The sequence below is a fragment of the Podarcis vaucheri genome (genome assembly GCF_965113315.1).
Source record: "Podarcis vaucheri genome assembly, chromosome: 6".
NCBI lineage: Eukaryota > Metazoa > Chordata > Lepidosauria > Squamata > Lacertidae > Podarcis > Podarcis vaucheri.
In genome coordinates, this window is record NC_138764.1 from 97152063 (window position 1) to 97296241 (window position 144179).

General features: G+C 45.2%; 2 protein-coding genes and 1 long non-coding RNA gene across 6 annotated transcripts; 1 reads left to right on the top strand and 2 right to left on the bottom strand.

Annotated features, from left to right (window-relative positions):
• Positions 1-1747: 1747 nt before the first annotated feature.
• CABLES2 (Cdk5 and Abl enzyme substrate 2) lies at positions 1748-48807 on the bottom strand (the record flags this gene model as incomplete). The annotated part of the gene is made up of 9 exons (XM_082226084.1): positions 1748-5486; positions 6965-7169; positions 8379-8485; positions 10062-10165; positions 12220-12385; positions 14172-14280; positions 16263-16340; positions 17810-17902; positions 48008-48807. The coding sequence occupies 9 exons, from the start codon at positions 48805-48807 to the stop codon at positions 5346-5348; spliced, it is 1803 nt and encodes a 600-aa protein (XP_082082210.1). The 3' UTR covers positions 1748-5345.
• LOC309534375 lies at positions 2084-38499 on the top strand. Of its 4 annotated transcripts, none has more exons than XR_014220643.1 (4): positions 2084-2190; positions 6724-6816; positions 26869-27020; positions 33703-34117. It is a non-coding gene; the product is annotated as an uncharacterized lncRNA (long non-coding RNA). The 4 variants fall into 4 exon arrangements; XR_014220644.1 differs by lacking the exon at positions 33703-34117 and adding an exon at positions 32286-33319; XR_014220645.1 differs by lacking the exons at positions 26869-27020; positions 33703-34117 and adding an exon at positions 7286-8362.
• A 16872-nt stretch (positions 48808-65679) lies between the features above and the next one.
• RBBP8NL (RBBP8 N-terminal like) lies at positions 65680-97807 on the bottom strand. The gene is made up of 13 exons (XM_082226623.1): positions 97643-97807; positions 96196-96238; positions 95118-95213; positions 91272-91384; positions 90950-91022; positions 88490-88656; positions 87130-87212; positions 78100-78266; positions 75234-76020; positions 73135-73246; positions 71113-71174; positions 68751-68877; positions 65680-66059 (listed from the first exon to the last, which is right to left on the bottom strand). The coding sequence occupies exons 1-13, from the start codon at positions 97707-97709 to the stop codon at positions 65929-65931; spliced, it is 2028 nt and encodes a 675-aa protein (XP_082082749.1). The 5' UTR covers positions 97710-97807; the 3' UTR covers positions 65680-65928.
• Between the last annotated feature and the right edge of the window lie 46372 nt (positions 97808-144179).

Genomic DNA, 144179 nt, shown 5'->3' on the forward strand with positions numbered 1-144179 from the left:
CTCATAGCCGAGTAAGATTGCCTTCCATCAACACAGTTTTAAAATTGAGTCCTTAAGTGAAATTGGCAACCCTAGCTGTCGACTAGCCAGCTCTGTAGCACATGTGCTTTGCATTTTATTTGCATTTGTAGACGGTTGTGAAATGCATATACATGCTTTTAATTAGTATTTGCTCCAGTGCTCCATGCACCTAGCTGTGATGCACACTGGCTGCTAGAGGAAAGTTCTGAAAGAAAATTTATCAAGTCCGTTTTAGTAACCTCTTCTATGAAAAATTTGGGATACAGCATTCTTGGGAGTTACTGGGCCTAGGAACCCACCCACCAAGCATGGCCTGCTACGGCTGACACTTGTCCTGCAACTCCATACTTAGTGACTACAAGCTGTCGTTTTAAATTTGCCACAGTGCATGAGCTCGATGCTACATTGCTGGATGTTAAACCAAAGGTTTTTTGTTAATTGAATAAAAATAATGGATGCAATGCTACATGGCAAGACCCCAGATCCAGAGAATTTTTTTCTATCTGGACCCCAACATTACGAAAGCAGAGCTCTAGCTAGTCCAGAAAAAGCAATAGCAACCCCCCCCCCCATTACTACAGGCAGATCCTAAAAAAATTATTTGCAAAGGCAGGCACATATAATAAGGGTTGCAATTATTGTGCTCCCAAGCCTTCTCAAGCTGCTTGCTTCTGTAACATTTTGAATGGGCAACTCAACTCTGGTCACTTATCTAAATATATCGCTGATCAACTGGCATAAAAAGGCAGGCACTGAAACAGATGCCCTGTTTGTACTTATAACTGGAACAGTCGTAATGAGCTATTTGTGGATTTTTTTTCTATTTATACAGCTGCTGAGAAGAGTCAACTTCTCATCAGCTGAGGAATGAAATGTGTAACTAATTTATCATGCTTACGTACATGAAGTTTTCTTCAAGCCCATCAGAACTGAACTTTGTTTCAAATATTTACTGCAAAGTAATTATTATGTGGTTTACTTTTACATCTGTATCACGCTGCCAAAAAATTCAAACGAAGTAGGAACAGCAGGCTCTAGTGGCATTTTGGCCTCAGGAAATCAGTAGAACACTGCAAAAAATAGAAATACCGTACTCTGGTAATGTAGACTAGATATGCTAACGCAGGGCTAGCTCAGATGTGGACTGCAATTCCAGCAGAATGGCCAATAGCCAGGGATGATAGTTTTAGTCCAAAACATCTGGAGGGCACCAAATTGGGAAACCTTGTGCTAAAGTAAGTGTGCCAACTTCCAACACTACTAAATCTAGAATAATGCAAAGTATATTTTATACTGGTGGATTTTTAAACATAAAATGCTTACTTTGCAAGTTTATGGCATGTGCTTAAAAAAAAAACAACTACAAATCTGCAAGCTTGTATCTTCAAGACAGAGTGTAATTCAAAGTTTCACTAAAAAGCACAAATATAGCAGAAAAAAATGTGAATGTCTGCTATAGCCTTATTTTGTTTACATTTTTCAAAGTTTTGCCACAAATTGTGTCAATTGAAATCTGATCATCTCTGTAAAAAACAGGAATGTATAAGAAAACTGCATGCAGCTGGTTATTTAGAATTCTAGGTAACCCACCCCAATGTAACTTATCTTTGTATCTCTGGTATATGTTCCAAAATCTAGTCATTTCCCCCATAGTAGTCCTAACTTACTTAACTTACTTACTTATTTTGCATAGGTGGAGGGGAAAAGAAGAAAAAGACATGCAAACTGTTTTTTAAAGGAATATTTATGACACTAACCTGAAGTATCTTCAGGTGTGCTTGGTTATAAAATGGGTATCAAAACATTCAATTACACAGCATCTTATTAACAAATCCATTCATTTCCTTGGAAGAACATAATCAGACAATATACAAAGCAGGAACTTAAAATTTACGACAGCACAAAAATATTATTTACATAAATATACAAACTTCAGTCCAGAGTGTTTTCTTGGGCTGAAGGTAGACAAGCACCATTATTTACATAAGATTACATAATTTAAACCTCAACTGTTAAAGAGACTAGTATCTCTCCAACGAAAGCCTGGGATTTTACAGTGGATCTATGTTTGGTTGTAATAATATTTTTTACCACACAGTGGCAGCTTTTGCATGAAAAAGGAACACAAAGAGGCATAGCTGATTGAGAATATGAACCAAAAAAGATAAGGTAAGAAAATGTGAACAGCACCCTTCCACCCCACCCCTCAATTCACATACACAACAGGATTCAAGAGCCAAACTGTTTCTATACAGGTTAAGTCACAGCAATAAGATTCTCAACATAAAGTCAATTTGCAAAGTTCAAAATGGACAATTTGATACTCAGTTCTTCATCTTTAGGTCCCCTGAAACAACATTTCTCTTGAGTTATGTATATGATGCTGGACCATGGACATCTTTGAAGGCTTAATACAAGCACATACCCTATATATGATAAAAGGCGCTGGTAATCCTTTGCTTAACACATGGGCCAGCTGTTATCTGTAGGTACATTTGTGCAGAGATGAGAGGAAAAAGGAGTCCAGATCTTGATTGGAGGCTACAGTCTTCATCCTAGAACTCACTACTTTGAAGAATTATAAATCCAGTTCACTAACAGAACTGATACACCCATGCACTTTCCCTTGGGTATTCAGAACAATGAACATGCTCTGAGTGAAGATCAAGCCTTAAAACATGTAAAATAATTTATCTTTCTGCCCCACATCCTGAATAATATTCTGTGCAAATTAAATATATGATAATACATTATCCAAAATTCACATACGTCATATTGGAAATTTACAGCCTCCAGAAGCTCAAATATATCCCAAAAGAATCAATCTACTTCTCACCTCATCACCCCTATTTTTGGTTGGACAAGGTAATGATTGCTTCAGCTGGGGGGTGGGATAAGTTGGCAACTATTTCAACTCAAACACAGTGTGTTAATACAAGTCAATTGTGTTCATGATACAAGACTGGTAGGTTTTTAAAAAAGCAAATTCTTTCAGTTTCAGGCAGAGGATTAAATGTTTTAACACTCTGTGAAGCCATTTCTAAACTTTATCATGGGAACAGTTAGGATGTTGTCCTGCATTGGCAAAGTTTACTGGGAAATAAACATACTACAGCTCACATTTTGAACAGCACTAGTTAGTAAGCTATATAGCTCCTTGTACTACATTATACAAAAAGATGCTATAACTATGACTGGTGTTATTATAGCTAGATGTATTAACACACAAGCCTTGGTCAGAGAAGCGTTCTTAACTAGGTTTGCTGCAATTTCAGTGACGTCAAGCTGGCCTTATCTAAAATACTTATCCAAATGGTTTTATATTCATGCATAGGTGCTAGAAACAAGAACCAAAAAACTAAGGAAGGTCTCTTCATGTACAATAATCTTATCTGGAGTTTGGCATTGAACACTGCACACCCTTTTTCAAATGTTTCTAGCACCAAACTTTGCTATTCTCTGGTTTATTTTGTGGCTACTCAATACATATACCCAAGTTAGAATTTATGGCATTCTGGGTACTGGAAGTCATATAGCCTTCTTGACTTAACCATTTTTGAGAGACAATCTCCAGGCAGAGATATTAACAATTGTGGACTATACCACTTCAGACTGCAGCTGTGGTGGTAGCTATTAATCTTTGAATGATCTCTTGTGTGAGAAACTCCCTGTATTTAATAAAAGAGCACATCAGGAAGAATGCTTTATACTGTACGTGGCTTTTCACCAGTGTGCTGGTTTACTACACATTGGGGTGTACTGTGTGCTTGAAAACATGATTCTGTGTCTGCACTGGTACAGTCCACAATTCTTCCACCTTTGTCTACTATTTCATTCTGCATGATATCTAGAACTGGCCAAAGTCACAGTTAAAAATAAATAAATCTATGAACATATCAAATCACAACACCCAAGAATATTAATTTTGTTCCCTGGCAAGTATCACACACACACACACACTGACTTGTATCACAATATTGCTTAGAAAAGAAATTCAGCAGCCGTCAACTTTTCTGTCACAGCACAAGAAGTTAATATTGTTCATCCTCAACATCTGGATGGTTAAGCCAAAAACACCTGGCTAACAGTGGTAGAAGTTGTATCATTTTTATCAATGCCACTGTGTTGGATATTAACCTCAATGAGTTTGGCTGTCTGAATGTGCAATGAAAAGTCAGGTTCATGAGAACCATCACAGTGGCAAGAAGCTTGGAAGAACCAATTTTTCTGTTTGTTTTTTTACAAAAGATTATCGAAGTCAGACATGCCTATTTAGTCTCACTGGCTTAATTTAGAAAATGACAGCTGCACAAGCTGAGACACACACACTCGTCAAGAGCACACAGGAAAGACAATACATGGAATACATTGTTTATAAATAAAACAGTTCATCATTCTAGCCTACAGCCAAGCTGTGACAAAAAGATGCCACCTTTGGGAGCTACAAGACCAAATTACCACCATAAAAATCAACGGGCCTTCAGTCACACTCTGAAGGACAAGATAAAATGGAAATTGTTTTGCTATAGCTGCCTTGATCAACAAGTGCAATGTTTGGGAAATGTTTCAATAAAAAAGAAAAGTTTTTTAAATCATGAACCAAGTAGAATATTGTTTTCAAATATACATCTCTTCTGGAAATGATAGTAGAGATACAATGGAATTCTTTTCCTTATAGCACAAGGTGAACAAAGGCAAAAGGATAAATTGCTGTTTAAGTTCAGAATTTGCCACTAAGCAACAAAAAGAGAGCAAGAGAGAGACTGACTGGTACCAGCCCAGCTAAGTCTTAGGCACGTCTTTCTTTCTGCCCCATAACCACCTCCCCTCCCCGCAAAAGAAGACAAGTTTCCACGGTTTTAAAATGCAAGAATTCTCAGAAATGCTATTGGAAGCATATGACGTTTTGGAATGGAAATGATGCTCTTTTAGATTCAAGGAAGGGGTGTGGGGGGAGAATGGTAAAAGTTTAAGGAAATGAAAAAGTAGCAGTATTTGAAGGGAAGAACAGATTATATCCAAGGGGAAAAAACGGGGTGGGGGTGGGAAGGTAAATTAGGTTATGACCAGCAGCATTTGTGGCAAATGGCGGCAACCAATTTGTGCTTTAGTGTCCAAAGTTCAATGTCTCACTTCTGCCACATCTCACACATGGAATCTGTGGTGTCTGCACCATCTTGGTAGCGCCACAAAAATCCCACTGCAGTCTTCATGTTGGGTATATACACAACATTGTTCAATATTGTGGCACCGGAAAGGACCAGAGGCCAACACCAAAATATCAGCGTCTAAGTACTGGCACTTCTGCTAGAATGCAGCTTTGGCTAGGATTGCTGTGTAAGACGTCGGAAGTGAGGTAACACTTGGTTGTCAGGAAGGTAGAGGGCTAGTTCCAAAGCTACAAGCACGGTAAATTCAAATCCAATGAGATCTCTTCTGTTGAATCTGAATCTTTCTTCTAACTTCTGTAAGGACAGAAAACCAGTGAAACAGAACATGAGCTGGTTGTTACAGATTACACTAGTATTTAGTATGTTTTGCAGATGTTTAATGGTATTTTGGCCACCACCAATCTTTTTCAACCTGAGGGTCGCATTCTTTTGTGTGCAACCTTTCGGGGGCCATGCGCTAGTGGTGGCTAGGGCTAGAAGTAAAAGCTGCTGTGGCACTATTATTGTATTAGATACCTTACCTGCCCCAAGTGCAAAACCTGGAGCAGATTATGACGATTTAAAGATGCAACATTAAAATTCAGTTTAACACCTGAAAGGGTCTGTAGGTAAGGAGGTTGTCTTTTGGATACTTGCAACCAAAGTCATTTAGGACTTTAAACAAGAATGTAAGCAACTTGAACTGGGTCTGAAAACAAACTTGCAATCTCTGTCGCTGTTTTAGAACAGGGGTTATGTGAGTTCTGTATGAAAACTTGGCCAGTAACCTGCTTGCTGAATTCTGGACCAGTTGAAGTTTCCACACTGGGAAGCCCCACATACAGCATGTTGCAACAACCCACCCTGGAAGTTATGAGACCATGGGGTACAGTGGCCATGCCATCTAAGTCCAAAAGAGCTTCCAGTGGTGAACCAGCCATAGCTGGAAAAAGGCGCTCTTAGCCATTGAGGCTATCTAAGACTCCAGTGACAGTACTGGATCTCCCAAGTTATGGTCCTGCTCCTTCCAGGTGAGCACAACCCCATCTAGAACAACCTGTCTCCCAGACTTGACAACACGGGACACATTACACATCTGTCTGTTCAGGATTCACCTTCAACTTGTCGTACATGTAGCCCATCACCACCTCTGAGCACTGGTCACTTCAACTGCCTCTCCTAATTCAGACACAACTGAGAGATTGAGCTGAGTATCAGTCACATGACACCTCGCTCCAAATCTCCTGATAAAAGCTCCCAATGGTTTCAGTTATATGCTGAATAGCACAGGGGACAAGATAAAACCTTTTGGGATGTGACAGGACCACTCCCATGGCATCAAACAAGGGTCCTCTAATAACTGCATTATGGAAATGGCCTTGGAGGTAGGAGCAGAACCACTGAAGTACAGTGTCCCCAACCCTGAGTCCCTGAGCCATGGTCAATGGTATTAAAAAGCTGCCAAGAGATCAAGCAGAATGAACAGGGTTGCATTTCCTCTTTATCTCTCCCCTGACAAGAGTAATCTATGACTCTTCCCTTTCTACTGCAGAGTTGACATTTCAGACACATGAAAAAGGTGCAAGTTTCTCTCTCCACCCTCCACCCCTGCCAATCACCCTGAAACATCTCTGCTGTCCAAAGGGTACAAGCCTACTTCTGGTCTCAGTGCTAAAAACCATTACATGTTTTCATTCAAAAATTATATGCATAGTTTTAGAAAACAATGTGACTTGCAAGAACCAGCATTTCCAGGGGTCTGGACACTCTTGGGATATTCTGGCTATACTTACATCTATAAGGTGTTTGACCTCGTGTTTCCTGAGATCACTACTAATCTTGGCTGCAAGCAGCACACAAGCACCAGCGCACAGTTTTCGGTTCTGTTTGTTGAGCTTCCCTTGCAGGACAAGCTTTTCGAAGTAAACGTAAGCCATGGACACAGTTACTGGCTCCAGGTTGCATTCCATACTCAGGTTGCGCATCTCCCGCTTTAAACTGTGGGCACAGAAAGAGGGAAAGAAAGCTAATTTTGCTTCATATATAAAAAAGGTTGCCACAACTTAGGAAACAAGACTCTTAATTCTTGAATTCTCATTTCTGCTTCTTGTCAGATGGTCTGTGTTTGCTGCAGAAGGTAGCTGATGTTTTGTATGCTTAGGAGGAGGAAAAAGAGGGCTCGTTTTTGCACACATCCATTGTGATGTGGATCAAGCAACATGATATGCATTAGGCCCCAGTAACATATGAATTGCAAACACATGGCTGGATTAATTGGAGTGTCCTCTCTGACTTTATTTGCATCTGGAGAAAGCAGAACTCATTCTAATCTTGCAGATGGGCGTTGAGCGAGGATATGGGTACATAGCTGCTGCAGTGAGAAGTTGCTTAAGACTGCAGTGTTTGTTCTTGGCTGATGTTTGAAGGCTTTGGGGTTGAGGAAAGAACATGCACGGCTCTTTATCAGCAGAAAGATGGGGGATGTGGTGTGACCAAGTAGCGATCTTCAGGTGCCCAAAGAAGTGTTAACCCAAATGGGAAGAGGAAAGAAGACACAAAATCAAGAAACCCCTCCTTCCTAGCTCAGGGGTTGGAAACTTCTTCAGCTTGAGGGGGACATATTCCTTTCTGGGCAACCTTTCAAGGGCTGGATGCCAGTGGACAAAAGTGAATGAGGCAATGGATGTAAATGTTAGTTTTGGTTTATCCGCGTGCTCACATATGCCTCTTGTCTGCCCTCCAGGCAAGCAAGAGGCATTATCAGAGTGAAAGGGTGTCTTCCAGCCAGGCAAAATAACTTGAGGCTGTGAAGCAGAGCAGGTAAAGTGTGTGGCCTTGGGGAGAGTATCAAAGGCCAAACAGAGGCCTAAGCCTGAGGTTTTACACCCCTGATTTCAATGATCAAGGAGTCCCTATCACCTACAGAACTATTATATCACACCCCAGCATCATACACTGCTTTCTAATAGGATCTTGACAAGTTATGGTGCAAGATGTCAAGCCAAGTTTACCAGGTCATTGTGGTGCACTTACTTACCCAGTGAACATATTGGGATGCACCTGAGTAAACCTACATAAGAGTGGTCTGAAAGTATTTTAATCATATATATTAATTACTGTTTGGGAGGAAAGAATCATGTTTCAAAGTGGTTTAGAAACACAGTAATGCACCCTCCTATCATCTTTACCATCCCTGTTTTAATTTACCTTCTGATTTTGCTTAGCGTCAGCTTGATGTGAGGAAACTTCTCTTTAAAGGTCTCGTTCATATCCTTCTTAAGGTCCGATGGTTTCACGTATTCTATTACTGTGGTCTAAAATAAAATAAAGGAAAGGGGTTTACAGATCCTTACGCTGCCTTTACTGAAAGAGAATGAGAATAAGGATTAAGGATTCAAAGTGTCTCCATGAGAAACTAATCTACAGTAATGGGCAAATTAGGTGGTGCTTAGAAGGCTGAATTCAGGGTCTCCTTCCAACTCTCTCATCCCAGCTAGCTCTATCACAACTCACAGCGCTGAACATCTTTTTTAACAAGATGCACAGCCTTCTGTGACCAACAGCGCATGAGCCTGGGTTTTGACTATTAGCCTTTGTCTTGTCAATCATAGAGCTAGTCTTGTCTTCCACACATTATTAGGCCGGACTGCAAATGATCTCAGCAGAGTTGAAAGCTTAGCATCAGCTGCACCACATCTTCAGAGCAACAATGGCTTGAGATGGTATCCTGCTATGGGAAGTTTCTGCTATTAACCATCATTTGCCCTTGTACAGGATTACAGCCAAGTACTCCTGTATCTAGGCCATCATTGCAGAATCCTCGATGAGAAAAGTTTAATCTCTCCGAGGACAGAAGGTTTTCAAAGCTCTTGGGTAATCTCTTAATCCTGTAATACTTGGCACTTCAAGAGTGGTGCAGGAATGGGAACCTGAACAGGTTTTCTCTACGGCAGCACGCCCTAGGGACTATTAGCAAATTCCCAAGGAGCCTAGAAGGTAATGTTAGAGGTTGACTGGAGAGTGAGGGAAGGTGGCAAATCCCTCCCTCCCATGCCTTGACCTTTTGCTGCAGTGAAGCAACAGTTCACTTTGAGCCCGTATAACTGGCTAGATGAAATGTGGGACTTTTTGAGTTCATTAGGATTTACTCGCTGGATTAGACAAGGGCTCTGTCTAGCCTACCACCTGTTCTCCAATGGTGACCTGTCAAATACCCCTGGAAAGGTCACGAGCTACACATGATTAAGGATCCCCCAGTGTGTACCTCTAGGAACTGGAAATACTTAGCATTTGTGTTCACCTTTAATGGGTTTAAAACACTTCATACACGTTCTCAGCAATCCTTGCAACAATCTTGTTATGGCAGATCACTATTATCCCTATACTGGAGATTGGGTTGAAGAGGAAACTCTGAAGGATGGTGGTTTGCCCAAAGCCACTTGGTAAATTCACGCCAAGGTGATTCAGCAAATAAATTATATTTTTTAAAAATGATTAAAAAGAAATCAATCACCTGCTCAGCCTTGCGTTGAGACAAGAATGCTGACACCACCTCCCACAACAGCTCGTGTAGACAGCTAAGTACTGAAAGCTACATTGCGCTTCCAGAAGAGTGGAATAAGCACCACCTCTCACTTGTATTTATAACTTGCATTACACACCCACACAGAAAACAGGATATATTGTATTTTTAATCTTGTGTGGAAGCTGCCCGAGGAATGTTTATTGATGGGTGGCTATAGTTCCAAACTTAAATGAAACATGCAAAATTTGGAAAAGGAGACATTTTTATTTGCACGGGGTCGTACGAAGTCAGAACCCAGGATCTGTACTACACTACGGCTACAATGCCTTATTTGCAAATTAATTTGCTCTACACCAGCTTCGTACCATGTACGATGCAAAGATGAGGACACGTTTGTGCTTCCCACAGGGCCACTGAGGATCATCCAGGAGATTGGGGTTGTACTCTGCTAACTCGCCAACTTCATTTCCTAGAAGTAAAAAAGAAAAGAAATGTACTAGGAGTTCACTGGCACAGTAAAGGAGAGCTTTAAAGAAAAAAAACATGCAAGAAAGCCCTTCTAAGTGGTCATCACTACATCATCTGGGAACAAATTCCACAGCTCAATTTTGTGCTGTGCGAACAAAGCATTTTTTGTGAAGAAGTGGTTTTGAGAAGGTTCAGGTAACAACCAAGGAAGGTTTTAGGAAACAAAGTATTAGCATTCAAGAAGACTTTATCCACGCAGATAAATGAACCCATTTATCAGAGCAGATCAGTAGATGGACCAATCGCCAGCTGTACCACTTCAACCCAAAGTCTACCTTGTTTCTGCACTACGATGAATAATAAGCCCTCTATATTCAGAAGCTTTGATACGTAGAACAAACATAATAAAACACATCCCTGCATGGCAGAATTACTACTCATTTCACAGGGCCCAGGAATCTCAACATGAGCACTCTGCAAGATCTCGTGAGATCTCTGTGAGAACTTGCAACCCATATAAGGGAGACTTTGGCAGGGGTGGTGGCAGGGCAGGGTGACACTTTCCCATTTTGCCTCAGGCGGTGAAGCAGGATGCGCTGCCCCTGGGAGACCCCTATTTCCCTCCCAGACCTATAATTCCCAAACTGGTTCAACAGCCAACCCCTCTTCCCTGGGAATTCTGGGAACTGCAATGGGGCATTCCAATAAGTTTCAGTACCCTTAACAAACTACAGTTCCCAGGATTCTTTGAGGAAAGCCGTTACTGTTTGAAGTGGTATTATGTGGCTTTAAATATATAGGGCAGATGGGGCCTTACTGGGCACAGAATGCTGACAACTTGAGGGGAGAGCAAATGGAAACTAGATGGAATGGCGTATCCTGAAAGAGGACAATCCTAGAACCCTGAACAGAAGCATTATATATTACATGGTTTTCTTACTGGTCTCACTTATATTTCTATAACTGTCTGCATTTTAAGCGGAACTGGCTTCCTAGTTTCAAATTCAAAAGGTGGCATTCATAAATTAGGACCTTTGAAACAGTTTGCAAAAGCCAAATGTTGGCGGGATAGGATATTTATTAAATGCCAGCTCAGTGTTACAGTAAAGTTGTTGGCACTCTGCCCAGATTCTTATAAGACCCATTTAAGGCATTGCTCTGATTCTCAGAAAATGTCTTGCTTGTATCCTTATGCCTACATATGGTTATGAAGCCCAAATAAATAGTTCTTTTTAGATGGTCCTGATATTTCAGTGCTGAAATTAAGCAACATCTAGGAATGAAATATTCCACTCAACCACAAGGAAATCTGATTAAATTGGTAGCATTTAAGAGCGGCTTTCTGAATATTCAGCATGCCTGAACATTTCCTGCAGGGGAATGGAAGCTGGTATCTTATCTAGGCAGAGTTTTGCTTTTTGAAATTGTTACCCTTTTGATGATAAAAATACAAGTCTGTAGCCCTTATTGAGGGACTACTGCCCTGGGAACTTCTTGGAATTATTAAATGAATAACTAAAAAAAATAACAAGATGGGAGAAATTCAGTAGATTGGTCTGTTTGTTTGACTTTGCACAAAGTCAGACAATTGATGATGATGATAACAACAACAACAACAATAACAACAACAACTTCCATCCCATCTTTCCTGCTGAAGGAGCCCAGTTATCCATTCTTCCTTAACAACAATTGGTTGAAAACATGCACATGAACCAGGCAGTGATACAAGTGGAGATTGTGAGATGGGAATGTATATCTTCTGAGCAAGGACCTGTCCTTCCTACGCTCATTATTCTAAAGTATCATGTACACTAAAGGCATTCTATTAATAACAAAGTGCCTTGAACCCTTGAAAGCTCAGAATCCTCTAATATACTCTAAACTGAATTCAAATTCTCTAAATGGAATTTATATTCTGATTCCTCCTAATCTCATTTTGGCCAATCAAAACCTATCGCCGACACTATTTCATCATCACCTTTGCCTTTTTTTAAAAACAACAACGTCAGCACAGAAGGACCACAGAAGGGCATAGAGGAGTCACATGGTGCTTACCAATATCTGCTGTGGAAGGTATTGTTTTGGCTGTTGCAGTTTTGTATCTCGATCCACCAGTACTCCGCAGAACAGAGGCTCGGCACACAGGAACAGGACCATGGACATCATTTTTGCGGCCAACGAGAGCATTCGTCGGATACAAGAACTTCGCGTAAGACACAACCTGCAAGATAGCCAGTCCCAATTAACGTTAGCATAGTCACCTTATGATTTTTGCAGGGATCTTTTGAACTCTGGACTGCAAGTTTAAAATTTCTTCTCTTGTGCTAGGAAGCCCCTTAGAATCAACTCTGAAGACACAGACTGTCTGTCTTAGTTTAACTGCTGTGTCTTAAATGCAACCAATAGTTTGGGGAGAACCGGAGAGCTATTTAAAAAACAAATAGCTGCCATTTCCCCAGATAGCAGCTGGACCCCAATTCACTGTGTTTACAGTTAGAGTAAATCTGATGAATTGCATGCGCGCGCGCGCGCACACACACACATTTAATAGCTTTCATCCAGAATTCTAAAAAGCAATAGGGGAAAGGGAGACAAGAGATTACGTTAATGCTCTGTTATAGTTTCAGGTTGAATTGAACTGCTGCTTTTAACATCTTTCTGGAATAACTTTCAAAATGCTCCACAAATGGATTCTCAGAACCTAATGCACCAAAGTGTTATTGCACTGGACAAATACTCTATCAACTAGGCTCACTGTGTTCTGGTGATCAAATGAGATTTCCCCATATCTTGGGCTTTGGTTTAACTAACAGTCAGGGATGCCTCTTCAATGGGCTCTGATGGGAACATGATCCTTGGTTAATTGAACATTAACAGATCCTATCTTTTAGCTACCAAACTCGCTACACCTGCGTGGATGGGGCCTGGAGGAAGAAATAGAGTCTGGAAACAGACTTCACCAATCTGCTGCCTCCAGGGGTTTTGGACTACAACTCTCATTGGTGCTGGCGCTGATGGGAGTTGTAGCCCCAAACCTTTGAAAGGCACCAGGCTGACAGTTTTGCAATATCTAGATCAGTGTTTCCCAACCTTGGGTCTCCATCTGTTGTTGGACTACAGTTCCCATCATCCCTAACTAGCAGGACGGGTGGTCAGGGATGATGGGAATTGTAGTCCAAACACAAACGGAGACCCAAGTTTGGGAAACACCGATTTAGATACTTCCCTGGCTGTGTGGAGGAGCCTTGAGAGTTTCAAACCACATGCCATTTCCATTGGGGGAAACTGACGCTGCTGTGAAATAACAGGATTCCTGCCATACTCAAGCTGATTACTGCACATGCTCCCCATGTGGAAACCGATCATGCAAAAGTCTTCCCATCAGCCAGAGAAGCAGAAAGTACTAAACAACCTTACCTACGATCACATGCAACCAGCCAAACATCTAGACCAGAGGTTGCCAATAGGCTTCCTTTCAATTGCTGCCGTCCTCTAACCCATTAGCCCTAATCAGTTCAATCAACCTTCATTGGCATACAAAGAAAATAAGAATACATGAATCGAAACAGAGAATTGGCATCTGCTCACAGGAGGAGACGCTTTGAGATCAAACTATACAGGCCCAGGAAGTTAAAGTACCACCCAAGTCTTATGACAACGTAGTTTCATGGCATTGCTCAGATATTCTGCTACTTTCTCCAGATCTCTCGTTCAGAGAATGGGGCTCATTGGCTGTGCTGCTTGGGGCTGATGGGAGTCCAACAGCTTGTGTGGGTGCCGTGTTGACTACCCCAGCCCAAACAGTATCAGAAGAAGTCAAAAGTGTATGTCTGAATTGCATCAAGAGAGAGCTGAAGGATCCGTGGGAGGATGTATGAGCAACCATGAACAGCACATGTGGGCTTAAACCACCAGGCTTGCTCTTGATTTTTGTATCGGAACTTAGGAAGCCCCACAACTTCCAAGAACAAGCAAAGAGATCCACTGTTCGCCAACGGGCTCCTTACCTTGCCATCAGCTCCTAGCTCGACCCCTTCCATTCCTAGCACCATCTCTGTAGAGACCGAAACTCCACCAGAAGGATGTCTCTGCTTCTGCCCCTCTATTCTCAGTTCACTGTTAAGGGCAGAATTGGCAAGACAGGAATTAAAGCTGTTTCTTCTCATCCTAGCTCCGTAGTAAAAAAAACCAAAAAACAAACAAAATAAAAACAAGCCCCTCAACACAGCTAGAGATTAGGAGGCCAATTCCCACGTCTTCTCTGCTGCCATAAACATTTGTTCTTAAAAGGCTCAAGACATAAAAACTCACTGAACCAGCAAAGGGGATGTAAGCAATGGCCCTGAGATCTTCCTATTTTTAAAGTGATTTAACTCGAGGGTAATTCATACTTTATTTACACACACAGAGAGAGAGAGCTCGACTTTGCAAGGAATTCCCATGATTGGACACAGAATTCTGGACACATTATTGCTGGTTTTGGACGCGATCCCTGAACTGCAATTCTGGGGGTACATGGGTTTCTCAGGGAGAAGACCATGAGCTTCAACTACGTATTGCAAAATCCACATGGATGTGAATCCAGCTGTGGGAACCCATTTGACTACTTTTGTCTACTCTGTCCTTGACCTTTTTAAAAAAATAAAATAAAATAAAATCTGCACAAAATAAATTTTCTTGTGCTTGCTAATCCATTTATAGGCTCTTTAAATCCAAAGCCAACAATGGATTGAATGTGTTCAATGGTTATGTACAAATCAGTTTCAGACATAAGCAACACATCAATGACCTTGGGATTTCAGGGCTAAAAAATTCAGTCAACTCCAAGATTTGAAGAGATACCCAAACATACTGTTTATCATCTTAATGCACACATGTATCTGAAGTAGGCATGTGTATTTAAGTCTTACTAGCTAGGTATATAAAATATACAGAAAAATGTATTCCTTTCCTAAATTATCCATCAGTAGCTGCCAGATGACATGTTTGACAGTCTTCTGGGATATCTAGTTCATAACTGCACTATCCGATACCTCGCCTTGTTTCAACTCCCCCACCCCACCCCTATCATTCATCTAGTTTTCAGCAAATGCTCTTTTGAGTGACCTTGCAGTGTTCCCACTGAGCTGGAAAGAAAGTTTCCCATAGTCTATTTATGGAAGGCACATCTGTATGTCAAGTTCTGTCATAAAAATATCCGTTTCCTTCTTCAGTGTGCTATGCATATGAGCTTGAGTGACAACAGAAATTGTGTTCTGTTTGTTCTGTGTTTGGCCAGGCCTGATTAAGCGTTAGATATATGCAGAGGAGAACTGGAACATTTTTATCGGTTATAAGTAGGACATGCCCAAAGAGCTGGAAAGTAAATGTCTGCTTACGCTGACACCCTTTTGAAAAACAACCCACTAGTGAAACCAAATGTGTAATTTTTATTTACAGTATTCATACACCAGTTTTTCAGGCAGAGCTCGGAAAACGATTTATAGGAAATAAATAGTGAAAAGCAAATGGTAATCATGAAATCAATGGCATTGCCTTCAATGATACCGTTCTTTTTATTTGTAGTTGCTTTATTTTATCTTCTGCCCAGTTTTGGTTACTTAATTTAAATCATATCGGTGGAATTTGTATTGTTTCATACAGTGTTCACTTTAAACTCTTAAGTTAGCTTATTTGTATTGTTTTACACTGATTGTTTTTGTGCTTGTATTGATATTATGGTTTATAATTGTTCCCAATGTGTTTAGGACCGTTGAACTTCTCGTTTCTTTGGCACATTGTGAACCACTTTGGGCCCAGTTTTCTGGAAAAGTGGCATAAAAGCAAACCAGTGATGATGTTAGAGCATCAGTAAAAACCATAGAACATAAGGAAATAGCAGGGAAACCAGGGTTCAAATCTTCACCCAGCCATGAAGCTAGCTGGGTTGCCTTGGGCCAGTCATTGTCTCTTAGCCCAACCTACCTCTCAGTGATATTGCGAGGGTAAAATGGAGAAGCACCATGAAGCTCCTTGGAGAAAAAGTGGGGATCCAAATGTAATAATAAACAAATAACCAATTAAAAGTTATCGGTCTGACAAAAATAGCAGCTACTCACCTGATCCGAAAATTCTCCCCATAGGGCATGATAGAAAAAGCCACACACAAACTTCGTTTAGCACAAATTAATACTATCCTAAAAAGAAATATAGACAGGGTACAGTGAATCATGGAAAATAAATTGCATTCATATCTAGCCTTCCTATCTTGAGTTAGGAGAGCTCTCTGGGAGCGGCGAAAACCAAACTTTGTAACACACACAAACACAACTTAGCCATTTTCTCCTTGCTTTTTTTAGCCCAACAGCCACATTTCGGGAAACCTTCCTTTAAAAAACACACACAAATAAACAATATTTTCAGTAAAGATTTTCATAATACAATTAAAAAAAGGCTACCAAAAATACAAATAGAATAAATAGAATATGAAGCCCTCTCTTAAAAGTAATTCTTAACCCTAGCAACCCATATGTTTTTGACTACATTCTTGGTGGTTTAGTCCACAACATCTGGAGGGCATCAGGTTGGGGAAACCTGCTTTTGAAGCAACACTACATCTGTTTTCACAGAGATTATTCCCACGTAAGAATACAATGACCTAGGAAACTATCTTGAAAACCAAGTGTATTTTGCTCTAACTTTCCCATTAGCCATGAGTTCTCTACCAGTCCTCCAAGTATCTGCTCCAATAGGGCACAGAAATATCAACTGCCTATTGGGCAGAGATGAGAAAGAAGCATAGGCACTGAATTCGACCTCCATGATGGCACTGCGTAGGCCAACCCAGTTGGCTACGTGGTACTGTTGGTGTCAGATAGTTTTACTTGAGAGTAGGCCCATTGGAATTAACGAGCGCAACTAAGTTAAGTCCATTAAATTAAGTGAGTAAAAATTTCAGAAGATAACGTCACCTTAAACTATATTCCTAATATATGGGGCTTAACAAATGGTCAACGTAAATGGACTCTCCCTTGCATCTGCAAAAAGATTAATACTGATACATTGGAAAGACAAAATATGGCTTCCTTTGATTTATTAAAACCATAGTGACACATGAATCAACATATACAGGAATACAATAAGTCTATCTATGTATATATTATATATTTTTATAATCCTAATTACATTTTAATGACACTTCATTATTGCTATTATATAATGAATTCTCTTGCTTTTCTTCATCTTCCTTTCCCCCTTTTTTTCCTCTCTAATTTCTTCTTTATCATTTAATCTACTGCACTATAAAATTTTCAATATTTTTTTTTTAATTAATCTCCGTGTTTATGTAGAGTAAGATTTGTCAGTGTTTCCCAAACTTAGGTCTCCAGCTGTTTTCGGACTACAGTTCCCATCATCTCTGACCACTGGTCCTGCTTGCTAGGGATGATGGGAGTTGTAGTCCAACAACAGCTGAAGACCCAAGTTTGGGTAACACTGATTTAGATGAATGCCACCCATAATCCCCCCGTTAGCAAGGTTTACACATCAAGGTGTTTTGCACCAAACATGGTCACTTGTGAACATATAGGCCACAGCTAGTGTAGAGACATTTGCCATAATTTAACTGCAAGGTGGATAGGGATTCCTTCAGTTACAGAAAGGTTACCTGCTGTTCCTTGTGTCATACTGCCTCATGTTCTTGATGAAGTGGATCTTCTTCAAGCCTTTATGTCTTGGTGATCCAGATACGTGCTTGGTTCTACGATTTAAGAGGGTAGGGGGAAATGCAAGTAAGATCCGGGCAAAATGCAAATTAAGAGGGTAATAAAAAGGATGCACATGTCGGAGTCGGAATGAGTACACATGCAGGACCTGAGGAATTTGTCTTGGAAAAGGGTGCAGGAGGGAAAGGACTTGCAACGCATGCAACAAGAGAAGGTTAATGCTGCTTTTGAACAAGTACCTTCGCACACTGCCACATTCCACTATGTCTTCTAAAAACTCTAGAGAGCAGCGCTGGGAGATAAAACGCCTTCTGCAAAAATGCACAACACCACGAAGAGCGAACAATATTAGTTCATGGTCTCCGAGATCAGCAAGCCGTCTCAAGCACAACAGTGGCCCGGCATGCAAGCTTTCCCGAGCTGTCGCTTTCAACTTTCAGGGAACACCTTCCATACGGATCTGCTGAGGAATTTCCAAGGGTCGTTCATGGAAACTCTGAATATTTTTGGTCATGGGTAAAAAACAACCACCAAAAAACAACCACCCACCATGCCAATGAAGGGTTCAGCTTGTATACCCATACCCCAATCAGAAATCGGCTCAATATATCATTTTGCCTAGGCTTGCAGAGCAACTATTTACAACATGCCTGCTGTCCTCATTCCACTTCTTTTAAGGCTGGGCGAGGCGGCTATGGTAGTGTGCGAGTGAGGACCGGCTGTACCATTAGGCAGAGTGAGGTGGCCAGCAGTAGTGTGTGCTATGAGGTGCAGCACACTGCCAGTGCTGAACGGCCAGTCCAGTCAGCTTCTGTGTGGCAGCAGCACAGTTTGTGTGATCTGGTCCTTCACTGAGTTGGCCCTGGCCACGTGCTCTTCCTGGAAGCCAGGTGCTGCTGGGAGATTACTGCTCCCCCTCTTCAAACATGAACAGGGGGAGGCTTACAGCACCCCAACTTTACCCATACTAAAATGGGTTTATTCTGGGCCTGCACTGTAACTAAAGTGTGGGTTGCCAGCACCTTCTACGTGCAAGTGACTCTCCTGGTCTGAAGATGGGAATGAGGCGGGTGGATCATACAGTTTTGGACTGCAGGTTCATGCTCAGAAAATCCTCTACGTAAAAAAGAAGAAAAGAAGACTTGCCTGCAAGAAAAACTTAGTATGAATGTTGGAATGTCTTCCCAATAGAGATACTGCTAGTGGATTTTTAAAAAATGCATCCCCATGTAACAAAAACAAAACAAAAAGGCGCATAGCAAATTATGGATAGTGCTACTCTAAATCTCTCTTGATTAATTATTAGCTGATTAAAAGTCTAAGCATTCAAAAACAGGGTCTCCCACCTGCAGCTTAAAACTTCTGCCACTTCCTTCTGTGTAATGTGAAGCTCATCTCTATTATGGCATTCAGAGATCCAAGAAGTTTAAATGAACAGGGCAAGCAGCCTGGACACTCTGGAAACCCCAGATAACTAATGCCACCACAAAACATGTCAGTTGGCTGTGACCATCTCCTCTGTGGCTTATTTAAGATGCCAGGTAATCCTGCCTTTCCTTATCAGCTAATCCATCTCAGGTTCCTTATCAGTTAATCCAAAAATCAGGTTTTCACCACCATGTGGTGGCTTGGTCTTAACACATCCAGTTCTGGGAAACAAGCGCCCGAGGGTATATTTAATTATAGCCATCTTAAAACAGTAAATTGTTATATAATGCCAAATCCAAATTACAAACCTTCCTTCTCACATATTCAGGACAAGCCTTTCTAAAATGAAGTTATTTGTGCCTTGCAACTAACGTGTCACTTGTTCTCTATATAATTCACGGCACTAAATGCTGCTTGTAAACAACCATCCATCCGTCCATCCATCCTGGAAATGGTTTATTATAACTCCCATCTTGCCTCTGCATTGAGAGTGATAGCCTCTGAATTAGCATATGAAATTACATAAAAACTAGTCTCTGGAACGAAAGCTGCACAGGAGCTATTTCCACAATCAGTCACTGCCACCACATCCATTTGCTGTGTCCAAGTTATTAAAATCCCGTGTAACTATACTTGAAAACCATCTGTTTTGGAAAGCCTTTTGGAATGTCCTTTCTAACACTGCCCTTCTCTTAAGAACAAGCTAATGGAAATTCTGTTCCTTCAGCAGTAAAAGGGCAAAGAAAGCAAATGTGCTTAACAAGTATCCTGGGAATTTGCAAAGGGATCTTCCTCTGGTGTGGATCTTGGTTGCTTTTACTTTCTGGCAAAAATAAATAAATCCATTTCTAATTTCAATTGGTAAAGGTGGGAAGCCTCAAGCCTGGGGATCCGATGTGGCCCTCCAGGCCTCTCTATCTGGCCCTCGAGTTTCCCCCCAGGCCACACCCCCTCACTGGTCTTGCTTCACACACTGCTAGAATTGTGTGCCTGGTTAGAATGTGCCCTTGCACTCCGATAATTCTTCTTGCTTGCCCAGGAGAGGGATGCTTGAGTGTGTGTGTAGAAAGGAATCTACTGTCCAAAGGGGAAATTAACATTAGTTGCTCCACCCACTTTTTGCTCCTGGCTCTTCCCACCTCACCCTGGCCAAAGGTTGCCTAGGAGGAAATGTGGCCTCTTCAAGCAAACAGCAACAAAACTTATAATAATAATAATAATAATAATAATAATAATAATAATTTATTATTTATACCCTGAACATCTGGCTGGGCATCCTCAGCCACTCTGGGCGGCTTCCAAAAAAATATTAAAATACTGTAATACATCAAACATTAAAAGCTCCCCTAAACAGGGCTGCCTTCAGATGTCTTCTAAAAGTCTGGTAGTAGTTCTTCTCTTTGACATCTGGTGGGAGGGCGTTCCACAGGGCGGGCACCACTATCGAGAAGGCCCTCTGTCTGGTTCCCTGTAACTTGGCTTCTTGCAGTGAGGGAACCGCCAGAAGGCCCTCAGTGCTGGACCTCAGTGTCTGGGTAGAACAATGGGGGTGGAGACGCTCCTTCAGATATACTGGACCGAGGCCGTTTAGGGCTTTAAAGGTCAGCACCAACACTTTGAATTGTGCTTGGAAACATACTGGTAGCCAATGTAGGTCTTTCAAGACCAGTGTTATATGGTCTGGGCGGCCGCTCCCAGTCACCAGTCTGGCTGCCGTGTTTTGGATTAGTTGTAGTTTCCGGGTCACCTTCAAAATTAGCCCCACATAGAGCACATTGCAGTAGTCCAAGCAGGAGATAACCAGAGCATGCACCACTCTGGCGAGGCAGTCTGCAGGCAGATAGGGTCTCAGCCTGCGTACGAGATGGAGCTGGTAAACAGCTGCCCTGGACACGGATTTGACCTGTGTCTCCATGGACAGCTGTGAGTCCAAAATGACTCTCAGGTTGCGCACCTGGTCCTTCAGGGGCACAGTTTCCCCATTCAGGACCAGGGAATCCTCCACACCTGCCCACCTCCTGTCCCCCAAAAACAATACTTCTGTCTTGTCAGGATTCAACCTCAATCTGTTAGCCGCCATCCATCCTCCAACTGCCTCCAGACACTCTTGCAACAGGACGGCAAAATGTTGTTCAGGAACAAGCAAGCAAGTTAAGCAGCTGGAAAAATCTTACGTTCCTCTCCACAAACTTTTTAGTTTAGAATATAAATAAACGGAAATAGCTTGGAACAATTTTCTCGCGATAAAGCACCTCTGTTTCAGAGAACACACCCCACATAAAGGAGCACAGGACACTTTTCATCACTGCACACCTCTCGCCAAGATCTCGATCAGAGCTAGAAACTACTGTATTATATCCTTGACAGCTTGGGGGGCCTCTGTTGTGAGAAGAGATTAATACGTTTAATAAGCCTAACCTAACATTTACCTAACCTTAATTAATGCTACAACCTTGTGTACAAAATTCGCTTGGCAATTATTTTTAGCAAAGCAAGTGGAGTTGAACAAAGATGAAACACCATGGGATTTGTTCAAGGTTACAATGAGCTCTGGACCCAAGAGAGTACTGCGGGAGACTTTCGCATCAAACTCAACAACTATCAGTTGCGGTACAAGTGCTGACTTTGGCTGAAACTTGGAAAGGAACGTCCGTCAAGTGTATCCAGCCCCACCAATGCTAGCTTGCATTTACTACTTTATCGGTGAATCATCAGATGAAAATGTAAGAATATAGGAAACTGGCTTATACCAAGTCAGGCCATGGGCCCATGCAACTCTGTATTGTGTGCTGCAGGAATAGCCATTGTGGTGCCCTCCGGATACAACTGGTCTGCAACTCTCATTATCCCTGGCCATTGGACATGTTGGATTGAGATGGTGGGAGTTGAGGTCAAGCAACATTTGGGATGCACCATGTGGGCTACCCCTCATCTACCTGGTAGTGAGTCTCTAGCATCTTCCCGTGCCCTACCTACAAATGCCAGTAACTGAAATATGAACTTCTGCGCACAAAGCAGGTGCTTTGCTAACAAACAAGAAGAAGAAGAAGAAGAAGAAGAAGAAGAAGAGGAGGAGTAGTAGTAGTTTGGATTTGATATCCCGCTTTATCACTACCCGAAGGAGTCTCAAAGCGGCTAACATTCTCCTTTCCCTTCCTCCCCCACAACAAACACTCTGTGAGGTGAGTGGGGCTGAGAGACTTCAGAGAAGTGTGACTGGCCCAAGGTCACCCAGCAGCTGCATGTGGAGGAGCAGGGAAGCGAACCCGGTTCACCAGATTACGAGTCCGCTGCTCTTAACCACTACACCACACTGGCTCTTCTATGACTCTTCTACCTACAGATTGCAACATTGGTAGATAAAAATCATTGCTATATTAAAAAAAAATATGAAGCAGTTTTTTTAAATTTTAAACAGATTTTTTAAAAAAAAAAATTGGATTTTTAAAATAAAATGCTTTTGTAGAAAAAATAGTTCTAGAGATAGTTTTCTATTTAAGTTACATTATAGTCCAAAGGCTATTCATCAGGAAATAAAGATTTGTTTAAGATTTTCATGTGTGCTAAAACTTAGTCTTTTTTTCAATTGTTTAACCACATCAGTTAACAAACATGGATACATATGCTATGTTATTGTTTCAGTTAAATAAATTGTTTAAATTGTTATTAAGGAAATGATTATTTTTCTCCTTCTGATAAAGTACAGCAGAAAGGTTGACCAAATATAAACAGTTCACTTATTAAACCTGACAATAATGTCATAATTATCGGTCTATGTATTTCTAATAGTATAACGAAATCAGTAATTTTTGATAAAACTGTAAAAACTACTCTGAAAATTTATTACTGTATTCCAAAAATTAAACTTTCATCTGGTTGTAAATGTAAATATACCAGCAAGAATGAGTCTTTCTGTAAAAAAAAAGTTATTTAAATCAAGTCTTACTGACTAGTGATTTAAATTAATTTGATTTAAATCAAATGCACCCTGCTTGCAACCTTCTCTTTGTGAAAACTTAAACATGTAAGACCACAAAATATCTATGCACATGGAAAATCAATTACAGTTGATTTGCAAAATTCACCTGTGTACTTAAATTACCAATACTATTCTCGCTCTGCAATCTTACACATATAGAGATGCCCTGACAATTCAACAAAAAATGGTTTTTAAGAATGATTAGCACATCTAATATATAGATACTGTACATGAGACTGTACATGTATCTTTGCAGTATAATTCTTTCTCCAAATATGGGTGTTTATCCATCATCCCTGGCACTCCATGAACTGCAGTCTTGGGAAATTCTAAAGGCATCATTTGAAAACTTACTTTTTTGTCCAACAAGCCTACTTAAAAACAAAACAAAATAGTATGTTACCACAAACACACCCGATCATCTGTCATGATCTCTGTTTCACAGATAGCAATCATAATCCTCATTTTATCGACTAATAGAATTATCCCAAGAACAGGCCATATACTGGGTCAACGGTGTCAGGATTAGCTCTTGGCTTATAGTTCACTGGACTATGTCATCTTATTTCTGCCTATTTTCTCAGCAATGTTCTGTGGATTTAGGGCACAAACTCAACTGGGATATAATAAGCTGTGCATCTGATCACTAACACCCACTGAAAGAATAGTAGTTAAGAAAACCCAAAGCCCATCGAGAAAGCTGGACAAGACCAGTCCGGCAATTTTGCATGTTCATGCCAATGCTAAAACAACTATGCACTGATATGATTGCTTTACTACTGGGAGAAATGCTCTTTAAGTTTTACCAGTTAATCCAATGATGCCACCATGATGTACCAGCTGCAGTGTGATGTAACAGCATTATGCCTAGTTGGTGGTCATTTGCTATCATAATTTGCTGGGCCAGGCTGAAGGTCCATCTCGTCCAGCGTCCTGCTCTCACAGAGGCCAACGAGATACCTGTAGGAAGCCTGAAAGCGGAACCTGAGTACAACGATGTTCTTCCCACCTGTGATTCCCAGGAACTGGTCTCCAAAGGCATACAGCGGAGGTAGAACATAACCCTTGTGGCTAGCAGCCATATTGCTAAATCCTTATCTAAACCATTGAGCCTCTTAGGCTTGCCGATCAGAAGGTCGGCGGTTCGAATCCCCGTGATGGGGTGAGCGCCCGTTGCTCAGTCCCAGCTCCTGCCAACCTAGCAGTTTGAAAGCATGTCAAAGTGCAAGTAGATAAATAGGTACCTCTCTGGTGGGAAGGTAAACAGCGTTTCCGTGCGCTGCTCTGGTTTCGCCAGAAGCAGCTTAGTCATGCTGGCCACATGACCTGGGAAAACTGTCTGGACAAACGCCGGCTTCCTCAGCCTGTAAAGCGAGATGAGCGTCGCAACCCCAGAGTCGTCTGTGACTGGATATAACTGTCAGGGGTCCTTTACCTTTACTACAGCAGAATCCCATCAACAACTTCCTTTGCCACTTGCACACAAGCCAAGAGGAACAAGGGTTGAACACTTTCAAAAGTCTTGCTCATGTACTTCAACTTCGGCAACCGCATTATGGTGGTGTGCGGGAAAAACAATCTCTCAAAGGCATCTATGCAAGGAATGTTTATATTCGGCACTAAAAGTTTAACACTGAGAAATGTTGGTCTCTGTGACTTTTATAATCTGCATGTGTCTGCTTATTTTGCATTAACAGCCCGTTTTTTTGATGCAGGGCCATGAGGTTACTCAGGCCTCCTTCCTTAGTCAGGTACTGCCTTTATAAATCTAAAGGAAAAAAGCAAGTTGGGAATCTTAGTACGCTCAGATCTCACCCAGTGCCAATTCCTTTCTGTAATACACACAACCAGCATGGTCAAAACACAAAACAAAGGTGAAAAATGCTGGTACTTTTTGTTTTGTTTTGTTTTTCTTATTGGTAGCCTAGTTGGAGGCCAAGGCAACTCGTGGGAACTTGATCCCTTTGCTATGCAACAAGGGCAGGCAGTGAGCTCATTCAGAGATCAGAATTGCACACAGCTGCCCATCAAACCCCTCCAGGCATATGGATAAAAAGATACAGATTGGCTCCCCCAGGGGACGCTTTTTAGCTCGCTTTGACTGCAGGGAGAATGGATTGCTGCTGTACTCACACCCACACAGCCCCCAGTGCGTGCATCTGGCTAAAATTAGGTTCCAATGCTCTTTGAAAAGTACACAAAGCACAAGTTTCAAGCACTACCTGCAATAAAAAGCAGCTACACACAGCTACTGATACGATTCTTTAGTACAGCCTGTATTTAACTTGGAAGAATGCAAAGCACCAGGTGTCCAACTTTATATATAGGGATATGCCAAGACCAACACTTCAGAAGCGGATAAAGGAATTCCACAGAACTCCTGCGATATGAAATGCAACCCCTCTATCATTGTCTGTCAGGCTTTAATATTACTGAATAAAGGACTGCCAAAAGCAGTCATACCTAGGGACAAGTCAAAGAAATAATTAGGAATCTGGCATGGGCAAGAATGAGGCAAATGGAACAATAGGTAACACCAATAGCTGGTCCTACAAGGAAATTTTACAAGCTAGAATGGGAATATAGGAATTAGCAGATCAGGCAGGTGTAAAGAATGTGTTTAGGAAAAGACCCCCCCCCCAATTGTTTTTCTGCTATATTTATACTTATAGTTTCTGTTGTTACCAAATGTTATATTTTTATTCCTTGTTGAAAGCCATGTGGAGTACTTTGCAACAGGGCAGCTGTGATATTCTGATCCAGCTCACCTACAGCACTTGGGATTTCATGCCACAGAAGTGAATTCTAAATAGCGAGAGCTATCCAGTGTTCCAGTTCTGAATATGCATCCTTGTTAATCCTTCCCTTGCTTCGCCCCCACAAAAGCTAACTGGCAAGCTCTTTTGTAATCCAAGTTGAAAGTCATTAGGGAGATGGATCTAGCCTTCAAAGTTTCATTGGGTGCATAAACTGGCGTAAGAATATAGAGTATCTCTTACCATTGGACAAAAGCATCTCCACGAAAGGTGCTGGTGAGGTTGCCTCCCTCGCTCTTTTTTGCAAGTAACTCTGAACAAACTAGCTAAGAAAGCCTGAGATTGGCTTTATTTCAACTGGAAGTATCTGTTTATCTTCCCAAATAGGCTGGTATTTTCCAGTCTGTTGGTTTAAAGAGGATATCCCCCTCCCTACTGAAATCTTCTCTGAAAGCTAGATTAGATGGCCATTTAAGCTATGACCTTGTGTTTTTAGAATATTTCACAAGGTTTCATTAAGTTTTACATCTGTTTCAGGATATTTATCCTTGGGGAGCACATAGTAATTACGTGGTGTAGGGAGGGATATTTATACAAAAAGGGGGTCAGCCCTCAACCAAAGCCCCTCCTCCAAACAATCACAGTGACCTATAACTACTGCAAATAAAACAAAACATCCTTGTCCCACTTTCTCTCTCACTAGATTTCACTGAAGTAAAACCATGTGAAAGAGTGAATCACCATCATCGTTTCATTAATGAATGAAATTTCAGCATCTCTACACGTCCGCCTTTGCTTAAGCTAATAATTCCTATTTCTATTTGTGTTGTGCTCTAAGGCTGGTTGGCACCACCATGATGCAAGATTCGAGAGACCCGGTGCCTTGTTAGCATGTGAAACCTGAGACTTCCTCCAACTGAGGCACACACAGCCGATCAGATAACCTTTCTGACTTCCGCGCCACCATCTGCTGCACTGGTTAAGTCCCAGGTATTTGGATATTCAGATTCAAGTTGCATTCATAAACCTAGCAAAACTAGGAGTTATTGTGCGGTCTACCTGCTCCCCCAAATATTTTATTACAAAAAGGGATTTACCAAGATACATGCAGCATGGATACCACAGACTGCTAACAACCTGGTTTGTTTAGGGGCTTTTTTAAAAAGAGAGAAACCCCCCCTCCCATGCAAACTATGGGTCTGAGTTTAGTCATCTAAATTCAGCAAACAGAACCCTGGATGCGGCGAATCATGCAAAATTCACACAACAAAATGTACTGGCAACCGATGAGCCTGGTATGTGACAAATCACTATGTCAGAGTTCAAAAGTGTTTGCAAATGGGATCACAGTGAGCAAAATCTGGAAAGTCGCAGAAATCTAAAATTCAACAGAAGCCACTGAGAAATTTGAGGATTCCCCACTAAGAGTTGCCAGCCAAGTCTCCTGGCAGAAGCCCATCCGTGGCAAATCAATTCCAACGTACACTACTAGAATCACAAGGTCTACTCTGTGTACCAGTTTTCCGCCCTCGGGCTTCCACCCATGCTGCTGGCACTCAAGAGTGCACATCTAAAAACAGAATGTGCGTGGAGCTTGTGTGTTTCATTGACAGACACAGAATAGAAACCGTAGGTGTGACCCTCGGTCATCAACCCAGAATATTAGTCTTCAGCCTTTTAACACTAGGGTGCGAAAATGGAATAGGATTCTACATAATGTAATTATATTATATATTTATAAGATTGGATGCTACCACTGCAGTGGCAGTGGCTGTGCTCCAAGTGGTAAAGCCCAGTGGCTCAGAAGAGTAGTTAGTTTGTTTTGCAAATGATGGTTGCGAGGAACTCTGGACTCCCTAGATCAGTACTGGCGAAACTGTCCTTAGGAAGATATTGTGGCCTGATGTATTTTTCCACATGAACGTGCAGGAGTAGGGGTAGTGCTGGGAATGACCTTTCCAACCATTGCATTTTATACAAGCCACCCTGGGGTGAGCATTCCACAAATGGGGAACCACTGCAGAAATGGCGTGTTCACGTGTTCCCACCCTCTGGACCTCTTGCAGAGGGGGCACAAGAAGAAAGGCCTCAGATGATGATCGCAGGGCCCAGGTCGGTTCATATGGGGAGAGGCAGTCCTTGAGGTATTGCAGTCTTGGGCCCACAAATAATAAAACAACATGTCTGGGTAGGCTTGCCTCAACGAAAATGTTGTTAGCAGGTGTCAAAACCACACAACAAAGGTTCCTGTCTGGTATAAAGACGTTAATAATAATATTAATAATAATAATAATACACCGCCCATCTGATTGGGTTTCCCCAGCCACTCTAGGCGGCTTCCAACCGAATATTAAAAACAATACAGCTTCAGACATTAAAAACTTCCCTAAACAGGGCTGCCTTCGTTGTCTTTTAAAAGTAAAATAGTTGTATATTTTATTGACATCTGATGGGAGGGCGTTCCACAGGGCGGGCGCCACTACCGAGAAGGCCCTCTGCCAGGTTCCCTGTAACCTCACTTCTTGCAGTGAGGGAACCACCGGAAGGCCCTCAGCGCCGGACCTCAGTGTCCAGGCTGGATGATGGGGATGGACACGCTCCTTCAGGTATACAGGACCAAGGCCGTTTAGGGCTTTAAAGGTCAGCACCAACACTTTGAATTGTGCTCGGAAACATACCGGGAGCCAATGAAGATCTTTCAGGACTGGTGTTATATGGTCTCGGTTTCAAAGTACAGCTGCTGCAGCACCAAGAGATTTCGACAGTGGAACAGACGCCCTGGTGAAGTCTCCTTCCTTGGAGGTTTTTAAGCAGAGGCTGGATGGCCACCTGTCATGGATGCTTCAGCTGAGATTCCAGAATTGCAGGGGGTGGACTAGATGACCCTTGTGGTCCCTCCCAACTCTACAATTCTATGATTAAGTAAGAATTAATATATATTGCAAACACACACACAAAGGGCTCCCCAAAAGTGAAATCCTGTAAACCTAAGAGATGCCTGTTGCAAAAAATCCCCATTTGTGACAGGGGCGTCAAAATCTGGTATATTGTTACAGCAATAATATGGCCTATCTATATCGTCTTTTACAAGCAGATGCCAGAAGGTTGAGGTAGGAAGATGAAGGATGGATTTCAAGTAGTATCTATATATTAATTAAATACCAGGCGACGGTGCCAATATACCATGGTTATGGCTCTGCAGTTCTGGGAAGCGAAGCATTAAAAATCAACGGGGATTTTTATTTGAAGACATGGAAAGCCCTATCTGTAATGAAGCTTTCGCTCATCAAGTTTAATGGCATATTGTACAGTAGATATAAATGTCAGGTTTCATGAAGAATTAAGACTTTAGTAAGAGATGGCTACAGGGAGGAACTGGGCCACAGGCTGTGATAATCAAAGACGACAGCCCACATCATCTTCATCTGTTCTTGAACTTTTGGTTATATTTATGGGACTGCTAAGAAGGAGGTTACAGAATAAACACAGTTCCAGATTTAAGCACAGCAAAAAGGGCCAGAATGTATTAATGAATGCCAGCAGTCAAAGGAATAGTTAAATAAACTCTGCAACATACCTGAAGTGTTGAAGCTCACAAAATAAAACACCTTAAAAATATGTTGTTAAAATACAAACTTTTAGAAGTAGATGATAACCTTTAACGTTGCAGGTTGAAATGACCCACATTTAACTGTGTAGGGCAATTTTTGAATATTATCCTATACTAGATACACAGGGATTCCCAAACATCTGAGTTCCTTGAGCCCTTGATATTACAAAGTTGTCACCAACCCCAACCCAAATCCCTAGAAATGCAAATAAAATAGAGTCAAGAAATGCAAATATATAATCAACATGTATTAATCACGAATCACCATCACTAGGAACCATAAAATGTAAAATAATGATGATGATGATGATGAAGGAAAACAAGTGAAAACAACAATACCATACTTTTTATCACCTCTAATAAGATGCAGGGGACGACAGAGGACAAGATGATTGGACAGTGTTCTTGAAGCTACGAACATGAGTTTGACCAAACTGCAGGAGGCATTGGAAGACAGGAGTGCTTGCCGTGCTCTGGTCCATGGGGTCACGAAGAGTCAGACACAACTAAACGACTAAGCTACAACAATAAGATGCATGGGAATGATGGGCATGTGAATACTGGGCTAAAGGTTTGTGCATCTGAGTCCTAAGTCAACATGTATTTCAGGATACAGCCTGTTTCTCTGCTGAAGAGCACTAACAAGGCTGAATCCAGCTTTGTTGCCTTTAAATTCCCTAGGTCTTTATTCATCCCACTGGCATGTGGTTGGCCACTGTGGGAACAGGATGCTAGACTACACAGGCCTTGCGTATGACCCAGCAAACCTCCTCTAATCTTGTAAAAGTACGCCTGTATTCTGAACATTTTAACCAGGAGATTAAAACTGGCCGAGTCTGTCCCTGCCAGGGTTATGAGAACCCTGCGGATAGGTTGCAATAAAAATAGTTGGGTGGAGACATAAGGACAATGCCACACTAGAGGTCACAGAAGGACTTCAACTTCATAGACTGGAACAGGCAGTTCTTTCCCAGGGACATAATCCCTTTTGTGATGTCATCCCCTCCTCTCCACTTATCCTGTAGGAATCTTTACCACCACCTATTTTACTTGTTCTTGCTCTCTGCTGGAGGCAGGCAACAACAATAGCAGATGTGGGTTGACGACACCCATGCGGCAACTGCAGCACCTAGGACCTTGCTGTAGCCAACCCAAAGAAGGAAGACAGGGATTTGCCTTGTCCCGAGTCAGACCATGGGCCTATCCAGCTCAGTCATTGCCAGTGCTGCACGTGGAGATGCCGGGGGATCGAACCTGGAACTTTTTTTTGGGGGGGGGGAATTCTTTTTATTTTATTTCTGACATATACACCAACATAAAAAACCACAAACAATCCAAAAAGGATAAAAAAGAGAAAAAAAGAAATAAAGCAAAATACAAAGGCACAAAAAAGTCACATAACAAAAACATTAGATTCATACTGTTTTGTTGAACTGACTTCCCTCCACCACGGTTTGAGCTGTATCCCAATGTTTTCTTCTGCAGAATCTTTTTACCACTTTTATCTCTACATCGCCGGTTTTATATTACCCCTACTGTAATTTTAATATTTCCTAAATTTGTTTCCATGTATGTAATGAATTTGTTCCAATCATTAATAAATTTGGTGTTTTTCTGATACCTGATCTTCTGTGTCATTTTTGCTAACTCTATATACTTGAATAACTTAATTTGCCATTCTCTAATAGTTGGGATTTTGGGTGTTTTCCAGTTCTGCGCTAACAATATTCTGGTTGCTACCGTTGCATATTGAAACATGGTTTGATCTTCCTTCTTAATCTCATCTCCGACCATTCCTAAAAGAAAGGCTTCAGATTTTTTAGGGAAGTTATATTTCAAAACCTTTTTTAATTCATCGTAAATGAGACCCCAAAACCTTTTCACTATTTCGCATGTCCACCAGAACCTGGAACTTTCTGTGTGCAACACAGATGCTCTGCCCCTGAGCTATGGAATTATGTCGTGCAATCATCTTGCACTGCCTGCAGTTCACCGTTGTGCTTTAAATTAACGAAAAATACACATTTAGTTTAGTAGCCAAGGCATAACTAATCTGTACTGAGCAGGAAGGAGAATACACTTCTGCTCAAGTATGTGTTAAGTGCTTGGCAGGATCAGGCCTTCATCTAGCTCAGCCTTTCTCAACCTGTGGGTCCCCAGATGTTGTTGAACTACAACTCCCATCACCCCTAGCTAGGAAGGCTCAGGGTTGATGGGAGTTGTAGTCCAACAACATCTGGGGACCCACAGGTTGAGAACCGCTGATCTAGCTAGTCCAGTATTCTTTGCAAGAATCCCAGCAATCAGAAGGTAGTCTTAGATGGCCCATCATCAAAACATTCCTGTTATGAACATCTTATAGATGAAACGTGCCACAATCAAGTCTCGCAGAAACATACCTGCAAGATCTTTTAAAAGCAAAAGGCAAAATAATATCCTCCTCCCTGTAACATGATCTTGACTAGTTTGAACCAACCATCGCCAAAGAGCCTTTAAAACTGCTGCTTTGGTTCTCATGTGCTTTACACGGCAGCAGATGCACGTAGCCTCCCTTCTCAAAAACTTCCTTGATAGCTGAGTCATTGTACCAATGTCACTACCCAATTAACACAGGGTATTTTTATCTCTGTTCCGCCTTATTACAGATTACTGGCAGATCTGGTCCTTACACCTAAACTATGTGTGATTGTAGAGCCATGATTTAAGGCTGGACGTCTTGGCTGCGAGCCAGAGAACTGTCGAGGATCGTGGAAAGGGGCTCAAACCATCCCAGTGGGACGCTGAATTTCTCCCTCTGAACAGCTGGCACCCAAATCATAGTACTTAGCATTTGTGTTGTGTTATACAGCGTGCAAAGAGCTTCACATGCTACCATCTTACTGAAAAGGTTTTGTAAATGCCACCCTGTGAGTTAGGCTAGGATTACTGTACCCATATTGGCATAAAATTAAATAAAATTCCTCACCCCCATATATCTGCAACTGATCACTGTGCTCCACAGGAGACGGCCTACCGAAGATTTCATCACATCAGGAGGTCCACTCCCAATGCTGCAGAAATCAGGCCTTTGGTAGCAATACCCACCCTTTTGAACTCCTTCCTGTTACATATCTGGCAGGGAGTATTAGAAACTCAAATATATAAGCTAGGTTCCAAATGGCTCCTGAAACCAAGGTTACCATTGCCAGAACAGAATGTCTAGTTGCCCCCTTTTTTCTTTTCTTTTTTTGGCAAAATGGCTCTAAAGTCTTATTTTTCAAATGTTGGGATTGACTGTGATGGATTATCTGTTAAACATCTGGCTAGTTCAGATGACAACCTTAAGCTAGGCTAAGAACTTTGAGAACTTAGAAAAGAAAAAGTCACTTGACCCAGGGACAGCCCACATATATTCCAACCTTTTTTCCCCTTAATGGTGACATGGACCATTCATGACACAAGAATATTCTTCACAACTGTGGCAACTAGACATTCCATTTTGGCGTTTGCCTGGTGCCTTCATTATATATCTTTGCGTGCCAGGTGAAAACATTTCTCTATACCCAGGCCTTTGGCTGATTAACATTATATGAGCTTTCAAATATTTGTTGGAAGAGGGTTATTGGTTTGTTTTTGTTTTATTATGTATTTTGTGTTCTCATTTTGTATTTTTCTGCTGTGAATTGCCCTGTGATCTTCAGATGAAAGGTGGTATACAAACGTAATGATTAATAATAATAATAATAATAATAATAATAATAGTAATAACAGAATAAACATCTAGGGAAAGATCGGTATAAGGCAGCTTCCTTTGTTACACTTAATCAGCTCTAACTAGGCTACAACTGATGCCTATGATTTATTATTATTATTGAAAAACTCAATTCCTGAATTGTTACAGAGTAAGAAAGGCGGAAACCTCATAAATCAACACCTCCAAAATTATGGGACCTGGGAAGTGGCAAAATGTAGGCTCCTTTTCATTTGCGTTTTGCTCTGAGCAAATATTGCAGTTGTGCCTCTTTCAGAGTTCTTTACAAATCATGACAGCTTAAAAACACTCCATACTATTTCACATGGCAGGAAGCGGAGATATTTGACATTTTGAGAAGAAGTGGGCTGTGAAAACCCCCAGAAAGTGCTTAAAAAAATATCCATCTCTAAGAAATAAAAGCACATTCACGGCCATCCGTTACAAGCTTCCCACTCATTTGAGAGAAGGACGGAGGGTATTTGTGGCCCTCAGACATCACACAGATGACTTATAAAGCACAATCATTTTATCTCCAAGAGGTCACTCAAGTTCCAATTGCAGTGATCCTGGAAGTGAGTACTGAAGACTGATTTTTCAACATGTGGTATACTGCTGGCTAAGTGACCAAACCAAGCATAACAATAATTTAGAGTGGTAGCAGCTGCTGCTGTTGTATGTAGGGAGCTGCCTTCTAAAGATTTCAGACCACTGTTCCATTCAGCACAGTACTGTCTACTTTGAGAATGGATCAGGGACAGAACCTTTTGCATGCACAGAATGAGCTCTGCCACTGAATTACGGTGCAGACAACTCTGAAAAGGATGCAACTGGCCCCTTTACAGAACTCAAGAAGCAGAGCTTGCTCCTCTGCCAGTTTAAAGTCAAGAAACAGCAACAAAAGGATTTATAGAGTTCAAGGGACAGATACATATTATGTGTTCAGTTTCTAGCACACACCATTGCCAGGAATCTGATCACAAAACCACCAAAATGCACACCAGTGAAGAAAGCTGCATAATGGATTGGCAGCGGTTAATTTTATATAGTCGCACAGAGAGAATGCTTCTTGCTAGGGCAGTTTTGCTCATATGCAGATTGAATCAGATCAAATCAAATGAGGTTTCCTTAATCAGGCGACAGCCCTAACAATACCCAGTTATAGGAAGAGTCATCCCACACTGGCCTAATCCTAGCCTCTGAGAGCTATGATGTTACAGGGACCATAACTACCATCATACCCAAATACTGTTCTTGCTATCTGGGGCTGATAGGAACAGTATTAGAAACTCAGGTATATAAGCTAGGCGCCAAATGGTACCTTGAATCTAGGTTGTGGTTGGCAAAATGGAATGTCTGTTCACCATGGAGTTGGACTAAATGACCATTGGGGTTCCCTTCCAATGCCAGAATTCTATGATCTCAACTACATTGCTTGATCTGTAAAGGTACCCCTGACCATTAGGTCCAGTCGCGGACTCTGGGGTTGTGAGCGCATCTCGCTCTATAGGCCGAGGGAGCCGGCGTTTGTCCACAGACAGCTTCTGGGTCATGTGGCCAGCAGGGCTAAGCCGCTTCTGGCGAACAAGAGCAGCGCACGGAAACGCCGTTTACTTTTCTGCCGGAGTTGTACCTATTTATCTACTTGCACTTGACGTGCTTTCAAACTGCTAGGTTGGCAGGAGCAGGGACCGAGCAACGGGAGCTCACTCCGTCGCGGGGATTCGAACCGCTGACCTTCTGATCGGCAAGTCCCAGGCTCTGTGGTTTAGACCACAGCGCCACCCGCGTCCCTTGCTTGATCTGTAGCTTGCTCTAAATTCACTGGTTCCAGTATGCAAGATGGGGAAACACACACAGTGGAAATGGAATTAATGAAGGACCAAGGCACAGGTTTTTAAACTGGTCGCCAACCTGGTGCCCATAAATCTCCATGTAGTTGCAATTGGACATGCACCAGTAGCAAAACACACCTGGCTAATTTCGAACACTGGATGGGAGCTGGAGATCAACAACATCTGGAAGCCCAAAGCTTGCCCATTCCTCCGGGCCTCTCGGGGCAAAAGTCAACCCCCTGAATTACGCCTGGATGTTACACAATTTATGAAGGATTATCCGGCCATTTCTATTTTGGTAGTTTCGGTAGCACGGTTGTGACTCACTGCAGGAAACAAAAGTCCCTTTTCCTTCTCACATGCCCAGCGAGGCAGAGATCCTATTTCCACGGCACAATGCAACAGACTCTGGAATTGTGCAGCAATCAGCCATTTCGCAGGTAACCGAACTCACATTTCTAGCCCGGAGGCATCTGCTGTCATCTCCACTATCAAGCATGTTACAACTCCCAGTCCTGTCCCTGTTGGGTAGCAGAAGTGCACTGAGCAACACTTTAAGCAGCGAGCAACCTGACAGCCAACACAAAATCAGAGCACTAAGCTGGGGGCACTGCTTGCAGCATCCCCAATAAAGCTTGCCGTTGCTGTTACAGCTTTTTATTGTCGCCCCCGCCAGCATGAACCACTCTTCTTCTTCACCTACAACGGAAAGCCACCTCTCCCCTCCTTCAAATCCCTCCAAACACACCATTTCTATGATGCTCTTGCAAAAATAGCAAGCAATGCAAAAGACTTGAAGCGCAGCAAAGTCTAACTCTGTGCCACTGCATTCATTTGTTCACAACAACCCCATATTGCTCTTTCACCCAGTCCTCTGTTCTCTCTCTCCAGTCTTGCTTCTAGACTGCACGCTCTTTAACACAGGGACTCCCTCATTTGTACAGAAGCAGCAAAGCGCAATGTTTTGAGAACTGAACTCACCATCTGTGTTAGAAACTGGGAAAGAAAACCTAGGAGCCAAATGGCTTCTGGGACCTGGGTTGTGGGCGCCAAAACAGAATGTCTAGTCGCCACGTGGGGGGGGGGGAGGTCGGCAACACTTTTTATTTATCATTTTTGTATGCATACAATTCACATTAATATACAATTCACACAAGTGGCACATTGTTTAATATTACAATTTTATCAGAAATTGTTAATATGTGTTTCATTTGGTGTATACAATAAAAATATTGGTATCATACTTCAGTTTTCAAAACACTCCTCTCTTTATTGTTAAAGTCCTTAACATCTCGTCTATCCTTAACATATAGTTTGAGGCTTCAAAGCACATGCATTTCAGCAATCCTTGAGTGTTAGCCAAGCGCAAAAAATGGCACCCAGACTTCTTGAGGTGCTTGGAAATGGAGAACCTTCAGGTGCAAAAGGCACCTGGAACCCTGCTAATTTCGAACCCTGCTCACCATCTTTTCACCTGCCTCTATGAAGCAGATTACATTTCACCAACCCATCCTTGAGTATCCTAGAAGGTAAGCGGTAGAAAGCTTTTTGCAGCGACGGAACAGCCAAGGGTCAGAAACCCTTTGCAATTCTGCTGCAATTCATCCGCTGAACTACCAGTAGATGGGGATCGGCCTTCCCCCCACTAGCTGTCCTAATGGGTCCTCCCAGCTCAATTTCTATTCTGAAGGAACGGAGTGTCCTGGTCTTCGGAGCCAGGGTCCCCAAACCAGTCACGGCCTTTCAAACATCCTAAATGGCAGTGTCTTTCTAGCAGGAAGCTGAAATCTAGAGCCATTTACATCTGCTGCTGCTGATCTATTTGCTTACCCAGATGCGTCTCTCTCCCTCCACCCCCTTCAAGGCCGCATTGGGACTTCAGAAGAACATAATCAAAAGCTGCGTAGTCAGGCAGATGTCTTTGCCTTCCTCAGATTTCTCCGAGCTTTCATAACCTGTCAAGTTTTCAAAGCCCTTCAAGCTATCTTGGATGCCACTGAGAGAATCTGGCCTCTTCCCCCCCACCCCACCCTGGACCAGTTGCAGAAATTCATTTTAAATCTAGCCCTGCTGCAATGCGCTCCCCCCTTCTCTCCACACCTTTCCCTTTGAGAAAACCAAGGGACCGAAAGCAGGAGCAGAAAGCAGAGGGATCAAAACCCAAAAGGAAGCTAATTTAAAAGAGGAGTGGCGAGAGGAGAAGAAAAGGTAGAGCACGCTGGGGGTTCTTTTATTTGGCAAGCGTAGCAAGCGTGCTGCCTATGGGAAGGTGTGCAGCGACAAACCCACTGTTCTCATTTCTTGCCAGGAGGGCTGAAGGCAGGTGACATTTTTCTCCTTATTATTAAAGCTTTTTCCTGGCACAACAAGATAAAAGGAACTAATCCAAATACAGTCTTACCTCTGGTTGCGAACGTGATGGAGTAACAAAGCAGCATATAAGTCCCTGCCCCACTGAGCTTACAATGTAAAGTAAACGTAAAGGGACCCCTGACCATTAGGTCCAGTCGTTACCGACTCTGGGGTTGCGACACTCATCTCGCTTTATTGGCCGAGGGAGCCGGCGTACAGGTTCCGGGTCATGTGGCCAGCATGACTAAGCCGCTTCTGGCAAAACCAGAGCAGCGCACGGAAACGCCGTTTACCTTCCCGCCAGAGCGGTACCTATTTATCTACTTGCACTTTTGACATGCTTTCGAACTGCTAGGTTGGCAGGAGCAGGGACCGAGCAACGGGAGCTCACCCCTTTGCGGGGATTCGAACCGCCAACCTTCTGATCGGCAAGTCCTAGGCTCTGTGGTTTAACCGACAGCGCCACCCGCGTCCCCAAGCTTACAAGCTAGATATGTACTAAGAGTTTTCTTGCACACATCCCCATGTTTTAGCATTTAGAACAGATGCTTGGTCCTAGTTACAACCTGCCCCTTTTCTCTTCCTTTGCTTTGTAGTTTGGCTTTTTCTAACCAGATAAAGGCACCCCATCTCTCAAAAAGGCTAAAAATACTACTATTATCTTTTTCACTCGCTGCTGTGATTGTGCTCCAAGAAAACTCCTGCCAAGAAAATGCTGAAGCCAAGTGATCTGCCCTCCTTCGGAAGAACGGCTTTTAGATTCTGTTTCAAAAGTGCAATTCCTAATTATGGCTTTTGCTGTACCCTTTCCTAATTGTGTAACTGATTCTCCTGAAATGTCAACATGCCATTAGAGTTCCGAATATTTGCTCTCAAAAGACACCCAAAAAAGAAGAAGAGAGTCAAACACCACATACTAAATAAAGCTACCCTGACCTCTTATGTAAGAACAGCCTGAGTCAATATCGTGTCAGCCCTACAAGTCATTAATTTTGAAGCCTGCAGGGACAAGGTTTTAATGCTCTTTTCTTTATTTGATGCTGAGCAGCTATTCTCCAGCTCCTCTCTCCACCCCCTAAAGGGGTTCAGATATAAATGATGTGAAGTTTCCCACACTGGATCTTGCTTGCACTTCCAGGGATACACATCAGCACCACAAAGCCAGCAAAGTTCACCTGCCCCAAAGACCTTTCAGTCTAAACTTAGCTGGCTTGCCCCAGAAGGGCAAGACCACCTCCAAGCCTCAGCTGGAGAGCAGGCTCTTTTGCAACTGCAAAAACTTTGATGTCAGCTGCTCATTAATGAGGCACAAATTGACCTCCACCACACTTCAATCCCCCTGGATCACACAGCTGAAATTATGGTCTGCTGCACCATGGAATTCAGGTACAGGGGCGACAACAAGGTTTCCAAGACCCAATCACAGCACAGGCAGTGGGGTTGGGCAGGTGTTCCTCCACGTTCCTCATGTACTTCCTGTGCCCATGTTCCTTCCTGTGATATTTACTGTGCATGGGAGAGGAGTCTTGTAGCCTTCCCTGGGACAGGGCTGTGGCTCAGTGGGACAGAATCTGCTTTCCACACCAAAGGTCCCAGGTTCAATCCTTGGCATTGCCAGGTAGGGATGGGCTGCTTTCCTGAAACCCTGGGCAGCTGCTGGCAGTCAGTGTAGGCTATACTGAGCTAGGTGGGCTGACTTGATATAAAGGCAGCTTCATATGATTCTCTGTCTTCCCTATCACCAGAAAGGGATGATATTACGGGATGTTTACCTAGCAATGCCACTTTGCTCCTTCCATTGCTTCCAGAGGATGGAGAAACTAAGGAAAGCAAGCCAATGAGAGAGGCCACCTGCTCCCCTGATTAATGTTTTTGGAAGAAATCTCAGCTGAGGGTTGTTGTTGTTGTTTAGTCATTTAGTCGTGTCCGACTCTTCATGACCCCATGGACCAGAGCACGCCAGGCACTCCTGTCTTCCACTGCCTCCCGCAGTTTGTTCAAACTCATGCTGGTAGCTTCGAGAACACTGTCCAACCATCTCGTCCTCTGTCGTCCCCTTTTCCTTGTGCCCTCCATCTTTCCCAGCATCAGGGTCTTTTCCAGGGAGTCTTCTCTTCTCATGAGGTGGCCAAAGTATTGGAACCTCAGCTTCAGGACCTGTCCTTACAGTGAGCACTCAGGGCTGATTTCCTTCAGAATGGAAAGGTTTGATCTTCTTGCAGTCCATGGGACTATCAAGAGTCTCCTGCAGCACCATAATTCAAAAACATCAATTCTTCGGCGATCAGCCTTCTTTATTGTCCAGCTCTCACTTCCATACATCACTACTGAGAAAACCATAGCTTTAACTATACGGACCTTTGTTGGCAAGATGCTGTCTAAGTTTAGTTTGGTTTATTACAAATCACCAGCTAGCTCATACTATGAATTTCATTTTTACAGCATTTATACCCTGTCCTTTAGCCAAGAAAGGGCTTGCAAAAAATCAGTCCCAAGGCGGTCCCTTCCTTAGAGGCTAAAACCCACCAGCTACTACTACAATGGCCGTGTTCTATCCTACCCGGTGCCAGGCTGCCTAGGGCTAACATGGAGGACACTGGGTAGCTATATTACAGCATATCATTAATGAAAGCAAACAAATGGGTCAGGAACGAGACTGAGTGTTGGAGTCTGTGCTTTGCGCATGCAGGTTCAATCTGCAGCTAAGAGGATAAGGTTATGGAGAAAGAACTGCCCATTGATGCACAGAAAACCAAAAACTAAATGGAGGAACAGTCTGATCCTGGTGTAGGGCAGTTCTCTCTGTTCTGAGTCTTTAAGGGCTGCATCTGGTTGTTTAAGCAACGCCAGGGAAGCACAACCCACAATACAGACAGGAGGCACACCTGCTGCCTTTACCTGACAAGCTTCCAGCCTTGCATTTTCTGCCAGTTACGTGCATCTGGCAAACTGGAAGGAGATCTGGCAAGAAAGAGAAGCTTGTTCAAAGGGTCACAGCAAGGACATTGCGCAGCAACCATGCTGTGACAGCTCCTTTTGAATGTGGCTTGGCACAAGAAGAGGCTGAATTATGATTTATATGATGCAGGCAGAGCCTGGATGCTGCTGCAGCCTGTATATTTTAGGACGGGGTTGTTCTAGATCTGCAAGAGGGGTCACCAAAGCACCTGGCTTGCTTATACGGGCTGAGCCAAAGGGTTGATCTCCAGAAATTCTGGGCTCATTCTCAGACACGGAGGACTGAGGCAACGTCAGTCACAACGGGAAGCCTGGAACTTTAATCCTGTTTATGCCAGCATTGAAAGGGAATCACAACCAGCGTTAGAAACTCAGATATATAAGCTAGGCACCAAATGGCTCTTTAAAGCAGAGTTACAGTCGCCAGAACGGAATGTGTCACTGCCATTTGGAGGCCAGGCGGCTCAAAAGTCGCATTTTTCAGTGCAACTTTTTGGTTCCTGAAATTTGTGCTGATTGTGCAGATAAAATATAACAGGCAGAATTCTACAGGATGTGTTGTTAGCGTGTGAAAACAGGCAAGATCCAAGGATCCCCAGGCACCCAGCTCCAGATGGTGAAGACGTCAGGCAGCATCCTGGCACCTGGGCATCTTCACTTGGTCACAAGTGAACGATAGCCAGGTGCAAAATGCACCTGGCAAATTTTGCACGCTGGTCTCAAGAGGACTACAGGAAGAGGTCACAGAGCAAAAGGCTTTGCGAGGGGGCCAAAGGGGAAGGGGGAAGGGTGCACCCTTGTACCAATGAACTAATTGCAATGCCAAAATGTCTAAGGCAACGCCATCACCGTTGCATTTTTAGCACTCAATGCTGGAAAAAAAACCCGCTTTAAGTGTTCCCTACCCAGGCAGTACAATATTATGTACTACCTATGCAACAGAACCCTTCCCCAAGTAATGCAAAGAAGGATTCAATGACTAGATAAACAGGGAAAGGAGACTGCAATGGGTGGGTGTTCCTGAATAAGGAATTACTAATGCCACAATGACAAATAATTCCAATGAGACAAACCAACCAATAGCTGGACCAAGCAAGGGGCAGATAAACAAGCCATGTCACTGTACTAGAACTAACAGGTTTATATAACAGGAGAATGGATTTTGGATGAACACTAGGAGAAACTTCTTAACTGCAAGGGCTGTCCAACCATGGATTGCTAGAGGTGGTGGCTTCACCTGCAGCGCAGGATTTTGAAGCAGAGGCTGGCTAGCCTGTGTTGGGGATTCTCAGGATCCAAACTTCCTGCTCTGAGCAAGGGTGTTTGCTAGGTGGTGTATGTGCTCCCTTCTCACCCCACAAAGCAACTCTGATTCATTTCAATGTTTTTGCTTGCATCATTTATTCTGCTTGCCCTAGAGAAGTGAAGGGAAAGATGCAGGGCATTGGCTACTCCTCCCCAAACCCCAGAAATCTTATTTGGCCATCGCTCGGGGCTCTGAGAGAACGATTGCCCACACAGTTCTCAGGCATATCACTGCAGCTGCGAGAAGCCTACGCTTTGCAAAATAATAAAAGGTTGGTATTCAGGAAACTGAATTCCGCTTCCAAGAGCTTGTTTTGTTCCATCGTAGGGCTAACAAGAATTGCAGTACGCGCACACACAACTGTGCAGTTGTGCCAGCTCAGAGAAGAAGGTGCCATCTATGGATAGAAGAACATCAGAAGAGGGCTGCTGTGACAGGACAAACGAATATCTGCTCCAGAATCCTGTTCTCACAGTGGCTCACCAGAAGCCCATGGGACGCATGCAAGCAAGACTTGAGTGCAACTGAGCTCTCCCCACTTGAAAATCCCACAAGTGCATGCTGCCTCCAACTGTGGAAGACCAGTATCAATGTGCTGCGAACCCTGCCACACTGTTAGCCTAGGGCGTGTCATTTCAGGGGGTGCAACTTAATTGTTCCAAATTTCTTCAGTGAGGGGTTTTATAAATATGCTTTGGGGTGTGAGAAATTCAAATCTGCTATTATTTTTGTGATTGGACAACATTTGGCTCGCTAAGTCTTTCTTTGATGGAGAAGCACATGACATGCTTTTGGAAAACCAAAGCATTTTAATTTTTCTTTCTGAAAACGTCAGGTAATGCTAAATAACAACAACAACAATAATGAGCAATAATAGTAACATACACTATAACTGCCAGTCATTTTTTATTATTTCTATGCAATTTCACACACATTTTACTTACCAAGCAAAACTTAATTATATTAATTTAACAAAAATATCCTTTGAATTCCCAAGTCATGCTACAACCTTTTACCACCCCTCATTTTGGGAAGCTGAAAGTTGAAAAATCCAATACGCTCTCCATGTTAGCCCAAACCCAGCTTCTTTGGAGCCATTTTCTCACACCCTGGCTCAGAAAACATAGTAGGGAGCAGAATCTCAACCGATGGTATGTAGGAATCTCCCTTATACCAAGCCACACCACTGACCCACCTAGCTCAGGATACTGTCGGCTTTGACTGCCAGCAGTTTTCCAGAGGTTCAGAGTGGAGTCTTTTTCCAGCCCTTTCTGGAGATGTCGGTGATTGGACCCGGGATCTTTTGCACACAAAGAACGTGCTGCACCACCGAGTTATGACCTTTCTCACTTGCCTCGTGCCCAGCCTCCACATTCTGGACAGCGTGGAAGCACAACTGGTTACAGAGTTCCTAATGGTAGACAGAGATTTTATGTGCACAGAACCCTTTGCTACAGGCTACCCAAAGCTTGGAGGTCAGAGGGGCATGACCTGAAGCTGAACACAGATCCAGGGAAGGGGAGCATGGCTATGATGCCACCCCTCTCCAGGCATTGATTGAACATGCAGGCTGGATTGTGGGAAGAGAGATAGGATCACAGGATCCAACCCACCCCAAACAGTTTTGCATCCCAAGATCTTAAATGGAACAGACCCCACACATGCACAACACATTCCCTACTAACTGAGCTACAGCTCTCTCAGTTATTGCACATATACAGTAGTACTAAATTATCTCATGCTGTACTAAAGTCAGATGCACTGGCATGTTTGCTTAAGTGTTTGCTTAAAAATAAAATTAAATCAACTGAGATGCTAGCAGAGAGGTTAGTCAGCAACATCACTTTTGCAAGCAGAACAGGAATAATTATGCTTTTGGTAAACACGAGCTCTGGGATGCCACAGGCTCAGGCTGGAAATTTCTGAACCCGACAGCCTGACTTTCATTAAAAGCAGCAATTCTTAATTCTTCCCTGCAAAACACTTGGCGTTCCTCTTCTCCGGAGGCTCACCCTCAAAGCTCGATAGTGCACAACAAGCCTATTATAACCGAAGAGCCAGGGCAAACAAACAAAGACAGGGCAGTGAAGCAACACAAACATACAAGGGAAATAGTTTTTGTCTGGGCAGGGTAATTTACAGGCCGGATCAAGGAATTTACAGGCCTACCGGGAACGCATTGTGCCCAGGTTAGAAGAGCACAATAAGAGAAGTTTGCTCTGCTCTCCCAGGGCTGCCATTTGGTGGATTAAACTACACATAACAACCCCTTCTCCCAACCCTAACTGGTCAACTGATGAGTAAAATATGTAAGTTATTAATGTGTTAAAAGCAGTTGACAGTGAACCTAGAGAAAAACATACTAATGACAAAAGTGAGGGACTTTAGAAGACTCGAATGCAGGTCCTCTCAGAAACTTGGTGGAAGGCCATCTATGGTTCTCCTTGAAGGTCTCTTGACTCCATCGACTTCATCCTACATGGCCAATGGTCACGGATGACAGGAATTCCACAACAACTGGGAGACAGATCATCCCCACCCCTGATTTATGGAGCACCATACCAGGCCACACTCAGCAAGCGTGATGGACTTAAGCTCCTGAACACTGGGTAATCAAAACACCATTATTCTGACCAGCTTGACGCATTTGCTTCCTGCTTCCTCCTGGACCCTGCATATGGGTCACGGACACAACCGCCAGGTACTCTAGGAGACTCAATGTTATGCGAATTAAATGTGGCATGCAGAAGAAGAAGAAGAGGAGTTTGGATTTGATATCCCGCCTTTCACTCCCTTTAAGGAGTCTCAAAGCGGCTAACATTCTCCTTTCCCTTCCTCCCCCACAACAAACACTCTGTGAGGTGAGTGGGGCTGAGAGACTTCAAAGACGTGTGACTGGCCCAAGGTCACCCAGCAGCTGCATGTGGAGGAGCGGAGACGCGAACCCGGTTCCCCAGATTAGGAGGCTACCGCTCTTAACCACTACACCACACTGCAGCACCCTAGACAAGAGTTTCAGGGATTGCCAACACCTGAGTGAGAGTTGTATTCACGCACCATTGTGAAGCACACAGTGGACCGGAATCTAAGGGTCCCATTGTTATCAGATGACACCACAATACACATATACGTATTTATGTTCTTGATTATATGGAATGTCTGGTAGTGTGCGGGCCATGACAAAATAATAATAGCCTTTTAATAAGCCTATCTTGCCTTGCCTTCCTATATTGACATGGACAGACTCTGGAGGAAGGGGAACGCAAACACTGGCTTGAGCTTTTCGCATCCCATTTGCATCCTGTGTCCCAAGTCGCTCAGGGCAACTGCATCTCAATAACCCCTTTGGGCCACTCATTCTCCCAGGCCGTTGCCAAAAAGCTTCATGTAGTAATAAACACTAAAAGCAAAAGATTTCTGTTGTAAATGGAACACTCCGACTCTCATGGCCTTTTGCTATTGCTCAATATTCGCTAATACTGTAATTATTCCTAGTTGTTAGGGGATTTTTTTTTGGGGGGGGGAGTGTTCTTTGACATTTTCACTTGTTTGCCCTGAACAGTTGAAATGGCTTGTATGTGTGTGATGAGACTCCTTAGTTGTGCAAAGCTTGCTGTAAAACAAAACATAGCATTTCTTATTGCCTGCTTAGGTTTCTAGCCCCTAAAATATAGATATTGGGTTGGAAGGAGCATCCTTTAATCCATCGGCCCACTTATGTTAGGATATCGCTGTCTTGTATTGTTTTGCTAGCTGATGGATTTATGCCATTCTATTGCACCCCCTCGTATATATTTTATGGTTTTTAATAGGCTGTTCACTCCTTTCAGGGGTGTGTGTGTGTGTGTGGACTTCGGGTCAAAAAAGTGGCATATAATATACTGCAAGAGGATCAGCACCCTATCTTTATTTACTCTCTTAATATGTTTCTTCCTACAGAGATGCTGCTGCTAAATTTATTTACTGTTGTCTAAGAGACTTCAGCGGCTCCTGCAGGCAGCCATGAACGACTGTCGGTTTGGGAATCATAGAATTGTAGTGTGGTAAGGTACCCCCCTCTGTAATGTTGTTTCTGTGTGGCTAGACAACACACAGGGAAAATCTGAGGTGGGAGACGGGTCCAGAAGAAAGTTGGGCTTCTGGAATGATGGCTGAGGGAAGACTACTCCCAAATCTTCGAATGGGTCATTATCATAAACTCAACAGAGCTAAAACCACTTGACTCTTCTCTAAGCACAACACAGGGCTTGGGTCACCAGTGTGCACCATTCCTTGAACACACAAGCACAACCCTACATGACCTTTGGTAAAATCTGCTTTTTCTCTCAACATATACACAATAATTTTAAGGACTCTTGAGCAGCTGATTTTTTTTTTTGAGGAGCAAATTAAATAGCATCCCCAATAGACCTAGCAAAACAAAGGCACAGCTCATGCCACCTTTTGCTAAGTCCCATAAGGTCCACGCAGAACCTGAATTCCACTAGTGGAATTCTCAAGAGCATCCTCAAAGCACAGTCGAGTTATGACTCCCAGGAGAAGTTACTTAGACTCTCATAATATGATAGGGAAAGAGGTAGGGTGTTAATTTGGACTCATCACCCAGCCTCTCCGTAGGGCAGTGAGGTCCATAAGCGGAGCGGGAGATATTCCCTAGGGTTTGGGGAAAACAGAAGCTTAGTTCCCAGCAGAACATTAATTTCCCAGCAAGAAATTAAAAGAAGAGATGGACTTGGTGTAGTGGTTAAGAGCGGTAGTCACGTAATCTGGGTAACCGGGTTCGCTTCCCCGCTCCTCCACATGCAGCTGCTGGGTGACCTTGGGCCAGTCACACTTCTCTGAATTCTCTCAGCCCCACTCACCTCACAGAGTGTTTGTTGTGGGGGAGGAAGGGAAAGGAGATTGTTAGCCGCTTTGAGACTCCTGAAGGGGAGTGAAAGGCGGGATATCAAATCCAAACTCTTCTTACGTTAATAGGACATTAAAATGTTGTAAGACATAGGCATGTAAGTTTATCATCAATCACTTTATTTGTATGCCAAAGTTAAAACCTTTCTCAAGGCGGCATGCAACATATTAAAAAAAAGTCACAAGCATAATAATACTAGTCATAAACATGAAACAAGACAGAAAGCACTCAGCCAAACTGAACAATTTCCACATAATTCCCAAGAACCAAAATAATGATAGAATAAAATAACATCAACAATAGCAGCAACCCCATCCCCAGATAAGCCTCATAAACCCTATTAGCCTATTAGATACCTTATTAGCATCTAAGACCAAATGCTTTTGGGGGGTCAGGGAAAGGGAAGAGGAGAAGAATCCTCATCAAAAGTAAAGATGCCAGGAAGACTCTCTCATCCTTTATACACTTAAGATAAAGAGACTTGTTGGAGCTAGTCTGCAATCCTGCACAGACTTGCTTTAGAGTAAGCACCATTTACGGTGCAGCTGTTTGGATGTTTACTCACAAATATACCACACTGAAGCCTGCAATGGAAAAGGGCCCTAGCTCAGTGATAGAAGATCTGTTTTGTCTCACGTTCAGCCCTTGGAGCTGGGAGGGATTCGGCTGCGCATGAACCCTGCATGAAACGCTGGAGAGCTGCTGCCAGCCAGTGTAGACAATATTGAGCTACATGGACTTAAAAAAAGAGGAAAAGTCCGGCCAGGTAAGTTATGGCTGTAGTCTTAGGGCGGCTCTTCTTCCATAAAGAAAAAGTCAACCATATAAAAGCAGGTGGGCCTTTTTAACCCCTTCGTGCTCGTTTGTTTATTGCAGCGTTTACAAATGACGCCGCTGGGGCAGCCTTTAGCTAGCTATAAAACAAAACAATAAAAACACACACCGACGACAGGATCTCCAGCCTGCAAGGGACCGATTATATCTGCCCAGCAATCCAATAAAACGGACAGGTGGGCGTGGGGGACAAGGAAGAAATGGGCGACTCTGAGTAGGTGTAAGAGGAACCGATTGCCTTCGGAGACAAAACCCGACGTAAAGAGGGAAAGCGTTTGCGCAGCGCAAGAAGACTGAAGACAGGACACATATGTATATATGTGCATTAGATCCGGAAACTGGTCAAACGCAGGCACCTGCCCGAACTCCCCCTCCCACCCCGCTTTTTCCAAAAAGGACCCAGGAATCCGAGACACACCTCCCCCCCCCCGGGCCCTCCTCACCTTTGCCTCTGCACTTCCAAGGGGAACCCTCCTCCGGCGGCGGCGGCGGCGGCGATGCTCTGGGTGGGGCTCAGCAGCCCGGCGGGGGCGACGCCCGGCTTCGCCAAGACCCCCGCGGCTGCGACGGCCGGGGCGGGCACCACGGGGCAGAGCGGGCTGCCCAGCAGCAACTGGGGCAGGAGGGCGGCGGCGGCGGCGCCCAGCCCGCGGGAAGGGTCCAGCTCGGCGGCGGGGACGGCAGGCAGCAGCAGCCCCGGCGGGGTGGCGAGCAGGAGCCTCGAGGCGGGCAAAGCATCGTCGTCGGGCCGCTCCCCGGGGGCCGCGGCGGAGGACGAGGGCGGCGGAGGCGGCGGCTGCTGCTGCTGCGGAGACTGCAGCGGCGTCTTGCCCGGGGCCAGGCACGGCGGCCGCCCGTCCAGGGAGATGTTGTTGAGGAAGAAGAGGGCGGCCTGCCGCCGGCGAGAATCCCCGCCGCGCTTCCTCGCCGGCGCAGGCGGCGCGGGCTCCCCGGGCGGCGGAGGAGGAGGAGGCTCCGGGGGCTCCCGGTCCGCGGACGAGCCGCACGCAGCCGCAGCCATTCTCTCCGCTCGCTGCTGCTGCTGCTGCTGCTGCCACCAGCGGCCGCCCGGGCAGCCGTCGCGGCCGCCCCAAGCCCGGCCGGGTGGAGCCCTCTTCTCCGCGCTGCCCAGCGAGAGGGCGCTCGCCCAGGCGGCTCGCAATGCCATTGGCCGCGGCGCGCCGCTATGCAAATACTCGAGGCGGCCCCGCCGACCAGCCCATTGGCTGCCGCGCTTCCCCATTGTCTGCCTGGCGCCGCCCCGTCGCCTCCTTCCGCCCGGCCGCAAAAGCGTTTTTCTTTCTCCCTCGGCGCCGCCTCTTCCTCCCTCTTGCCGAACGGAGCCGGCCGGGTCCTAAAGGGGGCCGTGTTCCGGGACCTGCGCTTATTATTGGGCATGGCGAGGGGACGAGGCTAGTCCTCATGGAGGATCGTGGGGTTTTTCCTCTTTCTTATCCTTGTTGAATCAGGGGCGGGAGGGGGAAAGCCGGCGGCCCTGCAGATGTCTCGCTGGGTTTGGTTTGGTTTGTTGCATTTCTGTGCCGTTTTTAGTGCAAATGAATCCTAAAGCATAGCTGTCAACTTACAGATTGGAAAATAAGGGACCAGCAGCCTCGAAAATAAGGGATCAGCAGCCAAAATAAGGGATTTTAGTCAACCGGCTGAAATACAAAGTTAAAAGGAACTAGATAATTTGAGAGAGCAGCGCCGGTTTTTAGCCCTTCGTTTCCAGAGGTTGCTGCTCAAGACACCAGCTGATGAAACACTGCAATTAAATAACTACAAGCAGCAACCACTTTTTGCGCAATACCCTCCCGCAGTTTGGTCAAACTCATGCTGGTAGCTTCCAGAACACTATCCATCCATCTCGTCCTCTGTCGTCCCCTTCTCCTTGTGCCCTTGCAGATGCAGCTTGAATTGTATGAAATAATGAACAAATAATCAATGACACAATTACAATTTAAAATGAAACCATCTATATGACACTGTTAACAAAACAACAACAAAAAATAATCACAGCTAAACGCTATTAACAAAACAGCAGCTGAAAAATAAGCTGAACATCACCATTAGAGCAAAATCCATATTATATGGTTAGCATATCAATATGGCATTTATAATCTAAAATAATACTAACAGCATTAACAGAAGAGCAGCTGAAAAAAACCTAACCTAAGCACTGTTAAGTTCATACAAACCTTCTCCACGATCCCATGACTTGTGATCAATAAGATACACATAAAATACAGTGTCCATTGTTAAGCCAGCGCAACCAGCAGCTGCGCTGGCTGTGGTCCTACGGTAATGCGCCATAGGGGAGACCATGGGGCTCTTACCACCAGTGGAAAGAAGAAGAAGAAGAGTTTGGATTTGATATCCCGCTTTATCACTCCCCTTCAGGAGTCTCAAAGCGGCTCACAACCTCCTTTCCCTTCCTCCCCCACAACAAACACGCTGTGAGGTGAGTGGGGCTGAGAGACTTCAGAGAAGTGTGACTGGCCCAAGGTCACCCAGCAGCTGCATGTGGAGGAGCAGGGAATCGAACCCGGTTCACCAGATTACGAGTCCACTGCTCTTAACCACTACACCACACTGGAAAGGTGGACTGCAGCTCCTTCACTGGTTGTGCCATGCGAAGTTGGTAGGCTGCTCCAGTCAACAGCTTACCTGCATCATCCTGTGCCAACTGCAGCTTCCGGGCCAACATTAAGAGCAGGGAGAACATTGCAGAAATCATATATTGGAGTTACCAATGGCTGAAACATTGGTGGCCAGGTTATCCTAGTCCAGGAACTGCTGTAGCTGAAGTTTGTAGCAGGCAGGCCTGATCATTGAGCTCATCAGGGCCTCCAAAAATAATGATGGCTCAAAGAGCACCCCGGACTATGCACCTGTTCCTTTAGAAGGAGTGCAACCCCATCCAATACAGGTAAGGCGATCTATCTTCCAGATACCCACAGGGATTATGCCTTTCCAGGATAGCTCATAGCTTCTCTGAGTTATTCAAGCCCCTTCGCCATGGCAAGGCAGTGATCAGTTAAAGCTATGCTTTCCCCAGTAGTAACGTATGGAAGTGAGAGCTGAACCATAAAGAAGAATTGATGCTTTTTTAATTATGGCGCGGTAGGAGACTCTAGAGAGTCCCATGGACTGCAAGAAGATCAAACCTGAAGGAAATCAGCCCTGAGTGCTCACTGGAAGGACAGATCCTGAAGCTGAGGCTCCAATACTTTGGCCACCTCATGAGAAGAGAAGACTCCCTTTAAAAGACCCTGATGTTGGGAAAGATGGAGGGCACAAGGAGAAGAGGATGAGAGAGGACGAGATGGTTGGACAGTGTTCTCCAAGCTACTAACATGAGTTTGACCAAACTGCGGGAGGCAGTGGAAGACAGGAGGGCCTGGCGTGCTCTGGTCCATGGGGTCACGAAGAGTCGGACATGACTAAACGACTAAACAACAACAACAACAAAGGATTTAAACTCAGTTTATAGGCCCTTCATCCACTTCCTACAGGGCGTGCATGACCACACCTGCTTCATATATTATGGAGAAGAAGAGCCGAGTGCCATCACCATGAGGACGACATTTTGCTCCAAATCCCCCACATACAGCTGCTAAATGGCACGGGGTACAAAATAGTGCCCTGAGGCACACCAGGGCAAAAATTCCATGCTTGGATGCCTTATTTTTTTGAGCGTGGCCCAGTCACTCACTCTCAGCCTAACCTACCTCACAGGGTTGTTGTGCAAATAAAATGGGGAGGAGCGTTGTTGGGAAAACAGAAAGGGCGAGAGCTGGAGACTCATGAACGTTGCCTTTATCTGCCTTCTTCATTATTCGTGAGGACAATTGTGAGAATGAAGAGTTCTAAATGCAAGGTTCTTATAGAGATAGGTGGCTTTGCCACTACTCCTAGGGTGGCATAAGGAGCTGGATCCGACTGGTGGATCTGGGTCCTGCCCCTGCAGGTCACATTTGAGAGTTGGACAGGACCACTCTCCTGTAAATCACCTGGTGTCACAATGATGGCAGGGGATCCATTTTTGCATAGCATTGTTCATGGAAGGCCCAACTACTGTATCAGCTGATTGTTGACTCTTGACATGCCCTGTGGACAGAGTTTTGCAACCCCGCTTTCAGCTCTGTTTTGCCTTTACCGTTTTGACATCAGGTAAAGGGACGCAGGTGGCGCTGTGGGTTAAACCACAGAGCCTAGGACTTGCCGATCAGAAGGTCGGCGGTTCGAATCCCTGCAACGGGGTGAGCTCCCGTTGCTCGGTCCCTACTCCTGCCAACCTAGCAGTTCGAAAGCACGTCAAAGTGCAAGTAGATAAATAGGTACCACTCCGGCGGGAAGGTAAACGGCGTTTCCGTGCGCTGCTCTGGTTCGCCAGAAGCGGCTTAGTCATGCTGGCCACATGACCCGGAAGCTGTACGCCGGCTCCCTCGGCCAATAAAGCGAGATGAGTGCCGCAACCCCAGAGTCGGTCACAACTGGACCTAATGGTCAGGGTTCCCTTTACCTTTTTATAGGGCAGGTGGGCAGGCCAAATAGGGATGCCTAGTGGCCTGAGGTTCCTCACCCTTACATTAAGAGGAGACAGGGGCCACCTCGTCCCGCCACCTCCTGGCTGCTGGAGTGTGTCTTACTAGGGCTGCACAACAGTGGCTTCTGGTGAGAAGCTCCAAGAGGATTCCTGCTGCCCGAGGTGACTGCATCAGTCCAACTCATGAGCAGGCCAGCCTTGGGAGGAGGAGATAAAGGCAAATTTCTCAATGAGCACAGGTGCAAGCCTTCAGAAGATCTGGGGGTCTTAATAGACCACAAGCATTGCAGTCAACAGTGTGATACAGCAGGGGGGAAACCCAAATGCGATTATAGGCTGCATCAACAGAAGTATAATTCCACATCAAGGGAAGTAATAGTACCACTCTATTCTGCCTTGGTGAGACCCCACCTGGAATACTGTGTCCAGTTCTGGGCGTCACAACATACGAAGGATATTGACAAGCTTGAACGTGTGCAAAGGAGGGCAACCAAGATGATCAGTGTCTGGAAACCAAGCCAGAGTTCATTATGTTTAGCCTGGAAAAGTGGAGACTGGGGAGATATGATAGCCATCTTCAAATATCTCAAGGGCTGTCTCATGGAAAAGGAAATAATAATAATAATATAATAATAATAATAAAATTATTTATACCCCGCCCTCCCCTGCTAGAGCTGGGCTCAGGGCGGCTAACACCAATAAAAGCACACTAAAAACATAATGGGAGGGGGAAAACCAATTTAAAATACAGTGGTGCCCTGCAAGACGAACGCCTCGCAAGACGGAAAACCCGCTATACGAAAGGGTTTTCCGTTTTGGAGGCGCTTCGCAAAACGAATTTCCCTATGGGCTTCCTTCGCAAGACGAAAGCCCATAGGGAAATCTCCGGGACAGCGGGGAAGCGCAGCGCGTCTTCCCCACTGTCCTCGGACCTCCTCCGAAGGCTGGCGGTGGGGCGGAAAGCCCTTCTGCCCGCGCCAGCCTTCGGAAGGCTCCTCCGAAGGCTGGCGGTGGGGAGAAAAGCCCTTCTCCCCGAGCCAACCTTCGGAAGGCTGTCCTGAAGACTTGCGGTGGGAGGAGGGTTTTCCTTCCCACCGCCAACATTCAGAATGCTGTTCTGAATGTTGGCGGTGGGGAGGAAAAACCCTCCTCCCACCGCAAGCCCCGGGAACAGAGGAGAAGCACTGCGCCCCTTCCCCTCTGTTCCCATACCTGTCCTGAAGGCTTGCGGTGGGGAGAAAAGCCCTTCTCCGCACCGCCAGCCTGGCAAGCGGTTTCCATAGGAACACATTAATTGATTTTCAATGCATTCCTATGGGAAACCGTGCTTCGCAAGACGAAAAACTCGCAAGAAGAAAAAACTTGCGGAACGAATTAATTTCCTCTTGCGAGGCACCACTGTACAGGTTAAAATGCAGTTTAAGATGCAGCCTCTTTTTAAAAGTAGCCCATAGATCAAAACCATAAGGGGAGGGAAACATAAGGGTCAGACTGAGTCTAAACCAAAGGCCAGGCGGAACAGCTCTGTCTCGCAGGCCCTGCGGAAAGATGTCAAGTCCCACAGGGCCCTAATTTCCTGTGATAGAGCATTCCACCAAGCCAGGGCCAGTACTGAAAAGGCCCTGGCCCTAGTTGAGACCAATCTAACCACCTTGCGACCTGGGACCTCCAAAATGTTGTCATTTGTGGACCTTAAGGTCCTCCGTGGAACATACCAGGAGAGGTGGTCCCGTAGGTACGTGGGTCCTAGAACGCATAGGGCTTTAAAGGTCAAAACCAGCACCTTAAACCTGACCCTGCACTCCACCGGGAGCCAGTGCAGTTGATAAAGCACTGGATGAATGTGATCCTGCGGCAAGGACCCCGTAAGGAGCCTCGCCGCGGCATTCTGCACCCGCTGGAGTTTCTGGGTCAGCTTCAAGGGCAGCCCTGCATAGAGCGAGTTACAATAATCAAGTCTGGAGGTGACCGTCGCATGGATCACTGTGGCCAGATCAGAAAACAAGCTTGTTTTCTCTTGCTACAGACACTAGGATCCAAACCAATGGAAGAATTTCTGGCAGTAAAAGCTGTTCAACAGCGGAATGGATTTCCTTGGAGTTTTTTAAGCAGAGGTTGGATGGCCACCTGTCCTGGATGCTTTAGTTGAGATTTCCTGCATCGCAGGGGGGTTGGACTAGATGACCATTGGGTTCCCTTCAAACTCTACAATTCTGTGATTCTGTGATTGTAAAAGGCTCTGTACCACGCTCCAGAGAAGGAAAATGCCAATGAACACAGCAGCATGTATGGTGCCAATAGCTCATATGCCTTGGGAAATGACTCAGAGTTTTATTATGACATTAAGCGTTTAAGAAAGACTGAGCTGATTGATTTACTCATGCCCCTCCAGACTGCGGAGAGCGATGCATCCTCTTAATGAAACGGGCATACAGCACGGATATGAACGAATGAATCAAAAACATCCCTCTTCTCCACATGCTGCAGAAGCCGTTGTATGTGACTCATCGTCAAAGGAGTTGCAGGGCTTTTTTTGGTGGGTGGTCGTGGTCACATAGAAGGAAGGAGAGGAAAACAATGAGAGGTCAGAGAGTGAGGGGCTAAGGAAATACATTTTCCAAATCAGTACAGAAACCAGTTTTCAGAAATGCATCACTGTTTGCTTGCTTAATTGTGGAGCACAAACCCTCGGGTATTGCCCAGAGGAGAAACTATAGCTCAGTGGTGGTGAAATAACTTAGTCACATATTAGCATCTTCCTCTCTTTCCAAGGTAGCGATGACTGAACAGCCTGGCTGCTATACACGTATTGATCTTCCTTTTTAAAGAATTCTGCACAGTCATTGTACCTCCAGCCATCAGAGAAATAAAAATTATTATTCCTGCAGATCAGGCTCTGGATTGTGTGAAGAAGTTATTTCTTTTATCTGTCCCAAATCTTCCAGCATTCTGCTTCATTGGCAATCAGAAAAATAAAAATGGCTCTGTTGCTTTTCTGTTCTTGAACTCAGGACCTAGTAGCCATTGCAGATACGCAGACAACCTGTTTATTAAATATTCAGTTGATTTGTTTGCAGATTGTTAGATGACATGTCAAAGCAAGCGCCATCCATTACTTTCCAGTGCATTTTCCTGTCACCCCTTATCACAAAAAAGATCCAATCTTTTGGAGAAGTGGGTTTGTTACATAAGACCTTCCGGTCAACTATGTTGTTGTTGTTTAGTCGTTTAGTCGTGTCGGACTCTTCGTGACCCCATGGACCAGAGCACGCCAGGCACTCCTGTCTTCAAATGCCTCCCGCAGCTTGGTCAAACTCATGTTCGTAGCTTCGAGAACACTGTCCGGCCATCTCATCCTCTGTCGTCCCCTTCTCCTTGTGCCCTCCATCTTTCCCAACATCAGGGTCTTTTCCAGGGAGTCTTCTCTTCTCATGAGGTGGCCAAAGGATTGGAGCCTCAGCTTCAGGATCTGTCCTTCCAGTGAGCACTCAGGGCTGATTTCATTCAGAATGGATAGGTTTGATCTTCTTGCAGTCCATGGGACTCTCAAGAGTCTCCTCCAGCTCCATAATTCAAAAGCATCAATTCTTTGGCAATCAGCCTTCTTTATGGTCCAGCTCTCACTTTCATACATCACTACTGGGAAAACCATGGCTTTAAATATACGGACCTTTGTTGGCAAGATGATATCTCTGCTTTTTAGGATGCTGTCTAGGTTTGTCGTTGCTTTTCTCCCAAGAATGACAAACTATAATGACACAATTACGCAACCTGAATTTTCCAGGATTGTTGTCCCTGGGCGATGTGGGGACTGGATATCGTGTAGCATGTGTGAAGGGTGCATCACATGACATGACATCACATGACCTGGGATTGTTGGATTGTCTGGAAAAGCCCGTGTAGGTAAGAAAGGAAAAGTTAATGCGTTAAGTTGCATCCCCAGCAGAATGTCACTCTGACAGAAGATGTTTGAAAACTCCAAATGCATGTGCCCAGAAAACAGTAGATCTAACTGAAACACATACTTGGAGATTGGCATGAATAGTTTATTATTATTTACTGGTTGCAAATTGGTGAGCACGGGCATTATATGCTGACCATAGCTGCCGGCTCCCTGGGGGCTCAAGCACCCACAAAATTCCCCATGAAAGGGCCTGGCACTCACAAATTTCGGCTGCATGGCACCCACACTCACAGGGCTAAGCTGGCATTCCTGATGCTGACAAGATCTCACTCCTGTCAGCAATCGTGCTGCAGCATTCTGCACTAACTGCAGCTTCCAGATCAAGAACAAAAGAAGCCTCAAGTGGAGAGCACTGCAGTAATCCAGTCTTGATATAACCAGTGATAGTGGCAATGAATCTATTATTATTATTATTGCTTTTTTCTTTTATATTTATATATATTTATTTTATTTAGACATACATACAAAACAGTAATGTACATACACTTACAAACAAAACAAAAAAAAAGGTAAGGGAAAAAGAAAAATACATAAAATAGGTAAATAATAATACACTCATGTGGCTTCCCTCCGCCAATGCTCGCCATCTTTGTTACGTTAAAGTTCTTATTTACATTGCAATTCATGTATCTCTACCTTACGTCTCTTATTAAACTGTTATTTTTTCTAGGTCAACTTTACAGCTTAGTCTAAGCATATCAGCATGCTATCTTTAGAGCAGGTGTTTACTCATATATTCTTCAAACCATATCCGTTGTGACCTTAATTTCTGATTTGTTTGTTATCTTATTGCTGCAGTTAATTTTGCCAATTCTATAAATTCAGATAATTTATATAACCAATCCTCTTTTTGGGGTATGTAATTTCCTTTCTTTTCCAATTCTTTGCAAGTAGTAACCTGGCTGCTGCAGCTGCATATGGAAACATTTTATCTCTATCTTGTGGTACCTCATTTCCTATTATTGAGTATATTATTATTATTATTATTATTATTATTATTATTATCACAAGGTAATTGTATAATCTTATAAAGGGTGTGGCTTGGACTTCTGAGTCTGTCACTACACCAGCCACTGAGAAAGCGAAACAGACATACAATGGCACCTTGGGATGTGAATGCGATCTGTTCCGGGGTCCTGTTCGCATCCTGAATAGAACTTAAGATGCGACTGCATGTCTGTGCGTGCACAGGTCGCGTTTCGCTGCTTCTACGCATGCGCGTAACGTCATTTTGACTGTCTGCGAATGCGCAAGCAGATAAACCTGGAAGTAACACGCTCCGTTGCTTCTGGGTCGCTGTGGAGCGCAACCCAAAAATACTTATCCTGAAGCATATTTATCCCGAGGTATGACTGTACAGTTATGACTGTAAGGGACGCGGGTGGCGCTGTGGGTTAAACCACAGAGCCTAGGACTTGCCAATCAGAAGGTCGGAGGTTTGAATCCCCACGACGGGGTGAGCTCCTGTTGCTCGGTCCCTGCTCCTGCCAACCGAGCAGTTCAAAAGCACGTCAAAGTGCAAATAGATAAATAGGTACTGCTCTGGCGGGAAGGTAAATGGTGTTTCCGTGCACTGCTCTGGTTCACCAGAAGCGGCTTACTCATGCTGGCCACATGACCCGGAAGCTGTACACCGGCTCCCTTGGCCTATAGAGCGAGATGAGCGCCGCAACCCCAGAGTCAGTCACGACTGGACCTAATGGTCAGGGGTCTCTTTACCTTTATGACTGTACTGCACAGGAGATGAAGTGGGAGCGCAAGAGGCAGAGGGAATGTGGACGGACAGAAGCCTGTGAAGAAGAGAAGAAGAGTGAAAGAAAGCATGTGCTTGAAGGTAGGAGAGGAGCATGCCAAGGAAGAACGAGCATTGAGAAGAGGGAGGCAGAGAAAGAAACAGAGTCAGGCAAAAACCAGGGAAAGTAACAAGAGACAGGAGCAAGGCATTGACCATGGGTAGGCAAACTACGGCCCAGGGGCCAAATCTGGCCCAATTGCCTTCTCAATCTGGCCTGCAGATGGTCCAGGAATCAGCGTGTATTTACGTGAGTAGAATAAAAAAAAATTCCTTCCAGTAGCACCTTAAAGACCAACTAAGTTAGTTCTTGGTATAGAAGGATCTGGCAACTTCTGTTTCAGTGTATCTGAAGAAGTGTGCATACACACGAAAGCTCATACCAAGAACTAACTTAGTTGGTCTTTAAGGTGCTACTGGAAGGAATTTTTTTATTTTGACTATGGCAGACCAACACGGCTACCTATCTGTAACATGAGTAGAATGTGTCCTTTTATTTAAAATGCATCCCTGGGTTATATGTGGGGCATAGGAATTGGTTCATCCCCCCCATATAGTCCAGCCCCCCACAAGGTCTGGGGGGACAGTGGATCAGCCCCCTGCTGAAAAAGTTTGCTAACCGCTGACATTGACTGAAGCAGGTATAAGGCAAAAGAGCATCGCCCATGGTGAATTAAGAAAGGAGAGATTACAAAGGAGTCAAAGGGGACGACAAGTATTTCCAAAGAAAGAAGAACCAGAAATGAGAGGAAGGAGCTTTTGCATGTCCCAGTGGTGGTAGAACAAAGAAATGAACCTAAGGGTGTGTGTACAGTGGTACCTCAGGTTACAAACGCTTCAGGTTACAGACTCTGCTAACCCGGAAGTAGTACCTCAGGTTAAGAACTTTACTTCAGGATGAGAACAGAAATCGCGGGCTGGCGGCACGGGAGGCCCCATTAGCTAAAGTGGTACCTCAGGTTAAGAACAGTTTCAGGTTAAGAACAGACCTCTGGAACGAATTAAGTTCTCCTGGAACAGATGGCCAAGCATGCAAAAGGAAGGGAGATAGTAGTAATGGGGGACTTCAATTACCCGGATATTTGTTGGACGTCAAACTCAGCCAAGAGCATAAGGTCAAACAGATTCCTCACTGGCCTTGCAGACAACTTCATTGTCCAGAAAGTGGGAGAAGCAACAAGAGGAACAGCCATTTTAGATCTGGTCCTAACCAATGTTGATGACCTGGTTAGTGGGATAGAAGTGGAAGGATCATTAGGCGCGAGTGATCATGCTCTTCTGAAGTTTACTATACAGCGGAAAGGAGCAGCCAAGCATACTAGGACTCAATTTCTTGACTTTAAGAAAGCCGACTTCATAAAACTTAGGGAAGTGCTGGGTGAGATCCCATGGACAGTAATACTAAAAGGAAAGGGAGTTCATGATGGCTGGGAGTTTGTTAAGAGGGAGATACTAAAAGCACAACGTCAGGCAATACCAATGAGACGGAAACATGGAAGGTGCCTAAAGAAGCCAGGGTGGCTATCTAAAGAACTTTTAACTGAATTAAGATTTAAAAAGGATGTGTACAAAAAATGGAAAAGGGGGGAAACCACCAAAGACGAATTCAAACAAATAGCCAGCACGTGTAGACACAAAGTCAGAAAAGCTAAAGCACAGAATGAACTCAGGCTTGCTAGAGAGGTTAAAAGCAACAAAAAAGGCTTTTATGGGTATGTTCGTAGCAAAAGGAAGAACAAAGAAACAATGGGGTCACTCAGAGGAGAAGATGGTGAAATGCAAACAGGGGACACAGAAAGGGCTGAACTCCTCAATGCCTTCTTCTCCGATAAAGAAAACAATGCCCGACCTGAAGAATTTGGAGCAAATGATTCAGCAAAGGAAACACAGCCCAGAATAACTAAGGAGATAGTACAAGAATATTTGGCTAGTTTAGATGTATTCAAGTCTCCAGGGCCAGATGAACTGCATCCAAGAGTATTAAAAGAACTGGCAGATGTGATCTCAGAACCACTGGCAGTCATCTTTGAGAATTCCTGGCGAACAGGCGAAGTCCCGGCAGACTGGAGGAGGGCAAATGTTGTCCCTATTTTCAAAAAGGGGAAAAGAGAGGACCCAAATAATTACCGCCCAGTCAGTCTGACATCAATAGCAGGGAAGATTCTGGAGCAGATCATTAAGCAAACAGTCTGTGAGCACCTAGAAAGGAATGCTGTGATCACCAATAGTCAGCATGGATTTCTGAAAAATAAGTCATGTCAGACTAACCTGATCTCGTTTTTTGACAGAATTACAAGCCTGGTAGATGAAGGGAACGCAGTGGATGTAGCCTACCTTGATTTCAGCAAGGCATTTGACAAGGTGCCCCATGATATTCTTGTAAAGAAGCTGGTAAAATGCGGTCTTGACTATGCTACCACTCAGTGGATTTGTAACTGGCTGACTGACCGAACCCAAAGGGTGCTCATCAATGGTTCCTCTTCATCCTGGAGAAGAGTGACTAGTGGGGTGCCACAGGGTTCTGTCTTGGGCCCGGTCTTATTCAACATCTTTATCAACAACTTGGATGATGGACTCAAGGGCATCCTGATCAAATTTGCAGATGACACCAAACTGGGAGGGGTGGCTAACACCCCAGAGGACAGGATCACACTTCAAAACGACCTTGACAGATTAGAGAACTGGGCAAAAATAAACAAGATGAATTTTAACAGGGAGAAATGTAAAGTATTGCACTTGGGCAAAAAAAATGAGAGGCACAAATACAAGATGGGTGACACCTGGCTTGAGAGCAGTACATGTGAAAAGGATCTAGGAGTCTTGGTTGACCACAAACTTGACATGAGCCAACAGTGTGACGCGGCAGCTAAAAAAGCCAATGCAATTCTGGGCTGCATCAATAGGAGTATAGCATCTAGATCAAGGGAAGTAATAGTGCCACTGTATTCTGCTCTGGTCAGACCACACCTGGAGTACTGTGTCCAGTTCTGGGCACCACAATTCAAGAAGGACACTGACAAACTGGAACGTGTCCAGAGGAGGGCAACCAAAATGGTCAAAGGCCTGGAAACGATGCCTTATGAGGAACGGCTAAGGGAGCTGGGCATGTTTAGCCTGGAGAAGAGGAGGTTAAGGGGTGATATGATAGCCATGTTCAAATATATAAAAGGATGTCACATGGAGGAGGGAGAAAGGTTGTTTTCTGCTGCTCCGGAGAAGCGGACACGGAGCAATGGATCCAAACTACAAGAAAGAAGATTCCACCTAAACATTAGGAAGAACTTCCTGACAGTGAGAGCTGTTCGACAGTGGAATTTGCTGCCAAGGAGTGTGGTGGAGTCTCCTCCTTTGGAGGTCTTTAAGCAGAGGCTTGACAACCATATGTCAGGAGTGCTCTGATGGTGTTTCCTGCTTGGCAGGGGGTTGGACTCGATGGCCCTTGTGGTCTCTTCCAACTCTATGATTCTATGATTCTATGATTCTAAGTTCTTAACCAGAGGTACAACTGTACTGATGAGAAGAGTCCCAACCATGAAAATGAAATGGCTGGGGTTCATCAGGTGGAGTGGATCGGAATGTAGGAATTCTCCCATCCAGCAACTGGTATTCAGAGGCCTACTGTTAAGATGTGGGTGAAAATATCAGACGACACAGCGATTCTTCAAACAGCTCTTATTTATTCACAGACCCAGAACAGAACTGAACTGAATGGTTCAGCCAGCCTGCTTATATAGCGCTCCACTACAACGCAACAGTAACCACTTTCTGTAACTATCCAATCACTGAACGTCACTTTCAACCCCTTATTTGCATATGTGGACCTGAGTGAAAACTATCTACAGTATGCACACTGTACCAACACGGCTACCTACCTGTAACTTAAAAAAAACCACAACACCCCAGTTTGAAAACTAAGGATGTCTTTGCTTTGACTTCTGTTCCAGGAAACCTATCCTAGAACTGTGCTTTGCAGAGCCCATTTGTGAAGGTAATTCTTCAACACAGTGGACACCCAAATGCCTCATGTTTTAGGCTGGTGGTGTCACAATTGGAGCACATAAAATTATTGAGCACACTAAAGAAAGGTAGCAACATCTCATACTTCCTCTGTGCCAGGAGTTGGGGATTTGGGAGAAACCAGGCCACTGAGTTTGGAGCATCTGGATATCACTCACAAAACCTGATTTTGCAAGTCTGGTGTGTGTGTGTGTGTTTCATAAGGTGATAAAGGTGTTGCTAGTGTCCTTCCTATGTGAGGACACATGCCAACCTTAGAAGTACCATTCTGTATCCACTAGGTGGCAGGCACAGACCAAAAGAGGCAAGGGCCCTTTGGAAAATGACAACGGATTTAGTGCCCCCACCATTTCCACATGTGCCAGCGACTAATGGCTAAAGCTGCGTCAGAGCACCCAACTCGCTGCTGACGCGGGCAACATTCGCAAAATGTACGAAGGCATGGAGAAAACCTTTGGACCAACCCGTCAAGGGAAACAGCACTGCTGAAAACCTTTGTCGGGAAAGATCATCACAGATTACAGCAAGCAGATGAAGTGATGGACAGGGCACTACCAAGAACTGTACTTGTGGGAAAACATGATTTGACAGTATCTGGACTCTGTTTGGCGATGTGGTTCAGGAACAACAGGATATGAATGACCTTCCCAAGGTCAGTGTGAACCGAGGGCTAAGTGCCAGCACTGCTTACAGCTTGGCCACCTTGTTGTCCTCTGTCTAACTTTGACATTTAAGCTGCCAATATGTTTTGGAATCCCTTCGACGAAGGCCTGTGTTATCCACATCATTTGTGAGGATTCTGTATATGAGTTGTGTTCTGGGCACCAGAGTCATTTGCTGGGTATGTAAATATTCAGGGCATGGACTCATGAACACAAATGTGCATAACATTTGCCCATGCTAATTTATATGCATAGATGTGTGATGGAAGAAGAGCCAACTAACTTCCCATGCAAATGACCCCCCCCAAAATGTTCAATTAATTTGCAGCCAGCCAAAGGTCATCCTTTGGTTGACAAAGGGACGCGGGTGGTGCTGTGGGTTAAACCACAGAGCCTAGGACTTGCAGATCAGAAGGTCAGCGGTTCGAATCCCCGCGACGGGGTGAGCTCCCGTTGCTCGGTCCCTGCTCCTGCCAACCTAGCAGTTCGATGGCACATCAAAGTGCAAGTAGATAAATAGGTACCACTCTGGCGGGAATGTAAACGGCGTTTCCGTGCGCTGCTCTGGTTCGCCAGAAGCGGCTTAGTCATGCTGGCCACATGACCCGGAAGCTGTACGCCGGCTCCTTCGGCCACTAAAGCGAGATGAGCGCCGCAATCCCTGAGTTGGTCACAACCGGACCTAATGGTCAGGGGTCCCTTTACCTTTAAAGGTCATCCCAGATCAGGTCCTCTTCAACTCATCGAGCCCAAAAATTTTCCTTTCAGATCGGGCTCTGGATTGTGTGAAGAAGTATTTTCTTTCATCTATCCTAAATATTCCAACAATTAGCTCCACTGCATGTCTATGAGTTCTAGAGTCATGAGAGAGGGAGAGAGAGAAAAACCCAGTTCATGTTCCCCAAGCCAGGTATAATTTTGTAAATGTCTATCATTTCACCTCTTACTTGGTTTTTGTCCTAACTAAAAAGTCTCAAATGTCACAACCTTTTCTCACATGGGTCAGGGGGCACTCCAGCCCCTTGATCACATTTCAGTTGCTCCTTTCCAACTCTGCTATATTGAGGGAGAGGTGAGTAGAACAGCACACATGGAATTCCTAGAATGGAATTTACCTTTTTAAAAATAGTTGCCGTACACTGGATCAACATCTTCACGGAGCTATCCACTCCGACCTGAAGGTCTCGTCGCTGGTCAGTCACTGCCTGCTCATTCCCCATGTGTGTATATGTGAAATTAAGATTTATTGCCACCACAAGCATCACTTGACAGCTGCTTACACTGAACTGGGCCATTTTATTGCCCATTTGCTCAGTTTGGAGAGGCCCTTTTGAAGCTCTTCACAATCTCTTTTAGTTTTTAATGGCCCTGAACAGGAAGTCTGCAGTCAACTCCCATGTTGTTCACCCCTGAAATATGGAGAGCAGCTGCTATAACCTCCCCCCCCCAAATCCTTAACACAGAGCTCACATAAAATAAGATCACTTATGTTAGGGTAAACTATGCAGTGGTTTAATCAATGTAGCATTTATGTACAATCAAACTGGGTACTTGGTGATACGTAGGTGTTTTTTGTACGCTGTGCATATCAAGATCCAGAAGTTTTTGTTTAGTGTGTGGCACCTTTCCCCTCGAATCCCCTTGATGGGGTGAGCTCCCATTGCTCGGTCCCTGCTCCTGCCAACCTAGCAGTTTGAAAGCACATCAAAGTGCAAGTAGATAAATAGGTACCACTCTGGCTGGAAGGTAAACGGCGTTTCCGTGCGCTGTTCTGGTTCGCTAGAAGCGGCTTAGTCATGCTGGCCACATGACCTGGAAGCTGTCTGTGGACAAACGCCAGCTCCCTCGGCCTATAGAGCGAGATGAGCGCCGCAACCCCAGAGTTGGTGACGACTGGACCTAATGGTCAGGGATCCCTTTACCTTTCCCCCTATTAACTTCAAAGGTGTGATAGCTTCCTTGTCACCAGAACCCACCACCTGCAAAACTGATGTAGATCAAAAGCTACCCTCATTTCTGGCCCTGAGACTACTTCGGACTGGCAACCATGAGGATGTGGCTAGCAGATATTGCTTCTTATCACTGGTCCTTCAGACTTCCCCATCAGCCATGTGCAATAGCTAGAGCCCTCTCCTTGCTGAATCTTCCGATGTGTGTGTAAGGGGATCACAGGTGCAACAATATCTGAAATAAGCACCTTCTTAAGATGCACTTTGGGAAGTGCTCCAGGACTAGTCAAACCATGCTTTCACCATCTTGGCCCAATACACCCTTTTGACGAAGGAAAGCTGCTGTCAAAGTTCAGCCCATTTATTCTTATCTTGTACCTCGCAGGGCGACCTTATTCTGCCGCTGTTTCCCCAGTGCATTTGGTGGGATTTGCAGCGCACCAATGATGCCTGACAGATACCTAGCCTACCTTCAAACATTCCCCTGAAGAAAATTAGGACGCGTGTCTTTTGGTGTCAGGCTGCCATGCGGGTCAGCAACACTGCTACAAGTGCCAACGCTGGCTGTAAGCACCAGCTTATCCCCGGGACATTTCGGGATTTAATCAGAAGCCGGGATGGATTCTATAATTCCAGGAATGTCCTGGGAAAATATATACAGTTGGTGGGTATGACTAGGAAGTCAGAACACTGGTCCATCCAGTTTAGCATTGTCTACACTGCATTGCAGCAGGTGTCTAGTATTTCAGGCAAAGGTCTTCCCAGTCTCACCTGCAGAGGCTGGAAATTGAACCTGGAAGCTTTTGGATTCAGAGTAGTTGCTCTGGCACTGATCTACAGCCCTCCCTTGTGGACCCACAAGGGAGGGCTGTAGGGTCCTCCCTTGTGGACCCACAAGGGAGGGCTACAGGACATTGGATTTCCAGGCCCCTGCAGAGTTGCTGATTTTATAAAAGGAAGGAAAGACAACGGTCCCATAGGGATGTCTTGTATTGGCCGTGGAAGCATGCAGAACATGGTCTCTCTGTCCTTACATTGCAGTTGTCTCTTGATGCAACACTTAATGAATCACAGCAAAGGTATGGCAGGGCCAATCTGGTTGAATGCCAGAGAACTGGCAAGACCTGGACAAAAGGAACCACAGAATAGCCGAGCAGAACAAACCACCTCACTGCCAAAATCTCGAGAGAATTAACCAAAGAATTTTGTAAAGCTCTCCAGAGTGCCTTGACTGTCAGTAAGTTACCGTACTAGTCCACATGAATTCACTTGTCGGTCAGGGATGTGAAGCAATGGCGCCTGAGCAGGCTTGAGCTGTCCTGGTTGATGTCAATGAGAATAACTGGCCACTGAAGGGCTTCATATCATAGCAGAAATATCTGACACTGGTTCAAGTGGTAGGATCTGCTACAGCGAGAAAGCACATTCGGGCTATGTCTCTTCATCTTCATTGTGGCTGGAAGCAGGGCTGCAGTTTGCTGTGTCTTTTAGATCTTCTTGCACGTCAGCTAGGATCTGGGCTGCTTTGCCATTACGCCTGCCTTGAACAGGCTTCTTAAAGGCTGCGAAGAACAAAACAGACAAAGGCGTTAGCAGGTTTGCAGTGCATTCTGGGATAACGAACTGGGCAAGTTTTGTTTCAGTCTCTGGCACCTCATATAGAAGAGGGGGGCTGAAGGTAGATCAGGAGAGCGATTGCAATAGATCACCAAGTGTGAAATCCAACTTAGGCCCTATTCACCATCTACACTTAAAACAGCATTGTACCACTTTAAAGAGTCGTTGGCTTCCCCCAAAGAATCCTGGGAACTGTAGTTCATTAAGGGTGCTGGGAGATGTTAGGTGACCCCCATTCCCTTAGACAGCTACCATTCCCAATCCCTGGGAAGAAGTATTGGTTGAAGCAGCTTGTGGAGTCTAAAGATCGGGTTTCCTGAATACGTTTTGCCCAGTTCGCACATTAAGAGCTACACAAATGAGCAGCTACCTGTCTATGACTTGGTTGCATGAGGGCCAGATTTCATGGCACTTTTGGCACAGTGCCGAAGATGAGCCACCGTCAACAAAACAAAACAAAACAAAACAGACAATGAGAGTGATGAATGGTGACACAGCTAGGTTGGGGGCCCTTCCAAGCCCCTGAGTCCTTGGCCACGGCCCAACCTGACTGATTGTTGGTGCTGGACTTGCGTTCCATCCCATCCTTCCCTGTTGCAATAATTTCAGTGTTCTTTCTTCCTGGTTGGAAAAAAATAAACACAAATGGCTATCCTTGCCCCTGATGCAGGTTCTGTAAAAGCTGGGGCGAAATTCTGTCCTAAATCCTCATTCTGGTCACAGACACTGGATTCAGCATTTCAGGAACCTGCTGCATTGAGAGCAGTAAAAAAAAAAAGCTCAAGGACCCCTGGACGGTTAAGTCCAGCCAAAGGCGACTTTGGGGTGCGGCGCTCATCTTGCTTGCAGGCCGAGGGAGCTGGCGTTTGTCTACAGACAGCTTTCCGGGTCATGTGGCCAGCAGGACTAAACCATTGCTGGTACAATGGAACACTGTGATGGAAACCAGAGCGCACAGGAACACTGTTTACCTTCCCGCCGCAGTGGTACCTATTTATCTACTTGCACTGGTATGCTTTCGAACTGCTAGGTTGGCAGAAGCTGGGACAGAGCAATGGGAGCTCATCCTGTTGTGCAGATTTGAATTGCCGACCTTATGATTGGCAAGCCCAAGAGGCTCAGTGGTTTAGACCACAGCGCCACCCGTGTTCCCCTATTACCTTTGAGAGCGGTAATGTAAAGGCAGATGGGCAGCTGCTTGCAGGCCTGGATTAAATTTGCAAGCACTGGTATTTGAAAATAGCAGTGTCCACCCCACCCCACCCCTGCTGCCACTGCCTCCCATTCATTGTCTTGCCCTTTGCAATTTTAACAGGTTCATCAGACCTGTCAGAAAGGCAATGTGATAGGAACGGAAGCTTGTCAAACAAGCCCTTTTGCCTTGCCGACAACAATATCTCTCTCACATACTTGGTCAACATTGCTCTCTCTAACTCACACGCATACACACACAGCCAAGCACACACTTTTTGACTGCACAAACAGAGCCAGTGGTAGCGCTTTGGAGGTGGAGAAAAGTATTTAAACTGTGAAGAGGAAGGGAGGGTTGTTGGTTGTCCCCTCCGCCCTTTTTCAATTGCCCAACCTTTATCCATTTCCTACTTTGTCACCTGCAGGAAACACCAGCACAACACATTCCATTGTTAAGAGGTTTCCCTCTCTACAGGGAATGGGGCTTAACAATAAACACCGTTTGTGAAAATGCATTCCTTGCAAGTCAATAACATTTCTCCGGAAAGGCTAAGCAAACACTGAACTGTGTACCTAGTGCACCTATTCAATTTACGTGTTGCAAAGCCTTTCTCCTACTCTCTTCTCCCTCCCAGGTTGGCTTGGGCTAACCCTTTACCAGAAAGCCAGCCTGGCCCCCAAGACTCTGGAGTCCTCCCTTCTGCGTGCCTTATCACAGCGGACTGTATCACTGTGAACAAACATTTGCATAGCCTGGAATTCAGAGAGCAGAAGAGAGTGCCTGGCCTGTGCGTAGGAAAAGTTAGTTCTTTCTTTTCTCAAATGAGCCACCAGAACAAACAAAGTTCAGTGGACAAGGGCCACATCCATTTAAAGCACAATGGTGCCATTTTAAACTGTCTTCCCCCCAAGAATTCTGGGAGCTGTTAAAGGCGCTGAGAGTTCTTAGGAAGCCCAAATCCCCCCTCAGAGCTGCAATTCTCAGAGATAGCTCTGTGAAGAGGGATGGATTGCTAAACTACTCTGGAAATCATAGCTCTGTGAGGGGGATAGGGGTCTCCGAACAATGTAACAAGTGGCAACATAGGCAATTTAAATGTGAATGTGGCCTAAGTAAACAGGTGCAGTGTTATGTAAGACATGAAAAATAGTATACAGTGGATGCTCGGGTTGCGAACGTGATCCATGCGGGATGTACATTCGCAACCTGCAGCGTTTGCAACCCACATCTGCACATCTGTGGGTTGCAATTCGGTGCTTCTGAGCATGCGCAAAGCGTGATTTAGTGCTTCTGCGCATGCGCAACCACCGAAACCCGGAAGTAACCTGTTCTGGTACTTCCGGGTTTTGGCGGTCCGTAACCCGAAAAAACGCAACCTGAAGCGTCTGTAACCCAAGGTATGGCTGTATCTCACAATACATGATTCTGAACCCCTTGTTTGTACCCTTTGTCAGCGAATCGTGTCCCCTTTTCCGCTTCTTTTGCAATCTCTGGGTGATCTCAGTTGTGCAACAATATTTTTCTTTCACGGGAGCCGCTTGGAGGCTTTCATCATCACAAGTACCAATCACCTATTAGGGGGAAATTATTCAGACATGAGTTGCAGATGTGCAAGTTAAATGTCCCGTAGCATTTGGGAACCCCACCTTTCTTCCTTCAGTTGTGCTCAGGTTTTGCACTCAAAAATCAGGTCTGATCGGAAAAAATCTTTTCCTCCTTCTGTATTCCGCAAACAAGACGCTCTTTCAACCCTGCCTACAAGTCAAACACAGCTCATTTTGGATTAAAGTCAAGTCCTTTCATAGGTCGTTCTAGGTGAACAGTGTATGATTAGCCAGAGTGATGCCCTTACCATTGGCCATGCTAGTTGGCTATCCTGGCTATATTAGGATTAAGGTCATAACTTGAATCATAGAGTTGGAAGGGACCACAAGGATCATCTATTCCAGCCCCCTGCAATCCAGGCATCTTTTGCCCAATGTGGGGCTCGAACCCACAGCCCTGAGATTTACTCTCATACTCTACCAATTGAGAAACTCAGCTTTGGAAAGACAGCTTCCATTCCTTCCAGCTTTCACCTCCTGTATTTTAACCATGGCACCAGCACTTCATTTTGGGATGTGACTGTTGCAAGTCTTCCTTTTAGTGATTGGTGGGACTGATTTAGCAGGGACAGCCGAATACATTCTGCTGCCTGGGGCAGAGGGCAAACGTTTGGTGCTCCCCATTGCACATACAGAAGCCAGCTGGGCTGGCAGATGAATCTGACTGGAAAACTGGCAATGGGGCAGGGTCGCCAATTGCAGCTGATGCCAGCTGGCTAGCATAGGGGGCACAGGGCAGGTCAGATGCGGCAGAAATCTCTGCCCTCCAGCTCAGGGGAATGGACAAGGGGCTCGGCAGGAATGCCTTGGGGAAAGTACTCAAATGTCCATCAGAATCTGCCACCTGAGGCAGTTGCTTCACTCTGCCTAATGATAAATAAGGCCATGCATCTCATGAGCTGCCCACTTTGTCTCTACACTTGTCTGCCCACATGTGACATTGGAGCAGGATCCTGGCACACCACATGGAGCCCCCTTTCTCTAGTGGCTTCTCGACTTAGTTGAGAGCATAAGGTTTGATTAGCATTGCCAAAGGTTCTCAGAAGTGGGGAATCTCTTGTTTGTGGGCTTAATCAGACCCACCAGACCTCCCCATTTAAACCATAGAGCTGTTTTGGCTAAGACACACCCACCAGCCTTCAACCTAACGTCATATATGACACCAGGCTTGGTAAAGGCATGGCTGGACCAAAAGGAAAAGGGGTTTGCAGATCAAGAGTGGCTTCAAAGCCATGTGATGATAATAATAATAATAATAATAATAATAATAATAATAATAATAATAATAATATAATTATTTATACTCCCAACAGAAGGGAATATTCCGAACAGAATATTAAAAACACAAACACATCAAACATTAAAAACTTCCCTAAACAGGGCTGCCTTCAGGCAGATAGTTATTTCCTTCACATCTGCTGGGAGGGCGTTCCACAGGGCAGGTGCCACTACCGAGAAGGCCCTCTGCCTGGTTTCCTGTAACCTCACTTCTCGCAGTGAGGGAACTGCCAGAAGGCCCTCAGAGCTGGACCTCAGTGTCCAGGCTGAACGATGGGGATGGAGACACTCCTTCAGGTATACAGGGCTGAGGCCGTTTAGTGCTTTAAAGATCAGCACCAACACCTTGAATTGTGCTTGGAAATGTACTGGGAGCCAATGTAGTTCTTCCAGAACTGGTGTTTTATGGTCTTGGCGGCCAGTCAAAGTCATCAGTCTAGCTGCTTTGATGTACCGTATTTTTCTTTGTATAACATGCCAATGTGTATAAGATGTCCCCCTATTTTGGGGGACTCAAAATTAAGAAAATGGAGGAGATTGCCCCTGTGTATAAGACTACTCCCCTTTTTAAACATTGTTTTTTTAGTAAAAAAAACCCTAGTCTTGTGCACAGAAAATTACGGTACTTTGCAAGCGCCAACAACAGCTGATTCCTTGGGTCTTGCATTACACTGTGCCTTGCCTGCACGGTTTGATTTCAAACTGTGAAAGTGAAAAATAGTCATTGTGAAATCAGCTGAATGACAGGTGGGCACATTCGGCCAAGTAAACCCAGTGTTGCCCAGTTGCCTCCTAAACGAGTCCCATACTGAGAATGGCTTGTGCCTAGCCAGAAGGTAGACTCTACTTGGTGTATGTGTTGGGGGGACGGGGCAGACAGGTGTATGTGTGGGATGATGAGCAAATACACAAAAGGGAACAAACCTCGCTATCGGATGTTTTGGGCTCGTCAGATTCTTCATTGACCGACTCAGAATCTCCGTTACCTAAAGGAAACAATGGCAGATGAAAGATCAGCTGTTGGAGGACTTGCAGTTTCCAGACGAGGAGCCACACCAATATTCAAATGACAAGCAAACAAAACCTCTCTCTGTGTCTGTTCCCACCCCACCCAGATGTCAATCAATTGAGAGATCCTTCTCCCTTGATTTGATCTCCTTATATGCAAATCAGCACACAGCTGCCTTTAAAAAACAAAACAAAAACTTTCCCATTAGCACAAAAATCCTGATTCTCTGGTCTGGGCTAGAGCTTCCCAAAATCAAGCCATACAGGCCAACTCTACTTTCCAGCTCAGCCAGTAAAGTTGGTATTATGGATGTGACTTTTGTTGTTGATATAGGAATAGGGCTTCCCCCCCTCATACAATAGGAGAGCCAACCAACCATTTTACTGAAGCACTGAGAAGGAGATGGGAAGGGTCAAGTTTCTAGTCATCACAGATGCAGAGAAAATTAAAAAAATGGGGATTTTCCTGTGGGGGCTATAATTAGGAAAAGCTTGTGATTTCCTCATTGTCTTGAATCAGGGATCATTCCCTTTGCAACTTCCTATCGTGTGTACATATCTCACTGGTTAAGTACATGGTCTGCATAAATATCTGAATCTCCAGGTAAAAAGACCAGGAGGCAAATGCCTGAGACTTTGGAGAGCTGCTGTCAATCACAGCAGACAATACTGATCTAGGTGAACAAATAATTTGAGCAGGTGGGGCTTGCTTGGGTTGATATGGCCACAGGCTAAAGTGAGAAGTTTCTGGTCTTGCTGTCCAAAAAGCCTTACAGGGTGCTGGAGGTTTCGGTTGAGCACAAAGACCTACTGTCTGTTATAATCAAAGTTTACTTAAATTGGAGGCACAGTGTGTTCAAACAATGCAGTCGTCCTGGATATAAGGGGTGAAACTACTGGTTGAGCAATAGAAGTTTCTTTGGAAGCCACAGAACTTAGATGTTGCTACTGAGAGGATTAATTACAACCATTAGGGGAAATGTTTCTCAAGTTTTGGAGTGCAGTTTGATGTAAGAGTGGTTTGGTCAACAAGGGATGTCTACATTTCTTGCTGAAAGAAATGGTAGCTGTGTCAGTCTGTTACAGCAACCACAGAAATAATGTCTTCTGGCACCTTAAAGGCTAGTGGCACTTCCAGTTGTCTCTATTTTTGGGTGGGATTCAGTCGCATGCAGGCAAATTCAGGTTGGGCAGTTACAGTTGATTTGGAGGTATTGGGCAGTAAACCCACTTCCCCCAAAAGACCAGATTTTTGGCGATAAGGAAAGTGTTGGGAAAATGCATGGCAAAGTGTAGGATAACACTTGCTTTGATGCAACCTCATCCAGTGTCCTCACAAACAAAGTGTCCTCACAAACAAAGTTGAAATTAAATGCTAACTAAATAGTTAACAGGGACGTGGGTGGCGCTGTGGGTTAAACCACAGAGCCTAGGATTTGCTGATCAGAAGGTCGGCGGTTTGAATCCCCGCAACGGGGTGAGCTCCCGTTGCTTGGTCCCAGCTCCTGCCAACCTAGCAGTTTGAAAGCACGTCAAAGTGCAAGTAGATAAATAGGTACCGCTCCAACGGGAAGGTAAACGGCATTTCCGTGCGCTGCTCTGGTTCGCCAGAAGCGGCTTAGTCATGCTGGCCACATGACCCGGAAGCTGTACGCCGGCTCCCTCGGCCAATAAAGCGAGATGCGCGCCGCAACCCCAGAGTCGGTCATGACTGGACCTAATGGTCAGGGGTCCCTTTACCCCTTTACCTTTAAATAGTTAACACCGTCTAATCTCCCAGCGAGCAAATCATGGTGACGATGTTGTTGTTGGTGTCTGTCTGTCTGAAAAGATGAGGGCGTGTTTCATGCATCTGGGGCCTGCTAACTTAGAAAAACCCTACAACCTACCTAGAGAAATGTTGTTCCCTATCACTGTCTCTCTGAAAGTGCAGGTTACCTGGCTGGTCCATTTTCTGCTTCTGCGCTTCAAAAGGCACCTTTGTCTCTGAATCGGCTGTGGCGTCGCAAGATGCCGGCTTGCACGTGGGAAGTTCTTGTAGTGAAGAGATCTGCAGAAGGCACAGACAGATGTTTGTGGCCAGAAATATAGCAGTTCAACACAAACACACTCACACCAATAACACCCAGCCTCCATCATGGCCACAGACCAGGAATCCTCAAAGGCAGATTCCTCCAACATCTGCAGCTGTAAGGAGACGGGTGTATTTCATGGACTGTCACATGTGGAGCTGCAGCGCACAAGGAGGGATCTCTAGTCAATGAATAGCTAGCCTAGCCTACCAAGACCTGTTAGTTGCTCCAGGACACTTCTGAGTCCACATGTATGTCCTGCCTCAGCTACAGGACACCTCTCCAAGGCGCTGATCTTATGTTCCCCTGCTTACCCACCTCCAGCACAGCTGGGGTGATCAGCTATGCTTGGTGGTGAGTATCTCCATGGACCAAAACATCCTCCATGGAACATCACACATGACTAGCCTTCCTTCTTGATGAGATGGAGAAGGGATGTAATTGAGTGGTAGAGCACAAATCTTGCATGTAGGAGGTCTGGGGTTCATTTTTCACCAAAAGGCACCTTGGTGGGGCTGGAGTGACCCCTCTCTTAAGTGTTGGAGAACTGCAGTGAATCAGAATATACACTACTTGGCTATATATGCTGGCAGTGTAAGGTACCTTCGTATGTTCACAGCGGCGTAGCATGGGTTGTCAGCACCCGGGGCAAGGCAAGTAATTTGCGCCCCCTAACCCCTAACCTGCCGCCGCTGCCAGCTTCTTCTTGCTGCTGCCTGGTCTGGTCTGGTGTGGTTCTCTCCCGTGCTCAGCGCTGCGCTGGGCAGCCGCTGCACTGTCCCTCCCCCAGATAGTCCCTTGCTCTCTCTCCACACCGCACGCCTGGCACCCACCCCCTCCACAGTGGGCGGCGACCCAGCGGCTCTGATCGGATTCGCACAGCCAGCACTGCAGTGAGAGAGAGTGAGTGAGCCAGGTAGGGGCAGAGAGCTGTGAGTGCGAGCGCCCCCCCCAGATGTTGTGCCCGGTGCGGCCGGCCCCCCCTGCACCCCCACGCTACGCCACTGTATGTTCATGAGACCTCTGTTCAAGTCCTGCTAAACACAAGCATCACTGTAAGCATTCACAGAATGTGAACCATAAGTCGTGTCCAGCTCAGACAAGACCCACTGAAATTCATGGACCTTAGTTAGTCACACCCATTCATCTCAATAGGTCTGCTTTTAACATTGGATACAGCTCCCACGAGCACATATGAACTGAATGATGCTCATGTTCAGTCAAAGGTGACATGACTGATGCAGCAGACCGATGTTTCCTGAAGAGGACCCATGAAGTGTGGATGATGTAGCCACATCTTTCAGCATCTTTGCACACATATTGTGGGACTCTGATTGGGTCTGACTGTTCATGTGAGTATTTAAAGATGTGACTATGTCATCTACACTTTAAACACATAATGTGCAAAACATCTGCATGCCACATTCGTCCTAGCCCTTTGCAGATATACTAAACAGGTAAAATGTGTGGAGGACTGGGGGCAAGAAGGTCTTGAGGCAGCTGACTCTCCACCAGATGTATACCCGCTTGTTTCAAGGTGAGGAGCCCACGCAGGGACAAGTGTATTCACACATATGTACAATACAGGAGTAGGATTGGCTGGCAAGTATTTTGTTGTGCCATTTGATTGTTGCATATTATTTATGGATGCATATGTTTTAATTCTTATGTAATTGGTTTCTATACTTGTAAACACTCAGAAGCCTGTTTTGGCATTAAGTGGCATATAAATCCATCCATCCATCCATCCATCCTCAGTGGTGAACAAGGTGATTTGCTGCTGTGCAAATCAAAGAGGCTCTTGCCTAACTGTTGTCCTAGGTCATAGGACTGGTAGGAGGGCAAAAATATTGCAAAGGATAAAAGTGGCATAAAAAACATAAATGGAAAATGGTTTTGTTTATAAACAGAAGTGACAGTTCAGAAACAGCTCAACACATGAACTCTTGGAGCAGTTTCTCTTACCAGAGATGCTGCGAGGTTCTCCTTGGCTCCCACGCTGAGCTGCTCTGACTCTTTGCCCCTGTGGAGACGTTCAGCTGCGTGGAGCCAGGTGGACAAATCACTTTTATGAAGGATGGGGTCTTCAGCTGACCTTTTAATCGGACTTCCAGGCTCCTCTTCCCCTGAGGATGGTTGCCAGTTGGCTGCCTTCAGTTTCTCTCTTCCTCTTCCATAATCTGATAGGTCTAGGGGTACTTCTGTGAGATACTCCCTCATGACTTCTGCCTTCTCTGCTTGCTCCAGTTCCTCCCTGTCGATCAAAAGAAATCGCCCTAGCGTTCCCTCACTAGAGTCTCCTGAACTGGACCTTTCCTTTTTGCACTCCTTGCCTGCCCTAAGCAGTGGGGAAGGCGATCGACGCTCGGTGCGATCTAAGCCGTCTTCCATCTTGGCATTGCATTCCTGCTGTTGCATCAATAAATAACGGAGCTTCTCTTGATGAGTAAGAAACTGGAGTCTATTCTCCAAATGGCGGTCCTTCATGTACACCATAGCACCTGGGAGATCGAAGATGGCAGCTTGGTCTTCCCAGTCGTCTTGTGACTTCATTCTGCCTTCTGCCTCTCTGGCCATTAGTAAGCGGTGAGGGAAACCACTTTCCCTGCTGCTGGAGTTACTCTGGAGCCCAAGATGGTGCAAGGCAAAGTGTTGGCCGGGGAGGCAGGATTGCTCCTTTCTGGCGGCAAACTTCAGAGCCTTGTAAGATGAAGCAAGGTCCCGGCAGTCCGATTTGCTGGCTCTTAAATAACTGAAATAAAGCATGACTGTCATCAACACTACTCAAAAATCTGCCAAGAGTCGCAGGGTAGTATTCTACTACTGTCAGGGCTGGATCAAGGCATTTTGCTGCCTGAGGCGAAAGACAAGATGGTGCCCTTCCCCAAGGCACATACAGAAGCCAATTGGATTGGCAGCTGAGTCTTACCTCAATACTGGTGAAAGGAAAGTATCTTCCACCGTGCTTGAGGGCAGCCAGGTAGTGTAGGGGGTACAAAGCATGGTACCCACAGCTCTTCCTGCTCCCTGCCCCTTAGCACCTGCTGCCTGAGGCAGCTGCTTCCCTCTGTCTCATCACAGAGCCAGCCCTAACGTGTCCCATTAGTGGAAGGATGTCTGGTTATGCAATGAGACTTCCCCTCTTCTCCTTTCTCCACGGGTACCAAACCCACGTGTACCCCACTTCCCAAATCTGCTACAGACATTTGGGAGAACCCCTAAACAGCTTTAGGGGGTGCATGGGGGAGAACGTTCCATTGCACAAACAGCAACCCTTGCACTGACAGAACAAGAGTTTTAGTGCTATATTCGAAACCGTAATTTCAAATGGCTCAGGCTGCATTCCAGCTGGGTGCTTTCTTTCCATTTATTATCCTGCACTGCTGGGAATTAGACTAGATGATGCTTTGGGTCCTTTCCAATTCTACAGTTCTATGACTCTAGACTCCATAGTGAGTGACTTTGTTTTGGTCAACCTGGACAGAAGGTCGAGGTGGTGAAGCCATCATCTAAGTGCTCCTGATTCACCATGCTATGCTATGTTCAGATGTACTGAACTTACAGCGCATTGTTCCTTTAACAACATCTAGTTTCCCGACTCCTCACTCACCTTTGTTTTGTCCTGGGAGAAATCCTGCTGCAGGCCTGTAATAGAAGCCATGCCAGAAATCTGTATATAACCCCTGATAATAAACCGGTTACGTTATCAACACCTGTGTGGGACCTGAATTCACTGGTCACGTTTCAACACACTGCACACATCCCATTGCAAGCACTTCAATAAGATGTGTGGGCTGTAGCGATACTGGAATCTAGATCTAAAAGCTGTTTCACATGGTGATTTGTCCTTCTTTTCTCCCTCTGCAAGCCAGTGGCAAGGATGTTTCCCTCTTTACCCCGGTGATCACTTTTTCTGTATGCCACCAAAATCAAAGGGTCTAGAAACTTGTTTTCCCACCCTTTCAGATGAAAGCTGAAAATGCAAGGCAGAGGCCTGGGATATTCTTGGAGACACCAGGCAGGCCCTTGTAGCTCACGCACCCTAGACTGCTAATAATAATAATAATAATAATAATAATAATAATAATAATAATAATAATTTATTTATACCCTGCCCATCTGGCTGGGTTTCCCCAGCCACTCTGGGCGGCTTCCAACACAATATTAAAATAAAGTAATGCATCAAACAATGGGGCGAGGGTGGCGCTGTGGGTTAAACCACAGAGCCTAGGACTTGCCAATTAGAAGGTCGGCAGTTCGAATCCCCACGACGGGGTGAGCTCCCGTTGCTCAGTCCCTGCTCCTGCCAACCTAGCAGTTTGAAATCACGTCAAAGTGCAAGTAGATAAATAGGTACCGCTCCGGCGGGAAGGTAAACAGCGTTTCTGTGCGCTGCTCTGGTTCGCCAGAAGCGGCTTAGTCATGCTGGCCACGTGACCCGGAAGCTGTACGCTGGATCCCTCGGCCAATAAAGCGAGATGATCGCCGCAACCCCAGAGTCGGCCACGACTGGACCTAATGGTCAGGGGTCCCTTTACCTTTACCTAATGCATCAAACACTAAATATTTCCCTGAACAGGGCTGCCTTCAGATGTCGTCTAAAAGTCTGGTAGTTGTAGTTCTCTTTGACATCTGATGGGAGGGCGTTCCACAGGGCGGGCGCCACTACCGAGAAGGCCCTCTGCCTGGTTCCCTGTAGCTTTGCTTCTCGCAATGAGGGAACCACCAGAAGGCCCTCGGTGCTGGACCTCAGTGTCTGGGTAGAACGATGGGGGTGGAGATACTCCTTCAGGTATACTGGACCGAGGCCATTTCTTGAGTTCTTACTTACGCTTCAAAGTTGGGAATTCGATCAGATGCTGGGGGTGGGGGCGTTTCACTCGCAGGGGGTGCGACAGGACTTCCTGGGCAATCCCTTTCCTGAGAGCAGGATCTCGAGCCAGGCCTCAGTAACGCAATTGTTCCGTGCAACTGGTTAGCTATCTTCTGAGAAGAATGCTAATAACAGAGGGGAGACAGGAAGAGGAGAAAGTCTTCCTCACATTATTTCAAGCCTGCATTGTCTGGGGGAAGGAGGCAAAAAGAGGAGGCTGTAGGGAGTGGGGAAGTGTCGTTTAACATTTTCAAGAGGCAGGGCCAGAGGTGTAGGAGGGGTGAAGGGGGTGCCCTGGCCTTGGGTGCATTTTTTTTTTTTTTTAGGGTGCATTTTTCTCCTCATGCTGCACCACTTTGCAAGTCCAATCCCACATTCCAGGCTAAAAAAGTAGCACGAGGCTGTGTAATAATAAAATTTAAGGTCTTTTATATATATATATATATATATATATATGCAGGTTTTGGTGTCTTCGGGTGTCTTCCCGTGTAAGAGTCGGGGTGTCTGTGCGACGTTTCGACGAGGTCTCACTCGTCATCTTCAGGCTGGTGCTTTCGGCTTCTTGTTACTGGAACAGAGCAGAATCTGGTGTTTGAGTTCCTATAAATACTGTTGAGGGGTGTGGTGTATAGCCTCCAACGTTCTGGGCAGAGAGGAAGTTCCTAGATTAGTGTGCCTTTTCTTCTTTTGTTCCTTAATTACTTGAGGGATATCTTGAGTGATTTCATGAGTGATATTCTGAATACCACTGGGTGGGTCATTAAGTGTAGATTAGTTCCTAGATTAAGTGGAGTTCCTAGATTAGTTCCTAGATTAGTTCCTAGATTAGGTGGGTCATTAAGTGTAGAGGAAGTTCCTAGATTAGTGTGCCTTTTCTTCTTTTGTTCCTTAATTACTTGAGGGATATCTTGAGTGATTTCATGAGTGATATTCTGAGTGATATCCCTGAGTGATATCCCTCATGAGTGATATTCATGAGTGATATCCCTCAAGTAATTAAGGAACAAAAGAAGAAAAGGCACACTAATCTAGGAACTTCCTCTACACTTAATGACCCACCTAATCTAGGAACTAATCTAGGAACTAATCTAGGAACTCCACTTAATCTAGGAACTAATCTACACTTAATGACCCACCCAGTGGTATTCAGAATATCACTCATGAAATCACTCAAGATATCCCTCAAGTAATTAAGGAACAAAAGAAGAAAAGGCACACTAATCTAGGAACTTCCTTAATTACTTGAGGGATATCTTGAGTGATTTCATGAGTGATATTCTGAGTGATATCCCTGAGTGATATCCCTCATGAGTGATATTCATGAGTGATATCCCTCAAGTAATTAAGGAACAAAAGAAGAAAAGGCACACTAATCTAGGAACTTCCTCTACACTTAATGACCCACCTAATCTAGGAACTAATCTAGGAACTAATCTAGGAACTCCACTTAATCTAGGAACTAATCTACACTTAATGACCCACCCAGTGGTATTCAGAATATCACTCATGAAATCACTCAAGATATCCCTCAAGTAATTAAGGAACAAAAGAAGAAAAGGCACACTAATCTAGGAACTTCCTCTCTGCCCAGAACGTTGGAGGCTATACACCACACCCCTCAACAGTATTTATAGGAACTCAAACACCAGATTCTGCTCTGTTCCAGTAACAAGAAGCCGAAAGCACCAGCCTGAAGATGACGAGTGAGACCTCGTCGAAACGTCGCACAGACACCCCGACTCTTACACGGGAAGACACCCGAAGACACCAAAACCTGCATTCCTGTACCCGTGAAAATCTACGAAAGCAAATATCTCACCTCTACGGGGAGGAAACCTTCCAGCTGACAAGAACCTACGAGAAACTAGAAATCCGAAGAGCCACCATCTTATGTGATCTCCTGTTCCTACGCAACTGCCGAGACAACAACTTAACTCCCACATGCTTCCAACTTAAATTCCACTCTAAAACCCCAGCTACCGAAAGGATCCTGAAACGAACTGAACTATCCCTAATCAGAAACGAAATACATAAGAAAAGATACCTACTAAACCAAACCAACAAAGATCTGCTCACTCTTCACCTCAAACTATGTAACAAAATCCACCCTGCACTCTGGGACAAATGCAAACAACTAGCCGTCTGGAGAGCTGAAACTGAGACCTCACATAAGACAGACAGACACACCAACAAACTCTACAAACTAGAGAAATGCCAGAAGCCCAGCCACCCTCCACAACAACCCATGAAACAAACAGTACATAACATATCAGACAGGATCCTCACCCCAACTGAAACCAAAGTACTCTCCAAAGGTTTCAACTTTGCAGTCGCCCCGAGACGCATCCCCACGGAAAACATCATATGCGGAGTCGAAGCTAGCCTGACCAAAATCGACCCAGATGAAGCCAATAAAATCAGACTTGAAGTCACCAACATCCTCTGCTCCAGCAAACCACCCAGAAGCAATTTACACAAAGAAGAACAGAAAGCACTCACCAACCTGAGGAAAGACAACAACATAATCATTCTCCCAGCAGACAAAGGCAACGCCACTGTTGTGATGAACACATCGGACTACCAAGCAAAACTATCAAATCTACTCCAAGACCCTACCTACCAACCTATAAAAACAGATCCCACCACCTATCTGGAAAAAACCACCAAATCCAAAATAAAAGCCTCTCCTATCAGTGAAGAAATCCAGCTAAGAATCATCCCCAGAGAAAAATCATCCAGATGCCCCAAACTCTACGGTCTCCCCAAGATACACAAAGAAGGAACACCACTCAGACCAATAGTCAGCTCCATAGGCTCACCTCTACAAAATCTCGCTAAATTTCTCGCTAAGCAACTTCAGCCCTATGCAGAATCCATCGCTTCACACGTTACTAACTCCTTCCAGTTCATAGAAACAATAAAGAAACAATACCTACATCCCGATGACCTACTTGTGAGCTTCGATGTTGTATCTCTCTTCACTCAAGTGCCCATTAATGAAGCCTTGACAGCCATTCAAAACAAATACAACCCCCCCAAATACATCCTGGACCTGACCAACCACTGCCTAACCAACACGTACTTCATCCACAATGGACAAAGATACAAACAGATAGAAGGAGCACCTATGGGATCACCCCTCTCACCGGTCATCGCAAATTTGTACATGGAACACTTTGAAACCAATGCTTTAGACAAGTCAGAACACAAACCCAAACTTTGGCTCAGATATGTTGACGACACCTTTGTAATTTGGCCACACGGGAAAGAAAAACTAGATAGCTTCCTCACACATCTCAACAGCCTACACCCCAAAATACAATTCACTATGGAAATAGAAGACAACAACCAACTCCCCTTTCTTGACGTCCTAATCTACAAAAAACCTGATGGCTCCCTAGGACACACTATCTACCGGAAAAAAACACACACCAACCGCTACTTACATGCACAATCACACCACCACCCTGCACAAATAAACTCCGTAGCCAAGACTCTCATCTCCAGAACCAAACGCCTGGCTGACAAAGACCACTTGACAACTGAGTTACAGAATCTCTCAAATGTGTTAATCGCCAATGGATACCAGAAAAACAGGGTTACGAAGCTAATCCAAAAAGAAACACCCCCCAAAAACCAAGACACAGAAGAAAACAATGGCATGGCCCTCCTTCCTTATATCAAGGGCACTACAGACAAAATTAGCAAAATCCTCCATAAACACAATATCAAAACAGCCTTCTGCACCAACCAAAAAATAGCCAATATCCTCAGAAACCCAAAAGACAAAATCCAGCTGGAAAACCAAGGGGTCTATGAAATACCCTGCAAAGTCTGCCCAGCCACGTACATTGGACAAACAAACAGACGAATAAATGCACGTATCGCAGAACACAAGAATGCCGTCAAAAAAGAAGAAAAAACTTCCTCTCTTTTCCAACACATGAAAGAAACAGGACACGAAATTAATTTTGCAGATTCCAAATTGCTCTTTAACATGGAACATCACCACAAGAGAATAATCATGGAAGCCATCGAGATAGAGAAACACCCTCACAACATGAACAAGCGTGACGACACGTCCCGCCTGCCAGACATCTGGAAATTAGCCCTCCCCACAAAAACCGACACCAGAACCAGAGGCACACAGAACGCCGTCACCAATCAACCACACCAGACCCAAACCCAGACCCTCTCCACAGACATATTACAGACTCCATCCAGTAGCCAAACTATAGTGGCACCTCCGGATGCTGCACCCCCCTGCAATCCCTACACAGATCTGGCTGGCACAAGGCACAAAACCACAGCTCGCCCCTATACACGAAGCCAAGCCAGAGCACAACTAAATGCAGCACAGCCATCTTCTCAGAAAAACTCTTCACAAGCTCAAGAGGTCAAGACACGAAAGCTTTAGCAACTAATCTACACTTAATGACCCACCCAGTGGTATTCAGAATATCACTCATGAAATCACTCAAGATATCCCTCAAGTAATTAAGGAACAAAAGAAGAAAAGGCACACTAATCTAGGAACTTCCTCTACACTTAATGACCCACCTAATCTAGGAACTAATCTAGGAACTAATCTAGGAACTCCACTTAATCTAGGAACTAATCTACACTTAATGACCCACCCAGTGGTATTCAGAATATCACTCATGAAATCACTCAAGATATCCCTCAAGTAATTAAGGAACAAAAGAAGAAAAGGCACACTAATCTAGGAACTTCCTCTCTGCCCAGAACGTTGGAGGCTATACACCACACCCCTCAACAGTATTTATAGGAACTCAAACACCAGATTCTGCTCTGTTCCAGTAACAAGAAGCCGAAAGCACCAGCCTGAAGATGACGAGTGAGACCTCGTCGAAACGTCGCACAGACACCCCGACTCTTACACGGGAAGACACCCGAAGACACCAAAACCTGCATTCCTGTACCCGTGAAAATCTACGAAAGCAAATATATATATATATATATATATATATATATATGCTTTCGTAGATTTTCACGGGTACAGGAATGCAGGTTTTGGTGTCTTCGGGTGTCTTCCCGTGTAAGAGTCGGGGTGTCTGTGCGACGTTTCGACGAGGTCTCACTCGTCATCTTCAGGCTGGTGCTTTCGGCTTCTTGTTACTGGAACAGAGCAGAGTCTGGTGTTTGAGTTCCTATAAATACTGTTGAGGGGTGTGGTGTATAGCCTCCAACGTTCTGGGCAGAAAGGAAGTTCCTAGATTAGTGTGCCTTTTCTTCTTTTGTTCCTTAATTACTTGAGGGATATCTTGGGTGATTTCATGAGTGATATTCTGAATACCACTGGGTGGGTCATTAAGTGTAGATTAGTTGCTAAAGCTTTCGTGTCTTGACCTCTTGGGCTTGTGAAGAGTTTTTCTGAGAAGATGGCTGTGCTGCATTTAGTTGTGCTCTGGCTTGGCTTCGTGTATAGGGGCGAGCTGTGGTTTTGTGCCTTGTGCCAGCCAGATCTGTGTAGGGATTGCAGGGGGGTGCAGCATCCGGAGGTGCCACTATAGTTTGGCTACTGGATGGAGTCTGTAATATGTCTGTGGAGAGGGTCTGGGTTTGGGTCTGGTGTGGTTGATTGGTGACGGCGTTCTGTGTGCCTCTGGTTCTGGTGTCGGTTTTTGTGGGGAGGGCTAATTTCCAGATGTCTGGCAGGCGGGACGTGTCGTCACGCTTGTTCATGTTGTGAGGGTGTTTCTCTATCTCGATGGCTTCCATGATTATTCTCTTGTGGTGATGTTCCATGTTAAAGAGCAATTTGGAATCTGCAAAATTAATTTCGTGTCCTGTTTCTTTCATGTGTTGGAAAAGAGAGGAAGTTTTTTCTTCTTTTTTGACGGCATTCTTGTGTTCTGCGATACGTGCATTTATTCGTCTGTTTGTTTGTCCAATGTACGTGGCTGGGCAGACTTTGCAGGGTATTTCATAGACCCCTTGGTTTTCCAGCTGGATTTTGTCTTTTGGGTTTCTGAGGATATTGGCTATTTTGGGTTTCTGAGGATATTGGCTAAGAATCATCCCCAGAGAAAAATCATCCAGATGCCCCAAACTCTACGGTCTCCCCAAGATACACAAAGAAGGAACACCACTCAGACCAATAGTCAGCTCCATAGGCTCACCTCTACAAAATCTCGCTAAATTTCTCGCTAAGCAACTTCAGCCCTATGCAGAATCCATCGCTTCACACGTTACTAACTCCTTCCAGTTCATAGAAACAATAAAGAAACAATACCTACATCCCGATGACCTACTTGTGAGCTTCGATGTTGTATCTCTCTTCACTCAAGTGCCCATTAATGAAGCCTTGACAGCCATTCAAAACAAATACAACCCCCCCAAATACATCCTGGACCTGACCAACCACTGCCTAACCAACACGTACTTCATCCACAATGGACAAAGATACAAACAGATAGAAGGAGCACCTATGGGATCACCCCTCTCACCGGTCATCGCAAATTTGTACATGGAACACTTTGAAACCAATGCTTTTGACAAGTCAGAACACAAACCCAAACTTTGGCTCAGATATGTTGACGACACCTTTGTAATTTGGCCACACGGGAAAGAAAAACTAGATAGCTTCCTCACACATCTCAACAGCCTACACCCCAAAATACAATTCACTATGGAAATAGAAGACAACAACCAACTCCCCTTTCTTGACGTCCTAATCTACAAAAAACCTGATGGCTCCCTAGGACACACTATCTACCGGAAAAAAACACACACCAACCGCTACTTACATGCACAATCACACCACCACCCTGCACAAATAAACTCCGTAGCCAAGACTCTCATCTCCAGAACCAAACGCCTGGCTGACAAAGACCACTTGACAACTGAGTTACAGAATCTCTCAAATGTGTTAATCGCCAATGGATACCAGAAAAACAGGGTTACGAAGCTAATCCAAAAAGAAACACCCCCCAAAAACCAAGACACAGAAGAAAACAATGGCATGGCCCTCCTTCCTTATATCAAGGGCACTACAGACAAAATCAGCAAAATCCTCCATAAACACAATATCAAAACAGCCTTCTGCACCAACCAAAAAATAGCCAATATCCTCAGAAACCCAAAAGACAAAATCCAGCTGGAAAACCAAGGGGTCTATGAAATACCCTGCAAAGTCTGCCCAGCCACGTACATTGGACAAACAAACAGACGAATAAATGCACGTATCGCAGAACACAAGAATGCCGTCAAAAAAGAAGAAAAAACTTCCTCTCTTTTCCAACACATGAAAGAAACAGGACACGAAATTAATTTTGCAGATTCCAAATTGCTCTTTAACATGGAACATCACCACAAGAGAATAATCATGGAAGCCATCGAGATAGAGAAACACCCTCACAACATGAACAAGCGTGACGACACGTCCCGCCTGCCAGACATCTGGAAATTAGCCCTCCCCACAAAAACCGACACCAGAACCAGAGGCACACAGAACGCCGTCACCAATCAACCACACCAGACCCAAACCCAGACCCTCTCCACAGACATATTACAGACTCCATCCAGTAGCCAAACTATAGTGGCACCTCCGGATGCTGCACCCCCCTGCAATCCCTACACAGATCTGGCTGGCACAAGGCACAAAACCACAGCTCGCCCCTATACACGAAGCCAAGCCAGAGCACAACTAAATGCAGCACAGCCATCTTCTCAGAAAAACTCTTCACAAGCCCAAGAGGTCAAGACACGAAAGCTTTAGCAACTAATCTACACTTAATGACCCACCCAGTGGTATTCAGAATATCACTCATGAAATCACCCAAGATATCCCTCAAGTAATTAAGGAACAAAAGAAGAAAAGGCACACTAATCTAGGAACTTCCTTTCTGCCCAGAACGTTGGAGGCTATACACCACACCCCTCAACAGTATTTATAGGAACTCAAACACCAGACTCTGCTCTGTTCCAGTAACAAGAAGCCGAAAGCACCAGCCTGAAGATGACGAGTGAGACCTCGTCGAAACGTCGCACAGACACCCCGACTCTTACACGGGAAGACACCCGAAGACACCAAAACCTGCATATATATATATATATATATATATATATATATATGCTTTCGTAGATTTTCACGGGTACAGGAATGCAGGTTTTGGTGTCTTCGGGTGTATTCCCGTGTAAGAGTTGGGGTGTCTGGGCGACGTTTCGACGAGGTCTCACTCGTCACCAAAACCTGCATATATATATATATATATATATATTAATAATAAATGTTCATAAATGTACCAACCAAGCATGTACATAGGTCAGCACAGGAAGACTGACCTGAAACCATTTTGACTCCCAAACTGACCAAATGCTTGCTCTGCAAGGAGGGAGGGGGTGAGGGAACTTTCCCATTGTCTCAGGAATTGGGAAATCACCATCTCAAAGGGTGACAGACTACCAGGAAAGTCAATCAGATAAGGCATTATCAGATAACCTGGCAGACAGGAAAAACAACAACATTCAGATTTCTGTTGTAGATCACCTTTTCTGTGATGTAGGTTTGTGGGGGTTGGTCTTGGGTTACACCCCTTCTGTGACGTATGTATGATGTATGGAGGGGTGGTCTTGAGCTCCAGGGCAGGGAATTTTAATTGTCTATATAAGGGCAGGCACACCTTTGTTCTGGGTCCTCCTCCTTTCTCCTGCGTGTGAGGGGAGCACCCTGTTGCAACAGATCAATAAAGATCAGGCTTACTAGATGCTTTGTTTTAAATATTCTCTGGTTGGCCTCTGTTATTTTCTCCTATCAATAGGGAACCCACGTAAGAACTCTATACGGGCTCTTGGATAAGGGGAAAAGGGTAAATTTTGTTTACAACAGCTGTCAAGGCCTCTGGAGTTGCAAACAGGCCCGTGCCCTTCAAATGGGTCTCAACAGCCTTGCTTCATCCATTGCCTTCCTCTTTCTTCTGGTTTCGGAAAGATAGAGAATAACAAGTTAGCTAGGGAAATGCTTACCATCTCCACAGCACGTTCTCCCTGGAGAAGGATGTTCGGAGAGACCCTGCTACTTGGGGAGCTTCTCTGTCCTGGAGACTGATCTGGAAGAAGGAAAGAGAGGATCAGATGTTTCAAAGAATCATAGAATCTTGAGTTGGAAGCGACCACGAGGGCCGTCTAGTTCAGCCCCCTGCAATGCCAGAAGCTTTTGCCCAACGTGGGCCATGTATTTGAACGCAGAGGACCCATCCAACTCTGGTCTGTCGCCCTCAGAACTTAAGAACCTAAGTCCAAAGGTCCATCTAGTCCAGCAATCTGTTTTCATGGTGGCCAACAAGATGTCCACAGGAAGTCTACAAGCAGGGCCTGAGCAGTGCTCGGTGGAGGCTGGTTCATGAGGGCAAATGGCACATTGCCCCACCATCCTCAACCAGCCCCTGCCTGCCTGCCTTCTTGCTGACATGCAGTCTAGGGGCCATCAGTGGCCGCCAACTTATTCTCCCCCAGGCTTAGTGTTGCCCTTAAAGACCTCAGCAGGGAAGAGGATGGAGACAAAACGAGAATGAGTCTGCTCAGTATACCTGAAGGAGCGTCTCCACCCCCATCGTTCTGCCCGGACACTGAGGTCCAGCTCCGAGGGCTTTCTGGTGGTTCCCTCAATGCGAGAAGTGAAGCTACAGGGAACCAGGAAGAGGGCCTTCTCGGTGGTGGCGCCTGCCCCTGTGGAACGCCCTCCCATCAGATGTCCAGAAAATAACTATCTGACTTTTAGAAGACATCTGAAGGCAACCCTGTTTAGGAAAGTTTTCGATATTTGATATTTTATTGTGTTTTTAATATTCTGTTGGGAACCGCTGAGAGTGCCTGGGGAAACCCAGCCAGATGGGCGGGGTATTATTATTATTATTATTATTAATAATAATAATAATGCAGTGGTACCTCGGGTTAAGTACTTAATTCGTTCCAGAGGTCCATACTTAACCTGAAACTGTTCTTAACCTGAAGCACCACTTTAGCTAATGGGGCCTCCCGCTGCTGCTGCCATGCTGCCAGAGCACGATTTCTGTTCTTATCCTGAAGCAAAGTTCTTAACCTGAAGCACTATTTCTGGGTTAAAGGGGTCTGTAACCTGAAGCATATGTAACCTGAAGCGTATGTAACCCTAGGTACCACTGTAATAATAATTATCTATCTGTCATTGCTTTGACTACACTTACTGTTGACCTCTCTGCCTTATGCTCTACTAGTTCCAATGGGCGCCAGCCCCCACCGTTGAGCACCTCAGGAGGTTGCCTACGAGGGCAATTCTGCCCTGGGCCTAGAAGGGTTCCCTAGCCCTGCCGCAGAGCAAACTGGGGCCAGCCCCAGGAGAACATGCCTCCTGCCAGCGGACGGCCGAACGGTTCGTCATACTCGTCTTCTGCTTCTCGGCTTGTGGATTTCTCAGCGCTGGATTTCCTGCTCTGTGTGGAGATCAAGGGCAGCGGGGAGTTGGGGTTGGAGCTCCCTTCTCTCGAGGACCCTCTCAGAGGCTTCTGTCTGTCCCTGTGGAAACACAAAGGAAAAGAATGAAAAAAGAAACTACAGCAGGGACGCGGGCACCTGACTGAATTGCTCCATTTGCATGAGGAGTGAACGCTAGAATCCTCTTAATCCAGGCATCTCCAAACTCGGCCCTCCAGATGTTTTGGGACTACAACTCCCATCATCCCTAGCTAACAGGACCCAGTGATCAGGATGATGGGAATCAGAGTCCCAAAACATCTGGAGGGCCAAATTTGGGGATGCGTGTCTTAATCGTAATCGCCGAAGAATTGATGCTTTTGAATTATGGTGCTGGAGGAGACTCTTGAGAGTCCCATGGACTGCAAGAAGATCAAACCTCTCCATTCTTAAGGAAATCAGCCCTGAGTGCTCACTGGAAGGACAGATCCTGAAGCTGAGACTCCAGTACTTTGGCCACCTCATGAGAAGAGAAGACTCCCTGGAAAAGACCCTGATGTTGGGAAAGATGGAGGGCACAAGGAGAAGGGGACGACAGAGGACGAGATGGTTGGACAGTGTTCTCGAAGCTACCAGCATGAGTTTGACCAAACTGCGGGAGGCAGTGGAAGACAGGAGTGCCTGGTGTGCTCTGGTCCATGGGGTCACGAAGAGTCGGGCACGACTAAACAACAACAAGTCTTAATCTTTACCTATAACATTTAAAGCCCACTTTTCAGCAGTTATCATCTCTCCTCAACAAGGCAGCTTACGATAATTGTTCAGAGTTATCCATTGCAAGAAAAAACAGGGACACAACGGAAATGGCAGCTAGTCAAACTTCTCGTCTCATTCCCATCACTGCAGCTCCCAGGAATTCCTTAGTCTAGACGTAAGTAATGCAAAAGCTCCACCTGCTGGTCGCTATGGTTACCTTCAATAGCAGAGGTTCTCTGCAAAACAAATGCACTTCTGTGCTCTATAATGCTGTTCAGCTAACTCTAACGGACTTCGGGTGAAATCTTCTGTCGTCATGGCCTGGTGATAGGTTCATGGTGCAGACGCATGAGCTATTGTTTTATTTATTTAATAAATGGACACATTGCAAGGAGGGAGCTGTGTCTGGGCTTCTTGGGGAGAAGCCACAACTCTTTCAAAGTGATATGATACTGCTTTAAATGTGTTGTGAAGATGATTCACTCTGTGTTATAATTTAAGAGAAAACGTACTGAAAATGCAAGATAGGTGGTATTTAACCCCGGTCAAATTGGCAAAGATATATAAGAAGTACACAACTACTTGTTGGAGGTGTAAAGAAGGAATAGACACGTTTATCCACATGTGGTGGGAGTGCAAGAAAATAAGAGAATTCTGGGAGGTTTTTTATAATGAAATTTTAAAAAATGTTCAAATTTTCATTCAACAAAAAACCTGAGGCATTTTTACTTGGTATTATGTCACAAGAAGTTACAAAAACTGCCTGACCTATATTTATGTACGCGACCACCATAGCGAGGACACTAATAGCCAAAAACTGGAAAAGTAACAACATTCCCACGAAAACTGACTGGTTAGAAAAAAAATGATTGAATACTCACAGCTCGCAAAATTATCTGGGAGATTAAGAGGAAACACCACGCAAAGAGTTAACAAGGATTGGTCAATATTTAATGATTCTCTCAAAACCTATATAGAAAACTCAAATCTCCTGACAGAAGTATAACTAAATCTAATAAATAGAGGAGTTAGACGAGAGAAAGAGAAGAAGAGAAAAGTTAGACGAGAGAAAGGAAGTAATCATCATAAAGGATAAACATAATAACCAATATGTAATGTGCATAGATTAAAGATTGACAAAATTACACAATGAGACTGGTTGGAAGTCAATAACCACAGTATGTCGGTGTCTTTGTTGGTAGGTAGGTGGAAGGGGTGGTGAAGGTGAGATATGTGGTGTATGTTTTGTATGTAATATATGTAATGTAATGTCAAGTGTGTACAGCTTTTGTAATGTATTGATATTTATTATATATATATATATATATATATATATTTTGGTGTCTTCGGGTGTCTTCCCGTGTAAGAGTCGGGGTGTCTGGGCGACGTTTCGACGAGGTCTCACTCGTCATCTTCAGGCTGGTGCTTTCGGCTTCTTGTTACCAGTAACAAGAAGCCGAAAGCACCAGCCTGAAGATGACGAGTGAGACCTCGTCGAAACGTCGCCCAGACACCCCGACTCTTACACGGGAAGACACCCGAAGACACCAAAACCTGCATTCCTGTACCCGTGAAAATCTACGAAAGCATATATATATATATATATATAATGTTAAAAAATGTGTTGTGAAGAACTTACTCTGTGCCGCAGAGCCTCTTTATTTCTTCTTTCAGGCTCTTGTTTTCCTCTCTCACCTTGTTCATTTCATTACCTGTAACGGAGAAGAGGAAGAGATTTCTGTATTAGGTGAAGCCGGACGCATTCTCTGAGTTCTAACCCTCAGAAGTGGGCATACACAGGTGGCATTTTGCAACCATCTCCCGATGTTGCATCCCCTTACTTGAGCTTCAAGGACAATGTCCCACCCATTCTTTACTAAATAAAGAAAGAGGGATCTGACTCCCATTTATCGCTCTCTCTGACTGTGAGAGAGGAGACACCAGATTTCCTTGGCACTTACTGAGGATGAAGATGTGCTGAAGGCTCTGGAAATGGGCCTTGCCAAACTCGCGTTGCTTCTTCTTTGCAAGCTCCTGGGTCACTTGGCATCTGTCGCAGAGACCAGCTCGCAACCTTTAAAAAGTAATTCAGAGACAAGGAGAACGTCACATCTTGATTTTTATTTTTCTGTAATAATTTTTATTTGATTTTACAAATACAGTGGTACCTCGGGTTACATACGCTTCAGGTTACAGACTCCGCTAACCCAGAAATAGTGCTTCAGGTTAAGAACTTTGCTTCAGGATGAGAACAGAAATTGTGCTCTGGTGGCGCGGCAGCAGCGGGAGGCCCCATTAGCTAAAGTGGTGCTTCAGGTTAAGAACAGTGTCAGGTTAAGAATGGACCTCTGGAACGAATTAAGTACTTAACCTGAGGTACCACTGTATTAGTTTATAACAATCCAAATTACATATCCATATTTAGAGATTTCTCCAGATCTCTGGACTTCCCACCTTCCCCTCAGTGGTTCCTATTGTACACCCTCTTAACTGCATATTATTCCACAATCCATGTTTTGTATCTTTCCATCTTGCCCATAATTTTCCTTACATTACAAGTGTTATTAAAATCCTGCTAGTGTTTTCATCTGTTTACAGTGATCTCCTAGATAAATTATAACCCGCCCGCCCCCATTCTTTATTGAAGTTTAGGTCTTCTTGGTTCCCCAGTCTTCCAGCCATTTCGACATAGTCTAACAGCTTGATTTGCCATTTCTCTCTGGTAGGGGCTTCATCTTCTTTCTATCTCTGCTCTAATAGCATCCGTGCAGCTGCTGTCACAAGTAAAAAGTTTTTTGTATTCCTTTGTTATAGGAATTAGGTACCTAGAATTCCTAATAGAAAAGCTTCTAGTTTTTTTTTTAACAAAAGTTTTTTTAAAACATCTTTTTCAGTTCGTTATATATCGTTTCCCAAAATGCTTTTATTGCCTTACACAACCACCACATAAGATAAAAGGTACGAGAAAGTCACATATTTTGAGAAGAGAGGCTGTCCTGGAATGATGGCCTGAAAGAGACACACACACACCCTTCACACTTAGTCATTCCTTCTAAAGTGGTACCTCGGGTTACCGGTAAGTACTTAATTCATTCTGGAGGTCCGTACTTAACCTGAAACTGTTCTTAACCTGAAGCACCACTTTAGCTAATGGGGCCTCCCGCTGCTGCCACGCCACCAGAGCATGATTTCTGTTCTCATCCTGAAGCAAAGTTCTTAACCCAAGGTACTATTTCTAGGTTAGCGGAGTCTGCAACCTGAAGCATATGTAACCTGAAGCGTATGTAACCCGAGGTACCACTGTATTTCCAAAGTTTCTAATTTCCAATGAGAGCCAGCGTGGATCAGTGGTTAGAGTGTTGGACTTGTTAGAATTCCTGCTCCATGATTGCAGTCATGGGATTTTTGTCTATCACATGACAGTGTATGTTTTGACTCAACAAAGTGGGAAGTGACGGAGACAGGATGTTTGTGTTACTGTGTTCCGTGAAGTGGGACTATTGCCCTTTGTTCTTTTTCTCTTTGCTGTCTGATGCTAGAGAGAGGGGGAGCCATGTTGCAGTGCTCCATGTGTATTTATATGTATTATAAAGTAGATTAGCCAAAATGCTGAGTTGCTGAGGTCTGTTACACAAACTGTGAAGACTCTGCGGATCCCTAAGTGTGCCGGTGTCTGTTGGCATCAGTCGCTGTGAAGTTTGGGCTGAAGAAAGCTTATGAAGCTCCCGAACGATCGACCAGGAGGGAGAGAACATGCCAGTTGGGCATGTGTCTCTGCCAGGGTCCTACTCGAGTGTAGGCTGAACTCCTGACAGGACTAAGACCCAGGAGACCAGGGCTCAAATCACCACTTGGCCATGAAGCTCAATGGGTGACTTTGGGCCAGTCACTGCCTCTCAGCCTAACATACCTCTCAGGCTTGTGGAGGGGATTAAATGAGGAAGGGGAGAACCGTGTATTCCATCTTGAGCTCCCTAGAGGAAAAGGCGGCACATAAATGCAATAAAATAAAAAAATGAATAAATGTTTGGGCTGTGAGTGCCATTGCTTATGAAAGAACCCCCCCCCCAGCACCATTTGTGAGCGTTGAGGTTTTCAGAGGTGCAAAGAAATCTGAGGGGAGAATTCTCCAAAGACAGCCCCGAGGGAGTCAAAGAAAGATGGGCAAGTTTTGTGTAGACTGGTATGGGTTTATTGGCATTTTTAAAAAAAATAAAAATAAAATGCCAGGAATCTGGCAGAGCAGTTCCAGCAATGTATAAAACGGTTTGGCCTTTTAAAGGGAAAATAGGATCAATTGAATAAGGGTGAGATGAATGAAGAAAAATGGAATGTGGATCCAATGAATGGAGTCATTTGTTTCAATTACAGATTATATTAAAAAAAAAATGAACTCTGTAAAGGAAAAATTAGTCTTATATATATATTACAGAAGACTGGATGTTATGTTTGAAAAGAAGATTCTTAAGCCTATTTGTAGACTTTATTGCGCTTATACAGTGGTACCTCAGGTTACAGACGCTTCAGGTTACAGACGCTTCAGGTTACAGACTCCGCTAACCCAGAAATAGTACCTCGGGTTAAGAACTTTGCTTCAGGATGAGAACAGAAATTATGTGGTGGTGATGCGGCGGCAGCGGGAGACCCCATTAGCTAAAGTGGTGCTTCAGGTTAAGAACATTTTCAGGTTAAGAATGGACCTCCGGAACGAATTAAGTTCTCAACCTGAGGTACCACTGTAAATGTAATCTGAATACTGAAATACTGTTCAAAGTGGAAGCAGGGCCCATTTATATTTACACTTTAATCAATACAGTCCATTCGACTCCTGGAACCGTTCGAAAACCAAAGCACAGCTTCCGATTGGCTGCAGGAAGCCGCGCCAGACGTTCGGTTTCTGAAAATCATTCGAAAACCAGAACACTCAATTCTGGGTTTCGATTGTTCAGTAGTCGATTTGTTCTGGAGCCCAAGGCATTTGAGATCCAAGGTACGACTATTACTATGGCTTGGTATGAGAATATAAATAAAGAGGGTGTTTTTTGGACTCATGGGCTATAGGCCGGTATCTAAGATGCACCAAGTATCACCCATTTGGGAAAGTGTGTATGCCCTGAATACAGAGAGAAATGAGAAATAAAGAGAAACAGAAGCCTTTTACAAAGTGAGGCCAAAAGGTCAAGGAAACAAAAAACGTGCTACATCACTATGCATAGCATCAGTGGCGTAGCGTGGGGGGTGCAGGGGGGCCCGGCCGCACCGGCCGCAACATCTGGGGGGGGCGCTCGCACTCGCAGCTCTCTGCCCCTACCTGGCTCACTCACTCTCTCTCACTGCAGTGCTGGTTGTGCGAATCCGATCCGAGCCGCCGGGTCGGCGCCCACTGTGGAGGGGGTGGGTGCCAGGCGTGCGGTGCAGAGAGAGAGCAAGGGACTATCTGGGGGAGGGACAGTGCAGCGGCCGCCCAGCGCAGCGCTGAGCGCGGGAGAGAACCACACCAGCCCAGCCCAGGCAGCAGCAAGAAGAAGCTGGCAGCGGCAGCAGGTTAGGGGTTAGGGGGCGCAAATTACTTGCCTTGCCCCGGGTGCTGACAACCCACGCTACGCCACTGCATAGCATGAATGGAGAACCTGCCGCATGCCTAATCCACACCTCTGTTTGGGAGATGGGGATCAGTTAAGTGCGTACTGGAATTCACAGTGATCTTATTTCTCAAGCATCCTCAGATGGCAATTGAGGCTGGTGATGGTAGTGGCATTGGTGGGCAGCAGAAAAAGCTGGGTTGGCATAGCTAGCACCTGTTGTACCTGTTTTCCAACACTTTCACGTTCTCTTTTAGGACTTTCTGTTGCTCTCGTAGCTGGTGGTTTTTGGCGAACAGCTCTTCAATTCTCTGGGTGTCTCTGATTCAGGTAGAGCACAAAGAGCAAAATGAGAAGGTCGGCAGATTCCCACACCCTTAAACAACATAGTAAGCTACTATAGGCAGGGTCGCATCGTTGATCCAGCTTGCTCAGTACTGTTCATAGCTGGGGAACCTTTGACCCTCCAGCTTTTGCTGAACTACAATCCCCAACAGCCTTGGCCACTGACCATGCTTGTTGTGACTGATGGAAGTTCAGCAACATCTGGAGCAGGGGTCAGCAAACTTTTTCAGCAGGGGGCCGGTCCACTGTCCCTCAGACTTTGTGGGGGGCTGGACTATATTTTGAAGAGAGAGAAAAAGAACGAATTCCTATGCCCCACAAATAACCCAGAGATGCATTTTAAATAAAAGGACACATTCTACTCATGTAAAAACACGCTGATTCCCGGACTGTCCATGGGCTGGATTTAGAAGACAATTGGGCCGGATTCGGCCCCCAGGCCTTAGTTTGCCTGCCCATGATCTGGAGGGTCAAATGTTTCCCACATCTGGTTTACACTGACTGGCAGGGTTTAAATGTGGGATTAAATCTGGGGCCTACTGCCACTGAGCTACAACCCCAAACAAATTGTTGTCAGAAGTGGGATTCAAACCCGCACCTCTGAGGGCGAAAGGGACCTGAACGCAACACCCAAGACCATTTGGCCATCCTGACACCCCACCCCATGCTTGCTGTGTGGACAAATAGACTGATGGAAGTTTGTAGCATAATCCATGCTGAAGAAAGCGCATAAGGAACAGGCGCTGAAAAACTGCTCCCAACTGTCAAAGCACCTGTGGCAGCCATGTTCTCCCCGCCATTTTGTATGCACCCAGCCACAGCTGTGAATGTGTTCCCACAGCAATTGTCTTGGGGGGCCATATTGTGTGAACCGGCCCCAGATTTTCTGAAATGGCCTCAAGTCCATCTTAGCCCCAGTCGCCACATCAAAAAAGAGCATAATATGTGCTTCACTCACCGGCATCTCTCATTGGTGAGCTCGTTCAGTTTCGTTTGCAGGCCTGAAAGAGTTAAAAGAACGTTTGCATGAGACGCTGGATCCTCGCCGCATGTCACATGACACTGTGAATGTCACATGATAAGCCTAAAGCATGTTGGTAAAGAAAATTATGGGTTGAGAGACTACTCAACAGCCCAGCTTTCCAGGGTCCAAGTCCCCCATGGGTCCATGTGGTCAGTAAAAGAAGGAAATTCCGGCCAAGCAATTTGGAGCAAAACTGCAGTCAGTAGACTTAGATCCTTTATTGTTGCGCAACAGGTTCAACAGCAGTAAGAACCTTGAACATGGGGCGACATTGACTTTTAAAACTTTCCCACAATATCCCAGAATACAGTTCGCACAGCAGCATCAATACATCATTGCTACATCACTGAAACGTCAGAAAGGGGAGGGTTACACAAGATTAGCCTAGACAGATGGGTCAGGGCAACACCCAAGTATAAGATGAGCACAGGCAAGCATGTCTCAAGTACCCCCCCCCCAAAGTACAATAGAACTTCCTTTGCATGTCTGGAGCATGAGGCAAGTCCGGTGATGAGATTTGGCTTCCCTTGGCTAACAATGAGCCCAGCAATTGTCATCTCTGGGCATTTCCTGGAGTAGGAGGTGTGTATACAGTGGTACCTCAGGTTAAGTACTCCATTCGTTCTGGAGGTCCGTTCTTAACCTGAAACTGTTCTTAACCTGAAGCACTACTTTAGCTAATGGGGCCTCCTGCTGCTGCCGCACCACCGAAGCACAATTTCTGTTCTCATCATGAAGCAAAGTTCTTAACCTGAAGCACTATTTCTGGGTTAGCGGAGTCTGTAACCTGAAGTGTATGTAACCTGAAGCGTATGTAACCCGAGGTACCACTGTACATGTCTTCACACTTGGGGAGGTGGCATGGAAAGGAGTCCTTTTCCCAAGGCCAAAATAGCGTTGGAATGGAGGAAACTGGCAAAGCAGTTGATTTTATATACAGTGGTACCTCGGCTTACAGACGCTTCAGGTTACAGACACTTCAGGTTACAGACTCCGCTAACCCAGAAATAGTACCTCATGTTAAGAACTTTGCTTCAGGATGAGAAATTGCACGGAAGCAGCGGGAGGCCCCATTAGCTAAAGTGGTACCTCAGGTTAAGAACAGTTTCAGGTTAAGAACAGACCTCCAGAACGAATTAAGTTCTTAACCTGAGGTACCACTGTAATTTTTAAAGCTAGGTATCTTCCCTGAGCTGTCAAGTCGAAAGGATACATTCAGGTATAATATTTGTAACATGCGTGAAAGGGCTAAATTTGGCCCCTGCGTCTGAAGTTCCTCAACATTGCTGTATTAACTAACCAGAAGTTCTACGGACCATGTTTCTCTTCCTGAATTAAGCAATGACCTTTCCCTTAACTTCTTTTAAAATGCCTCTCTTACCTTGGACTTCCTTCTCATGCAATTCCTTCAGTTTGTTCAAGAATTCAGCAAAGTTTTCTGCGGCCATGATCTCCGCGTAGTCTCGGGGGTGCGCCCAACTTGGCGGGGCAGAAATGAAACCAGGTGCTTCCTGTTCAGTTTTTTCTCTACCATCCAGTTTGTAGTCTATAATGAAAGCATGAATAAATGTAATGAATAATATCAAACGGGTCAAATTGGGTTTTTAATAATGTAGCTCCGACAGCACTGAAGGGACCCAAGGGTCATCTAGTCCAACCCCCTGCAATACAGGAATCCTGTCCACAGCTGTCCTTGGTTGGGCTCAAACCATCAAACTTCTGGCTAATTCATTGCATCAGAGTTTATTAAGCCTAACCCCACCCCCAACAAACACGTGCACGGCCCTTCTTTCTGTGCTAAAAAAAATAAATAATAATAATAATAATAATAATAATAATAATAATAATAATAATTTATTATTATTTATACCCCGCCCATCTGGCAGAGTTTCCCCAGCCACTCTGGGCGGCTCCCAATCGAGTGTTAAAAACAATACAACATTAAATATTAAAAACTTTCCTAAACAGGACTGCTTTCAGATGTCTTCTAAAAGTCAGATAGTTGTTTATTTCCTTGACATCTGAAGGGAGGGCATTCCACAGGGCGGGTGCCACTACCGAGAAGGCCCTCTGCCTGGTTCCCTGTAGCCTCACCTCTCGCAATGAGGGAACCGCCAGAAGGCCCTCGGCGCTGGATCTCAGTGGCTGGGCTGAACGATGGGGGTGGAGACGCTCCTTCAGGTATACAGGACCGAGGCCGTTTAGGCACACACATTTTGTTCACAAATGAGGTTTCTCATGGGTTTCTTGCTTAGAAACGACCTCTTGGACTCATCACATTAAGCTTCCTTCGGTAACAGCATATGCAATTGCCAACTGGTATATGACTGGAGTAAGAAAGTGGAGCCTTAGGAAAATCAGGAGCCTTGGAATTTTGAGGAAATGCCATGGGCATCAGGCACAAAATGGCTGCTCTAGCGGCAAGGCATGTCACAAAATGGCAGCCACAAGGCGTGGCACAGCCAGTCTTGTAAATAAGTGAGCAACAGCTCCTAACCACCATCCCCCCTCTCTCAAAGTTTACTGGCCCAGCTGCCTCCCTATATGTATTTCCGTCCGGTGCAGCACATCTGCAGTATTTTAAAAACAAAAACAAGCAACTCATCCGTGCTCAGATTGTATCAAAATCTATTTTAAAAATGGCATCATTACCTAGTCCCCTAGAGAAAGACTTTTGCTCACCATAGGTCAGGGGTCTGCAACCTTTAAGACAAAAAGAGCCACTTGGACCAAAGAGAAAAAAAAACTGGGAGCCGCAAAACCATTGCGACATTTAAAGCAGTGGGGAGTGTCGGGGCACACAATGCGCCTCCTCCCCTCGCTAGTATCCGCCCCGGAGCCGCAGCAAAAGTGTAAAAGAGCCACATGAGGCTCCGGAGCCGCAGGTTGCTGACCCCTGCCATAGGTGAACAGGAAAATGGCTCCAAATAAACTTTGTGTGGCTAGAAGCGGGATTACATTCTAAACCTCCCATTTCTTACAGGCAAGTATCACGTTTGCACACATGTCCTTTGGACACCTGCCTTAATCATTACCCTTAAGTGGTGTTTTATTTCTCTGGTGGTTTTCCAAAGGTGTCATTAGTTTCAGAAGCTTTGCAAGTCCCATTCAGGACCATTGGCAGGCTCTGATGAGAAAGGCTTTCATGAAGGCAAATCTTTCCAGGAAGCTCAAATTGCATTGATACCTGTGCCCAGAGCACCACCCTCCTGACACCCAGGGCTCACTTAAAGGTAGCACGTGCATCTGTAGGTTTAGTAAGTTGAAAACAAGGGGCTGTTTCTTTTTCTTTTAGGAAAGGATCTTGAAGTTTTCTACATGCACACACAAACAACACCACTCAAGCAACTCAGAGGCCCGTTAAGCATTCTCTAGGGATTGCTTTTGTGGCATTTTCACCAGGTCTTTCCTAATCTTGCCGTTTTCTGGCTTCCGAATGAAATTGCGGTGTGTTATGTTACACAGAGAAGTCATTTGATAGCTGGTTGCTAAACAGGAAGGATGACTCTCATCAGCCAAGTGGTGCTCTTGCAAAAGAAAAGAAAAGAAAAGAAAAGAAAAGAAAAGAAAAGAAAAGAAAAGAAAAGAAAAGAAAAGAAAAGAAAAGAAAGAACTTCATTCATTTAATCTGTACACGCATTATCTACACTTCATAACATACCACACTTGGGTGTGGTGGGGATCAATATGTGGAGAGGAGAGGGTTAATCTTTCCCTTCTTCCAGTTCCCACCTGCCTAAAAATTCACCCTTCCTGCTTGTCAGTTAGGCTAAAGTCCATACAATGGATTCAAAGCACACAGCTCCCACCCCTCCCAAATCCTGGGAACTGTAGTTTAAGGGTACAAGGAACTGAAGTTCTGCAAGGGGTCGTCTCTAGTTCCCAGGATCCTTTAGGGGAAATAATATGCTTTAAATGTATGTTGTGGACGTAGGCTCTTCTATTTGACTGTTGAAAGCACTAGCTAGCAGGAGAGGGGAAAGACCTCTGACCGAAACTTAGCCATCACTTAGCTAGTAGTTTAAGGAAACAGGAGATATTCCGGATTGGTAGCATTGGAGGAGCAAAGGTCATGTGCAAAGGTCATGTTGGAATGTGAGGGCAAAAAGAGACAAGGGGAAGGTAGTTAAACCTCTAGCAAGACACCTTAAGGCAGTACATAGAGGTTAAGGTTCTGTGGTGCAAATGAGGACAAATACCTGCTAAAGCAAGGGTATAGATTTCTGTTTTGGAACGTATCAGAAAACCGAGAAGTGTCTCCCTTAGAAATGGCAAAGTACCGCCCCACTTACTCTGTTTTGCCTGATGCATATTCCATTCTATAAACCGAGATAACAGCATCATATAATCAATGGCAGGGAAACAAATTATCCCTGGAAATGAATTGCAATGATATCCTCATAAACTTGCAACCACTCCTGAGTGTTGATGGGTCAGTGCCCCCCCCCCCATTTTATATAATGATCATGCAAATAAAGAGGATTTATTTATGAGTTCTGGGCCCAAGGCAAATAATGAGGTCCTTAATTGAGTTGCCCTTTGTCTTAAGCATAATTTATAAGAATGGTGTCTGATAGGTGCAGTAAGTTACTTCTGGGGTGGGGGTGGGGGCAAGCCAGGATGTTTTGCCTTGCTAACCATCTAAGCCCAAATGGGCCTTTCCTAGTGGAGAATGCAAAAATGAAAAGTTTTTCTAAAACTTGTTCTGTGCCAACGCCGATGCTCGCAGAAAACAATGCATAATGGAAGTTGTAGCTGTTTTCTCTATTGATCGAAGCCATTGCCTAGTGCTACATCCAACGGAGTTGTCTCGTTTGTGCAAGGATTTCCACTTGCGCTACTTGCCCACAGGGGACGCGGGTGGCGCTGTGGGTTAAACCACAGAGCCTAGGACTTGCCGATCAGAAGGTTGGCAGTACGAATCCCCGTGATGGGGTGAGCTCCCGTTGCTCGGTCCCTGCTCCTGCCAACCTAGCAGTTCAAAAGCACGTCAAAGTGCAAGTAGATAAATAGGTACCACTCCGGCGGGAAGGTAAACAGCATTTCCATGCGATGCTCTGGTTCGTCATGCTGGCAACATGACCCAGAAGCTGTACGCCGGCTCCCTCGGCCAATAAAGCAAGATGAGCGCCGCAACCCCACGACTGGACCTAATGGTCAGGGGTCCCTTTACTATTAAGCAGCATAATTAAGATCCAGGATGCTGAGCTCAGCCTCCCAAATCACCCTATATATAAAGGTAAAGGGACCAATGACCATTAGGTCCAGTCGTGGCCGACTCTGAGGTTGCGGCGCTTATCTTGCTTTATTGGCCGAGGGAGCCGGCGTACAGCTTCTGGGTCATGTGGCCAGCATGACTAAGCCGCTTCTGGTGAACCAGAGCAGTGCACGGAAACGCCATTTACCTTCCTGCTGGAGCGGTACCTATTTATCTACTCACACTTTGATGTCCTTTTGAACTGCTAGGTTGGCAGGAGCAGGGACCGAGCAACGGGAGCTCACCCTGTGGCGGGGATTTGAACCAACGACCTTCTGATTGGCAAGTCCTAGGCTCTGTGGTTTAACCCACAGCGCCACCCGCGTCCTCTTACCTTACCTACCTGCCCCCAAAATACTGTTCTGGGAGTTTCCTAACTCTCTGGAGCATTGTGTGTGTGTGTCAGTCAATTTTTGAGGGAGCGTGAACCAGTTGCCCCCCATGCAGGTGCCCCAGTGTGGCCCAGACCAGTCCTCCTCTCTGCCTGCCAAGGGCTGTATCAAGCTGCTGAGCTCTGCTCTGCTCAGGCTGGCAGGGGGCTCAGCGCAGCTCCACTTGGCTCTGGGGGGTCACTCCAGCAGCAACCAACACTACACTGCTGCCCCTCAACTGAATGTCAGGGACCATACTGAGGAGGGCTGCAGTGAGGAGGAATGGTGGGAGCCACTCTGTCCTCCTGATCCTGAATCTTCCCAAGAGCAGGAGGACAGTATAGATTTGGAACAGTGGTTTGCAGAGGGGCACAGTTCAGAAGGCAGTAGCTGGGAAATACTGGCTGGGGAACAGCTAGGAGAGGAAACACTGGAAGAGAGAGAGAGTTAACAGATTCACAGTCTCTGGAAAGCATTCACTCCTTTCTCCAAAGACACGGAGAAAGTGTTAGAACAGAAAGTGCAGAGGGTACAAGCTCAGATTACAAGATGTTGGAGTGACATAGATTGATAGGGACAGAAGGGGGAACTGAGCCTTACTTGAGAACACTGCCATTTCTAGGGAGATGTGTTCTTCTCTCTCTCACTGTGATTACAGTGGTGCCACGCAAGACGAATGCCTCGCAAGACGGAAAACTCGCTAGACGAAAGAGTTTTCCGTTTTGGAGGTGCTTTGCAAAATGAATTTCCTATGGGCTTGCTTCGCAAGACGACAATGTCTTGCGAGTTCCTGCTGTTTTCCCCCCCTTCCCCCTTTTTTCTAAGCCGCTAAGCCACTTATCAGCTGATCCGATAAGCTGATAAGCCGGTAAAAGCCGGTAAAAGCCGGTAATAGCGCTAATCCGCTAATCCTTCAATGGGCTTGCTTCGCAAGACGAAAAAACCGCTAGACGAAGAGAATCACAGAATGGATTCTTTTCGTCTTGCGAGGCACCACTGTATTAAATAATCTAATTGGTAAGATGGTACCTTCATTTGATCTTCTCATTTACTGCCATGGGGGAGGAAGCTGTTTCCCCAAAGCCTGACACCATCCTTGACTCCCCATTCCCTCCATCCCCATGCACAGTACTTCCTATCTCACTACTACACCAACGGGCCACAGCTCAAACATCCTCCACCGTCCTGAGAAAACCCCTTCATCTCAATTTTATTTTATCCTTTGGTAGATTTACAAAAAGGAAAAACGCACACCAATAAGTAAGTTTTAGAAAGGGGCAAGATTAAACGTGGATGTCTTTTTTAAAAGAAAAAATCAAGACACCTTGCACTTTGCTCTGCTCCCCCTTTCTTTCCACCCAGGGCAAGCCCGGCCCTCTGCCTGCCCCTCAGAGCCGGCGTGACATCCTCTCCAGCAGCTGCTACAAGCTGCTCAGGCTGGCAGTGGTGGCCATGGAGAGGCAACGGGGTGCTATCTTGCAGCCGCCATTGCCACTGCCATCACTCAAGACGAGCACCAGCTCACAGTGGCGTAGCGTGGGGGGTGCAGGGGGGGCCGGCCGCACCGGGCGCAACATCTGGGGGTTAGGGTTAGGGGGCGCAAATCCACGGGTTAGGGGGCGCAAATTACTTGCCTTGCCCCGGGTGCTGACAACCCACGCTACGCCACTGCCAGCTCATCTTCCTCAGTAAGCTTGGCAGCACCGGCAGGGGAAATAGGGATATTCTGGCATCAGATCAGAAGCTGGGGTGGCGTTTGTAATTCCAGGACCGCTTGCTGGAAAATCTGGACACTTGGAGGGTATGAGTACTGTACATTCTTAGAACAGAGATGGTCCATCACCATCTAAATTATCATTCGCTTTCCCCCCAAAGTGGCAGAAAAGCTCTCTCACCTTTAGTCTTCCTGCATGTTTTCCCCAGAGCCATACGTGCCAACTCTCTGGGGCCCTGGGTGCCCAAGCAGCTACAACATTCCCCATGAAGGGGCCGGGCACTTACAAATTTCAGTGCCAGGGCCATGCATGCTGACTGGCACCCACGGCCCTGGGCACTCATGGTCGCAGGGCCAAGCTGGCCCAGGGCTGAGTCTCAGCATGTAAAATGGGTCCCTAAGACCTTAACCATGCGCTCTGGCTCAGCTGAAGTCCTCCATGCCTCGGAATGGCTGTGCAAATCTCTGTACGCCAAGTGAGCTGTATCGAAACGTGTGCACATGCATTGTGGCGTGTCTTGCATGCAGTGACAGCTCAGGAAGAAATGGTTCCTGGCTATGCCACCATCCATGCCCTACCGCAGGTTGCCTGGAGGGCAGAGGCGATTGAGGTGTGGCTTAATCAAATGAACACAGAACTGCAAGTTCCAGTTTTGACGCATGATCCTTTTTGCTGCCCTGGACAAATAAAGAGTGCATTTTTATTATTATTTACAAGCTCCTTAGTCTTGCCAACTGACCAGAAAGAAAGAAAAAAAATCCGGAACCAAAATACCAGCCCAGCGAGTTCTTTTGCTTTTATCTGAAACTTCCTGTGCAGGCGAAAGAATCTCTCCCCCCTCCATGGAGACAAACTTTTGCCGCTGCACACATTGGCAAATCATGCTGGGGACAGCTGGCACAGTCTGGTTTTAAGGTGGGCAAATCTCTGCTCCACCTCTGAAATCGCCCCTAATGTTGCATGGTCCACAGCGCCAGACCCTCCAAGTGTCCTGATTTTCCAGGGACAGTCCCAGAATTACAGAACCTGTCCTGGTTTCTGATTTCATCCTAGAGTGACCCAGTTTTCCTCCCCCCCCCTTTCCCCCCATGTCTCGCAGAGCAATTAAAAGTGGGGTGGGTGTAGATGCAAAAAAAGTTCTGTTTATATGGGAGTTCTGTTTATATGGAAAATAAAAGCCTTACACCAAATGAAGGAAATGGTGAAGCCCTTCCTATAATTTTGGAGGAAAAGGCCACCAAACTGCTTTAAATTCTTTAATTGCAACGTTGCAATAGCCAGCCATTTCTTAGAAAATGTGGGGAGTTAAGTATTCAATGGAGCTTACTCCCAGGTAACTGGGTAAAGACTGTGAAGCCTTATACTCAGTGGCGTAGCGTGGGGGGTGCAGGGGGCGGGCGGGCCGCACCAGGCACAACACCTGGGGGTTAGGGTTAGGGGGTGCAAATCCACAGGTTAGGGGGCACAAATCCACGGGTTAGGGGGCGCAAATCCACGGGTTAGGGGGCGCAAATCCACGGGCTAGGGGGCGCAAATTACTTGCCTTGCCCCGGGTGCTGACAACCCACGCTACGCCACTGCTTATACTGCAATCCTAAGCATTTTTTACTCAGCACTAAGTCCCTCTGAGTTCAATAGGATTTACTCCCTGGTTTGTTCCTGATCATTCTTACAGTTTCTATTCTTCTTTCTTTCTTTCTTTCTTTCTTTCTTTCTTTCTTTCTTTCTTTCTTTCCTTTTCTTTTCTTTACAGCAATCCTGTGAGGTAGGGTCTGTGGAGAGATTGCAATTAGCTCAAGGTCTCCCTATTTTCATCTGAGAAATGTTGGAAAGTCTGCAGCGCCCCAGTGGTATGTTATTTTTAAACATGGACTGTGAGAATAGCATAGGGATATTCTGAGCTCTTCCTTATCTTTCTGGCTGTTTTTCGAGGGTTGGGAGAATGGGCAAGTATGTATTCTACCTAGTGGCTCTGTAGGAGCTATTAATAATGGCTCCCCCCCCCTTTCTTTTCATTTTGCATGCTTTAATTTGTTCATTATGCTTTTATTGGGCTGTTACTGCTTGGCAAACATGTCTACCTTCTATTTTAACTTGACCTGATTTGGAACCCACATGTATAGCACATTATTGCTCCTCTTACATAAACCAGCTGAGATTTTGTGCAGAAAGGGAAAAAGCAAGTTCAAAAAGGTTACACTGCCTGATAGGACCGTTCTTGCACAAAACACCCAACAGGGTTCAATGTTCACAACCACCTTTAATTGGCAATAAGGACATGAACTGTGGAGGAAGAGTAACAGTGGAACAAGACCAGTAATAATGGCTTTTTAAACAGGAAAGTTGCAGGCTTGCCAAAGCAACCTGGCTCTGTGACTATGCAAATGAAGAAGCTACAACCGCAAGTGATTCTGGTTTAGCAGGATCCAGAGCTGAGGCTGAATACATATCAAGGCCCTCTTCCCACTGGGGTATGTGAACCACTTTCACACTGTGCTATCCCAGGGACACCATGGTATAGGTGTGACTCACATGGACAGGACCAGCTTCTTACCTGCCTGGTTGTTCTAGCCAGGTGATAATAGGAGACAGAGACCATCCATGTCCGTTGTTCACTGCATTGGTTAGAGTCTTGGACTAGGACCTGGGAGACCTGGGTTCAAACCCATCCTCAGCCGTGAAGCTCAGGGGGTAGAATCATAGAACTGTAGATTTGGGAGGGACCCAAATGGCCATCCATCCTTTGCTTGAAAACCTCCAAGGAAGGGGAGTCCACTCCCTTCCAAGGGAGTCTGTTCCACTGTTGAACAGCTCTTATCTCCAGAAGGTTTCTCCTGATGTTTAGTGTTGAGTGGCCTAGCTCTCCGCCTAACGTACCTCACAGGGTTGTTGTGAGGATGGGAAGGGGGAGACCCATGTATTGCACAAGGAGGACATAAATGCAATAATAAACAAAACAAACGCCACAGCAGTGTGGGATCACACCCCGGGGCAACGATGTTTACCCTGCTGTGTTTGTTCTTGTGAACGGGGCAGTAGTGCCTGCCCAGTGTGTCGCTGTTTTGAAAGACTTGCACAAATGTAGACACAGCCTCCTTCTCAAATTGTCTACAATCTGCATTTCTAGCAAGGCAATCAGAATTATTTGCTGCTTTGAGTTTCCCTACTGTACTGGAAAACATTCAGCACTCCCTGGCACCGATCCAACACTGTTTGGCACACTGAGGACTAGTGGCATTTGTGAATGTTGCGCAGTTATTATTATTTTTAAAAAAGATACTGTTACTTGAAAAACAACCCCCCAAATCCTGTGCTAGTTGGTACTTCTCATTTTAGCATTTTACAATACAATACAAGCAAATTTAATTAGCTGCACCTGTAACTTTTGATAAATAAGTACTGCTTGGAGGTCAGGGGTTTTTGAATGTCAATCTTAATCATCCCCCCCCCCCCGTCAATTTTTAAACTCATGAGAACTCACCAGCATTTTAGTGGGAATTTCTCCCAATAAGACATCTGTGTATAATAATAAATTTTTATTTATACCCCGCCCTCCCCAGCCAAGACCGGGCTCAGGGCGGCTAACAACCAATAATAAAAACAAGTTGATTAAAATACAATTTAAGATATTAAGATACAACATTAAAACAATTAGGGAGCAATCTCATCATAGGAGGAGAAAGGGGGGGGGAAAGGGGGGGAGGGAATCAAACTGATTCTGAGCCAAAGGTCAGGTGTCTTACAGGCCCTGCAGAAAGAGATCAGATCCCGCAGGGCCCTGGTCTCACGAGACAGAGCGTTCCACCAGGCCGGAGCCAGTGTTGAGAAGGCCCTGGCTCTGGTTGAGGCTAATCTAACTTCCTTAGAGCCCGGAACCTCTAGGGTGTTGCTATATATGGACCTTAAGGTCCTCCGTGGGGCATGCCAGGAGAGGCGGTCCCGTAGGTACGAGGGTCCTAGGCCGTGAAGGGCTTTAAAAGTCAAAACCAGCACCTTAAATCTGACCCTGTACTCCACCAGGAGCCAATGCAGCTGGAAAAGCACTGGGTGAATATGCTCCCATGGCAGAGACCCCGTGAGGAGCCTCGCTGCAGCATTCTGCACCCGCTGGAGTTTCTGGGACAGTTTCAAGGGCAGCCCCGTGTACAGCGAATTACAGTAGTCAAGCCTGGAGGTGACCATCACATGGATCACTGTGGCCAGGTCGGGGCGGGAAAGGTAAGGGACCAACTGCTTGATGCGGCGAAGGTGGAAAAATGTTGCCTTGGCTGTTGTTGTAACCTGTGCCTCCATGGAAAGGGAGGCGTCAAGGATTACACTCAAACTCTTAACGGAAGGCAGTGGCACTAATTGGGCCCCCGCAAGAGAAGGGAGTTGGTCCCTCATCCCCATGACCCAGCCAGAGGACCTCTGTCTTCAAAGGATTTAGTTTCAATCGGCTCCCAATTATGCATATATGTAGTTTAGACTGATGCACACATTTCTGCAAGCAATTTGTAGTGCATTTGTATGTTATTTTCATCAATATGTTCATGGCGATGCACATTCCCCCCTAATCCGTACATTTTTGCAAACGCTGTTTGCAAAATTAGGATAAGTGCGAAATTTGAAGGGTGGCTGTGTTTCGGTTGCAGGAGGTGAGAATTTGACAGATGCCGATGGAATTGAATCTCTCCGCTGCCCAATTCCTATACCTACCGGTGTTTCGTTGGCGTTAACACTATTTATGAAGAGGACGGGCAAAGGAGGTTAATGGCATGTGGCTTGCTATGTGCATTAGCTGCCTCGCTGCAGATGGCTAGCTGGCTGCAACACCATCACGGAGGCAGTTGATCAAGGCAGCTTGCACCAAGTAGTCACCCAGCAGGTAGAGCAGAGACTACCGGCCTCATTTTGTGGGTCCCCACCCTGTGCATTTTCTCTTTCTCGGCACTGCCTATAGCGCTAGGGCAACCCTTTTGCCTTAACGATATCCAGGCAGGCAAGATGGAGAGAGAAAGCTGCAGGGCCAGTCTCAGAACCAGAGTAAGCAACAAGAGCCACCGCCTCCTCATCCCAAAAACTCATGCTAACTCGCAATGCGGCAGGACCGGTTGCTTCTGAAACCAAGCCCTGATCAAGCCAAAGTGATGGACAGGGTGGATCACAGAATCAACAAGTCCAACCCCCTGCAATGCAGGAATCTTTCGCCCAATGTGGGGCTCGAACCCACGACCCCAAGAGACTCCTGTTCTACCAACTGAGCTATCATCCCAGGATCTAAACTCGGCGATCACAGAAGATGAGCGGAAAGGGACAGAATAAAGGAGAGGGCAAAATAACCTGCCTTGAGGGGGAGAGCTTGTGTTTTGGAGGGGAAAAGGGCACCAGAATCGTGGAAAGAAAACAGAGACGGAAAAGACTCAGCTTAAGAACTACCGCCCTATATCTTTACTTAATGTGGATTACAAAATTTTTGCAGACATTTTGGCAAAAGGATTGAAAAAAGTATTGGTGGAAGAGATTCATAAATTTAAAATTTATCTTAAGAAATATTGTAAAATTGAGGAATGCTAAAATGTTGAGGTTTTAGGGAAAAAGGGGGATTACAGCTGTAAAAGATTAAGTAAAAGAAATGAATAAGGGAAAATTTTGATAAAACCATGGGCTAGGATTTGCTGAAACAAGCTTGGAAATTGGGATGTAGAAAGGGGAGGTATGGGGAAGTCGATGAAGTAAGGTTTAAGAAAAAAGGATATGAAATTATATATGTTTGTTTGTGTGTTTGTTTGTTTGTATTGTGTATTGTTTGTGTTTATAAAAACTGTGAAAAACCAATAAAAATTTTATAAAAAAAGAGGGGGAGAGCTTGTGTCACTTCTTAAATTCATTTATTATATATATATACCCCACCTCCCCCCCCAAGGAGTATAAGCAAGTGTACAAGATTCCCCCCTTATCATGAGGAACGACCCTGTGAGGTGGTTTCGGCTGGGGGAGGAGGGCGACTGGTCCTAGGTCACCCTGCCAGCTTTGTGGCTGAATGGGGATTTGAACCCTGCTCTCCCAGGTCCTAGTCCAACATTCTAACCACTACACCACACTGCCTCTGCACCACCTTCCTCGAAACAAAGGGCATGGTTTCACTGTCGTGACCATGGCAGCTAAATGGAATAAAGATACAGTTGGCCTCTGAAAATGAGTTGCTACTGAGTGTGGGTGTGTCTTTAGCTCCAATATGGAGCATGGGCTTTATGTGTGGATGGTTTGGTTGGCTAGGTAAAAGGTAAAGGTAAAGGGACCCCTGACCATTAGGTCCAGTCGTGGCCGACTCTGGGGTTGCGGCGCTCATCTCGCTTTATTGGCCGAGGGAGCCGGCGTACAGCTTCCGGGTCATGTATCCAGCATGACTAAGCCGCTTCTGGCAAACCAGAGCAGCGCACGGAAACGCCGTTTACCTTCCCGCCGGAGCGGTACCTATTTATCTACTTGCACTGGTATGCTTTTGAACTGCTAGGTGGGCAGGACCATGGACCGAGCAACGGGAGCTCACCCTGTGGTGGGGATTCGAACCGCTGGCCTTCTGATCAGCAAGTCCTAGGCTCTGTGGTTTAACCCACAGCACTACATCCACTAAAAAGGCCCTTGGGTAGCAGAGCAGGAAAGACCCTTGCCTGAATTCTTGGAGCGCTGCTGCCAGTCAGTGTAGACAGAACTGGGCTAGATGGACCAGTGGTCTGACTTAGAACCATAGAATTGTAAAGTTGGAAGGGATTCTGAGAGTCATCTAGTCCAACCCCCTGCAATGGAGGAATCTCCCCCCCCCATAATTTTTATTAAATTTTCTGTTTTACATTTTAGAATATTCATTTAAAATATCAGTGACTTCCCTTCTTCTCTTTCTATGGTTCATTTTACAAAACCTAAATCCCTGCATATTTTATATAAACTAAGCCATTCAGTATTCCATTATTACGTCTGTCAAAACTTATTTACGCTGTTGAATTTATCTTAATGCTGCCCGCGTTTTCAAATAAACAGTTTTCCTCCCTATATTCAATAAATATTTTCCAATCTTCTTTAAACTTAGGTTCTTCTTGTTCTCTTATTCTATATGTTAGCAGAAATCCTTAATTTTTAATTTTTAATTTTTAAAAGCAATGCAAGATTCCTGCCCAGTCATTCCTGGCTGGGATCGAACCACCAGCCTTCTGGTTAGCAACCAGAGACACTGACCCATTGCACCACCTAGGGCAGCTTCAGATGCTTGGCATATCCTGATTGGCAGAAGACTCATGCCCTTCTGCCCCTGAATGAAGTTTCAGCTGACTGGGGACGCTGCTATTTCTGCACAGAACAAAATAGGTTGCAAGGAACAGCCTCTCCCAGTATGGATTTGCAACAGTCCTGTTCACCACAGCTTTGGATTACGATATCGAGCACACAGGTTAGCTGACATGCCAAAGTCAGAATTTTAGACAGAGGTCTCTAAAACTGAAATTGAGACCTTCTGCATTCAAAGCAAGAGCCCTACCACTGATTCATAACCTTTCCACATAGGAAGCTGCCTTATATCAAATCAGTCCGTTGGTCCGTGTAGTGCAATATGGTCTACGCTGCCAGTATTTCTCAAACTTGGGTCTCCAGCTGTTGTTGGACTACAACTCCCATCATCCATAGCTAGCAGGACCAGCGGTCAGGGATGATGGGAGTTGTAGTCCAACAACAGCTGGGGACCCAAGTTTGAGAAACACTCGTCTATACTGAATGGCAACAGCTGCCCAGGTATCTTTCCCGGCTCTACCTGAAGATACGTGCGGCAGAATCTGGGACCTTTGGAAAGCAAAATATGCATTCCACCAGGGAGCTATAACCCCTCCCGTGATTTTATAAAAAAACAGGTGCTTTGAGTCTGATAAATGCATATTCCCCAAGAGCTCAGCACTCAAAAAACCCTTACTCCCTGCCACATGTTAGCTGAGCTATAGAAACTCTGAAATCTAAAAATCTAAATCAGAATTGATTTTGACTGAAACAGATTGTTCATGTTAATTCTTGAACACTTTATCCTTTTTACAGAAAGGGGATTTTTTTTTTTGCTATTAGTTGGTTATTTGGTCATCAATGAAGCTCCCAAGTTCAGAGGCAGTTTACCTTTGTTGCCGGGACAGAGGAATAATGAGAGAGGGACAGTTGCCTTTGAGCCCTATTGTGGGCTTCTTGGAAGCATCTGGCTGACGGACAACTCTATGAAAAAGCACGCAAGAGGGGATGGACTATTGGTTTCATGCAAGGCTCGTTCCATCACACCCGTACTTTGCCCCATTTACAGACACACAGTGTAGGATGTGCAATATAGTTTTCAATGCCGACTTCCACTCATTTAAAAGTATGCAAACTTTTGTATCCGTTTCCCAGCAGAATGAGAAAACCAGTAAGCAGTTCGGTGCCTTAAAAGGGGCAAGATCGCCTTAACATGATCAGGGAATATCTGTGCTCCAAACATACGCAAGAAATAAGAAAGGAAGAAATCACCTTGCAGGGTCAGATTGACCCACCTAGACCACTATCCTGTTTCCAACGGTGGACAGCCGGACAGACAGATGATAACATTGTGCAAGAACAGATAGACAAAACCAACGAGCAACGTCTGATACCAGCAGATTTCGAATATCTCTCGAACCCCTACAGAACCACTCAGACAAATCTAGCGTATATTGACCATCCAAGCAGGTAACGAAACCAACATTTCATTTTCAATGGCCTGTGCCTTGTGGAACACGCATTAGCCTCAGTTCCTGGATCCGTTTGCATTACATGGGCACAATGCCAGCATCAGTTCTGCCCCCCCCCTCCCAAGCCATATGCTACGCTAGCAAGGGAAGTCACTAGATAAAACCCATCTTAGGTTCAATAGCAAATACTCACATCAGCTTCTCTTCATCAGTCTTCTCTCTCTTCCCCTCCCCTTCCCACCTTGATACCTGTGACTTTGTCGCTCTATCTAGTCATGATGACAGAGAAACAAAAAGAGAGGTTGTGAACACGGCAGAGATAGGAGAGAGCAATGTGGGTAAATTTGCACAGACAATAAGACTTTTTTTTTTTTTTTGCATTTCGGTCAAACTTGCTGTACAGGTTTGCGTTTCTTTAACCCAGCAGCAGAAAGGAGGTTCGCTGGTACTGAAGCTGCTAAACAGGTTCTGCTATAACACAAAGAAGTGGCCACACAGGTTTGCCACCAACTCCACATAGAGATTTGATTGTTTTCCCATAATTACAGCTCAGTCTAGTTGGTCAAAGTCAGTCAATCACAGGAACAAAATAGCTCCCTCCCCCAATAAGGCATCTACCATTAAGATGGGAAATTTTTCGTTTCCTTTTACAGAATTGGAGCTTCCACAGGTGGTGGGTGGGGAACGAAAAAAACCCCAAACATGCCTAACCACTTGTTGGGTCGGCTCTTAATTTCTCACGTCTCGTCAGCTCGCCTACAAGGGAGGGTCGTTGTGTGTTTAGTTTGACATTCGATCTTCTTTTGCTGAGAACAGATCCCATGCTTATTGTTCTTAGGGCAGCTACAAATCGGAGGACATTAAAATTCTCAAGCAAACATTTCCTCATTTGGGGAAAGAAAAGGGACTGATGTTGATCATTCTGATTCAGAAGGAGGGAAGTTTACTGTGTTGGTTTTTTTTAAAAAAAAGAACAATTTGCCTTAACACTTCCAAATTGAATTTGAGTATTGAAAGTTTGCCAAGCTCTGAAGTGATACCAAATGTGGCTGTGGCAGAAAGGCTTCCAGTTGTCATTGTTTCTGTTCCCTCCATCTCTCAGGGCTTTTCTTCTTCTTTTATGCAGATGCCGCTGTTTCAGGCGTACCAGCAGCAAGTAGTGACTGCTCCTTTGAGTTTGAATCTGGTTCCCTCAGATGTTGTTGGACTCCAAATCCCATCAGCCCCATCCAGTACAGTGGTACCTCAGGTTAGGAACTTAATTCGTTCCGGAGGTCCGTTCTTAACCTGAAACTGTTCTTCACATGAGGTACCACTTTAGCTAATGGGGCCTCCCGCTGCCACACGATTTCTGTTCTCATCCTGAAGCAAAGTTCTTAACCCGAGGTACTATTTCTGGGTTAGCGGAGTCTGTAACCTGAAGCGTCTGTAACCTGAAGTGTCTGTAACCTGAGGTACCACTGTATGGCCGATGGTCAATGTTGAGGGTAACTGTACCTCAGCAGCATCTTCAGGACCACTTGGGCAAAAAAAATGAGAGGCACAAATACAAGATGGGTGACACCTGGCTTGAGAGCAGTAAATGTGAAAAGGATCTAGGAGTCTTGGTTGACCACAAACTTGACATGAGCCAACAGTGTGACGCAGCAGCTAAAAAAGCCAATGCAATTCTGGGCTGCATCAGTAGGAGTATAGCATCTAGATCAAGGGAAGTAATAGTGCCACTGTATTCTGCTCTGGTCAGACCTCACATGGAGTACTGTGTCCAGTTCTGGGCACCGCAGTTCAAGAAGGACACTGACAAACTGGAACGTGTCCAGAGGAGGGCAACCAAAATGGTCAAAGGCCTGGAAACGATGCCTTATGAGGAACGGCTAAGGGAGCTGGGCATGTTTAGCCTGGAGAAGAGAAGGTTAAGGGGTGATATGATAGCCATGTTCAAATATGTAAAAGGATGTCACATAGAGGAGGGAGAAAGGTTGTTTTCTGCTGCTCCAGAAAAGCGGACACGGAGCAATGGATCCAAACTACAAGAAAGAAGATTCCACCTAAACATTAGGAAGAACTTCCTGACATTAAGAGCTGTTCGCCAGTGGAATTTGCTGCCAAGGAGTGTGGTGGAGTCTCCTACTTTGGAGGTCTTTAAGCAGAGGCTTGACATCCATATGTCAGGAGTGCTCTGATGGTGTTTCCTGCTTGGCAGGGGTTGGACTCAATGGCCCTTGTGGACTCTTCCAACTCTATGATTCTATGATTCTATGATTTTCCAACCTCCGATTTAGAGAGTCAGGCTGCATGTGCAATATACCTTTAAAGCACATTCCAAACACACTATTTCCCTCAAAGAATTATGGGCACTGTATTTCATTTACCCCTCACAGAGTCACAATTCCCAGCAACCCTTCACAAACTACAGTGCCCAAGTTTCTTTGAGGGATATGGTGTTTTTAATGTGTTTTAAAGCTACAGCATGCGCTCAGCCTCAAACACCCACTAAATGATTTGTTGTAAAACTCCCTAAATTGGGGCTGAGCTGGGAAAGGTGATATTCAGCAACATTAAGATGGAAACGCACCCCTGTGCTTTTAATGGTCTTTCATGGGTTGCTACACAAGGAAGGTGCTGTGGTCTAAACCACTAAGCCACTTGGGCTTGCTGATCAGAAGGTCGGCGGTTTGAATCCCCATGACGGGGTGAACTCCCATTGCTCTGTCCCAGCTCCTGCCCACCTAGTAGTTCGAAAGCATGCCAAAAAGTACAAGTAGATAAATAGGTACCTCTCCGGTGGGAAGGTAAATGGCATTTCTGTGTGCTGCTCTGGTTTCGCCAGAAGCGGCTTAGTCATGCTGGCCACATGACCCAGAAAAACAGTCTGCAGACAAATGCTGGCTCCCTTGGCCTGTAAAACGAGATGAATGCCGCAACCCCAGAGTTGTCTGTGACTGGACTTAACTGTCAGGGGTCCTTTACCTTTTATATTCGATAAGAACTGCCAGGGTACCATTCTAGGAAGGTTTGCTCTCAATGTAAATCAGTCGCTGTTAGCCCTTGGTGATGTCAAAAAGCTGTCAAATCTGACTGTGATGTCATTGCATTTACTACTTGATCCCTGGTTGGCTGGGATCATTAAGGAGAAAGCACCCCTAAAATTGGGGGGGGGGGAATTGGCAGGGGCATAGCAGCATATTGGGGGAAACAATGGGTGTGAACGGATGCAAGGGTTTTTGAGGAGAGCCAACAGTTTCAGAGGACTGGAATCACTATTTTTGCCCTGGAAACCAAAATCAGAAAGCAAAGTCCTAATTTAACCAGTTCTGAATCTCTTCTAGGAATTTCAGTTGCAAGTGAGTGCCTGATTTATAATAAATACTGATGTACCTGTTCGACTTGAAGAGTCAGTGATCAAAGTAGATTTGCATGTTAACTCCCATAATGATCGGCTGTTACTCTGTCCTTGCCTGTTCCCGTCCTCTTTCATCACTGGGGAGAAGAACACACGCTTTCTTAGAACCAGAGAGTTGGAAGGGAATTTGGGGATCATCTCGTCAAACCTTCTGAAATTCAGGAATATGCAGCTGTCCCATATGGGGATTGAACCTGCAACCTTAGTGTTGTCATCACCACGCTCTAGCCAACTGAGCTATCCAAGCTGATTTGGTACCAGACTTTACTAGGCTTCACTGAGGTGTGGAATTCTGAAAACTAACATGACAGCTGGATTTTTCTGGCACATTGGAAAAATGTGGATCTTTGGAATAGGCATTTTTTTGAAGGAGAGGGTCTAAAGAAGTAATGTGGACACAGAGAATGGAGGACTGCATGCCCAGAACTCAGAATGAGGTGACGGAGCTTTGAACATCTGATGTTTGCAATAAACTACAAACACTGGCCATTACCTTTACAACTTGATGGTAACTTCCAGAGGTTTCTGGCCTGCTGCTATTGGGAACAGAACGTTGAATTGGATGGACTGTAGTCTGGCCTGACCACGGAATTGTTCATTTCTTGTTTCCACTGGCAATGCTAGACCTACTCAGAGTAGACCCGCTCTCGTTAATGGACTTTACCAACTTAGGTTCATTAATTTCAGTTTATCTGCTCTGAGTAGAACTAGCATCGGATTCTGGGCTGCATCAATAGGAGTATAGCATCTAGATCAAGGGAAGTAATAGTGCCACTGTATTCTGCTCTGGTCAGACCTCACCTGGAGTACTGTGTCCAGTTCTGGGCACCACAGTTCAAGAAGGACACTGACAAACTGGAACGTGTCCAGAGGAGGGCAACCAAAATGGTCAAAGGCCTGGAAACGATGCCTTATGAGGAACGGCTAAGGGAGCTGGGCATGTTTAGCCTGGAGAAGAGGAGGTTAAGGGGTGATATGATAGCCATGTTCAAATATATAAAAGGATGTCACATAGAGGAGGGTGAAAGGTTGTTTTCTGCTGCTCCAGAGAAGCGGACACGGAGCAATGGATCCAAACTACAAGAAAGAAGATTCCACCTAAACATTAGGAAGAACTTCCTGACAGTAAGAGCTGTTTGACAGTGGAATTTGCTGCCAAGGAGTGTGGTGGAGTCTCCTACTTTGGAGGTCTTTAAGCAGAGGCTTGACAACCATATGTCAGGAGTGCTCTGATGGTGTTTCCTGCTTGGCAGGGGGTTGGACTCGATGGCCCTTGTGGTCTCTTCCAACTCTATGATTCTATGATTCTATGGATGAATCTATCTGCTTTTTGAAATTTCGCCAGGAGTAGCCCACACCCATTAAACCCCATCATAAGGGCTAGAAACTTGATTGTTATTGTTTTAAAAGAAATCCGAAGCCTGGGCTGGCAAATTTTGTACTTAGTACCAAACTCTGTGCTTTGACGAGGCTTGCATGAATCCTAAATATAGGTCTAACCGTGAAGGCTCTTTGACATCAAGTGTGCCTGTTGTAGAGCTAACCGTTCGCTTTGCTTCTATATATACTTTATGAAACATAGCAGTGGAATCTCAAAGCTGATCCTTATGCAACACTCTGATGTCAGGACCTTGGCTTTCACATTTCATTGTGCTCACATCAGCCAGTTCTACAGGATAGCGAGGAACAACTATCCTTCACTGTTACTGCACACAAACCTTATGTAAGCAGTAGATTCATAAACAGTCAGATGGTCACCTGACTGCTGATGTTCTTCAGGGAGATCTGTCCAAATGGTTAGCAGTCCTGCCTCTGAAGAGCTTCTCAAAAAGGAAATGGAACATAGTGAGGGAGAAAAAGTAAAGTTTCTGGGTTTCTAAAGTGTTGGAATCTTTTGGGCAGCCCTCATGGTGGGTCCAAAAATATTGCCAACATTCTCTGGGTACACAGAGCGATGTTTAGCTGCTCCACTCAGAACCCCCCCCCCCAGAAAGCAATGCTTTTCATTGGGCAAATGGGCTTTTTTGGGGGAGCATTCCCCCTCCCTTCATGTAGCTTTCCTCTGTGCACATTACACTTTTCAACAGTGAGTCTCATCGTTTTTATACCCATTTTACAGATGAGGCTATTGAGATGAGGATACTCGCTTATAACCAGTTATTGAAGTCATGGGACGAACATGATTTGTTTTGGGTTTCTTTGTACTCTGATATCTGAGAACATTTTGGACAATCAGATTTATTTTTGTTTGCATGTTTGTTTCTTCATGGGAACATCATGTTTGAACGTATTGTTTGAAGATTTGGGGGTGGGGGTGGACAGGAGAGGGTTAATGATGCTGAATTGCCTAGAAGGTCTCCTTTCCAATAAAAGCTGCCAATTTCAATTTCCAAACCACTTTTTATCACTTGTGATCCCAGGGCAATCTACAACACAGACATAAAAAAAATTCAGAACACTAAATCTCACTTTTAAGCAGTTAACTTAAAAGTGAACCGTACAAACAACACCCATCAATTAATTTACTGTTCAGCTTTGTCAGGTCAACTTCCCCCAAAGGCTTGAGTAAAGGGGTTGGTCTAACCTCGGAAAACAGACACCTAAAACCTAATACAGTGGTACCTTGGTTCTCAAACGCCTTGGTACTCAAACAACTTGGAACCCAAACACTGCAAACCCGGAAGTAAGTGTTCCGGTTTGCGAACTTTTTTAAGAAGCTGAATGTGCTCCGTTTTGAGTGTTATGCTTCCGATCTGAGTGTTACACACTTCCATTTTGAGTGTTACGCTGAGGTCTGTCTGCTTTTGCTATTTATTTTGCGTTTTTGTTTTTGCGGCTCTTTTTGTTTTGTTTTTGTGACTGTGTGGAACCCAGTTCAATTACTGATTGATTGATTGATTGATTGTGTGACTGCAGTACATTGTTTATCGCTTTCGTTTTATGGATCAATGGTCTTGTTAGATTGTAAAATTCATGTTAAATGGCTGTTTTACGGGTTGTTTTCAAAAGTCTGGAATGGACTAATCCATTTTGCATTACTTTCTCTGGGAAAGCGCGCCTTGGTTTTGGAACGCTTTGGTTATGGAACGGACTTTTGGAACAGATTAAGTTTGAGAACCAAGGTACCACTGTACTGATGGTGCTGGTTGTAGCTCTAAGGGAAGGCAGTTCCATAGTTGGGTGCCTCTGATATTGCTGGACAACAATTCCCATTACCCCCTCCATTGGCCATGCTGGTTGGGGCTGATGGGAAGTGGAGTCCAACAACCTTTGGAGAGCCATGGGCTCCTTGCTCCTGATTAGAACGGGGTGATATCTGGTTTTCAACACTGTGATACATCATCAGCTAAACATTGTGCTATATACCAATATATCACGAAGTCTAAAATAAAGATGGAGCTATGTAGAGGCTTTTTAGGGGACGCGGGTGGCGCTGTGGGTTAAACCACAGAGCCTAGGACTTGCCAATCAGAAGGTCGGTGGTTCGAATCCCAGTGATGGGGTGAGCTCCCATTGCTTGGTCCCTGCTCCTGCCAACCTAGCAATTCGAAAGCACGTCAAAGTGCAAGTAGATAAATAGGTACCGCTCCGGCGGGGAGGTAAACGGCATTTCCATGCACTGCTCTGGTTCGCCAGAAGCGGCTTAGTCATGCTGACCACATGACCCGGAAGCTGTACGTCGGCTCCCTTGGCCAATAATGCGAGTTGAGCGCCGCAACCCCAGAGTCGGCCACGACTGGACCTAATGGTCGGGGTCCCTTTACCTTTACCTATGTAAAGGCTTTGGTTGGCTTCATGATTTGATGCCCCCTGTAGGAGGCAGGGGAAAGCTAAGCCAGCAGAGTTAGTAAGGGCTGCAAGAATTGAGAGAAGCATTGGCTGGCTTCACGGTTTCCCCCACATGGTGATTTTTGCATAGCACACCCACATCGTGCTTCGTAATACAGTCATACCTCAGGTTACAGATGCTTCAAGTTGCGTTTTTTTGGGTTACGGACATGCCGAAACCTGGAAGTACTGGAACGGGTTACTTCCGGGTTTCGACGGTCACACATGAGCAAAAGAGCTAAACTGCACTTTGCGCATGCGCAGAAGCGCTAATCGCAACCCATGCGTGCACAGACGGGCCTTGCGGGTTGTGAAAGCTGCGGGTTGCGAATGTGCCTTCCGCATGGATCACGTTCACAACCCAAGCGTCCACTGTATATTGCTAGGTCAAAAATTATGAAACTGATAGCATGATAATGGATTTCTGGCACTGGGATTTTAGGTGCAAAATTCTTCAGGGACTGATCTCTATATTTTTCAGAAAATTGTGCCTTCTTATGCAGCTCCCTAGCATCTTGGATGTAGTTTAACCACCTCTTTCCCAACATTGCTTAATGTAACCCCTTGCCCCCCCCCCCCCAAGATTTGGCTCTGGAGAGTGTGACCATATGCAGATCACCCCACCAAACCTCTTCATTTACAGACCTACTTTGAGCACAAGAATATTATTCGAATGAATGCAAAGATGAATTACTCATCACATTGCCTATGCACTACTGTCCACCAGAGGCTGCTCATCAGCTTCAGAGCAGGTTGGAATTGCAAATGTTTGGTCCTTGCAGCACATTTCAACAGGGCCCTGGAGAGGAGAAGGTGTGTTAGCATTGCACAAAAAGAGAAGTCAAGGCATTGCAATCATGAAAATTGCGCAAAGGCGAGGAACGGGAGCCACTGTGCGCTTATAGATGTCCCTCGCCCTGCCCCCCCAAAAGCCCCATTCTACATTTTTAATTGTGTTCTGTAGAGTCCAGTTACTCCTGATGTTTGTTCTATGCAGAGATCATGGGGGGGGGGTAGGGAGAAGGAGGGGAATTCCTCACACTTTACATGTGTTATGTGACCCCCGAACCAAGGAGATGAGTAACCATACCACCTTTTGAAGACATCGAAAGGCAGCCCTGTATAAGGAAGTTTTTTTAAAAAATGTTTATGTTTTGATATATGTTGGAAGCTGCCCGGAGTGGCTGGGGCAACCCAGTCAGATGAGTGGGGCAAAATAATAATAATAATAATAATAATAATAATAATAATAATAATAATAATAGAATAGGACGTACCTATTTTCATAGAAGAAGAGAAGTTAGAGCTGGACCATAAAGAAGGCTGATCGCCAAAGAATTGATGCTTTTGAATTGTGGTGCTGGAGGAGACTCTTGAGTGTCCCATGGACTGCAAGAAGATCCAACCTATCCATTCTGAAGGAAATCAGCCCTGAGTGCGCACTGGAAGGACAGATCCTGAAGCTGAGGCTCCAATACTTTGGCCACCTCATGAGAAGAGAAGACTCCCTGGAAAAGACCCTGATGTTGGGAAAGATGGAGGGCACAAGGAGAAGGGGACGACAGAGGACGAGATGGTTGGACAGTGTTCTCAAAGCTACCAGCATGAGTCTGACCAAACTGCCGGAGGCAGTGGAAGACAGGAGCGCCTGACGTGCTCTGGTCCATGGGGTCACGAAGAGTCGGACACGACTAAACAACAACCTATTTTCATCAGAGAAATGTTGAGTGGTCTGGGGTTGTTGTCCAAAACATCTGCAGGGCAGTAGTTTGGGGAAGAGTGTCTTAGGGATTTTGAGCTGTAACCCTAATGAAAGAGGTTTTCTGTGGTCAAGGCTGTTCTCCTCTCCTTTCTTCATTGAGACCTACTTGGAATCTTTGGATAATCTGTGGCCATTTGATGTGCCCACACTTCCTGCATGACTCCTACCTATTGTGAACTTTGCATTCTCAGACTAACTATATAACCTCTAGAAGACATCTGAAGGCAGCACTGCATAGGGAAGCTTCTTAAGGTTTAATGTTTTATGTATGTTTATTATGTATGTTGCCCAGAGTGGCTGGGGCAACCCAGTCAGATGGGCGGGGTACAAATACTGGCATATTATTATTATTATTATTATTATTATTATTATTATTATTATACTGGCTTAAGAGACCTATGTGGAGGCATGGATGACTGTGGAAGCAGCAGAATGGAGCAACTGGGAAGACAGAAGGACCAAGCTGTAGCTGGCAGGGCCATGAACCTGGCGCCCTCTTGTGGAGCTCCATGGAACTATTTTATTTGTTGTGGGGACCCTACTTTGGCTATTTGGCAGTCTGGCGCTGAACAGCCCAAAATGCTTGTTTATAAAGCTATTGTACTACCAACCTTACTGTATACAAGTGAAACATGGACCACTTAAAACCTCAACTCCAACTCCTTGAAAGATTCCATCAATGGTGTCTTTGAAAAATTGTACACATCCCTTGGGAAGACAGGTGAACTACAGTGGTACATCAGGTTAGAGATGCTTCAGGTTACAGATGCTTCAGGTTACAGACTTGGCTAAACCAGAAATAGTACCTTGGGTTAAGAACTTTGCTTCAGGATGAGAACAGAAATTGTGCGGTGGCGGCTGTGGGAGGCCCCATTAGCTAAAGTGGTACCTCAGGTTAAGAACCGTTTCAGGTTAAGAACAGACCTCCGGAACGAATTAAGTTCTCAACCTGACGTACCACTGTAATGCCAGTGTACTGGAAGAAGCAAAGATCACCAGTATCAAAGCAATGTTTCTTCAACATCAACTTCATTGGGCTGCTCATAATAATAATAATAATAATAATAATAATAATAATAATAATAATAATTTTTTATTTATATCCCGCCCTCCCCAGCCGAAGCTGGGCTCAGGGCGGCTAACAACAATAAAATAAGACAACGTTGTTCAGATGCCTGACTATTGTCTTCCAAAGCAACTACTCTATTCTGAACTTAAAAATGGAAAGCGTAATGCTGGTGGTCAACAGAAGAGGCTTAAGACTCTCTCTCAAGGCAAATCTAAGAAATATGTAGTGTAAACACTGACAACTGGGAAACACTGGCCTGCAAGTGCTCCAATTGGAGGACAGCCTTTACCAAAGGTGTCATGGATTTTGAAGATGCTCAAACTCAGGATGAAAGGGAGAAATGTGCTAAGAGAATGACACGTTTGGCAAACCCTCACCAACGCCTGCCTGGAAACCTATGTCCCCACTGTGGAAGGACGTGTGAATCCAGAATTGGCCTCCACAGTCTCTTATGGACTTACTGTTAAAACCGTATTCAGGGAAGACAATCTTACTAGGCTACAAGTGATTGCCAAAGAAGAAGAAGAAGACATGTCAGTTCCCTTTGGGGAACGGTTGGGAGCAGCGAAGGCAGAGCTGAACCCCAGCACTGCCTATTTGTTGGCCTCACTGTGGTGTCTGCTGATTGACAGGTGGACATGGCTGGGTTTTTTTGGGGGGGGGACTGGCTTTGGGGGCCAAATTGGACCCCTGGCAGTCCAATATTGATCTGTGGGGGCTGGAATTTCCCTGCTGCTGCCCTACACGTTCTGCCACGTTTCACACAGAGACTCACAGGATTAAAAATAAATAAATCTGGCGCCGGGCAACAGGAACAGCCTATGGTCTTGCCACGGAGAAACTCCCATAAAAATCGCATTACTACAGAGGTCTAAGGTTAACTAGTGCCCTCCTCTTGAGTTTGCTTGGTGGTTGTTAACACAGGTGTAATAAGGGGAAATTGATTGTGCAAAGGGAGCATAATCATTTCCTTCTATGCTGGTAGGCTGGGTTCCCCCTCCCCTCTGTGTATGAGCTAAAGGATAACCTTGGGGGTCTCCTCATTTTTGCCTTCTGTTCATGTTCCAGCCTTTCTTATCTGTCAGCAAATGTAGCCGATGCCTGTAATTCTGGAAATCAATGAATATGTAAACAGAAACTCAAGGTGAACTTTTGAAACCACTGCCTCACTTGGCAGGTAAGCACCCATTTGGATTGCTTAGGTGTGTCTGACAACAGGCACTTTTCCCCGAAGGGTCACACGATCCATTGCCTATGCCTTATTTTATTATTTGCCTATCGATCCTTCCAGCCTCTCCTCTCCTCTCCTTTCCCTCAAACAATAATAAAGAAAACTTTCCATTGTAAACGGGCCAATTTGTTCTGAAGTCTGTGGAAGGCTTGTCAGGAAGAGCGTATGTTCAGACAAATTGTGTCCCATGGTTTGGGAAGGAGGGAAAGAAGGAAGGAAGGAAAGAAGGAAGGAAGGAATGAAGGCAGGCAGGCTCTCAGGTCAACTGTGTGTCTGTGTGTGGCCCTTCATTTTAATAAATTTGCAACCTGTAACATTTGAATCTGCCCTAGAAGCTGAAAAGAATCTGGGAGGGTGGAGAGATGGATTTAAAGAACATTTTCTATTATTATTATTATTATTATTATTATTACTACTATTATTATTATTAAAATTGTATACCCCCCTCCATCCAAATAATAATAATAATAATTTATTATTTATTTCCACAGCCACTCTGGGCGGCTTCCAACAAAAGATTAAAAATACATTAAAACATCAGTCATTAAAAACTTCCCTAAACAGGGAACAGGACTGCTTCATAGGGTGGTTCACAACATAAACATACAAAACAAGAACAGAAAATACATAACAAAAAAGAAAAGAAAATACACCAATAACCCCACACCCGCATATAATTAGCAAATACAAGTTCAAATCTACTTGCAGAAATCTGAATCTATCATTTACTAATTCAGTTAATTAAATAATAGTAATTACATGAATATTAATGTACTGTATTAACTACTGATGTTGTTTTAGTGATGGTTAAGTTGTTCACTGCCTTGGGGTGTGTGTGTGTGTGTGTGTGTTTGCGTGTAAATGTTTGGTGGTATAGAAATATTTGCAAACAATCATGTGTTGTAAACAAAACCTACCCCTTTTCCCTTGTGGGGTATCCAGGAGCCCGTATAGATAATTTATATATATGAGACCTTAAATTCTTATAACACATGGGTTAGAGATGACGGGAGACGCAGGTGGCGCTGTGGGTTAAACCACAGAGCCTAGGACTTGCCGATCAGAAGGTCGACGGTTTGAATCCCCGCGATGAGGTGAGCTCCCATTGCTCAGTCCCTGCTCCTGCCCACCTAGCAGTTCGAAAGCATGTCAAAGTGCAAGTAGATAAATAGGTACCGCTCTGGCAGGAAGGTAAATGGCGTTTCCGTGCGCTGCTCTGGTTTGCCAAAAGCGGCTTAGTGATGCCGGCCACATGACCCAGAAGCTGTACGCTGGCTCCCTTGGCCAATAAAGTGAGATGAGCGCCGCAACCCCACAGTCGGTCACGACTGGACCTAATGGTCAGGGCTCCCTTTACCTTTACCTAGAGATGACAGGATCTAGGGTTGCCATACACCCGCAATTCCCGGGCACAGCCGGAATATGGCAGAAATCACTGTAATGTCTGGGAAAACCTGGACGTATGGCAGCCTCAATATTTTGGTGAAAAAGCTCAATAACATTTGTGTCCGTATTTTCACTTTTTGAAATATGGCAGCCCTATGGGAACTGTAGTCTATCTGGCAGGCCACAGGTTTCCCACCTCACTCTTGGCCTCGGTTTTTCATCTGTAAAATGGACAGGGCTTAATGCGATTCAGGCTCCAGCCCCCAGACCCTGCAACTTCATCCCTGGGAAATGTGGAGAAATAACAGAGAACGTCGGCAGTGAGCGAAGTGTACGTTCATCAATGAACGATCAGAACCGTCTCCTGTGTGTCTGGGGTTAGGTAGGGCAATGGGTGGTTTAGCTGGAATATGATTTACACAATCTATTTGTAAAAAAAATGAATGTGGCAAGTTGTGAGAAGGGGTGAGGGAGAAATTGGATTCACTTCCCATTTACAGGTGAACTAACCAAATTAAGAGTTTCTAAAACAATAGGCAAACTGGAACCCCAACCATTCTTTGCCAATTCATACTTTGGAAAAACCTGTACTTTTGAAAAATGGAATGTCCCAGTTTTGCCGGGACAGATGAGGTGTATGCCACTCTTAGAAAGGGATGCAGATATTAATGTAGTAGGCTATTAATATCTACATATGTATTAGGACAACAACACTATATCAAATTATATAAGAAAGTATGAGAGTGTGTTACATTGCATTTTTGTGTGTATGTGTGTGTGTGTGTGTGTGTGTGTGTATATATATATATATATATATTTGCTTTCGTAGATTTTCACGGGTACAGGAATGCAGGTTTTGGTGTCTTCGGGTGTCTTCCCGTGTAAGAGTCGGGGTGTCTGTGCGACGTTTCGACGAGGTCTCACTCGTCATCTTCAGGCTGGTGCTTTCGGCTTCTTGTTACTGGAACAGAGCAGAGTCTGGTGTTTGAGTTTCTATAAATACTGTTGAGGGGTGTGGTGTATAGCCTCCAACGTTCTGGGCAGAGAGGAAGTTCCTAGATTAGTGTGCCTTTTCTTCTTTTGTTCCTTAATTACTTGAGGGATATCTTGAGTGATTTCATGAGTGATATTCTGAATACCACTGGGTGGGTCATTAAGTGTAGATTAGTTGCTAAAGCTTTTGTGTCTTGACCTCTTGAGCTTGTGAAGAGTTTTTCTGAGAAGATGGCTGTGCTGCATTTAGTTGTGCTCTGGCTTGGCTTCGTGTATAGGGGCGAGCTGTGGTTTTGTGCCTTGTGCCAGCCAGATCTGTGTAGGGATTGCAGGGGGGTGCAGCATCCGGAGGTGCCACTATAGTTTGGCTACTGGATGGAGTCTGTAATATGTCTGTGGAGAGGGTCTGGGTTTGGGTCTGGTGTGGTTGATTGGTGACGGCGTTCTGTGTGCCTCTGGTTCTGGTGTCGGTTTTTGTGGGGAGGGCTAATTTCCAGATGTCTGGCAGGCGGGACGTGTCGTCACGCTTGTTCATGTTGTGAGGGTGTTTCTCTATCTCGATGGCTTCCATGATTATTCTCTTGTGGTGATGTTCCATGTTAAAGAGCAATTTGGAATCTGCAAAATTAATTTCGTGTCCTGTTTCTTTCATGTGTTGGAAAAGAGAGGAAGTTTTTTCTTCTTTTTTGACGGCATTCTTGTGTTCTGCGATACGTGCATTTATTCGTCTGTTAGTTTGTCCAATGTACGTGGCTGGGCAGACTTTGCAGGGTATTTCATAGACCCCTTGGTTTTCCAGCTGGATTTTGTCTTTTGGGTTTCTGAGGATATTGGCTATTTTTTGGTTGGTGCAGAAGGCTGTTTTGATATTGTGTTTATGGAGGATTTTGCTGATTTTGTCTGTAGTGCCCTTGATATAAGGAAGGAGGGCCATGCCATTGTTTTCTTCTGTGTCTTGGTTTTTGGGGGGTGTTTCTTTTTGGATTAGCTTCGTAACCCTGTTTTTCTGGTATCCATTGGCGATTAACACATTTGAGAGATTCTGTAACTCAGTTGTCAAGTGGTCTTTGTCAGCCAGGCGTTTGGTTCTGGAGATGAGAGTCTTGGCTACGGAGTTTATTTGTGCAGGGTGGTGGTGTGATTGTGCATGTAAGTAGCGGTTGGTGTGTGTTTTTTTCCGGTAGATAGTGTGTCCTAGGGAGCCATCAGGTTTTTTGTAGATTAGGACGTCAAGAAAGGGCAGTTGGTTGTTGTCTTCTATTTCCATAGTGAATTGTATTTTGGGGTGTAGGCTGTTGAGATGTGTGAGGAAGCTATCTAGTTTTTCTTTCCCGTGTGGCCAAATTACAAAGGTGTCGTCAACATATCTGAGCCAAAGTTTGGGTTTGTGTTCTGACTTGTCTAAAGCATTGGTTTCAAAGTGTTCCATGTACAAATTTGCGATGACCGGTGAGAGGGGTGATCCCATAGGTGCTCCTTCTATCTGTTTGTATCTTTGTCCATTGTGGATGAAGTACGTGTTGGTTAGGCAGTGGTTGGTCAGGTCCAGGATGTATTTGGGGGGGTTGTATTTGTTTTGAATGGCTGTCAAGGCTTCATTAATGGGCACTTGAGTGAAGAGAGATACAACATCGAAGCTCACAAGTAGGTCATCGGGATGTAGGTATTGCTTCTTTATTGTTTCAATGAACTGGAAGGAGTTAGTAACGTGTGAAGCGATGGATTCTGCATAGGGCTGAAGTTGCTTAGCGAGAAATTTAGCGAGATTTTGTAGAGGTGAGCCTATGGAGCTGACTATTGGTCTGAGTGGTGTTCCTTCTTTGTGTATCTTGGGGAGACCGTAGAGTTTGGGGCATCTGGAAGATTTTTCTCTGGGGATGATTCTTAGCTGGATTTCTTCACTGATAGGAGAGGCTTTTATTTTGGATTTGGTGGTTTTTTCCAGATAGGTGGTGGGATCTGTTTTTATAGGTTGGTAGGTAGGGTCTTGGAGTAGATTTGATAGTTTTGCTTGGTAGTCCGATGTGTTCATCACAACAGTGGCGTTGCCTTTGTCTGCTGGGAGAATGATTATGTTGTTGTCTTTCCTCAGGTTGGTGAGTGCTTTCTGTTCTTCTTTGTGTAAATTGCTTCTGGGTGGTTTGCTGGAGCAGAGGATGTTGGTGACTTCAAGTCTGATTTTATTGGCTTCATCTGGGTCGATTTTGGTCAGGCTAGCTTCGACTCCGCATATGATGTTTTCCGTGGGGATGCGTCTCGGGGCGACTGCAAAGTTGAAACCTTTGGAGAGTACTTTGGTTTCAGTTGGGGTGAGGATCCTGTCTGATATGTTATGTACTGTTTGTTTCATGGGTTGTTGTGGAGGGTGGCTGGGTTTCTGGCGTTTCTCTAGTTTGTAGAGTTTGTTGGTGTGTCTGTCTGTCTTATGTGAGGTCTCAGTTTCAGCTCTCCAGACGGCTAGTTGTTTGCATTTGTCCCAGAGTGCAGGGTGGATTTTGTTACATAGTTTGAGGTGAAGAGTGAGCAGATCTTTGTTGGTTTGGTTTAGTAGGTATCTTTTCTTATGTATTTCGTTTCTGATTAGGGATAGTTCAGTTCGTTTCAGGATCCTTTCGGTAGCTGGGGTTTTAGAGTGGAATTTAAGTTGGAAGCATGTGGGAGTTAAGTTGTTGTCTCGGCAGTTGCGTAGGAACAGGAGATCACATAAGATGGTGGCTCTTCGGATTTCTAGTTTCTCGTAGGTTCTTGTCAGCTGGAAGGTTTCCTCCCCGTAGAGGTGAGATATTTGCTTTCGTAGATTTTCACGGGTACAGGAATGCAGGTTTTGGTGTCTTCGGGTGTCTTCCCGTGTAAGAGTCGGGGTGTCTGTGCGACGTTTCGACGAGGTCTCACTCGTCATCTTCAGGCTGGTGCTTTCGGCTTCTTGTTACTGGAACAGAGCAGAGTCTGGTGTTTGAGTTTCTATAAATACTGTTGAGGGGTGTGGTGTATAGCCTCCAACGTTCTGGGCAGAGAGGAAGTTCCTAGATTAGTGTGCCTTTTCTTCTTTTGTTCCTTAATTACTTGAGGGATATCTTGAGTGATTTCATGAGTGATATTCTGAATACCACTGGGTGGGTCATTAAGTGTAGATTAGTTGCTAAAGCTTTTGTGTCTTGACCTCTTGAGCTTGTGAAGAGTTTTTCTGAGAAGATGGCTGTGCTGCATTTAGTTGTGCTCTGGCTTGGCTTCGTGTATAGGGGCGAGCTGTGGTTTTGTGCCTTGTGCCAGCCAGATCTGTGTAGGGATTGCAGGGGGGTGCAGCATCCGGAGGTGCCACTATAGTTTGGCTACTGGATGGAGTCTGTAATATGTCTGTGGAGAGGGTCTGGGTTTGGGTCTGGTGTGGTTGATTGGTGACGGCGTTCTGTGTGCCTCTGGTTCTGGTGTCGGTTTTTGTGGGGAGGGCTAATTTCCAGATGTCTGGCAGGCGGGACGTGTCGTCACGCTTGTTCATGTTGTGAGGGTGTTTCTCTATCTCGATGGCTTCCATGATTATTCTCTTGTGGTGATGTTCCATGTTAAAGAGCAATTTGGAATCTGCAAAATTAATTTCGTGTCCTGTTTCTTTCATGTGTTGGAAAAGAGAGGAAGTTTTTTCTTCTTTTTTGACGGCATTCTTGTGTTCTGCGATACGTGCATTTATTCGTCTGTTAGTTTGTCCAATGTACGTGGCTGGGCAGACTTTGCAGGGTATTTCATAGACCCCTTGGTTTTCCAGCTGGATTTTGTCTTTTGGGTTTCTGAGGATATTGGCTATTTTTTGGTTGGTGCAGAAGGCTGTTTTGATATTGTGTTTATGGAGGATTTTGCTGATTTTGTCTGTAGTGCCCTTGATATAAGGAAGGAGGGCCATGCCATTGTTTTCTTCTGTGTCTTGGTTTTTGGGGGGTGTTTCTTTTTGGATTAGCTTCGTAACCCTGTTTTTCTGGTATCCATTGGCGATTAACACATTTGAGAGATTCTGTAACTCAGTTGTCAAGTGGTCTTTGTCAGATCTGGCTGGCACAAGGCACAAAACCACAGCTCGCCCCTATACACGAAGCCAAGCCAGAGCACAACTAAATGCAGCACAGCCATCTTCTCAGAAAAACTCTTCACAAGCTCAAGAGGTCAAGACACAAAAGCTTTAGCAACTAATCTACACTTAATGACCCACCCAGTGGTATTCAGAATATCACTCATGAAATCACTCAAGATATCCCTCAAGTAATTAAGGAACAAAAGAAGAAAAGGCACACTAATCTAGGAACTTCCTCTCTGCCCAGAACGTTGGAGGCTATACACCACACCCCTCAACAGTATTTATAGAAACTCAAACACCAGACTCTGCTCTGTTCCAGTAACAAGAAGCCGAAAGCACCAGCCTGAAGATGACGAGTGAGACCTCGTCGAAACGTCGCACAGACACCCCGACTCTTACACGGGAAGACACCCGAAGAGACCAATATATATATATATATATATATATATATATATATATATATATATATATATATGTTTTGGTGTCTTCGGGTGTCTTCCCGTGTAAGAGTCGGGGTGTCTGGGCGACGTTTCGACGAGGTCTCACTCGTCATCTTCCTTATATCAAGGGCACTACAGACAAAATTAGCAAAATCCTCCATAAACACAATATCAAAACAGCCTTCTGCACCAACCAAAAAATAGCCAATATCCTCAGAAACCCAAAAGACAAAATCCAGCTCGAAAACCAAGGGGTCTATGAAATACCCTGCAAAGTCTGCCCAGCCACGTACATTGGACAAACAAACAGACGAATAAATGCACGTATCGCAGAACACAAGAATGCCGTCAAAAAAGAAGAAAAAACTTCCTCTCTTTTCCAACACATAAAAGAAACAGGACACGAAATTAATTTTGCAGATTCCAAATTGCTCTTTAACATGGAACATCACCACAAGAGAATAATCATGGAAGCCATCGAGATAGAGAAACACCCTCACAACATGAACAAGCGTGACGACACGTCCCGCCTGCCTGACATCTGGAAATTAGCCCTCCCCACAAAAACCGACACCAGAACCAGAGGCACACAGAACGCCGTCACCAATCAACCACACCAGACCCAAACCCAGACCCTCTCCACAGACATACTACAGACTCCATCCAGTAGCCAAACTATAGTGGCACCTCCGGATGCTGCACCCCCCTGCAATCCCTACACAGATCTGGCTGGCACAAGGCACAAAATTACAGCTCGCCCCTATACACGAAGCCAAGCCAGAGCACAACTAAATGCAGCACAGCCATCTTCTCAGAAAAACTCTTCACAAGCTCAAGAGGTCAAGACACGAAAGCTTTAGCAACTAATCTACACTTAATGACCCACCCAGTGGTATTCAGAATATCACTCATGAAATCACTCAAGATATCCCTCAAGTAATTAAGGAACAAAAGAAGAAAAGGCACACTAATCTAGGAACTTCCTCTCTGCCCAGAACGTTGGAGGCTATACACCACACCCCTCAACAGTATTTATAGGAACTCAAACACCAGATTCTGCTCTGTTCCAGTAACAAGAAGCCGAAAGCACCAGCCTGAAGATGACGAGTGAGACCTCGTCGAAACGTCGCCCAGACACCCCGACTCTTACACGGGAAGACACCCGAAGACACCAAAACCTACATTCCTGTACCCGTGAAAATCTACGAAAGCATATATATATATATATATATATATATATATATATATATATATATATATATTCTTATCCATATCTTTGTTCTCCCCCCCACTTCCCTCCCCCTTTTTTCTCTGTATCACTTTATTTCTTTATAATTGAATTCATTTCAATACAACAACAACAACAACAACAACAACAACAACAACGCTTAGAACAGGCCACTGTCCTTCCCCAGCAGGGCTGCTCTTTTATTTTTAAAGGACTGCTGTTTTAAAGTGCTTTTAAAGCTGTAATCCAGGGCCTATTTACCTGGATGTAAACCCCAGTGGACTTAATAGGACTTATTTCTGAGTAGTCATGTACAGGATTGAAAGTGTCCTTGCGACGCATGTTTTTGAGATATTTCAGTTGTGTGGTCTGTGTTTTGTTTTACCATAAGCCTCTCTGAGAGGCGTCTGGCAGGAGAACATAGTTGTCAAGTGTCCCTTATTTGGCGGGACAGTCCCTTATCCCAGCGCCATGTCCCGTTGCTGTCCCTTATTGATGATGTCCCTTAAATAAGCTACTGAAGGTAATGGGGCCCTTTCTATGTCCAGCTGTGCTTTGTCAACAACAAATTGTTGCTGTTTTTTTGTGTTGAATATATGCTATATGGTAATTTATGGACCTAATAGGTATCTAAAGCCATTTGCACGCAACAAAATATGTATTTTATCAAAGTAACTGTTGATCCCTTATTTTGGCTGCTGATCCCTTATTTTCGAGGCTGCTGGTCCCTTATTTTCAAATCTGTAAGTTGACAGCTATGCAGGAGAATAAATACGAAACCTCAGCAAATAAACAGATGCAAGGGGATGCTACAGCAAAAAAGCTTTCGGAAAACGCTCGCCTGGTCCACCGCGCTTTCATCCCTTGCTACAAGCCCAGGGGCTGCACTGCAAAGTGATAACAGGAGTCCATTGCACGGATGATATACGGTTCAGTGAACCACGCGCCCTTGCAGGGGAGCCTTTGTAAAATCCGCTTTCCATTGCATGTGAGCTGCAGGCATTTCGACCTCGGAGAATGAAATATCTTTGGCACAGACAGGATTTGAGCTGCTCCCCGAGAGGGAGCTCAACGGTGGCCTTTATCAGAGTATGCGAGCTCGCAAAGATAAGGCTTCAAAGCCAAACACATTTTAAATACACCTTTAAAAGCCTTCAGAAATGTAGTTTCATAAATGTTTGTGTTGCCCGATTGATAGATAACGGTGGAGTGGTGTTATTGAATTGCTGCGCAGCCAAATACTTGCAAACAGTATTTGTTGCCGGTATCAGATGAATGGCTTACTTATTAATGGGTTTCTGAATATGGTTAGAAATCGCCCTTTCAGAGGCAGCGTTTCCCACCCGTTCTGCTTTGTGGCTCCAAAGGCATCTCGGGCTGTTTCTTGCCTGCCAATCCCAGATAGAATTCCTGTACAGGAAACGATTTGCGTGTCTGGGTTGCAGAGCAATAGGGAAGCACAGGATTTGATATGGCCCTGAAGCAACAACACCAGAACTTTCAGATTCAGCTGGCACACCTATCAGCATTTCTCTGAGGAAAATAGGGATGCCAATAATAATAATAATAATAATAATAATAATAATAATAATAATAATTCTTATTAAACTGAGTTGCCCTAGCCGCTCTGGGTGGCTTACAACACATATAAAAGCATAATAAAACATTAAACATTTTAAAACTTCCCCATATAGGACGGCCTTCAATTGTCTTCTAAAGGTTGCATAGTAACGTATCTTCTTGGCTTGGGTGTGTGTGTGTTTCATAACTGCATACCCTCCAACATTTCTCCAATGAACATAGAGAGATCTTCAGGAAAAGCAGGACATTCCAGGATCAAATTCAGACACCAGGACGGCGTCTGTAAATCTGGGACTGTCCCTGGAAAATAGGGACATTTGGAGGGTCTGAGCTGGAGAACATAAGGAGATACTAGCTGGACCAGACCAAAGGCCTACACATTCTCTGCTTCCCATAATGGCCAGCCAAGGGGGGGAAATGTTGGAACAATCTGATAACGGCTCTTTCAGACGGGGCGAACGAAGGCGCTGTAACAACCGGGGTGTGTGTGTGTCACCACATAGGGCGCATGTGCAGCACCACTACATACGGCGCATGCGCTGTACATAGCAATGCCGCACATGTGCTGTACATAGCGGTTTGCCGGTGGTGCCACTCCAGCGCCGTACAGATGGTGCCGAGATCCTCTGCTTGTGGCTGCAAATGAAGGATCCTTTGTTTGTGGCTGTAGCGGCAATGGAGGGATCCCACCCCCGTCCGTACAGTGCTTGAGCGGTGCCAGCGGCAAACCGCTATGTACAGCACTTGTGCGGCGGTGTTACATACAGCACATGCATGTGACGCTGCACATGTGCTGTACATAGCGGTTTGCCGCCAGTGCGGGGATCCTCTGCTCGCGGCTGCAGGCCCAGACCGGGGGGGGGGGGGGATATGGGCCACTTGGCCCGGGCATCCGATTCCAAAGGGGGGCCCGGTCAGCATATTCACAATCACAGGGGATGCACTGGGGCGAACACGGAGGCACAAAGGCGGCTGCGGCGGTGGGCGGATTACCTGGGGCCATGGCTGGCAGCGCGAAAGAAAAGATTCTCCGGCTTCCGGGGCGAGGCCTGTGATCAAGAATTCGCAGAAAAGAAAGCAAGGAAAGCATTTTTAAATGTAAATACTTAAAATAACCCTTTTCCCTATGTATTTTTAAAAAGCACTATTGTATATCTATATATTCCATTTTGTCTTTATATGCAGATACGGTTCAAGCCTTGAAATGAAATTATTTGTCAGCATAACTTTTGTGGAAATTATACTTACTTATTTATAAGACTTCAGTTATCCCCTGGGTAAAAAAAGGGGGGGCACATTATCTACCTAGCCCGGGCTTCTGCCTGGCTCTGCAAGGCCCTCCACATGTGACTGTGGCGTTGCGATGGCTGCTCGCACCACCATGCCTGTGGGGTGCTGCCTTGTCACCCTCCCAGATGTGGAACCCAGGGCGCGCCGCCCCCTCCATTGTGACACCATTGCTCCAGATTGTCTTATTTCCCTCTCTCTTTAATGGTGGATGTGTCATTGATGACCAGTTGCCTGTGAATATCAATTTCTGAGAATCACACAGGTGGGTCGTGCTGTTGTGCTGGGATCCTGCTTGCAGTCTTCCCATGGGTACTTGGCTGGACACTGTGAAAAAAGCTATCAGATGGACCTGAGATCTGATCGGAGGCAGTTTTATGATAGTGCGACCAGGTTGACCGCACCGGGTGCTGTGCTGCAGGGGGCGCCACAACAATGCTGTAGAACAGAGCGTGAGAGGTGTGTGTGTGTGGGAGGGCATTTTAATGTCACACAGGGCACTGCTGAAATTTGACAGCCCAAAGTCCAAAACTGTCCAACGGGGCTTTTCCTATCCATTGGTAAATTGGAAGAGTCCACAGCTCCCACTTCTTCTTCCAGTGGCACTTTCCATTTCAAGAAGTGCTAAGAGTTTGCAGGGCATCAGTTGAAGAAGGAGCAAAAAGGGTTTTCTTGTGTGTGTGTGTTTCTTTCTGGCTGATTAGCTGTTTTCCCTGTGTAAAGGTCAGAGGGGGCAGGGCCTAGCGGCGCGCGCAGTTAGATCCATCTTTTAGATTTAGGGGAGCTAGTCTCAAACGTTTGTTGGGGGAGATCTAGGTTTTTTTTGTGTGGGGGAAGTTATTTGTCCTGTCTTCAAGCTTTTTATGATGCAGGACCTCTGTAGCCAACCCCAACGACACGATCTCAAGATGGAAGGGGAGGGAACAGCTGCAGTCGCCTGCGATTCCTGCGCAATGTTTGCCATCTTGCCAAAGGTTGCAGGCAGCTTTACCTGCAGCAATTGCATGTTGATTGCCCTCTTAAAAGACAAAGTCCTGCAACTGGAGGAACGTGTAGCTACGCTCCAAAGAATTAGAGAGCTGGAGCTCTTCTTGGAAGCAACAGAGCACACCGTCTCCACCAAGGAGGAGACAGGGGACTCCCCTGAGAAGGAGGATAGTTCACCAACTCAGGAGCCAGATATATGGAGAAACGTCACTCAAAGAAGTAGGAGGCCCAGGGTTCACTCTGATTGCTTAGAAATACACAATCGCTTTGAGGTCCTCTCCCCTAGCATGGAAGACGAAGAGCAGACTCCATTTGAGGATCTCTCCCTCATTACAGTCGATCAGGTATATGAAGACGAGCAGCAAAGTCAGTCCTCAGGGAATGTGCAGGCGACCTTGGAACGGACAGCTCACGGAAGAACCCCGACCAAACCCAAGAGGAGGCGTGTAGTAGTGATAGGGGATTCCCTACTGAGGGGAACAGAAGCAGTGATCTGTGGGCCTGACAAGATGTCTCGGGAAGTGTGCTGTCTCCCTGGGGCTAAGATCCAAGATGTAACTGAACGACTGCAAGGAATCATAAAACCCACTGACGAATACCCCTTCCTCTTGGTTCATGTGGGAACCAATGACACTGCAAGCAATAGCCTCCAGAAGATCAAAAGAGACTACGAGGCTCTCGGCAGGAAATTGAAGCAACTAAATGCACAAATTGTCATCTCATCTGTCCTCCCAGTTGAACGACGTGGCCCAGGGAGAGAGGGGAAAATAGTGGAAGTGAACAGCTGGCTTCGCAAATGGTGTAAACAGGAACGGTTTGGATTCTTAGATCACGGACTGCAGTTTCTTGAAGATGGACTTCTGGCAAGTGATGGGCTGCACCTCACAACGGTTGGGAGAAATGTTTTTGCCAAAAATCTCAGAAACCTCATCAGGAGGGCTTTAAACTGACTAATGTGGGGGAGGGAGACAGTGCTCCTGAAGGTAGGAGTCTATCAATTAATGAAGATGATCATCCAAATGTCATAGACCAAATGGAGCAAACAGCACGCGGACCTAGTGGTGGGAGGAAAAAATCCTTAAATAAGAGACACGGGGGAATGATTAATGGACTTCAATGTCTGTACACTAATGCGCAAAGCATGGGAAATAAACAAGATGAGCTTGAGCTCTTGGTACAGCAAACTAAATATGACATAATAGGCATCACTGAAACCTGGTGGGATAAGTCCCACGATTGGAATGTAATAATGGGGGGATACAATCTATTTCGGAGAAACAGACCAGACAAGAAAGGAGGAGGAGTGGCGTTATATGTCAGGGATGTGTATACCTGTGAAGAGATCCAAGATTTAGATCCTCAAAGCCAAAGTGAGAGCATTTGGGTCAAAATTAAGGGAGAGAAGAATAACAGAGACCTCATTGTGGGAGTTTACTATAGATCCCCAAGCCAAACGGAGGACATAGATGATGCCTTCCTGGAACAGATGGCCAAGCATGCAAAAGGAAGGGAGATAGTAGTAATGGGGGACTTCAATTACCCGGATATTTGTTGGACGTCAAACTCAGCCAAGAGCATAAGGTCAAACAGATTCCTCACTGGCCTTGCAGACAACTTCATTGTCCAGAAAGTGGGAGAAGCAACAAGAGGAACAGCCATTTTAGATCTGGTCCTAACCAATGTTGATGACCTGGTTAGTGGGGTAGAAGTGGAAGGATCATTAGGCGCGAGTGATCATGCTCTTCTGAAGTTTACTATACAGCGGAAAGGAGCAGCCAAGCATACTAGGACTCAATTTCTTGACTTTAAGAAAGCCGACTTCATAAAACTTAGGGAAGTGCTGGGTGAGATCCCATGGACAACAATACTAAAAGGAAAGGGAGTTCATGATGGCTGGGAGTTTGTTAAGAGGGAGATACTAAAAGCACAACGTCAGGCAATACCAATGAGACGGAAACATGGAAGGTGCCTAAAGAAGCCAGGGTGGCTATCTAAAGAACTTTTAACTGAATTAAGATTAAAAAAGGATGTGTACAAAAAATGGAAAAGGGGGGAAACCACCAAAGAGGAATTCAAACAAATAGCCAGCACGTGTAGACACAAAGTCAGAAAAGCTAAAGCACAGAATGAACTCAGGCTTGCTAGAGAGGTTAAAAGCAACAAAAAAGGCTTTTATGGGTATGTTCGTAGCAAAAGGAAGAACAAAGAAACAATGGGGTCACTCAGAGGAGAAGATGGTGAAATGCAAACAGGGGACACAGAAAGGGCTGAACTCCTCAATGCCTTCTTTGCCTCAGTCTTCTCCGATAAAGAAAACAATGCCCGACCTGAAGAATTTGGAGCAAATGATTCAGCAAAGGAAACACAGCCCAGAATAACTAAGGAGATAGTACAAGAATATTTGGCTAGTTTAGATGTATTCAAGTCTCCAGGGCCAGATGAACTGCATCCAAGAGTATTAAAAGAACTGGCAGATGTGATCTCAGAACCACTGGCAGTCATCTTTGAGAATTCCTGGAGAACAGGCGAAGTCCCGGCAGACTGGAGGAGGGCAAATGTTGTCCCTATTTTCAAAAAGGGGAAAAGAGAGGACCCAAATAATTACCGCCCAGTCAGTCTGACATCAATAGCAGGGAAGATTCTGGAGCAGATCATTAAGCAAACAGTCTGTGAGCACCTAGAAAGGAATGCTGTGATCACCAATAGTCAGCATGGATTTCTGAAAGATAAGTCATGTCAGACTAACCTGATCTCGTTTTTTGACAGAATTACAAGCCTGGTAGATGAAGGGAACGCAGTGGATGTAGCCTACCTTGATTTCAGCAAGGCATTTGACAAGGTGCCCCATGATATTCTTGTAAAGAAGCTGGTAAAATGCGGTCTTGACTATGCTACCACTCAGTGGATTTGTAACTGGCTGACTGACCGAACCCAAAGGGTGCTCATCAATGGTTCCTCTTCATCCTGGAGAAGAGTGACTAGTGGGGTGCCACAGGGTTCTGTCTTGGGCCCGGTCTTATTCAACATCTTTATCAACGACTTGGATGATGGACTCAAGGGCATCCTGATCAAATTTGCAGATGACACCAAACTGGGAGGGGTGGCTAACACCCCAGAGGACAGGATCACACTTCAAAACGACCTTGACAGATTAGAGAACTGGGCAAAAATAAACAAGATGAATTTTAACAGGGAGAAATGTAAAGTATTGCACTTGGGCAAAAAAAATGAGAGGCACAAATACAAGATGGGTGACACCTGGCTTGAGAGCAGTACATGTGAAAAGGATCTAGGAGTCTTGGTTGACCACAAACTTGACATGAGCCAACAGTGTGACGCGGCAGCTAAAAAAGCCAATGCAATTCTGGGCTGCATCAATAGGAGTATAGCATCTAGATCAAGGGAAGTAATAGTGCCACTGTATTCTGCTCTGGTCAGACCACACCTGGAGTACTGTGTCCAGTTCTGGGCACCACAATTCAAGAAGGACACTGACAAACTGGAACGTGTCCAGAGGAGGGCAACCAAAATGGTCAAAGGCCTGGAAACGATGCCTTATGAGGAACGGCTAAGGGAGCTGGGCATGTTTAGCCTGGAGAAGAGGAGGTTAAGGGGTGATATGATAGCCATGTTCAAATATATAAAAGGATGTCACATAGAGGAGGGAGAAAGGTTGTTTTCTGCTGCTCCGGAGAAGCGGACACGGAGCAATGGATCCAAACTACAAGAAAGAAGATTCCACCTAAACATTAGGAAGAACTTCCTGACAGTAAGAGCTGTTCGACAGTGGAATTTGCTGCCAAGGAGTGTGGTGGAGTCTCCTACTTTGGAGGTCTTTAAGCAGAGGCTTGACAACCATATGTCAGGAGTGCTCTGATGGTGTTTCCTGCTTGGCAGGGGGTTGGACTCGATGGCCCTTGTGGTCTCTTCCAACTCTATGATTCTATGATTCTATGATTCTATGATTCTATGATTCTATGATTCTAATACTACTTTAAACAATCTCAGAGTGGTTTAACAGTCCTTTCCTCCCCTAGGGGACTCTGGGGACTGTAGTTCTGTGAGGGGAACAGTGGTCTCCTCACATCTCTCAGCGCTCTTAGCAAACTACACTCCCCAGTATTCTTTGGGGGAAAGCCAGGACTGCTTAAGGTGGCTAGGCTTAACCTGGCCAAAGGCATGCTGGGGCAGATCCTTGGAACACAGAAAAAATAATGAAGAGTTCCAGAGCAGAGTGCATTATAGCTTTCCACTGAGTATCCATAGATAACCACAGTGCAGTGGGATCAGCGCCCATTTAATAAAACCATCGTGTTCCATCATATTTGCTTAGAGGTAGATTTCATGCATTGGCAAGGGTTGGGCTCAATGACCTTTGAGGTTCCTTCCTTCCTTCCTTCCTTCCTTCCTTCCTTCCTTCCTTCCTTCCTTCCTTCCTTCCTTCCATGACTCTCTTAGGCCACACTTGCCCCATACATTTAAAGCACTATGATACCACCTTAAACAGTCATGGCTTCCCCCCCAATGAATTCTGGGAGCTGTAGTTTGTTAAGGGTGCTGAGAGTTCTTAGGAGACACATAATTTGCCTCAGAGAGGTACAATTCCAAGAGTGGGTTAACAATAGGTTGCCAAAGGTCCAGAATTTCCTGGACATGGCTGGGATTTGGTCATGGGAAACAGTGTCCGGGCGGAAATCGCTGAAGTGTCCGGGGAAAATCTGGACATATGGTAGGTATCCCATGTCAGAAGTGCTGATTTTTAGCTCACAAACTACTACTACTTCTTCTTCTTCTTCTTCTTCTTCTTCTTCTTCTTCTTCGAAAAGGCTCAGCAAGTTTGAAATATGGCAACCCTACTTAACAATCAATCCCTTTTCATAGTGAACTATGGCAAATGTAGCTCTGTGAGGAGAATAGGGATCTCCTAACAGGACTCAGGTAGCGCTGTGGGTTAAACCACAGAACCTAGGGCTTGCTGATCAGAAGGTCGGTGGTTCGAATCCCTGTGACGGGATGAGCTCCCATTGTTCGGTCCCTACTCCTGCCAACCTAGCAGTTCGAAAGCACGTCAAAGTGCAAGTAGATAAATAGGTACCGCTCCAGTGGGAAGGTAAATGGCGTTTCCGTGTGCTGCTCTGGTTCACCAGAAGTGGCTTAGTCATGCTGGCCACATGTACGCCGGCTCCCTCGGCCAATAAAGCGAGATGAGCACCCCAACCCCAGAGTCGGTCACGACTGGACCTATGATCAGGAGTCCCTTTACCTTTAACAGGACTCAGCATGCTTAACAGACAATGGATGCCAGAATTCTTTGGGGAAGCCATGGCTGTTTGAAGCGGTATCATAGTGCTTTAAATCCATGGTGTGGATGTTCAGCTCCCATTCTGGAATATGGAATAATTATACTGGCTGACCTTAGAGGGCTGTTTTAAAGATGATTGAGGTTATGCATGTAAAGACCTTTGAACATTCTTAAAGTGTTGCATAAGGGAGAAAAAAGACCTCAAAAGCTGCCTTGCTGGAACAAGACCAAATCTTTGTGTCTCTCTGTGGCAGTGTGCAGTAGATGTGCACACAGTTTTTTCTGCCTGCATTGATGCTCTCCAGCTCCAGAGAATGGTTATCTGAAGGACCAAGCTGCCTCGGAAGTCTCCTAAGTACCATAAGATCATGCTGAATAATTTAAAGAATATGCTTAGTCCTGGGAGAATGCATGGAAATTTTGATGCCAAGTGGCAAATAATAAAAATATTTGCACTAAGTTCATTTCTACAACTGCACATAAAAATACCTCCCCCTTCACCCCTCCAGGGTATATATCTAGGAGGGCGGGGGGAACAGAGAGAGAGACCTGTAATAAAATATAAATTCCAAACAGCAATAAAATGTTTATCGCTTTTGGGGTTATGAGTGTTCAGCTTTTACGGCTATGAAAATCAATTTACTGAGCAGAGCTTTACTGCAAAATCGAGAAGTTAAAATCTGAATTCGTTCTCCTGTAGCCAGATCTATTTATTTCCTAGTCAATACGGTAAGAGAAAGCAGGCTCCCCCAGAGCAGATGTCACCCCGACTGACAGCCTCCCAGAAAACCATCTTGTTAAACATCTGTTATGACCTGCCAGCAACATGTGCTGATCTTTCTGTTTCCCTTTATGGGGAGCACGCGAGAGAACCTGGGCCTGAAGGCTGAAGGCTACAGTTGAGATCAAGTTCTCTTCTTCCACTGAGAAATAATTGCACAGAACAAGGACAGACAAACCTGCCAATTTCATTTTTTCTTGGTTCCCTGTTTCCCCCAGCTTAAATTCTCTATATTTCTGCAGCAATTTTCATTAAAAGAAGAAGAAGAATTTGTGCGAAAATTCACCAGCGTTCGATGCAAATTTCTCCTGGTACACACATTTTGCAAGCAGTTCACCTTTAATATGATGTAGTTTCGTATGCCATTTTCACCAATACATGCATTTTTATGCCCATGTTTCCTCCAATTAATGCATTTCCGTAATACATTGCAAAATCGGGAGAAGGGCACATTTTGAAGGGCAATTGTGTTGTGGTTTTGCATATTGATTTGAGACGCATGAATTAGGTAGTTTCTAATTGAAATGCAAACAAAATGGTATTTCTCCCCCATGCCTAGAACTGAATAGACCTATCCATCTTCTGATAGGAAATGATCTGCGGGAGGGGGGACAAAAATGGGGGGTCAAGGAGGGTCAGTTCATGGGGGAGTGAGTGAGAAATGTCCCTATTTTCATCTAAGGAATGTTAGAGGGTCAGCTACTGACTTATAGGCTCACTGATCATGTACACATTGCTTAGGGGCATAATAAATAACAACAACAACAACAATTTATTATGTTTCCCCAGCCACTCTGGGTGGCTCCCAACAGAATATTAAAAACACGATAAAACATCAAACATTAAAAACTTCCCTAAACAGGGCTGCCTTCAGATATCTTCTAAAAGTCTGGTAGTTGTTTATTTCCTTGACATCTGATGGTAGGGCATTCCATAGGGTGAGCGCCACGACTGAGAAGGCCCTCTGCCTGGTTGTCTGTAACCTCACTTCTTGCAGGGACGGAACCACCAGAAGGCCCTCAGAGTTGGACCTCAGTGTCTGGGCAGAACGATGGGGGTGGAGACGCTCCTTCAGGTATACTGGGCCGTTTAGGGCTTTAAAGGACAGCACCAACACTTTAAATTGTGCTCAGAAACATACTGGGAGCCAATGTAGGTCTTTCAAGACTGGTGTTATGTGGTCTCAGCGGCCACTCCCAGTCACCAGTCTAGCTGCCGCATTCTGGATTAGTTGTAGTTTCCGGGTCACTTTCAAAGGTAGTCCCACATAGAGCGCATTGCAGTAGTCCAAGCAAGAGATAACTAGAGCATGCACCACTCTGGTGAGACAATCCGCGGGCAGGTAGGATCTCAGCCTGCATACCAGATGGAGCTAGAAAACAGCTGCCCTGGACACGACACAGAATTGACCTGCACCTCCATGGACAGCTGTGAGTCCAAAATGACTCCCAGGCTGCGCACCTGGTCCTTCAAAGGTCAGCACCAACACTTTGATTTGTGCTCGGACGTAGTGGGAGCCAAAGTAGGTCTTTCTGGACTGGTGTTATGTGGTCTCGGCGGCCACTCCCATTGTTACCTGGGCATCCTCGTGGGTCTTCTTTGTTGTGAACGCAGCTTAAAGGTAAAGGGACCCCTGACCATTAGGTCCAGTCGTGACCAACTCTGGGGTTGCGGCGCTCATCTTGCTTTATTGGCCGAGGGAGCCGGCATACAGCTTCCGGGTCATGTGGCCAGCATGAATAAGCCGCTTCTGGCGAATCAGAGCAGCGCACGGAAATGCCGTTTACCTTCCCGCCGAAGTGGTACCAATTTATCTACTTGCACTTTGACGTGCTTTCGAACTGTTAGGTTGTCAGGAGCAGGGACCGAGCAATGGGAGCTCACCCCATCGCGAGGATTCAAACCGCTGACCTTCTGATCGGCAAGTCCTAGGCTCTGTGGTTTAACCCACAGTGCCACCCGCGTCCCTGTGAACGCAGCTTAGAAGGTCAATAACACAGGCTCATGTGGATCACTAAACCCCATGGTTCTCTTAAGACAGGCCCCCCTCATCCATGACCTGTAGCACTACAGGCTTTTAGTGGATGCCGCTGCAGAAGGCTGCCTGTCAGCTTATCCAGATTCTACCATCGGCTTTCCAGCATCTCACTTCCACTGTTGACAGCTTCTTGGATTTACATGGTATTTGAGGAGTTTCTGTTTTGGCTCCATGGAGATTTTGGAAGTGTACACAGCCACGCCACCCCTTCTTACTCCCAGATATAAAATATGAGTGGAAGACATTTAGAGCAACACACATGCATGCACAAACATTCCCCCCTGTATCCAAGAAATTAAACTAGGCAGTTCCAGAATGCCGACTGAGCAAATGATCTTTTCTAGACTACCACATTCCAGCGGCCCTTGATTGACAAGATGACACCGGAGCCGTTCTGACCACCTCTTTCCTGGGATCCACTGGCTATTGGAAGGCACCCAAGATTTATAGAGGAGCCTTTGAGCAGAGGGATAGAGTAAACA

Excerpts from the sequence above, each read along its gene's own strand:
- RBBP8NL (XM_082226623.1), bottom strand. The coding sequence starts at position 97,709 with ATGGCCGCAGAAAACTTTGCTGAATTCTTGAACAAACTGAAGGAATTG. Across the intron at positions 96,239-97,642 it reads GCATGAGAAGGAAGTCCAAG|GCCTGCAAACGAAACTGAAC; the intron begins GTAAGAGAGGCA and ends TAACTCTTTCAG. Across the intron at positions 68,878-71,112 it reads CCAAAACATCCGATAGCGAG|GTGATTGGTACTTGTGATGA; the intron begins GTTTGTTCCCTT and ends TCCCCCTAATAG.